Consider the following 144,179-nt stretch of genomic DNA (forward strand, 5'->3'; position numbering starts at 1 on the left):
AAGTTTTGTTACCCTGATTCTGTGAATCAAGGCCAGTGGAACTGTTGTATGACAGAAGGACTCACCATTAACTAAGTAGCACTCGCTTGACAAGGGGCATGGGTTACAAAACCTAGTGAATGGAGAGAGGTTGGGGGCAGGTATTTGTACCTGGTGGTGTAGGCCCCTTTTGTGAGCCTGAAACACCAATTACACCTCCTCCTCTCTCCACTGTTGAATGTCAGAGCTAACTTTGATTCCATTAGGAATCTAGTTACAGGCTGCTGAGTTGAATTCACTTTGGGCCAATAATGCACCAGCACTGGGGATCCCCTACTAAAAGAGTTAAAGTTACTAAGAGCTGAGATCACTGAGTGCTGTGTTAACTAATGTGGGAGCCTGAAGCTATATTGCTAAGCGGCTGGCGGAGCAGCTAGCAGAGCGGAGCCTTGCGGGGACGGCTGGAGTGGCTCACGGATCGGTGAGCGGAGTGGAGCAGCTGGTAGAGCAGAGCAGTTCGTGGGATGGCAGGAGCGGCTCACGGGACAGCTGGTGGAGTAGAGCAGCTCGTGGTGAAGGCTGCGGCGGAACTCCACGGAGAGGCAGCCGGTCGGCCTCGGATCACGTAAGGTACCCCTTAACAGCCTGCGTGCCCCCCCTTTGAACTCTGTCCCTGGTCAGTGCAGCCCCAGACTTTTGGGGGTTTGGTGATTCTTGGGTTGCTGGACCCAAGAGACTTTGGGGGTGTTGGACTTTTGGGACTTTGGGTGATTTTGGGGTTGCTGGTTTCAGGAACCAACGGGAAAGGACATGGCCCAATTTGCTGGGGTGAGTCTTCGCTCATGGTTTGGTCTATGAACTCTAGTTGTGGTGTTTTCCCAATTTAATGCTATGTCATTTACCTCATGTTATTAAACATTTTCTGCTACACCAAGACTGTGCTTGCAAGAGGGGAAGTATTGCCTCTTCGAGGCGCCCAGGGGCATGTGTAAGATTTTCCCAGGTCACTGGGTGGGGGCTTGAGCTGGTTTTGTGTTACGCTGTTGGGAGGGGACCCCTATGTACTGAACCCGGCCCTTGCTGCTATCAACTCGGCCTGGCAGAAGGGTTACAATAAGGTGCCACAGGACTCTGTCGCTTTTTAGAGATCCAGACTAACACGGCTACCCCTCTGATACTTTCTGCATGACGTTATGATGCACTACATGGCTGAGAAACAGGAATTGAAGGAGTGGTGGGACAGCGAGAAGAGGGACTGAAAGGAGAATGCGGCAAACCAGAAAGAAGCCACGGAGCGGCTCATAAACGTTGTGGAGTGCCAAGTGGACACGCTCCAGGCGATACTAGCTCTGCAAACCAAGCAGCTCTGCTCCTGCCCTCCCCTGTAGCCACTGTTGCAAAACTCTTTCCCGTGCACCCCTCCAGACACCGCCAACACACTGTTATCAACCTCCTAGCTCCAGTCTGTACCCGCAGCATTCCACTCCTCCCCCTTCACAGGCCAGCACTGTGGACTCCCACTACCCACTGCACTCAACACCCATCCGTCAGCAGTTTGGCCCTGCTGAAGTACAGCACCCACTGCATTGTACTTCAAAGAAGAATGTTGGATATGATCCCTCGACATACACAAATCTGTAGCCATCCCAGGACCCCGCCTCCTCCTCGGACCTTCCCTTTCCCCCATCCCCCTCAGTGCTGATGTGGTTTTTTGTTTGACTCTCTCCTCTGGTTGTTGTTTTTTAATAAAAGAATTGTGTTGGTTTGAAAGCAATCTTTATTCTACTAATTGAAAGCAAACAGATCCCTGCAAAGCAACAGACAATTATGTTAAACCTTTACATTGCATCGTCTGCACCAAAATCACAATCACCTCCTAGCAGTACAAGCACTGCACTCCAGAGCATAGTAACAAATATTAGTGGCTTTCAGCTTCAAATTGCTGCCTCACAGCATCCCTGATCCTTATGGCCCTGCACTGCGCCCCTCTAACAGCCCTGGTCTCTGGCTGTTCAAACTCAGCCTCCAGGCGCTGAGCCTCAGCGGTCTGGCACTGAGTGAAGCTTTCACCCTTCCCTTCACAAATATTATGGAGCGTACAGCAAGCAGCTATGAGCATAGGAATATTGTCATTGGCCAGGTCCAGCTTCCCATATAGGCAGCGGGACTTTAAACAGCCAAAAGCACACTCAACAGTCATTCAGCACTTGCTGAACTGGTTGTTGAACCGCTCCTTGCTGCTGTCAAGTTGCCTCGTGTATGGCTTCATAAGCCACGGCATTAAGGGGTAGGCATGGGTCTCCCAGGATCACAATGGGCATTTCAATTTCTCCTATGATGATCTTCTGGTCCAGGAAGAAAGTCCCTGCTTGCAGCTTCTCGAACAGGCCAATGTTCCGAAAGATGAGTGCGTCATGCACCTTTCTGGACCAGCCTGCGTTAATGTCTGTGAAACGCCCATGGTGATCCACAAGCACCTGGAAAACCATTCAGAAATACCCCTTCCAATTAATGTACTTGGTGGCTAGGTGGTCTGGTGCCAGAATTGGAATATGCGTGCCATCTATCGCCCCTCTGCAGTTAGGGAAACCCATCTGTGCAAAGCCATCCACAATGTCATACACGTTGCCCAGAGTCACAGTCTCTTGGAGTAGGATGCGATTAATGGCCCTGCACACTTCCACCAACACGACTCCAGTGGTCGACTTTCCCACTCCGAACTGGTTAGCGACCAATAGGTAGTAGTCTGGAGGAGCCAGCTTCCACAGTGCAATCGCCATGTGCTTCTCCAGTGACAGGGCAGCTCTCATTCTCGTGCTGTAGGGCTGGCGTGAGCTCATCACACAGTCCCATGAATGTGGCTTTCCTCATCCGAAAGTTCTGCAGCCACTGCTCGTCATCCCAGACGTGCATCACAATGTGATCCCACCACTCAGTACTTGTTTCCTGAGCCCAAAACGCCGTTCCACTGTGGTCAGCACCTCCATGAATGCCACAAACAATCTCGTGTTGTAGCTAGTACATGTGGCGAGATCAGTGTTGCACTCCTCTTGCCTTTGTAGTTTAAGGAATAACTCCACTGCCACTCGTGACGTGTTGGTCAGAGTGAGCAGCATACTGGTCAACAGTTCGGGATCCATTCCTGCAGACCGAAGAGGTAGGGCGCACGGTACACAAACCATTGAAAGATGGCGCCAAATGCGGACAGAAGCACAGAAATTGCTGGGATGCGAAACAATGCATCATGGGGCATTGGGACAGGACCCAGGATGCCCTGCGACCCCCTCCATCTTACCACAAGTCTTAGCAACAAAAGAGGAAGAGATGCTCTGTGGGATAGATGCCCAGAGTGCACCGCTCCAAATACCATTGCAAGTGCCACAAGTGTGAACATGCTAGCGCGCAGGCAGCTGACAATGTGAATGTACAACAGCGGTTTCCCTTCAGAGCTCTCTGAGTGGCGCTGTAACTCCCAGTGCTGTAAATCTGCCAGTGTAGACATACTCTTAGATAGTAAGTCAGAAACAAAGATGCATTTAGCTAACTGTTTGTGTGTGTTTGTATATGACAGGAAGAGTAAACTTCCCCAGTTAGATGAGTCCTGCATGAATTGCAGTCAGTAGCTCTAAGATGTGTGAACAAAGACTTTGATCATGACAGGAGAGGCCATAACAATAAGATTGGACAAGGAATTCAGGAGCACGTAGCCTTGCCAGGCCTAGTAAAAAAAAAAAAAAGTTAGTTTATTTACTTGGTGACCCACACATGAAATTGTCTAGTTTTTGAATTATGCTCTGCAGCATTTGCTAGTATATTGCATCTGTCATTACATTATGTTCTGCACCAGGGTCTATCTTTATAAGAACATCCTGTTCATTAATGTGGTTATCCAATCCTGCCTTTCACTGATTTTTTTGTTTTGTTTTTATTCAGCCTTCCTGGAATTATTCAGTTTAAATAGATGCTTGTTCTAAATGATGTCTTGCTACTACCAGCTGCTCATGTACCACTTTATCAAAATGTACTTGGAGCCTAACATTCAGGTTCAGAATGAGTTTCTCAAGGGTTTCCCTTTCAACTTCCTTTTAACACCCTATTTCTTCTCTGACCCTCCAAAAGGTCCATCTCCCTTATTGTCCAGTAGTCCTCCATCATTATGCCGAGGAATTTAATACAGGCCAGAATGTATGGCATTCAAAAGAATCCGCATAGTGTTGCCTATCAGAAACTGAGTTGACTAATGAGAGCTAATGTAAACATGAACTATTGAAAGATTAGATTATTTTAGGATTTTCTTGTAACTTAGATCCAGCAGTTCCTAATGTATTTGTCCCTCGCTGAGAATTATTGTTAAACATGTCAAGGAAATGATAATCATAAAGAAGGAGATTTACCTGCAAAGTACTGTACTTGTACCTCTCTTCCTGGTACATTTGGCATTTAATTGCTCTCAGGACTTTCCAGTTCTTCAAGTTTCCTTACACAAAGGCTCTGCTTTTGTGCTAAAGCAATAGCTCTCCTTGCAAATACTTAATCTTAAGAGAAACGTTTACTCTTTATGCTGCCAGACCCAGAGGATCAATATTACCCAATTCCTGGTTTTGTGTGAGATTGTATTGCACTGATGACTGAATTGCCCACTGATGTCTACGCCTACTATTTTAAAAGACTTTTTTAAAAAAACAAAAATTGTTGATTTATTCAAATCAAGATTGAGTGCTAGTAACTCATACCAGGAAATTGAGATTTTTAATACAGGTCATATCCTGCACCTCCCACTGAAGCAATATTAATGAATTTGTATCATTTATAACAGAAGCTATTGTCTTAGGGAGAAACTCACACATCTGCAGAGGGCCAGCACTAGACCCAGGCACCACTGAAGTACCATTTCAGGTCTGTCTTGAGAATTTAAGTCAGGGGCGGGCAAACTTTTTGGCCTGAGGGTGCATCGGGTTTCGGAAATTGTATGGAGGGCAGGTTAGGGGAGGCTGTGCCTCCCCAAACAGGCAGGCATGGACCAGCCCCCACCCCCTATCTGCACCCCCCCCCCAGGACGCCTGCCCTAGCCACACACACATGTTCCCTGCCCTCCCCCCCCCTGCCCGCCCCCCCCCCCCCCCTCCTTTGTGCCTCCCCCCCCCGGAACCCCTTCCCCATCCAACCATCCAACCACCCCGTCTCCCTATCCCCTGACCGCCTCTGGAACCCCTGCCCCTGACTGCCCCCCCCCCCCCCATCCACCCCCCCCTCCTTCGTGACTGCCCCCCCAGGAGCCCTACCCCATCCAACAACCCCTTTTCCCTGTTCCCTGACTGCCCCTGGAATCCCTGCCCCTGACTGCCCCCGCCCCCCCCCCCACCCCCCCCCCCCCCTCCCCGCCGCCCCCCCCCCCGGAACTCCTGCCCCATCAAACACCCCTTTTCCCTGTTCCCTGACCGCCTCTGGAACCCCTGCCCCTGACTGCCCCCCCGGGACCCTTGCCCCCATTCAACCCCCTTGTTCCCCGCACTCTGACCTCCCCAACCCCTATCCACACCTCTGCTCCCTGACCACCACCCTGAACTCCCCTGCCCTCTATCCAACCCCCACCCGCCCCACCCACTTACCACGCTGCCTGGAGCACCAGTGGCTGGGGGCCGCCCAGCTGGAGATAGCCACGCACCGCACAGCACAGAGCACTGGGTCAGGCCCTGGAGCTGCCCCAGGAGCTCACAGCCCTGCTGCCCAGAGCATTGCGCCGGCGGCGGGGCGAGCTGAGGCTGCAAGGGAGAGGGAACAGCGGGGGAGGGGTCAGGGGCTAGCCTCCTGGGCTAGGAGCTCAGGGGCCGGGCAGAAGGGTCCCACGGGCTGGATGTGGATGTGGCCCGCGGGCTGTAGTTTGCACACCATGTGGTACTTCAGTTATACTTGGATGTTGTGCTGTCCCTCTGCAGAGGTATGAGTTTCACTTTTATTGAGCAGGAATTCCATTATCAACCAAACATCAAGTAACCGCCAGCCTGCATATATGCCTAGCCCTACACATAGCTTTCATGAAGCACGTTGAGATATTTGTGTCTCAATGTTTTGTTACTTTGATTTTGACCAGGGATTCCCACCAAGATACTTGAGACTTATCTTAGCCAGTGAAAGGAGAAGAGAAACATATGCCCATTCAAAGTGTTACCCTAACAAATGACCTTTTGATCTTATCTTTATTTTTTATGACAACTGGGGGTGATCAGTTGTCAGATAAAGATGATCATATGTGAACCACTGTCCTTTACCTTTGATTCACCATTTGTGGCATTGTTCCACTGGAATGTAACCAGGTTCTCTTCTTGTGTGTCCATCCCTTTGTGCTCCATTTCTCAGAGACTATGTAGGTGGAATTAACTCACTAAAGAGGTTTTGAAACATCTTCAGAATTACAGGAAGAAAATATATTTTATATTTCCAATTTCCTTCATGGGATTGCTTCCTGCATCCACTTTGTTCCTTCCCAAAGCATTGTGGGCTGTACATTTTATGGCTTCACAGGGTGAAGCTGTATGATAGTAAAACCACAAAAGTGATGTTCAGCAAGTTGATCTTGGGATGGCAAAGTTATTCTGGGACCATTGATGATCCCCCAAGTACTTACAAAGCAAACATCTTCTCTGAGATCTTCCCATGGAAGAATTTCAAGTAAAGAGTGGTCAACTGCTCAGGCCCCTGAATTCAGATGTTCTGGACTGTTCTGACCTAGACAGCCTATCCCTTATCTTGTGGCTAACAGATGTATGTTGTTTTCCAGAAAGTGTTAATTCCACAAGAATCCCTTTTGTGTGTTTGTTTCCTGAAGCAACAGGTTTCTTTGGCTTATTCTTCAACTTTGCCCGTTAGAATTACAATTTCTTCACTACTTTGCACCTCGTATGGTCATTTGACATTCTAATTTGGTAGCATTTTACCACCACTTTGTATGAATGTAAATGACCATACAAAGTTCAGGTCATCTCCTGAACACCCCTTCATGGCCAGAGGAGCCTCTGCAGTGCCCTGTTACCAATCTCTCCCCTCTTCTGGGTCCCTTAACTCACAGTCCACAGGTAATTAAAGCATTCCCCTACTGGGGTTCCATTTATTGAGTCTTTACATACTAGCCCTCCAGGCCCCAACCCCACTTCAGCCACTCTCCCTTCTTCCCAGAGCTAGGTCCCAATTCTAAGTCTCTTTGGGTACGTCTACACTAGAAACACTACAGCGGCCCAGCTGTGCTGCTCTAGCACTGTAGTATAGACACTTATTACAGCGGTGGAAGGGTTGGAATCCCTTCCAGCCCTGTAGTAAATCCTCCTGTGCAAGGGGCAGTAGCTAAGTCAATGGAAAAATTCTTCTGTCCACATAGCGTTGTCTACAGTGAGATTTAGGTCAGCTTATTTACATTGCACAGGGTGTAACATTTTTCACAGCCCTGAGTGGAGTAGTTAAGCCAACCTAACTTTCTAGTATACGTCAGCCCTCAGGCTTTACATGGCTGGAGCTCAGCCCTATGGCTTCCAGGCCCCCAAGCCCTTCTCCCAGTCAGGGACTCTTCCAGTATTCTCAGACTTGACCTGGTTGAAAAAGCTCAGCCTTTTTCAGCCCTGTGGTTCTGGCTTCAAGGCCTGAATCCTTCTGCCAGTCAGGGTCTCTAGCAGAAGCCTCCTGCTCACTTCAGCTCCTCTCTCACAGCTCCCTGGACCTCAGAAGTTATGTCTATGCTGAGGGGGGAGAAAAAAACACATGCTTATGGCAGCGAGTCTCAGAACCTGGGTCTACAGACTCAGGGCTCATGCTCGGACTCTGAAACCATTTCAATGGGAATGTTTGTCAGAGCCCAAGCAAGAATGTTTACACAGTTATTTTTAGCGCTATAGCATGAGCCTAAGTCTATAGATCCAGGCTCTGAGACTCAGTGCCACGGGGGTTTGAATGGGTAGGGTGTTTTGTTTTCTGTGTTTTGCAATATACACGTGCCTTAAGTCTTCCCTGCGGGAGCCTTTCACACTCTCTGCGGTCTCCCTACCATGTCCTGATTTCCTCACTTTATTGCAGCCTCTCGCTGCTCTTTATAGGGCAGTTACCCTGATCTCTCCCATGAGATGTGGCTCGTTCTGTAATCAGTGTTGTAAATATTCTTGGAAAATACAAAGTATCTCATCTTAACCTAATTGTCTGTATTGCTGCTGAAAGACCCATACTTCAAGAACAATAGCAGAGAAATACACCCACAAAAATGTTCTCCTTTAGCCCAAACGTTGGGCTTTTGCCAAGAAAAGTGACCAAATTACTACTTACCTACCTGGAATTATTTTGTATATTCCCCTGTATTGAGAAGTAGCTTCAATCCTTCCCGTCACCCTTACCATTTTCATGACCGTGTAAAAATTTTCCACCGGAGAAAGTAGTTATGAAAAACTGTCGGTAAAGACAATGTGTGCAGGATCAGGTGCTTAGTTTTCCGAGCAAATATTTTCCTTAGCAAAATGAGGAAATTTTACTTTGAAAACAGTGGCCAAGTTTTGTTTCTCACCTTTCCTTTGAGATGAATGCTAAATTATAACACACAACAGTAAATATGTTTGTCCAGGTACAGTTCTTCCCTGGCTTTTTCAAAAGCTCACTTGTTTGCTATTGGCCATTGCTGTGGAGTTATCAGCTGCACTGACAAAAACCCTGACCAGAAGGGACTCAGACAGAAAATAGTGGGCACTGATTTTCTACTGATTCTATAATTCTAACAACCCAGGAGCGCTCAGAGCACAGGAGTATTGGATTGGGTTTGGAGATGATCTATCTATGTCATGGCCTAACCTTCGGCTCCTTTGGTTTGAAGTCAAGGTTTCTGTATTCCTGTTGTGGTGGAATACCATTTTTATTGTTTTATTCCAAGGGATGCAACAGACTTGAGTCAGTTTGGGAGGTTTCTTAGGAATAATAGAGTGGGCTAAGACAACTTTTGTTCAGAATTATGTCAGCCAATCATGTTTACACCCAGCAGACAAGATGCTGTACATACCTTTTCTGGGCCATATTGATCACTAACTCACATTCAGCACCATCCCAGTTAACTCTGTATCTTCACAACCATGTTCAAACATAGTCTATAGCATATACCAGCCCCTAGAAGATGCCTTAAAAACTTTATGGATCAGTCACACGAAGTGGTTCAAACCCAATAAAGGACTTTCTGCCCAGGCATCTCTTACTTTTATTTTTTTAAGTGAAGGTGCCCTCAAACATTCTAGCACACAAGCCTGTATTAGTACAGCAGAGTGTCAGCAGCTGTAATTGTGTCATAATAATTAGTCTACCAGGTCTGTGACCTGCAAACTGCGCCAATTTACATTTTCTACCCAATTTTTATTCAAAATTGGTACAAATTGGGTATAAAATGCTTCCAATTCAGAATGGTATTATTTTACACCCATTTGGCACTGATGTAGATAACTGCTTATGGGCAGGGCAACAGTGATTCAGTCTTTTAAGAATGGATATGATGGCCAACTCCCTAGGAATAATTAGTCTTTGGAGTAAAAATTCCACTTTTTCTAAAGAATCTAAATCTCAGAGAGGGTAATGGCTCCTGATCTGTTTCAGTTATACGGAACAGACAAGTTACAGTTTAGTGGAGTAAGATAAAAGAAAGAAATGTTTCCAGTGAAAGACATGAGACAGATGCACAGAGCAATTTGGTCAATATTCTTCTCTCTCCTAAACCTAATCAGTCATATTTTTAGCAACTGCCTTAGGTGTGCTGGGTGGTACAGAGATCATAACAAGTTAAGGCAACATATGTGGCTCAAAAATAGATTCCCAAGAATTTTTTGAGTTAATTCTTATCCTTTGACAGACTATACTATAATGGCTTTCTATAACAAAGATAACAAATATTTTATTCAGAATGAGTACATTTTTTCAAAAGTGCCAAGTCCCATTTTCAAAAATGAAAAACCTAGGTCTCACAGGAAGTTAATGGATTAGCTATTTTTGCAAATTTTACCCAAATATTCTAGAAAATAAAATTTTAGCTGGTAAATTTGGAGACTATGCAGAGGTCTTGCAGGGGGCACATCAACCCCGCTAGATATTTGCCTAATTTTACAACAGGCTACATAAAAAATACTAGTGAAATCAATACAAACTAAAATTTCATACAATTACTTTTTTATATTGCACTCTATATATTATAAGGTAACATAATGTGCATATATGCACTGTATTAGACATGCATTTTATGTCATTTCCTGATGCATGAAAGCACGTTAATGAAGTTGAAGTCGTCATGGTGTATATGAGGTTGCAATGTAAAAATAGATTTTTAAAATGAGGAGCTGAAAGCGGCGATAGTGGTGACAGTGAAATTTGTAAGGAATTGAAAATGAGTGGGGAAAAAAAACCATAGTCAGTTGTGCAAAAATATATTGCTTTTGGATTCACATCTACAAATAGCAATCCACCTCAAGCTTTGAGTTTCCTTTGCAGAGAAACTCTATCAAACAACAGTATGAAGCTGGCGCATTACAATGACATTTGAAGGCCTGGTCTACACTACGAGTTTAGTTCGAATTTAGCAGCGTTAAATCGAATTAACCCTGCACGCATCCACACAATGAAGCCATTTATTTCAACATAAAGGGCTCTTAAAATCGATTTCTGTACTCCTCCCCGATGAGGGGAGTAGTGCCAAAATCGACATTGCCATTTCGAGTTAGGGTTAGTGTGGCTGCAATTCGATGGTATTGGCCTCCGGGAACTATCCCACAGTGCACCGTTGTGACCGCTCTGGACAGCAATCTGAACTCTGATGCACTGGCCAGGTAGACAGGAAAAACTCCATGAACTTTTGAATTTCATTTCCTGTTTGCCCAGCGTGGAGCGCTGATCAGCAAAGGTGACCATGCAGAGCTCATCAGCACAGCCAGAATCAAAAAAGAGCTCCAGCATGAACCATACGGGAGATACTGGATCTGATCTCTGTATGGGGAGATGAATCTGTTCTATCAGAACTCCGTTTCAAAAGACGAAATGCCAAAACATTTGAAAAAATCTCCAAGGCGATGATGGACAGAGGCCACAACAGGGACTCAACACAGTGCTGCGTGAAACTTAAGGAGCTGAGACAAGCGTACCAGAAAGCCAAAGAATCAAATGGACACTCATGGAGGGAGGGGTGACTGATGACTGTAGCTATCCCACAGTTCCCACACTCTCCGAAAACCATTTGAATTCTGGGTTGAGCTCCCAATGCCTGAAGGGTCAAAAACATTGTCGCAGGTGGTTCAGGGTATATGTCGTCAGGGCCTCCCCCCCCGTGAAAGCAAAGGGAAAAAAATCGTTTCTCGCCTTTTTTCACTGTCACCGTATGTCTACTGGATGCTGCTGGCAGACGCGGTGCTGCAGCGCTACACAGCAGCATCCCCTTGCCTTGCCTTGCCTTGCCTTGCAGACGGCAGACGGTGCAGTGTGACTGATAACCATCATCGTCGTCCCATGGGTGCTCCTGGCTGGCCTCGGTGAAGTCGGTCAGGGGCGCCTGGGCAGACATGGGTGCTCCTGGCTGGCCTTGGTGAGGTCGGTCAGGGGCGCCTGGACAAAAAAGGGAATGACTCCAGGTCATTCTTTTCTTTAAGTTTTGTGTAATGGAGATTCAGTCCTGCCTGGAATATCATGCTACCTGGAGGCTTCTGCCTCAGGCTGCTCTCCCAGTCGGCACCACCGCGTGGTCGCACCTACCCCAGCCTACCCCTTGCTCCCAGGGCTCACAATCAGATACTTAGACCTCTACCTTTTGCTGCAAATAAAAAAATAAAGCTGCCGTTTAGAACTGTCCCCCCAACATACATATCCTGGGACATTTTGCATTTTACCAGTGTGAACCAAAGACCCACACACAAATGGAGATTCAGTCCTGCATGTGCTTCTATCCTAGTGCTTATCACAGATTCCCATTTTCAACTATAGGCTGAGCAAGTGCAGAACGGTGATTCACTCGACTTCGCTGTAAACCAACCGCCCTCCCCTCCCCCCTTTGATCTCTGCTTGCAGAGGCAATAAAGTCAGTGTTGTTTCAAATTCATGCATTCTTTATTACTTCATCACACAAATGGGGGGATAACTGCCAAGGTAGCCCGGGATGGGTGGGGGAGGAGGGAAGCAACGGGTGGGGTTGTTGTAGGGACACCTCCTAGAATGGCATGCAGCTCATCATTTCTGCGGGATGTCTGGGGCTCTGACCAGGAGCGGCCGTTTGCCTCCCTGGTTCTTTAGTAGGCTTCCCTCATAGTCTAGGCAGGACTGACTCTCCATTAGACAAAACTTAAAGAAGAGAATGACCTGGTGAGTCATTCCCCAGGAGACAAGCCTGCTTTCTGCAACCTTCCTGCCCCCAACAAATCACTTCAGCAATTCCCAAAATCAGATCCACTTACCAGAGGACTCCTCTCCTGTTTGCGCTTCGCCAAGATCCGACTGCTGTGACCGGCTAGGCTCCTCTGGGATAGAAAAGATCTCCTGGCTGCATGCATCTCTGGCCTCCAAGCCATCCTCTGCCTCTGGGTCCCCCTCCCCCTCTTCATCCAAGATTTCCTCCTCCTGGTTCGGTCCAATCTTGACTGGCACGCAAGCCAATGAAGTATCCACAGGGACCTTCGCAGTGGAGGTGGGTTTGCCACCGAGTATCGCGTCCAGCTCTTTGTAGAACCGGCAGCTCATGGGCGCAGCACCAGAGTGGTGGTTTGCCTCCTGCACCTTGTGGTAGGCGTTCCGCAGCTCCTTCACTTTGACCCTGCACTGCAGTGTGTCCCAGTCATTGCCCCTTTCTGTCATGCATTGTGAAATCTGTCCGTAGGTATCATAATTCCTACAGCTGGAGCGCAGCTGGGACTGGACAGCCTCCTCTCCCCAAATGCTGATGAGGTTCAGCAGCTCGGCATTGCTCCAAGCAGGGGATTGCCTAGCACGTGGCACCTGCGTGGCCACCTAGAAAGATGCGCTGAGACTACTGCACACGGTCACTGAGCAAACAGGAAGAGGACTTTAAATTTGCAAAGGAATTTATGGGGTGGGGATGACAGTTGGTCACCTGAGGGCAGGGCAGTAGAGTTCAAACCAATGACCAGAGAGGTGAGAACAGGCATTGTGGGACAACTCTCAGAGGCCAATCGCAGCCCTGTAATTGCCATGATGTCTACACTGGCACTGCAGCATTGTAGCCCTGGCACAGAAAGCTGTATGCCTCTCGGCAGGGTGTTTTTTTAGAACACTACAATTGCGCAGTTTCTGCGCACTAAGTGGTTTGGCAATGTGTACATCTCGGGAGTTACAGTGCAGAAAGCTGCTTTATTACCCAGAAGCTTGCCAGTGTAGACAAGGTCTATGTGTTGGCACAGTGCCTACACCAATGAGGCCCTGATGTGGACTGAGGCCTTTGGGTTCTGTAAAAATTCTAATCTGCTCAGCTACTGGAAATGTACGGAAACAATTTGATTTGCATAATATGGTCTAACAAGCCTGAATGACTGATTTTCAAAGCAAATTGAATGTTGTCCCATTACTCAACACTCCAGAGTCCTACAGTGTTTTGTTTGCTGTTCCTTGTGGTTAGAGTTTTGTGGTTATTGCAGTTTAGTCACATTGTGGCGGCCGCCTTGTTCTGAAGATTGGGACCTTTATTTGCTTGCCAGAATTCTCCATATTTTACTACTTACATTTCTGTATCTGTTGCCCAAGAAGCATTGAAGATGACTATCAGTTCCACTTCCAATAGCTGTAGGTTGCTCATTTATATCAACTGCCATCCTTTTCTCCTATTGAAAGGTAAATTTCTATATAAGTACAAAGCTCAGGCAGAAGGTATATCCATTTAGCAGGACTTGTGTTTTTCTTTACAATTGTCTATATGTCTATCGGGATTCACAAAGAAAGTTTTTTGCAGACAGTCTTTTCAAATAGCTTGATATCTTTCTCAGAGAGCACTGAAAAAAACTCCCATCTGTTTTGGGGACTGGCTACAAGGGAAAGATGTCAAATGCATGCTTTTCAACAATTGTTGTCTTCTCTAGAGCATTAATCTCTTGTTTTCTCTTGTAACTGCTGTGAAGTGATGGCTATCCATTGTGTAACAGCATCTGACACCCTGCAAGACTGTAAACACATACAGGATTTCATTTGCTGATTTTGTTTAATCAAAGGAGATGATGGAATGTTAGCTACACCCATGTGGTATGAAAGTACTGGGCTGAACAAGGGAAGGGAATGGAACGGAGCTCAGTGGTGCAGTTTTTCTCAAGGAGAAAGGGAGGCATGCAAATTGACAATCCTCGTCTGAAATTCCTGGACCATAGGTCTGAATCTGAACTCATTGTTAGCAGTTTTACATCCATGTAACTCCACTGAATTCAGATTTCCCCAGACATAAGAAAGATGACTATGCAAGGAGTATGTATTTCCCAAATAACTTTGGTATTTTAAAATTTATCTCCATTCCTGTACAAAGCTTGATAAGGAAACACTACAAATAAAAAAACTGTAGGTTCTCTTTTTGATATTGTTTTCTATTCATTGGATCTAATTATGTATCAATCTTTGTAAAGGTAAAATTCTTTGATTCTGTAATCAATTCTCTCCACAATGGGTATAAATAGGCTAACTCACAGGAACACTAATGGAAGTTACTTGTGTATATGGAAGAGACACTGGGCCCTTCAGTTCAGTAATCCTTCCAGTTCCCAAAATGACTAGGAAACCAATAATTGTTTTTGAGACAGTCCCATTTAAAGTTGATCTGCATAGAAGAAAAGAATGTTTTTAACTTTTAGTGTCTCTATACTGGATAAAGAAGAGCTGAAGGGGCTGGTGGGGGTGGAGGCTGGTTGCGTGCTTTGACTGTAGAAACACCTGGGATCTATTCTTATGTACACAAAGGCCCCTTTACACTACACAAGGCAGAGACTTGGCTGGTGTAAGTTGTCATATCAATTTGCAGGTACAACTACATTCACAGTGCATGCCACTTAAATGTGCAATTGCACACACTTGTACATTATCTCAGGGCCTGATCTTTTAAAAAGCAAGCCTTTTAATATCCCAGGTCTCTGGCTATTTTGACTATTTTTATTAGTCATTTGTTTCAATAGCTGTGTGACGCTGTGCAGTCTATATGGTTTTATAAAAATATAAGTGAATATAATGTAACTGGGATATGCTTCATGCAAAAGGTCTCTTGTAAGGTATCATTACAAAGCTCATAATCTATTGAGTGTGATCATCCTATTTGTAGAAATGTACCACTCTTGTATCTAAAACTAGAACTATAAAACATAACTCTGAGGGCCTATTGTAATTATGTAAAGTGTGGGCCATTAAGGATGGTTTGGAATCTTGATGACTACCATTGTCTGCAGATGGCTGTGTTTACCTGTGAGTCTTCCTGTATATGTGTGTGCTGGCAAGTGAGTAATGAAGTCTTGCAGTGACATGTGATCATGTCACCTGAACTGGAATCCATCTTTAACCTGGTGCTTTTCCAGTAAGGGGGGTGGAAACCCAGAGGGACAAAGGGTTCCCACCTTATGCAAAAGATATATAAAAGGGTGGAAGAGAACAAGGGGAGGAGGAGCCATCATGAAGAATCGCCTAGCTATCACCTGAACTGCAACAAGAGCTGTACCAGGGGAAAGAATTGTGCCCAGGCCTGGAAGGTGTCCAGTCTGAGAAAAAACTTACTGAAGCATCTCTGAGGGTGAGATTATCTATATTCAGCTTGATTAGGCATAGATATATGCATTTTATTTTATTTTGCTTGGTGACTTACTTTGTTCTGTCTGTTACTACTTGGAACCACTTAAATCCTATTTTCTGTATTTAATAAAATCACTTTTTATTTAGTAATTTACTCAGAGTATGTATTAATACCTGGGGGAGCAAACAACTGTGCATATCTCTCTATCAGTGTTATAGAGGGCGAACAATTTCTGGGTTTGCCCTGCATAAGCTTTATGCAGGGTAAAACGGATTTATTTGGGTTTAGACCCCATTGGGAGTTGGGCATCTGAGTGCTAAAGACAAGCACACTTCTGTGAGCTGTTTTCAGGTAAACTTGCAGCTTTGGGACAAGTGATTCAGACCCTGGGTCTGTGTCTGGAGCCTGATGGGAGTGTCTGGCTCAGCATGACAGGGTGCTGGAGACCTAAACTGGCAGGGAAAACAGAAGCAGGGGTAGTCTTTGCACATCGGGTGGCAGCTCCCAAGGGGGTTTCTGTGATCCAACCCGTCACAAGCTGCCAACGGATATTTCATATATTTTGATTGGCATTTTAAGACAAGCATCACAAAAGATTAAATGAGGTGCTCCCTCTCAAAGATCTGGATGAGGAGGATTTTCTGTGCACTACATGCTTTGTGTGTGTGAGTGAATGAAGGCTATGTAAAAATACATGGTTTGCTTTTGGATCACTCAGGAAGGCATTTTTCTTTTGTTGCATGCATGAATCCTTCTGTCATTTTAATAGGCTTGGAATTCTGCTTCACCCTGCCTTTCTGTGCAGGGGGATGTTTCAAAAGAGCTAGAAGGTGGGGCCATGAAGTAACAGGATGGGAGTGGTTACAGGTAAACTTTAAGTAATAGAAAACAGAATACTAGATAAACTAAGTGCTGCTGCCAGCCTGCCTTTTTCAACAGAGAGGTAGAAATCCCTGTCCAAGTTACACACATGGAGCTGAAAGAAAATAGCAGTGCTCTTTCTGGGGCAGATGGATTCTATAATTCTTCATTTCAGGTAAGCCTGATTTTTGAAGGGGGTTGGAAAGTAATTACTAGGCTTTTGGAATCTGCGCGGAGAGAACAATTTCTGCTCTGCACCTACAAATATTTTACAGCACACTTGCAGACCTATCCTGCCAGTGTGCCAGGCTCTTAAATAAAGGGACTGACCAGAACTGGCACACTTTCAGAGGCTCCATTTACTGCCTTCCTTTGTTACCCAGTGTGCTGGGATAGCTGAGAAGTCTCTTGTTCACATTCAGCCTCCTGCATTCAGTGTGTCACCTGTGCTCCCAGATCTCACCACTGACTTTTCCCACTATCTTCTCTGTGCAGAGCATCTCAGACTAAAATTGTATTCAGTTGTTATTAGGATTGTTAATTTACAGTGCCCACTTTGATTGCAGCTGAGGGCATTGGAATAAGTCATCACTGTGGTGCAAACAACTGCCCCATCAAAACAAGGAAAATTAATAGGAGGAAAGCATTAGACCCCCCCAAACCTTAACTTCTAATCAAAGAGCTGCCCTTGCCTTAAGAGAAACAGTCACACACATAATCACTCAGGGCAAATCTTGCTCCTCCACTAAATGCAGTTGCTGCAAGAGCACATTCTGCTACAGCAAGGGACAAGGAGCAGGTAGGATGTAGAGAACCGGCTCAGAGGGCCCACGTGCTGTGCACAACATGGAGCCCAGCTTAGCAAAGGTTCCCTGCATATCCATGCACAGCAAGACATGAGTAGCAGGGCAGGGACAGGAGAAGAAGGAGCAGAGAGGCCAATGGATCCACCATCAGGCAGCATTGTCACCTAAAGTACTGGGGCATACGTGTGGGAGGGGACAGACTATGGTCCTGAAGCTGCTCTGTGCTGGACAGACTCCTTCCTCTCCTCCCACAACCCCCAAACCCACCTTGTTCCAAGTTCAGTGGGAGGGATCAGCAGGAAGGACAGTATTTGGCTTTTACTGTTGCGGGCCATGCACATAAGCCAGTCACAGTTCACATAGGGCATCAAGCTGATATTACAGAGCATCCAGAATAACATGTGACTCCTTTTATACTCTGCATGCTAATGGGAACATTCACACCAACCAGATATCATCTGTAGAGTTTTTTTCCCCAAATAAACATGGTTACAACTCTTTTGTTTGAAAAAGTTAAAAAGGTACTTAAGCAACTTGTGTATTTCATCTGTATACAGATAAATCATTGCTGACTGAACTAAACCCAGCAACGGTATATAGTTATTACTAGTGCAGTGTCTTACAGTGAGCTCAGACAGAGAGAAACCCCAGTCATAGTGAAGTGAAATTACCTCAACACACAAAGTGCACATTGCAATTCTGGTGCTACAGCTAAATCACAGAACAAATTCAGACTTGGTATAAGAGGGTTCAAATTCTAGGAAGTCAATGAAGTGAAATGCACTTAGGACCTGATCCAAGTGACTTCAGTGGTGCAATACTCCAGATTATCATATCTGAATTTGACCAGTAGTGAAGTTTTTGCTGCTATACAATAAAAAGGTCAAAGTAGTCAGCAATTCTCCGGGCCATAAATATAATGGCATTGAGGAAAGTGATTAATTTAAACCCCTTTGAATCTGTTGTACCTCGCTATAAACATAAACTCTCAGATGTGTATGAACTGTCTAATGATTAAATCACAAAATAACAGAAAATAAAGACAGGGACAAAGTAAATCTGCTGCAGTAAGTTTGTTTTAGAAAGTAAATAAGACAGCTTTCAATGGTGCTTAGTGGCCTTGACTGGTAACTGGTTTGTGGTCAAAGGGTCATATCTGCATTTCCCTTCATCAGGCATGAAAGACTATTTGCCTCGCAATGTGGAGAGAGTGTACTTTGACAGACAAGCTAGAACACAGTAAAGAGAACAATTTATTTTACTTATTATTTCTTACTTATTTTTATTATTTGTATAAATATTTGAGCTTTTTTCAGTTTCCATTTGGCTACAGATACTTAAACAATTCACATAGCCCTAGATAATATAACAGCATTCTCACTGTCCCACATGAGTATAACCTTTTCTATAGTACATTTGATGTCTTTAGCTGTTCCTGCTTTCAGCCCTTCTTAGGATCAACTTCTTCTCATTTGTGTTACATGGATCCCACTGGAGCTAGTTGTAGTAATGGCCCCAGTGCACCTCCCCTCCCAACTGCTTTGTGATGATACATATGTCTAAGAAACTGCAGTCTTTGTCATATAAGCACTTTCACCTCATCATTTGCAGCTTCAGCTTCCAATAAGTGTGTCTAAAGAACAAGAGGAATGCCTGCAATTTGTACAGCAGCCACTGCACCCATTACAAATCCTACTACAGTTAAAACCATATCAGGGAACTGGCACTGTTTAGTGTATAAAAATCATTTTGAAGTAGCAAAAAGGAGTGATGGAGATTCATAAGTGTCAGCTGCTTACATGTATGGCTTACAACATATGTAGTTCCTCCTGCACTGAGTCTTATCCATCCCCCATAGCACACTTTTACCCCTGCAGTATAACACAAGATGGCCCCACTGCAACTATAAAACCTACATGCTAAATTCCTTGTTTCAATAGATACCTTGTAGCTAGAACTCATGAACAAGTAATTTTTGTCATTGTCTTCAGGCTTTTAACAGATGTATTCATTGGAAAACGTCACATAATTTAAGGAATATATATCGTTATGGTGTATGTTTAAGCATAGATAGCTGCTATGTATTTATTGAACAGAACGTCAGTGTTAGATGTTGAAATATCTGTGTCTCACCCATCTGTCTCTCTATATATCTATCTACAATATACATTAGTAGTGTGGTACAGAGGTTATGCAATATTGTGTCATCTAACTTTGAATACTGTTAATGTCACACTTGTGAACACCTCACGGATTTAATTTCTGGACATCTGTGCCATGCTGTCGCCTACTCAAGGCTGTGGCATTAGAGCCACAATCTATTCAGTAACAAAATTCAGTTCCCACTGTATAGCCATGGGGCTAACTTGGCTCATCATTCAAACACCCTAATTGGGTTGTCTGAAGATTGCTCTAAGTCAGTGCTAAGACTCTGGGCTCTCATTAAAATACTGATAATCAAGAAGTTTCAACTCCTCCTCCCCAGACCTATGGGAGGTGGTACATACTGAGGAGTTGTGAGAAGGAATCCAATACACTCAAAACCACCTGACTTTTAAAGTAATCAGCAAAACATAAAGTATAAATTGAGTTAAACACAGCAATGGGGACGTCAGGAGGTAGGCAGAGTCAGACTGCCAGGAGATGAGAGCCTGAGACAAGCCAGAGGACAGACCAGGGAGTCAGGATCATATTTATGACTGACTTTTTTTTTTAAATGAGCAGCTTCAAGAGTTGCTGCTTCTCTTTCCGCTTCAGTTCCTCTGGTTTTACTTCTCTGCCTGTCTAAAGTGTTGTCTGCTGTGACAGTGAGCAGCTCTCTAGTGGTTTCTATAAGCCAGGTAATGCAACACACTTACCCTGTCTGTCACATCATTCTTACTTGTCCACCCACTGTATCATGGATTTACAGCTGCCTTGTTCTGCACAGCTGATTTAAACCTTTAAATTAAGCCCACTTGTGTCCATTTGATATCTTTACACTATTTGTGCACCTTCACTTTGGGCCCACTGAATTTAAATCTGCTGGCTCATCATCCATCTCTCTGTGCTGTACACGGGAGGGCCATTTGCTTGAATTAAATACAAAAATCATCAATGTTTCTCTCTTGTTCAGTAACTTTGAACTCTTTCAGCATATGCTGGCAACAATTGATTTAAAAATCCCTAACTCACTATTCCTGGACCTCAGCATTACTGATCTGGAAAATTGTGTCTCAGGATAGAACATGCAGATTGATGCCTTTATAAATGACATGCTAGTTAACAGAGAAGGCAGGATGAAATATGAAGCCAGGATGAACAATGTGCTGGGGGCGGGAAATGGAATTTGGTGAATCACATAAGACATCTTCATTTGCAACTGGCTGAATGAATGAATGTCTGAAATTTTGAGGAGATGGACTTTACAGGTCAATTAAAAACCGAAGGATCTGGATGTCCACTCAGAAAAAACCATGAGCAATTATGTACTTATATTTGAACATGCAACTATTCTGATTGTGCAAACAAATCAAATATTTCCACACACTAAAAGCAACTAAGCATCATTTGCATCAGTAGACACCAGATATGCACTGGGGTTCAAAATTATCCTGACTAATCTCTAACAACAATATTACAAATCCTTCCTAAATAAGCTGTAACCTCTAAGTAGTTACCGCTGTGCTCTGTCAGCCCATCTTTAATCATCATCTGGAAAAATTCTTGGGTGTGTACTGTGTCTAGACAGAATACTAAACACTGACAATGGAAACTATGCTGGCTTTGTTTAACAGATTGCTGTGGAGTCACATCTAGAATATTCTTATTCAAAACTGGTATGATAGAAGTGGAGGAAGTGCAAAAGAAGTGAACCAAATGGTTCCAAATTCAAAGGATGTGGTTATGTAGAAAGGCTATGGCAAATAGACCTGTCTTCTGAGACTAAGAGGATGTCATTTAGGCCTCGTCTACACTGGCAAGTTTCTGCATAGTAAAGCAGCTTTCTGCGCTGTAACTCCTGAGGTGTACACACTGCCAAGCTACTTAGTGCGCAGAAACTGCACAGCTGTAGTGCTCTTAAAAAAAAAAAAACACACACCCGCCGATAGGGGTACAGCTTTCTGCGCCGGGGCTACAACGCTGGAGTGCCAGTATAGACACCGTTGCGATTACAGTGCTGTGATTGGCCTCTGGGAGGTATACCACAATGCCTGTTCTCACCTCTCTGGTCATTGGTTTGAACTCTACTGCCCTGCCCTCAGGTGACCAACCGTCTTAGGGACACTGATTTTTATATAGCCTAAAGTATTCCTTTGTTTAACTTTAAGGAAAATATGTATAGTTGGGAAATATTTTAGTTATATCTAAGGTCACATTTCCACTTAAAAGGTGGAAACCTTAGATTGTTTATTCCTTAAATGCTTAAGATGCTATAACCTTCTTTTGTGATGTTCACTTGCAAATGGTTTGTATTTAAATTCAACCATGTAAGACAATTTACTGATATCAATGCTGTGAGTAGTAATATCTTTTATGTACTGATATGGAATAAAGTAATCTTATAAATGGTTACTAATATAAGAAGCCACTTGAGTATCAAATATTTATATTATTTGGGAAATTAGTTAGTTTTCAGGCAATGGTTAAGCAACTTCCTGACCAAACTCAGTTTCACGACTGGGATGTGGGCAATCTGACTTAGTGGTCAGAGAAGTCAGGAGCCAGGTTGGGTTTGGATACCAGGAGACAAGAATCTGAAACAGGCCAAAGGCCAGACAAGGAGTCGGGTGCCAGCAGGGGTGAAAGCCGGTACAGGCTGGTACGGCATACCAATAAAAAGTGGCCGCCAGTACTGGCCCGTGCCCAGCTGACTTTAAACCTCTGCTGCGGCAAAGGACCCTGCGGCAGTGCTTTAATGTCATTGTCCCTTTTGCCCCCCCCTCCTCCCCCCGGCTGCCCAGGGTGGGGGGAAGGAGCAACTGCCCTGGGGCCAGCGATTTAAAAGGACCCGGGGCTCTGGCCGCCAGCCGCTGCTGCTACTGCCATTGCAGCGGCCAGAGTCCTGGGCCCTTTAAATCGCCGCTGGAACCCCAGGCGGCATGGGCCAGGCAGCGGGGAAGGGATGGAGTGTGGAGCCGGCCCCCATACTGGTAGGTCTTCAGCTTTACTTTCACCCTGGGTGTCAGGAGCCAGGCAGAGTCAGGTTACCAGGTGATCAGAGTCTGAGACAAGACAGAGGGCAGACTGGAAGTCAGGGTCTAGTGGCAGGCTGGATCAGGATATCAGGAGGTCACAGTCAGGCAGCAGGATCAGGTAGTGCAGGGGAGGCAGTCCTAAGCAGGGAACACTCCAGTTCACAAATGATTTCCTGTTCCTCTGCTTGATTTAAATAGAAGCAGGGAACCAGTCAGGATCCTTCGAGCTTTGCCAGTCAGATCCCAGGGCTGGCATCCTCTGCTGAGCTGAACTTTGAGTTCTAGCAACTGTTAACAGATCACTGGGAGGCGGGTCAGAACATACGGACTCCTAGAGAGTCCTGGGCTGGCAGTTGAGACCTGTGGACTCTGATGCTCAGACGAGAACCACCTTTCCAAAGATTGTTAAGAAGAGGTAATGCCTTCTTTGATGATCACATAAGTTTAAAGACTCTCTAAGAATCATTTAAATTTAAAAGGACATATTTTGAAAGCTCAGAGACTTCTATATGGTAAAAAGAAGCTTTTGGACTCATTTGAAAGGGAATTTCAATGTGTATTAAATCTTGATGGAACTAAAGGGGCATTAACGAAAATGAGTTGAATAAAAGAAAGAGTTAAACTCCATCTGTAAAGATGTTCTAAAAATGTCATACCACAAAGACAAAAGTAATGTGAGGTGAAGAAAAAAATTTACAACTTTGCCGCATATGCTTTAGCAGATTACATATTCAGGAGCTGACTATCCCATAAAGGAGCCTGTGAAGAGGTGAACAAGCAACAGGTATTTGCATCCAGCGAAGCCTCTGAAAGAGGTGTGTATATAGTATCTTACTGACGCCTCAAGATAAATCCTTTTTTTGGCAGAACCATGAACAGCAATGAGGAAACAAACTTCCTACTGCTTTGTGTAACTGCAGCCTGCAACTGGGCTGCTTTTGTTTCTGTCCCAACAGGAAGTGCATCCCAGGAAACCCAATACTGCATCTAGAGTACACACGGTGTGACATCTCTATGTTTTCTAGAAGACTTACTCTGTAGCACAGTGTGGTTGCCACCTTTAGTGAGACTATGGAAAGAGAAGGGTATAAATCTGTCTGAACTGAGATACCACTCAGCACTCTCATTTCAGGCTGTTCATCTCATCTCAGCCATGCAAGTAAACAGAATCAAGCTGACAAAGAACAAACAAGCCACAACACAGCATTGTTAAGAAGCAACCTTCCAGTCCAGCACTACTTCTGCAATGTGATGACTTCAACATCGTTGATGACTTAATGTTTCAAAAGCACTGCCAATAGACTAGACTTAAATAATTCCTGTAATAATTTTCATATTGAAATGCTATTGTAATTTAAGGTACCAACAACTTCTGTTAAACACCAGATTGTTTAGACTATGTACTCCTGAAGAAGAGATATAAAGTAACCTCAGGGAAAAGAGAGAAATATTGGGACTTATTTGAATTTAAGATTCTTAGCATTCATATATTTGCCTGTGTCAAGATCCTTAAAGCGATTGGATGAGTTCATAAGAAATATTGCTATTTCAGTTGAGTAACTCTTAAATGGCTTCTTTTAAGTAACCGAGTGAAATATTTACTTCAGGTCATGGGACTTAGGGCTTGTCTATACTTACCGGGGAATCCACACATGATGATCGATGCATCGGCAGTCAATTTAGCAGGTCTAGTGAAGACCCACTAAATCGACCGCAGATCGCTTTCCTGTCAACTCCTGTACTCCACCGAATTGAGAAGAGTAAAGGGAGTTGACGAGTGTAATGGTGCGTGACTCACCCCTGCGGCACCTCCTGCTGGTCATCCTGGGAATTAGCTCTCCAGCTGTCAGAGCGCCCTCTGCAGGCCAGTGTCTTGCTACCGCTGGGCCCCCGGGTCCCTCCCGGACCCAACTGCCCCTTTCCACTGGGGTGCTGCCCCCTGGCAGTAACCCCACCATCTCAGGGTCTTCCCATTCCAGGAGAACCCCCACCCACTTTCCCACCTCACCTCAGTCGTAGGCTTCTGCCAGTCACCAACTAGCCCCCGCTCACTGTGGCTGACTGCAGTATAAGTCACTCATCACAGGCAAGGTTGGGTTTGGATCTGCTGCCTCTGCCTAGCCTTGGGCTGCCCTCTGCAACCCCAGTATCTGTTTGGCCTTATACTAGGCCACAGCCTAGGGGGTTTCCAGGCCAGAGCTCCCCAGCTCCCGTAGCCTTCCCCAAGCCCTGCTCCACTCCAGGTACCTTCTCTAGCTTCCCAGCAGCCAGGCCCATCTCCCTCTATAGCTAGAGGAGACTGTCTTTGCTCCTGGCCCACTGCCCTCTTATAAGGGCCAGCTGAGCCCTGATTGGGACGTGGCCACAGCTGAGACTGCTTCCCCACTCAGCCTGGGCTGCTTGCCCCCTGCCACAGCCCTCTCCCAGGGCTGATTTCAACCTTTAAAGCAGGAGCGGGTGACCACCCCCCACCTCAAGATCCCCTCCACCAGGGGGTCAGGAGGCTCGTTTAAAGTTCCGCAATACTCCCTTATAACGTTGTTTGGCAGCTGCCTGCTTTGTCCACTGCTTGCAGAAAGAGCAGCCTGTTGCAGCTAGCTGGTGGGAGCTTGGAACGAGGGTGGACCGGCAGCCCCCCTATCAGCTCCCTGCTCCCCTAAGTTCCCTGTGCGGCAGCCACCCAGCAGGCTATCAATTGCTGGGCAGTTCAGGTGTCCCTCCCCCCACTGCCATGTGCTGCTCCTGCCCTCTGCCATGGAGTGCTCCCGGGAGCCTCCTGCCTGCTGTGCACAGGGAGGTGGGGGGGGAGAAGACAGAGGGGTGCTGATATCAGGGTATCCCCCTCCCCTGCTCCTGTACCCCATCTCGACAGAGCAGGGGGGGACACTACAGGGCTAAGAATGGAGGGAGCTTGCTGGCAGCAGCAGCTGTCTCAACTTGCTGATCTACTTAAAAAGGCAGTGGACTTAGAGTGGGGTCAGTGCACTTAAAGGGGCAATGCGCGTCTCTCTCTCTCTCTCTCTCTCACTCACACACACGCGTACACTCACCGGCACTTTGGAAAGTGGAGGGAGTGGTGCGCGCCAGTGGAATAGCGTGGGTTCATCATCACGTTCAGTTTCCGCACGGAATGTTTGCAGCCACTGCCATGCATCTATTGTGTCTCCTCTCTCCATTTGTGCTGCCTTGTAGAGTGTGAAGCTACATTAACAACATGTTAACCCTTGAGGGCTCAGCCAAATGCTAGTTCATCATTTAGCACAAGGCATTCTCTGGGAAATATCCTACCCTCTTCCATCCTCCTGACTCCACCACCTCAACCAAGCTTCACAATCATTATTGCTGTGTACAGTATTAAATTGTTTGTTTAAAACTTATACTGTGTGCACACAGTATACAAATATATATTTTTTCTCTTGGAACCTAATCCCCCATTTACATTAATTCTTATGGGGAAATTGGATTCGCTTAACATCATTTTGGTTAAAGCAGAATTTTTCAGGAACGTAACTACAATGTTAAGCCGGGAGTTACTGTAGATCGAAGCTACATCAACTTGAGTTACGCTATTCACATAACTCAAATTTCATAGCTTAGACTGACTTTTCCCTGTAGTGTAGACAAGGCCTTAGTTAAGACAATTTACCTCTGTCCATCCATGATTCACCAACCCTTAAATGAAATTCCCTCACCCATCTATAAACTGTTTTTATTATCTCTCATACACTTAGATTGGACTCACTACTGATAGGGGGAATAATATACTTTGGTCTTAATCTATCTAGAGAACAGCACTCCTTTCTCCTCCATTCTCCCCTTGAGTTTTGCATGCAGATCAGTATCTGAGCACAGAGCAACTCTCTACTTTTGCTGTCTTGCTAAAGTAAAGCGCAGAAGCATGATTGTCACAACTGGAGTCAACTATTCCTACATTAAAGAAAGATGTTTGATTTTGGTTTTGAACTAACGTCTTGTTTACAATTTTGATATTTTTCAGAATGACTCTGAAGATGAGGTTATAAATGAGGAGGGGTTAAGAAGCAGGAATTCACAAAATAGGGATGCTGTGCATAGTAACCCGGTAAGTTTTTGTTTATCTTCAGATTAAAATAATATCCAGTCACTGGAGTAACCATGTTTACACTCAGAACGAACCAGAAACATAGTAGGGTTAGTAATACTGTCAAGGCAGAAAATAAATATACACTTGTGATAGTATATCCAGGAATAAAATGAATAACTGAATTAGAACTGAAGTCAGTGAGCCAATCCTGTTCTCAGAAATCCATCAAAAATACATGGAGACATTGACATCACTACCGGGATTCCTGAAAATGTTTTATAATTTCATAACAGCTCTACCCAAAACATACATGGGGCATAGCAATGCTGGTCATGATGAGTACTAAAGGCAGAGAGCTGACATATGGTATGTCTGCACTTTGAGTTGTAAATGAAATTTCCAGCTTGAGGAGACATTGCTAGCTCTGAATGAGCTAGGTAGCTAAAAACAGCAGTGTAACCATAGCAGTGGGACAGGCTAGCCATGTCAAGAATATGTCTAGCTTCTTGGATGGGTACATACTCAGGTGGCTAGCCCCTTCTGCTGCTTTCGCACCTCTGTGGCTCCACTGCCGTTTTTAGCTTCCTAGCTCGATCAGATCTAGTAAGGGTATACCTTTTAAATCTGGAAATTACACCTCCAGCTCAATTTGCTGATATACCTGTAAAGGGGGTGGTGACAGTTTTCCATAGAAAGTATTATAAATAGTCTAAAGTTTTTAATTCAATGGAGCTCTTCCAGATTCAAATCTATGTAACAGAGTAGAATGTGGTCCTTTATGGTAAATTCTTTGTTACTCTGAGGCCCCTGATTTTTTTTCTCTGTCTTTATCAAAAGAGTTTTTATGGGTTTTATTTAACTTATTAATCTAAAACCTCATGAGCAGATTCTACACTGTAAACATTTTTGACTATAAGCAAATGGAATTCCACTTTCCAGAATCCACTGAAAGAAGTATTTTCTTCCTCTTAGGTTTGTCTGGTTTTTGGAAAACCACAGTGAAAATGTTGGTCTGGCTCGCCAACACTTTTAGTGAGGCTATTTTTCAGACAGGACATAAACTTAGACCCTTTCTCCCTGAATTGAGCACATATTTGGTTTTGCGTTGTAATTACCCATCCACTAGATGGCCCAAATCCCAGGGCAACAGTAAATAAGCGGCAACATCCAATGGTCAAAGGGTGACAAAAATGCTATACAGATGGTTTTACATCAAATGTTTCTATTTCATTTCCTTTGGCTGTATGACTTGGCCCATGTGGTGAGTCACTAATCACTTAGATATACTAGAGTTAGTCAAAAAATGTTGAAATTCAAAACTTTTCTTTCCTTCCTTTACCTTCAAAAGGTCAGACAATTCCGGAACTTGAACTTAGGGCTTGTCTGCATGGTGAAGTTAGTGCACAGCAAAGATTTCATCAATATTTTCACAAAAATATCTTCATATTTCAAGCAGCTCCATTAGATGCTTTAGTTAATACATTTGCCTATATTGAAGTCTTGTCCAGTGACTGAGTTTGGTGGCAAGAGGCCTATAAGCACTGGTAACAAGTTTTTCATTTGCTGCCCTTAAATGCAAGGAGTAAGGTGTGAGTGTGCAAGGCCAACATTTTTTTGACTTCATCCACTAGCTACTCTGATTGCCTAAAATGGCTCTGCTCTTCCACTGGTGACATGTTACGCCAGATTCTGATCGAAAATACATGGGTCAAGATGAGATCAGAATCTGGCCGACTGTGTTTGTGGTGGGCCCAACAATACTGTTTTTTGGAAGTAAATCCAATCACTTGGAGAAATATGGGGTAAATGCTCACTAGCAGAACTCCATCAGTCTGTACCACACTCCAGCAACTCATACGCTAGACTAGAGTAATTTCCAGCAGTGCTGGGGGATTAGCGGACAGGGTCCTCAGGTTAAAATATTGTATACTTAAAAGGGCACAGCAGTGTGGGACCCCTAACAAATGCTTTCAGACACAATGAGTCTGAAAGCCAAAAAAATCAAATTCTATTCCAAGTTCATATTTTTTAAACATTTTAACTCTACAGACGTAGATTCAGGGATATTTAAAGAAATTGCTAACATTGTAGAACCCAGTGGGGGTGGGGAAGGGTGTTACCATTCCGCCTCTGTGCCGATCCCCTGAAGATATGAGTTGTTACAAACCACAGCTACAGAGCTATAGCTCAAGCTGCAGTAGTTCATGCTTTTAATTCTGGAGGTCACCCAACACATTCAGTCCCTGGTGTGTCAGCCAAGAGAGCTGGTGTCACATGAGACAATTTCCAACTGCTTCTGAGGCAAATTGTAATTATTTTCAAAATCTTAACTATTCAGTACCTTTGTTATAGTCTACTTTAAATAGGAGAGGGGGACAAAAGAATCCCACTTTACAAACAGCCCTTCCTTTATAAGGATGTTATGTATTAGAGATAAATAAAAATCTTTTTTTTAAAGTGGAACTACAAATTAATCTAAAGAGCCATCAGTGAAATTCTTCAGGTTAGAAAGAGTACTGGTGAGGTAAGATTGGGACCTTAAGACCCAGCCCATGCTAGACAATCTCTCAGTCCCAGCTCTGGGATTGTGACTGGCCTTGTCACGGGAAAGAAAGGAAGTTTCTTACACCCTCTTCCCTCAGATGCTTTTAGACCTGCGCGGGCCAGACACAGCATAGCTTTTAACTTCTGTTTCTTTTAGCTCTGTTTTTCTTGCTGTTCTAGGAAGGCATATTGACAAAGGTATCATAAATTAGTATCATAATATTGTATTTTAAACATTTTCAACGGTGCAAATAGGTACTCTTTGTTATTTTGAAAATCCAAAAGAAAAAAGTTATTTGGAAAAATCCCTGATATATAACCATTTGAATTAATTTTTCCCCCCTCAGTTCCTGAGTATATTAGCCTTTCAATGTATTATACCAGTTCAAAGGGCAGGGAAGTTATGCCTGGAACATCATAGCCTTGGATGTTCTGTGTAAAGTATTATCCTATTTATTGCACCATCTATGCAGTTACCACATTATGTTTTTAGATGTGTTTAGAATTGTACGTGTGTTCTGGAAATACCTCTCAATTTTTTATGCATCTTTCACAATAGGGGCTTCAGACTCTAGGAAGAGCTAAGTACATCTATTTTACTTAAGGCTTGTCTACATTGCACCACAGTCTGGAGTATGGGAGCGTGATTTGTAGAGCACACTAAGTGTTGTGCTCTACCTGTCCCAGGGAGACCCTGCTTGGACAAACTACTTTTATTCAAATTAGGTACCTTTTAGTTTGTGCCAGCAGGGTCTACATGAGGCAATTAGAGCACAACGCTTCAAAGCGCTTTACAGATCAGACCCTGTACTCTGGATTGCGGTGCGGTGAAGACAAGCCCTTAACCGCTGTGAAATGAATTGCATTTAGTTCTAGAACTATTAGCAAGAGATCTGCCTTTTATGATCTATCACAAACAAATGGCTGAAAACCCAGGTTTCACTGCATTTAGGGCCCTGTTGATTTCTAGGACACTGCTTGTGTGAGTAAAGTTACTCTCATCCATAAGTTTTTGTAGAACCAGGCCCTTGGTGGATCTCTGACATCACAAGACAATTGACCATTATATAGCACCAGCAAATGCCAGCAGAGTAGCATGAGAATGAACATCCTGTAAGTTTCTAGTACAGTGGTGGGCAACCTGTGGCCCGTGCGCCGCATGCAGCCCATCAGGGTAATCTGATTGCGGGCTGCAAGACATTTTGCTGACGTTGACCATCCACAGGCACGGCCCCCCGCAGCTCCCAGTGGCCACGGTTCACCATTCCTGGTCAATGGGAGCTGTGGGGACCCCCCTGCCGCCACCATGGTAGCAGGGAGCTGGGGGGGGTCTCACTGCCCCACTGCAGCGGCGGGTAGCTGCGGGGGTCGCCCTGCCCCATGGCAGCAGCTAGGGAACTGCAGGGGTTCCTCTGCCCTGCGGTGGCAGCCGGGGAGCTGCAGAGTACCTCTGCTGTCCACGGCGACTGAGAGCTTGGGAGCCTGCTGCCTCAGGTGGCGGTGGTACCTTATAGCTCCCTGCCACTGCGGGAGGTGGTGGGACCCTACAGCTCCCAGTTGCCGAGGCTGAAGTCATGGAGGTCTTTTGAAATCACGGATTCCGTGACTTCCGAAAGCTCCATGACAAAACTGTAGCCTTAATTATGACTCCCAAGAATGCTCCCTTCCCAGGACACTCAGAATCATATTTTAGCCCCCACTGTTTTGGGTAGTGTGGCTCAAGCATGACTGTATCATGGCAAAATTGAGAGTTAGGAGGTCTGATTTGGGAAGATGGAATGAAAAATGGGCACATTTACTTCGCTCTATGTGATCAGCTGTAATTTAGGTTTGAGTGTCTTGATTCCACCTATCCAAAATGAACAGATGCAGTATAACCCTATTTTAATTATAGAGAAAATGGCACTCTGATAGCCTCATCCCTTTAGATCCATCAGGATAGAACCCTGCTACAGATGTACAGTGGAAAAGAACCCCTTGGTTGGCAAATACTACCTACAGTACGAGTGGCTTGATTCACGTTTGATCTTCATTTTATTTCCCAGTGAATATAAAAAACAGAGTAATCAAAGTTAAGTAGAATAGGGCAGATAATATACAATAGTCTAGCTCCACAGAGCTGAAAGGCTTTCAAGGCCCTCTCATGGAAATCTGAATCACAAAGGCTAAAAACAGACCTCTATCCATGTAGTTTTGGACTATCACATAGGAAAATGAGTGGCAGCTTCTGAGCAAATTTTTTTTTCCCTATATGCCACTTTAATTATTTTGTTAGTTTTCCCATTGAGCTGTTTTGCTTCATATGGTCTCCCTGGAAACTAACTTAGGGCATTTCAGAGCTTTCAACAGAGTGTATAATATGCAGCAGAAAAAAAATAGATTGAAGGGGAGAAAAAACAGTGATAGGTCTTGATTTATAAACTAGTTTTGTGAATGTAAGTAGCATAAATATTTATGGCATTCAAAGACTAAAATTACTCAACACACAATTGCTCCAAACTACCAGCCAACCTGAAAAAAACTTCTTTGGAGACTAGAGTATAGTCCATAGTATGGTTGCATCAGTACATATTTTTAAGAAAACATTGTCCTGCTTCACAATATAATTGCACTCTGTAATATTTCCAGCCCCATACCAAGTAGTGTACAATTGATTATCACAATCTCTTCTTCACATACTAAAATAACACATTGAAAGGGGAAAAGAATAAAGACAACATATGAGCACTACTTCCCTTGTATTACAGAAAATTCAGTTAAATATGTGAAAACCTTCAGTTTCTTTGTCAGCTGAAAACTGTAAAGTGAGAACAGAATTTACACAAAGGCCTCTTTTCACCATTCTGGCAGTGTAAAAGGATCTTACAGGGAGTGTAAGTGTAATACTCTTCCAGAATGGTTTAAAGGACAGTAGTATAAATGTAAATCAGGCTCAAGAATTGTAGCTGAACTTCAGAAATAAATTTGGCATTGATATATTAAGACAAAATTGTGATATTGTTTGTACAGATTTATTTTGATTAATTTCTATTTTTAACATTTTAATTTATGAAGGACAAAGAACAACACTTTATGTTGTGATGTACTGAAAAGAATCTATGTTTCATATCTAGAGAGAGAGAGAGAGAGAGAGAGAATGAATAATAGATATAGATATATAGAATATGAAAGCAGGTGACATTAGGAACTTTGACTAGAAAGGGCAAAAAGAACATAAATGACTGGAAGGTACCGAGTTGATATTGGTAGAGAGGAACCAGTCCCAGATATAAGTGGTGTTTTGGAGGAAATCCCATTGTAATGTAAACTAAACTGTATTCTACTGTTCAGCTACTAATTGGCACTGTGTGTAAAATACCTTATTTAAAGCAAACCTTAGCCATACCTGGCAGAGCATTAAAGGATCTTATAATGGACATATCCGCTGTGTATAAGCATGCTCTGTGACCAGTCCATATCTAGGACAGAAGTACATGACATGGTGTCAGGAATAAACTAAGAACAGAAACAGAAGGAAAGTCGTAACAAAGCTGGCAGGATCTCGTGAACATGCCACTCTTCAATGCCCCCAGCAAATTTCGGCTGTGACAAACCTTCAGAATGGACAAACTAGAAACAGTATTTTGAAAGATTTTTGCATTGCTACCAAGCACCACAAAGAAACTGGAGATATATAGGTATCTTCTTTAATTTATGCTATGGGGAAGCAAGCCGATCATATCTTTAAATTCTTTGACTTTACTGAAGTCAGACACAAAGATGACTGTGAAAGTGTTCTGCCTATGTTGGATGCATACTTTATACCTCAGAGAAATATGGTTTATGAAGGAGCATGTCCCCGCCAATTTCTAGTCAGTTTGTCTTCCCCCAAGTAACTGTCTCAATCTACTTCTTTCCCTCCCCCAACACTGCCTTTTGTCCCCTCTGCATTCAAATCAGGTGGTTTCCTCCTTCCCACTGTCTGGGTGCCAGCAGGGGGGAGGGTCACAGAGAGCACAGGAGAGACAGGCTCCTTGCTCTCAGTTCCAGTACCTGGCCCCACCCCAGTCTTGAGCTGTTGGGAACTGCTATTACAGGGAAAGTCCTTCTGAGCCTCCATATCACTGGTCTGGAGCATGCTCAGTCACTCTTTGGGGATTGGGCATGTCCAGTTTGTTTACCTGTAGAAGTTGTGAGGGGATGGAGCATGCTCAGTTGCTCAATGTGGACATGCAGTCTGGTCAGCACTGGGAGCTGTGAGAGGCTCAAGCATGGTCAGGGTGGATAAAATCTGTAGAGTTTTTAGCTGTTAAAATCAAAAGCTGTCATATGTAAACTACAAAATTTCAAAGGCTTATAACTTGGCCAGATGTAGTTGTTTCTATGAAAATCGGCTTAAAAGGATATCCCTGACAAAAAGGCTACCTCCCTGCCAAACTTCAAGTCCCTGTTCTAAAGCATGGGGGTGCTAGAGATTTTCAAATAAAACGTTTCCAGTATTTTTTAAACATGGGCAAAACAACATAGTCTTTCCTAGCCACCTTCTTGGAAGCAGCTGGACCACTTTGACTGAAACTAGCCAAAAAACATTGAGCCTTGGGCAGACACCTGACACGGCAGATTTCAGCCCAAGTGGTTAAAGTTTGGCAAAGTTATAATTAACTGAAAACAGGGTCTTATAATGAGAAGTGTCAGGTAACCTTAATAAGCAGTGCTACAAGATCCACCTAGAATATAAGATTCACTTTTGATCATCTATACAAAACTATTCTGTTCTTGGCTCTTTTCCTCATCTAGTGACAGAGGGGACAGGCTAATCTCCTTCTTTACCTCCCCCTTTTACATTTTGTGGGCTTTGAGAAGGTTCAAAATTCAAAAAGCTCATCACTTAACAGCTATGCTATATAACTACTGGGTTTGCTTGATGTTAATAACAGTGTTGGTACCACACAGCAGAATCAGAGCTGTGTATGCAAAATGAGAGAGAATGTGTGTCATGAATAGAGCAAGTGGAATGAGATGTTACTCTTGAGAGTTCCTGTTGAGACTGCATGCCGATTGTGATTCAGCTACAGAATGAAACCAAATTTTGCCCTGTGAAACCACCACACCCAGCTGTCTTTAAGAGAATCTCCTCTTTTGAAGATTACTCAAGAAATATGTCAGACTCACTATATTTTTATGTATCTGTTTTCCAGGAGGATACACACATCAATATCGAGAGTGATCAGCATAAAAACAAACAAGATTCAGTAGCTGAGAGAACATTCTTAAAAGGGTAATTATTTTTTTTTAATGAGCAGGTTTTCCACCCATTTCACCCCAACTCCAAGCAAAAATTTGCCAATGTCTCAGCCTCCTGCATGACAGGCCAAAATTCAGCTACCACATTACTAAGCCAGGCAGTCCTTTGTATCTCCTAGTAATTTGTGTATTGAAAAAACTACATTATATTTAAAATTATTATGCCTTGCAACTGACGTATATGATCATGGAACTGAGCATGTGATTATAATCAGGAATCTTTGCAAATTAGAGAAACTAATATTTTTACATAAACTAGATTTGCCCGTTTGATCCAACAGCACCACTTTTGCATAGTAGCTTATATAATAGTTGAGCCTGTTAATGGATTCCAACTGAAAGTTCAAGATTCATCATTGCCATGCATACTATATAGTAATTCACACCAGTGCAAAGTAGATATAAACCACTACCATCCGGATTCGGTAGTGTTTTACACTACTTTGCACAGGTGTCAATGATTACACAATGAATTGAGCTGATAGTCCCTGTGTGTGTGTACATCCAATCTCCATAAAAGAGGTTCCTGAGCTTGAGATAAAATACTGACTTTTGAATTAACATGCTTCTGCCATATTGGGATGGGAGAAGTTTTCATATAAGCACATTGTGCTCTGCTTTACTCTTTCCTTCAATTTCTATCACGGCTTTGTTACGTATTGTCTTCACAGCTTTCAGTTTTGAATCTCAGTCTTCCTGTTTTATAATTCAGCAAGCTCTAGACACTCAGCTGCTAGGTAGCCAGGTATTTTGAATTTATCTCATTCAAACTGGGTTACTTGACCTGGCCATGTGCATGTAAAATTACCTAATTTATATGCACAAGTTGGGAATTTGGATCCATAAATTAAGTATATGCATAAAATATGCATTACACACTTAACTTAGAAAACCAGGCCCATAATTTGGTCACTTTCACAAGCAGTCATAACATTAAAATATTTATCTTAAGCAGTTAGCATTAGTTTTTATGCCACACAATTTGTAAAGTAATTAACTATTTTTACATAATCAAATGAACTATTCTTCTCTGGTCACTCCTCCCTGCTCTTTGGAAATTTGTGGTTTTACTAGCATTTATGAAACTATTGCCCATTTTAAACTTTTAGGGCCATGTTAAAAAAAAGGGTGGAAATCGCTGTAATTGTGAGTGCAAATTAAGCATTTGAGTGTCTAAATAACCATTTGCAGTTACCATAGTTGTATATACAAACGAAGCATCTGCAAACATGCAGTTGTGTGCACATTTTTGAGCAGAGACTCCCATTCTCAGAATCAGGCCCTTAAAGTTTAGAATGTTAGAATCATAGAACTGGAAGGGACTCTGAGAGGTCATCTAATCCACTCCCTTGCACTTGTGGCAAGACTAATTATCTAGACCATCCCTGACAGGTGTTTGTCTAACAGGCTCTTAAAAATCTCCAATGATGGAGATTCCACAACCTCCCTTGGCAATTTATTCCAGTGCTTAACCATCCTGACAGTAGGAAGTTTTTCCTAATGTCCAACCTAAACGTCCCTTGCTGCAATTCAAGCCCATTGCTTCTTGTCCTATCCTCAGAGGTTACGAAGAGTAATTTTTCTTCCTCCTCTTTGTAAGAACCTTTTATGTACTTGAAAACTATTATGTCCCCTCTCAGTCTTCTCTTTTCCAGACTAAACAAACCCAATTTTTTCAATCTTCCCTCATAGGTCATGTTTTCTAGACCTTTAATCATTTTTGTTGCTCTTCTCTGAACTCTCTCCAATTTGTCCACATCCTTCCTGAAATGTGGTGCCCAGAACTGGACACAATACTCCAGTTGAGACCTAATCAGAGTGGATTAGAGTGGAAGAATTACTTCTCATGTCTTGCTTACAACACTCCTGCTAATACATCCCAGAATGATGTTCAATTTTTTTGCAACAGCGTTACACTCTTGACTCATATTTAGCTTGTGGTCCACTATGACCCCCCAGATCCCTTTCTGCAGTACTCCTTCCTATTTTTTATGTGTGCAACTGATTGTTCCTTCCTAAATGGAGTACTTTGCATTTGTCCTTATTGAATTTCATCCTACAGTATTTACTCGAGACCATTTCTCATCTAGATCATTTTGAATTTTAATCCTATCCTCCAAAGCACTTGCAACCTCTCCCAGCCTGGTATCGTCCGCAAATGTTATAAGTGTACTCTCTATTTCATTATCTAAATCATTGATGAAGATATTGATCAGAACCAGACCCAGAACTGATCCCTGATCCCTGCGGGGCCCCACTCATTATGCCTTCCAGCATGACTATGAACCACTGATTACTCTCTGGGAACGGTTTTCCAACCAGTTTTGCACCCACCTTATAGTAGCTCCATTGCATTTCCCTAGTTTGTTTATGAGAAGGTCACGCGAGACAGTATCAAAAGCTTTACTAAAGTCAAGATATACCACGTCTACCTCTTCCCCCCATCCACAAGGCTTGTTACCCTGTCAAAGAAAGCTATCAGGTTGGTTTGACATGATTTGTTTTTGACAAATCCATTCCTACTGTTACTTATCACCTTATTATCTTCTAAATGTTTGCAAATTGATTGCTTAATTATTTGCTCCATTATCTTTCCGGGTACAGAAGTTAAGCTGACTTGTCTGTAATTCTCTGGGTTGTCCTTTTTCCCTTTTTATATATGAGCACTATATTTGCCCTTTTCCAGTCTTTTGGAATCTCTCCTGTCTTCAATACTTCTCAAAGATAATCGCTAATGGCTCATATATCTCCTCAGTCAGCTCCTTGAGTATTCTAAGATGCATTTCATCAGGCCCTGGTGACTTGAAGACATCTAATTTGTCCAAGTAATTTTTAATTTGTTCTTTCCCTATTTTAGCCTCTTCTGATCCTACCTTTTTTTCACTGGCATTCACTACGTTAGACGTCCAATCACCACCAACCTTCTTGGTGAAAACCCGAACAAAGACTAGTAATGAATTTATAATAGGTAGGAGTGGAAAGATGAGTAAGGGCAAAGAAGATGAAGGGCACATGTTTAGGAAGTTATTAATTCTGATTTATTTATAATACCATTGAAAGTTCCAGAATAATTAAGTTTTATCCACAGTGCTTTATTATTGTTCCCCAGGTCATTTTGTTCTTCCATCCGCAGCTCAATATAATTACTTGCAGTAAAGAAATCTCTATTTACACAGTAATCCAAAGAGCACTTTGCTTCACTTGAATTACTCTGAAGCTAGCTTTTGATGTCACTGAACATAGAGTGGGAGTAGAATATCAGGCATTCGGTGGGGGTAGTGGTATGTCTATAAAATTGTTATTCGTGAATTAAAACTTCAAGATGGACCTAACATTTAGCCTGATTTTTTCCTGTGTTCTTGAAAAGTCCATTCATTATGTGTCCTTTATTTTGAAGGCCAATGCCTCACTGATTTATTTAAAAAAAAAAATCACTGCCAATAGCCAAGCATTCCTGTGTCGCAAGCCTTGAAACAAATCAATCCATTAACAACAACATATACAAGGAGGAGGAAGAAAAATTGCTTTTCTTAACCTCTGAGGATAGGACAAGAAGCAATGGGCTTAAATTGAAGCAATGGCGGTTTAGGTTGGACATTAGGAAAAACTTCCTAACTGTCAGGGTGGTTAAGTACTGGAATAAATTGCTTAGGGAGGTTATGAATCTCCGTCATTGGAGATTTTTAAGAGCAGGTTAGATATATACCCGTCAGAAATGGTCTAGATAATTAGTCCTGCCATGAATGCAGGGGACTGGACTCGATGCCCACTCGAGATCATAGAATATCAGGGTTGGAAGGGACCTCAGGAGGTCATCTAGTCCAACTCCCTGCTCAAAGCAAGACCAATCCCCAACTAAATCATCCCAGCCAGGGCTTTATTAAGCCTGAGCTTAAAAACCTCTAAGGAAGGAGATTCCACCACCTCCCTAGGTAATCCATTCCAGTGCTTCACCACCCTCCTAGTCAAAAAGTTTTTCCTAATATCCAACCTAAACCTCCCTCACACCAACTTGAGACCATTACTCCTTGTTCTGTCATCTGCTACCACTGAGAAGAGTCTAGATCCATCCTCTTTGGAGCCCCCTTTCAGGTAATTGAAAGCAGCTATCAAATCCCTCCTCATTCTTCTCTTCTGCAGACTAAACAATCCCAGTTCCCTCAGCCTCTTCTCATAAGTCATGTGCTCCAGCCTTCTAATCATTTTTGTTGCCCTCTACTGGACTCTTTCTAATTTTTCCACATCCTTCTTGTAGTGTGGGGCCCAAAACTGGACACAGTACTCAAGATGAGGCCTTACCAATGTCGAATAGAGGGGAATGATCACGTCCCTGAATCTGCTGACAATGCCCCTACTTATACAGCCCAAAATGCCGTTAGCCTTCTTGGCACACTGTCAACTCATATCCAGCTTCTCGTCCACTGTAACCCCTAGGTCCTTTTCTGCAGAACTGCTGCCTAGCCATTCGGTCCCTAGTCTGTAGCAGTGCATGGGATTCTGCACTTGTCCTTGTTGAACCTCATCAGATTTCTTTTGGCCCAATCCTCTAATTTGTCTAGGTCCCTCTGTATCCTATCTCTACTCTCCAGCGTATCTACCACTCCTTCCAGTTTAGTGTCATCTGCAAACTTGCTGAGGGTGCAGTCCATGCCATCCTCCAGATCATTAATGAAGATATTGAACAAAACCAGCCCCAGGACCGACCCTTGGGGCACTCAGCTTGATACCGGCTGCCAACTAGAGATGGAGCCATTGATCACTACCTGTTGAGCCCTACGATCTAGCCAGCTTTCTATACACCTTATAATCCATTCATCCAGCCCATACTTCTTTAACTTGCTGGCAAGAATATTGTGGGAGACCGTATCAAAAGCTTTGCTAAAGTCAAGGAATAACACGTCCACTGCTTTCCCCTCATCCACAGAGCCAGTTATCTCGTCATAGAAGGCAATTAGGTTAGTCAGGCATGACTTGCCGTTGATGAATCCATGTTGACTGTTCCTGATCACTTTCCTCTCTCCTAAGTGCTTCAGAATTGATTCCTTGAGGACCTGCCCCATGATTTTTCCAGGGACTGAGGTGAGGCTGACTAGCCTGTAGTTCCCCAGATCCTCCTCCTTCCCTTTTTTAAAGATGAGCACTACATTAGCCTTTTTCCAGTCATCCGGGACCTCCCCCGATCGCCATGAGTTTTCAAAGATAATGGCTAATGGCTCTGCAATCACATCTGCCAACTCCTTTAGCACCCTGGGATGCACTGGGGGAGTCAAAGTCTGCTTTTCAGAAGTCCAGGGTCCGTATTCTGCTGCTCTCCTTTCTTCCTTGTGTCAGGATCCTGAACTTGACCATCTCATGGTCACTTCCTCCCAGGTTCCCATCCACTTTTGCTTCCCCTACTAATTCTTCCCTGTTTGTGAGCAGCAGGTCAAGAAGAGCTCTGCCCCTAGTTGGTTCCTCCTTGCACTTGCACCAGGAAATTGTCCCCTACACTTTCCAAAAACTTCCTGGACTTCTGTGCACCGCTGTATTGCTCTTCCAGCAGATATCAGGGTGATTGAAGTCTCCCATGAGAACCAGGGCCTGCGATCTAGTAACTTCTATTAGTTGTCAGAAGAAAGCCTCATCCACCTCATCCCCCTGGTCTGGTGGTCTATAGCAGACTCTCACCACGACATCACCCTTGTTGCTCACACTTCTAAACTTAATCCAGAGGTTTTTCTGCAGTTTCATACCGGAGTTCTGAGCAATCATACTGCCCTCTTACATACAATGCAACTCCCCCACCTTTTCTGCCCTGCCTGTTCTTCCTGAACAGTTTATATCCATCCATGACAGTACTCCAGTCATGTGAGTTATCCCACTAAGTCTCTGTTATTCCAATCAGATCATAATTCCTTGACTGTAACAGGACTTCCAGTTCCCCCTGCTTGTTTCCCAGGCTTCTTGCATTTGTTTATAGCACTTAAGATAACTCACTGATCATCCTGCTTTCTCAATATGAGGGAGGAGTCCTCCCCTCTTGTGCTCTCCTGCTCATGCTTCCTCCCGGTATCCCACTTCCCCACTTACCTCAGGGCTTTGGTCTCCCTGGTGAACCTAGTTTAAAGCCCTCCTCACTAGGTTAGCCAGCCTGCTTGCGAAGAGGCTCTTCCCTCTCTTTGTTAGGTGGAGCCCGTCTCTGCCTAGCACTCCTCCTTCTTGGGACACCATCCCATGGTCAAAGAATCCAAAGCCTTCTCTCTGACACCACCTGCGTAGCCATTTGTTGACTTCCACGATTCGACGGTCTCTACCCAGGCCTTTTCCTTCCACAGGGAGGATGGACGAGAACACCACTTGCGCCCCACCTGGAACAAAGCACTCCCAATTCACACTTTTCAAACAATCAAGCAGTTAAATGATTCTATGATTGCATAGACAGTATAATGTATACTCCATCAGTTAGGCATTTTATGGATTATATACCAGCAGGACAGTATTGAGGTGCATCTTCTAGGAGATGAATACAAGTAAGAATAGTATCAAAGGGGTAGCCGTGTTAGTCTGGATCTGTAAAAGCAGCAAAGAGTCCTGTGGCACCTTAGACTAACAGACGATTAGTCTGTTACGTCTGTTAGTCTATAAGGTGCCACAGGACTCTTTGCTGCTTTTGCAAGTAAGAATAGTGATTTGTATAGTTACTTGTAGCAAAGCGACGACTCACCGGCACGGTGCCTCCTGATGGTCATCCTGGGAATTAGCTCTCCAGCATATGGAATGCCCTCTGCTGACCAGTGTCTCGCCTGCCGCTGGCCCCCTATGCCTCTCAGACCCTGGTGCCCTTTACCTCGAGGTTCTGCCCCAGCAGTACCCCACCACGCTCTGGGTCTTCCCTCTCAGGGGAACCCCCAACCCTCTAAACCCACCTTGCCTCAGTGGCTACTGCCAGTCGTCATCTAGCCCCTCTTCCTGGGGAAAACTGCAGTCTGTAAAGACCACTCAGCACTGGTAAGGGGTTAGGACCTGCTGCCTTTGCCTATCCCCAGGCTGCCCCTCTGCAGCCCCAGTACCTTTTCATAGGCCTTCATCAAGGCCTGCAGCCTGGGCGTTTACCAGGCTGGAGCTCCCCAGCTCCCCTTGTCCTTCCCCAGCACTGCTCCACTTCAGGTACCTTGCTCCCAGCAGGGCTAGAGTGGGACTCGCCCCGCTCCTGGGCCCCAGCCCTCTTTGAAGGGTGAGGTGGGCCCTAATTGAGCTGACCATAGCTGTGGCTGCTATTCCAATCAGCCTAGCTTGGCTGTTTTAACCCTTGTTTTCCAGGAGTGGGACAGCTGCCCCACTACACTACTGATAACCTAAATTTTAACAAACTCTATGTTCTAAAAGTGTCTTTTTAAAAATGACCATTCTTATTCAATAGATTTACTACCTGTTCCAAATAGGTAAAGTATTTAAGCACATGCTTATCTTTTAAGGTAAAGTTTACAGGAATAGCATTCAGAAAATGACATCTGTACTTATGAAGTGAGCAGACTTGATAAGGAATCATTTAGATAAGGGGATTCTAAGATTATCACTCTGAGTGTCAATGTGAAGCAATGGAAACAGCTACTAGCATGATTGAGAGCTCTTTTTGTTCAGAATATCACCAGGTTCAGGCATCAGTGGGATTCATGGTCTATTACTGTTACATTTTTAATTTCTCAGTCATTTTGGCTTTTTTATACTTTACACATTACACCCATACAACCAGATGGGCTTTCAGTTCTTTGAGAGATAATGAACTAGAACCCCAAGATGCTATTCTTCCAAAGGAAAAACATCTCAGAGTAAAATTACCCATTTATTATCTGTGTGTTTATTCAATATTGAATTGTTTTAAGGAGCCTGGATGCTAACATGATAGGCACTTAAAGAAATAAGTAATCAAACCTAACCTATTAAGCAAATGATGTAGGGGCAAAAGAGATTGTAAGAAAATACAATTCAATTTTATGATCTCTGAGTTAGAATCAACAATAAGGATAATTTGTAGAATTATACAAAATATCTTGAGAATATACTGTAACAGAGCAGATTGTGTTCCACTATACAATAAACGAAGAAGCATAAGCACGGCCATACTGGGTCAGACCAAAGGTCCATCTAGCCCAGTATCCTGTCTTCCAACAGTGGCTAATGCCAGGTGCCCCAGAGGGAATGAACAGAACAGGCAATCACCAAGTGATCCATCCCCTGTCACCCATTCTCAACTTTTGGCAAACAGAAGCTAGGGACACCATCCCTGTCCAACCTGGCTACTAGTCATTGATGGACCTATCCTCCATGAATTTATCTAGTTCTTTTTTGAACCCGCTTATAGTCTTGGCCTTCACAACATCATCTGGCAAAGAGTTCCACAGGTTGACTGTATCCTTTCATGACCATACCCTATCTTAACTATCTATTACTAAGTTGTAAAATAAATCTGTCGATTACTATATCACTGTAAGAATACACCATAGCAGGTAATCGCTAATAATCTTTAATTTATTCACCAACAATTAAAATTGATAAGGCTGTTTTATATATGCGTCTTTCCCTTCAGCTTTCTTTCCTTTTCCTTTACCTAATCTCTTTGCAGAGGCTTAGTGGATAACTTAACGTCCTATCAAATAATAGCTATAATTTGTATGGCAATAGAAATTCCAGTAATAAAACTGACATGTCAGAAGCAAAAAACATTTATCAAAGACCTGTTACTGTTTGACCTGGTGAGCAAACTTGTTCCTAATCTGTTGTTTGAGTGCTAATCTGAACTAAATAAAAATGAATCACATTACAGTGGCATGCGCCATTTCCTGTTTCTTTTAAATTAATCATTATTTACTACAGCATAAGGAGAAAGCTCATGCTAAATTTCACTGCATATTTGACTCCAGCTGCATCTGTTTACCATGTGAATACAGTTTGGATAATTATTATCCTTAAATATATCTTTGCTTTTCTAGTCTAATGGTTGTCAGGAACTGACTTAGAGAGTCATATCTGTAGCTGTGAATTCTTTCCAAGCTTACACAAAGCTTAGGTGATTGTCTAGCTCAGTGATTCTCAACCCGCAGCCCACGGGCTGCTTGCAGACCAATCAGCACGCATCTGCAGTCCCATGACATCCTCAGGGCCATATAGGTAGTATATATATTCTGTGGTGGCCCACATAACACACAGAGAGCTGCACCACTGGTCTAGACACACACTTTGTACCACCATATATCATATTCATGAAAATCTGGGGTGAATTCATTCCCTTACACTGTTCTTCCCTTACATCTTAGTGCACCATGGTAAAATCCCATGGCATTCACTACAGATATGAAAAAATAACTAAAAATGGGTCACTTAACACCTGGGGAGGGCAGATGCTAAGATACACTCACAGTATTTGGACACACTAGATAATTTTAGCTTCCATATAATCAAAAGTTTGATGAATGTTGAGTGCCTGTAATGATGGGCTATATTTTCAAGAGATCCAGAGTTACTACAATGATTTTGTGCATGGACCTTGACATGTACAAAAAACTACACCTTTGCAATAAAGCTCATGATTATTGCAGATGTGCACACAAATCTGGTAACGAGTACACTAATGACTAGTTAAGAGCCTAACTAGTTTATGTTAATTCTATTATCTAATTTCCTCACAGTTACAGTAATTGCAGACACAGTACAGTTGTGCATTTACATGTGCATTTTGTGTGGACAGACCCACATCTTAATCTTTCAAAATTTTGGCCCTCTAAGGGTTTCCCAAATCCATGTTCATTCTACTAGTCCAAAGTCAAACAACTAATACTAAAATAGTTCCAAAAAGATAGCCAAGACTGTCAAGGGAGTTTTATTTTGCACTTTGGAATGCAAAATTAACTCTCTGGCAGTCCAGGAGCTTTGATAGATCTAATGCAATGTTCCTATATGAATTACTCTTCTTTCTGCTTTGATGGAATTTATTTCTTTGTTCTGTTTGCTTTGGTTGCTTGTGTGTACTTCTAGGTATCTGGAAAGGAAATATGAGGAAGTCTGTGACTTTTGCAAGAAATACAAAACCAGAATTCGATATGTGATATATGGAATTTTAATAGCAGGTACTTTATTTTTTTAAAACCATAGGAAATAACTGTACCCTCTTTCAGTTTTACTTTGATTTCAGGCTATGCATGTTTTGCTTTCAATGTTTGAATTAAGTAGTGTGAAGTGGAATTTAATTGATATAACATACTGGAAAACTATCAGACATTTCTACAGATAAGAGTCCATCAAATCTTTCTGAATGTTTTTGAGAAGATATAGGAGATTAAAGTGAATTCTAGTCCTGGACAATGGTTTCAGACTGAAATTCTCCGTTTATTCAGCAGACAAGTACAGCAAGAGCAATAATAGTGGAAGCTTCCCTATGCTGTGCCACCAATATGCTTCATCTCTGACCTGGACAGACTACATTTAGGGATGAAAAGGGTAGTTCAGTTACCATGTCCATTCAGTGATCAGCTTCTCTGCTGAGACAGTGGAGTCAGTTATTTTAAATTATATCTTCTAGGAGCTTGCTTGAGACTACAAATTCCTATACTATACACCACCAAACAGCAATCAGATACTAATGACTTTTAGTTAGTACCAACTTAGACTGGATTCAAATCAGTGTTCTAGAAGTGAAAGGCTCCTTGTCCTATTAACATTCTCCGACCTGAGCCATTCAGTGCCCACGCCAAAGTGTTTCATTATGGAAAGGTCATGCCACAAAGCCTCGGCATTCCAGCATACATAGAGAACTCATTCAAATGGTCCTGTTTGTCCCTCCCGTGATTGTGCAGTAAACTGGATTGTTCCATTCTGTCCTTTTATGAGCTTTCTTTTGAGGTCCTCCGACCTAAACTCTTAGAATAACTCTCAGAATAACTCAAGAAAGAGACTTCCCAAGAACATGTCAGTGTTTAATATATACAACTTGCCTTACAAAAGGAAAAGAAACTACTGCTTCATTGTTATAGGCATGCAAAAGCAGGTAATTATTTATGTGTATTAAGTATTCTGTTGCCCCATATTTTATCCAGGAAACTGTCATGTGCCAAATCCATTTGTAGCTAGTTACTGCAGGCAGCAAATTTGGGGCCTAATCCAAAGTCCATCTAAGTCATTGGAAAGGCTCCCATTGATTTCAGCAGGCTATGAGTCAGGCCCTTGTTGCATAGCCCAGTTTACAGAGGTAAATCCCTGAATGCTTCTCCTTATTTCCACTAATATTTTCCACTTTCATGCATATCGTGGAAGATGGAATAGGCACCATTATTTTTAAATCACTCCATTTGTGCATAGAACACATGCTGCTCCGTGGATGTTTCACTTTGCCCCAGTGATCAAAGAAATTGCCTTCTTCTAATATATGGTAGGCTTTATTCAGACAGAAATATATCATGGAAGCCCCTAAAAGCCAATTTTTATTTGGATTACTTGAATACAGGAGCAGAATTATTTCTTGTTTAATCTGGGGATTATTGTTTAATATACACCTTAAATCAGTTGCTATTAGATTCTTCTCTGCTGGTTTCTTTACTTATCCATTCCTCATCCCTGCCCCATGTTCATGAGCCAGGTCTCATTTCATCTCTCCTCCTAGCCCATCTGCTAGCTATAGGTTCCAACCATTCTTATTTAACTGCATTGCTCTCCCCTTCCTCATAACTATTTATCCCTGAAATGTTTCTAGTGCACACATCAATGTAGTAGTTTTGGTATCTACTGTTGCCTCTTACTTCAGCAAAGCCTAGTTTTCTTTCTCTCTCTCTCTCTCTCTCTCTCCTAGAAATACTTCCTGCCCTCTTACTGGCTCTCAGCCTTCAAAACTCCCTTAACCCAACTACAGGGCATTATCCAAATTCTGTGTCTACTTTTGACAACTATTTGCATCACATCACCCCATACTTCTGGCACCAGGCCTGTAATCTGAATGAACATTTACTGGTTTTGTTTTTACATACTACCATATGTAACACTACTAGTGGCACTTACCTCCTTTGTAAACTGCTTTGAGATTTAAGGATGAATAGTGCTGTTCATGAGTTTGGTTTATTATTATTACCTTGCTGCTACCTTAAAAATGGACTTTGCTTTGGCCACACACCAGAACCTCTTTCTCTCCCCACTTCCCAGTGATGGGGTTTGATAGTGACTGAATATGTTATATGTAATGGCACTGTCCACATTTAAGCTAGGAATCAGGAAGCTATCCTTCAGGACAGCACTTAAGCACGTGCTTAGCTTCAAGCTCATCCTTAAGTCTCATTGAAATCAAGTGGAACTTAAGTACATGTTCAAGTGCTTTCCTGAATCAGGGCTTTACTTTCCTATTTCCTAATTAAAGCTCAAGTAAGTAAATAGCCATCTGTTGTGTGTTTTGCTTGTTTGCTTTTTTTACAGGACGGATGTAACTGACATACATATGCTTGTTTCCTTGACAGCTTACCTGATGATAGTCATCACAGCATGTGTCCTGAATTTTCAAAGAGCCCTGGCGCTTTTTGTACTCACTGTTCTAGCCATCTTCTTCATCTGCTGGGATTTTTTAATAGCCAGATATGAAGACAAAATTGCTGAGTTCTTTTCCCCTTGTGAAAGGTTTCTGAAACAACAGTGGTTTTGGCTAAAATGGTAAATGAAACTGGCTTCTTACTTATGCAAAGGGACATAATATAATTACGTTTATTTAGCCTTTTAGCTGTTTATAAATTTTATGACTTCACTGGGACCATTTTTTAAAAACCATTTTACTGTTTTCACTGGGAAGTGAATGTAAATGCAAGTTAATAAGCACCCTGAATGAATCTTTCTCCAATATTAGATCACTGGTATTCAAACCATTACTTAGCACTCAAGTTGTATCAGGCTCCCCATTATAAAGCATAATTCTCAGGGCTTTATACATATCTAAGATGAACAAATTGTTGAAGCCTGAAATGTATTATATCTATATCTAATCTGTCTAGGTACTTGTATGGCCCCATCACTGTGGTATCTGAGCATAATTTTACTCCTCAGGAGACAAACATGTCTACTGTGCAAAATAACATGTTATTAACAAAGCGGTTGGTTATTTGGAGCACTTAGGATCAACTCTTCCTGGCCCCAACCTGGCAGCAAAAGGAATACCACATTAGAGTGATGTGCTGGAGGGGAATCTTAAAGGTTCCCATCCTGTTAAAATGCTGACACAAAAGGGAAAGGAAATTGGCCAAAATTCCTGCCTCTGATGCAGTTCACACCCCTTTCTCAGTTATTCTAGGGCTCAAGAATATTTCTGAAAAGCAATTTTTTTTTCTTTTTTTTTTTTTGTCTTTGGGAGGGATCTGTTTGCACTTAATAGCGGGGATTTTCAAGTGTTTCTCTGGGGAGAATGCCCCCATACATATGTACTCATAAAGGGCCTGATTCTTCTCTCATCTATACTGATATAAATCCAGTACTTCGCTGGAATTAATCCTGACTGACACCAGTGTATCCATCCTGTGGTCTTCACACACACACCTCAATCCAATTATAAAAGTTGAACATTATATTGTCTCCGGGCAGTAAGAACAGAAGTAGTCAGAGTAGAGGCGTGTTCACTGGGAGGGAGGGGGCAAAATGAGAACAAGCTGGGAACACCCCTTCTGCCCAGCTTGTATCCTGGACCCAGAACTGACCCCCTAACCTCCCTTCCCTTTCTGATCCCCTCCTAAGTAAACCCACCCCAAAAATTAATAAAAAATGTGGCACTAACGTGCCATTTTCTGCCATCATATAGTTCACTCTGCTTGTGCATTCTACCCCTTCCCCCACCCTGTGTCTCGTCTGTTTAGATTGTAAGTGCTTCAGGGCAGGGACCATCTTAGGTACTAGCATAATAAGCATGCTGATTAATAACACAGAAGAAGGCTAGTCTAGTGGTTAGGGTACTAGCTTGGACCTGACAAACCTAGGTTCAATTCCGTCCTGATGTGGGACTTTCAGCTTGACTATTGACAAGTCATTTGGTCTGCATGCTTCAGTTCCCCACTGGTACAATGGGGATAACAGTACTGCCCTACCACAGACAGGTTTTACGAATGTTTGTGAGGTGTTCAAATAATACAATAGTGAGGGCCATATAAAATGATTATCAATATACTGTGTTAATTTACAGTAACTGAGACTCCATCCCTGCACGTTTTTTCATGACAAACTATACAAATATCCAGCCAAGTGCAACTTGTTTGTTGCTTCCTTCTTTGGTTATAGGTATGAGAAGATATTGTTGTTAAAATGGGCTAACGAACAGATTCCGCAATCCCTCCCCCCTCTGCAGGCACATGTACTTCTGATATTGGGACTTGACACAGGATAATGGGAAAAGTTTTAGAGTAGCTTGTTCAAATATTCCCATCACATCATTGCCCTATTGTAAGACCTGCAATACAGACTTTTCTTAATTTTGATTGGTTTGTGCCACACATTTATTCATTTATGTGTAGCTTTTGGCATGTTATTATTGGGCAGACATATTATTTTTTCCTGGGAAACAATTATCAAGAGAGAAAGAATGGTCTAATGTCTAGGGTGCTAGCCTGGATCTTAAGAGACCCAGGTCCAGCTTCCTGCTCTCTCACAGACTTCCTGTATAATTTGGACAAGCCACTTAGACCCAGATCCTCAAAGTTATTCAGGCTCCTAATTTTTATTAATTTCAGTGGACATTAGGAACCTAAATACCTTTGAGGATCTGGGCCTTAGGCTCCGTGTGCTTCAATTCCCATCTATAAACTGGGGATATCAGCACTTCTGTCTCTCACAGGGCTTTTAGGATACCTACACTGAAGATTGTGAAGGGCCCAAAATAGATACCTAAGATAGTAATAAATAATATGAATAGCTGTGTCTGAGATAAGACAGAGCTAGTCCAAAAATATCTGAAAGTTATTATTTATTATAATAAATAATAAATTTATTATTTATTTAAAAATAAATTTATTTTATTTTATTTAAATAAATAAAAGTATTTAAAATGGAAACAACAGTTGTGCAAAAAAGCAAAAATATTTTTCCTCTATTTTGGCAGTGATTGGAGAAGGATTCTGGTGGTGGTTTGGTTGTAGGGTGACCAGACATCCCAATATTATCAGGACCGTTCTGATATTAGTGGCTTTGTCTTATACAGGCTACTATTACCCACCCCCCACATCCTGATTTTTCACACTTACTATCTGGTTACCCTATGTGATTGACAGATTTGTATTATATTCATATTGCTTCTGGGTTAATGTTATCTCTGGCTAATTGCCTATTTATGTAGAGATGTATTTTTAAGAATTTGCCACCGGTGCTCAGAGGCTGGGATGGGTGGTCTTTGATGTAGCAGTATTGATCTAAAAAAATTAAAATAAATAGAAATTGGAGTAATTGATATCTCTTCTTTTTGTGAAGATATTGTGTATGATATTATATTTGTTTCCCTTTTGATAGGGTGGTGTGGATAGCTCTAATTGCAGCTATCATTTGCTGGCTCATCTTTGACACTGCCAAACAGGGAACCAATCAGCTCATCTCCTTTGGTGGGCTTGTGATGTATGTTCTCTTGATGTTGATCTTTTCCAAATACCCAACCAAAGTAAGTATTTGGCTAACTCTTGATCTTTTCCTTCATTTTGACTAAGTCTCAAGAATGTACTCACTGGGACTGAACAGTTCCCCCCAGCCAACTGCAATTTACGCATAATGATATAAATTTTCTAAAAACCTAACTGTAGTTACTATATTTACTGTACTGCACAGTGAATTCTGGCATTTCCTAACTTGAGTGCTGGACTTTGCAACTTTATTTTTAATGTAATATTGAGAGATACCTATATGGTCATGTGCATGGATGCATTTGGTCAAATACTTGTACACTTACAAAAATCTTAATCATTGTTCTGATAACCAGCAGTTACAATGGGCTTGACTCTGAAACCCGTACTAAAACTGAGTGGTACTTCATGTTAAGAGTTCCACTGAAATCAATGTTTATTTTGTGAAGTCCGTGGAACTGCTTACATACAACACTACTCAATTTGAATAAGAAAATGCGAGAGGGAGTTGCAAAATTGTGCCCAGTAAGAGCAATAGAAAATCCAGGATTCTCTAGATTTAGACTCTGACTATAATATTTTCTATGCTCTGTAAAATTAAAATACAAGTCTATACAGAACATTTCCACCATTTCTCTATAGTAAGAAAAGAAACCATTTCACTCTGACTTTGTGTAAAAACCACAGTACATGTTACATTTAATAGCTCAGGGTCAATTAGTGAAAATTATCTTTGTTGTTTGGCTGGCACTCAGGCATCAGTGGTCTAAGTCCCTTTCTACATATGTTCAAATAATCCTATTGGCAATGAAGACACATTTTCTAGAAGGATATCAGCAGGAATCTGTTTTAGTAGTATCCAGTAAAAGGGAGAAGGGGAGCATCAATGGAAAAATGGAATGAAGTACACTTCAGTATCTCCTAAAACTTTAAAAAACAATGAGCCAGATCCTACAGTCCTTATTCATCTTATGTTGTATCCTTAATCGGATGGAACTCCTATTAATTTCAGGATTTGCCACAATGGGAGTTTTGCCTATTTAAGGACTGATACAAAATGAATCTGTACTTAGAGATGTTGTTTTTCCTAGTAGCAATGACCAGGCCTATTATAGCATTAGGTACGGTATAACTCCATGGAAAGGGGGAGGAAGCATGTAGGATGCAAAGTATTAATTCAAAGGCCCTCAGAGGCAAGGCTTCTGCTCTAATTCACTCTATTTACCCCTTCGCTATATTTTCTACATATGCCTGTTGGTTTACTTATCTTTTGTTTTCCAAGGAACTGTGATAGCCGCTTCAGTACTCTGTACTGGAGAGATTTTTGTAAAGGTTGTGCTTTTATTGCCACAAATCCCTGTTCAATTTTTACTTGCTGTTTTTATGCATAGCACTAGTGTTTTTCATCTGAGTCATATGTTAATCCACTGTCTGGTTCATTAGATTGCACAAAGCCTCCTGGAACACTTCTATATCTATGCTGAAGCTTTTCATAGCCAAGGGAAAGTGCAACACATAGAACTCCAGAGGATGCTTATTTTGTCACTCTGTCCTCCTGACAGCCCCTTCCTTAGTAATGACTGTTTGGCTTTTACCCCATAATCCTTTGCAAGGCATTACTACCAGCAACTGAAGTGAGAATTCATAAGTGCCAGATCTGGTGTTCTCCCATTGGTCTTCATTACATCTAATTGGCCTATTTTATTAAAGTGGGAGCAAATCAGCAAGGCTGTACCTTACTTCAGTCCTTGTAAATTGATCAGATTTACAGTATACAAACTGTGATAACAGAGCAGAAAGCCTGAAGTATAGGGTTATAGTCATCCATTCACATTTCCAGATGGAATAACCCAGAGTGGCCAACCTGTGGCTCCGGAGCCACATACAGCTCTTCAGAAGTTAATATGTGGCTCCTTGTATAGGCACCGACTCCGGGGCTGGAGCTACAGGTGACAACTTTCCAATGTGCCGGGGAGTGCTCACTGCTCAACCCCTGGCTCTGCCGCAGGCCCTGCCCCCACACCACCCCTTCCCGCCCCCTCCCCTGAGCCTGCTGTGCCCTCACTCCTCCACCGCTCCCCACCCGCCCAGCCTCCTGCACACCACAAAACAGCTGATTGGGAGGGAAGAGGAGGCACTGATCGGCGGGATTGCCGGTGGGTGGGAGGGGCTGGGAGCAGCGGTGGGAGCTGATGGGGGGGCTGCTGATGTATGACTGTGGCTCTTTGGCAATGTACATTGGTAAATTCTGGCTCCTTCTCAGGCTCAGGTTGGCGACCCCTGGAATAACCCAATAATGAATGCTTGTATATTATTGTAATCATAACATTTAACACTCATGTAGCCCTGTCAGGGCCAGGCCGTGGGCAGCCTGTGTACACCAGTCCAGTCAGAAGACAAGCAGTAGGGTCAGGGGCAAGCCAGGTCAGGATACTACAAAGTTAGGTTCAGGAACACTTGCAGGCAGGAAGGAAGTAGCAAAGTCAGCATCAAGCTGGGTCAGGATACCAGGAAGTCAGAATTATTTCACCTCTGCACTATATACAGGAAGGGATATGTCTCTTGTTCTTTTCTTATTATTGTTCATGGTTTGTGCTCTTCAGGGCTCATCATGCAATGCTCCATCTTTATCTGAGCAGTTCTAACTTGGATCAAAAGGGGGCATCACATTGAGAGATTTGGCATTAGTCCATCACTCCATAGTAAAGAGGAGGGCAGCTGTGGTAACCCAAAGAGATGAAACCTCCTTATGCTCCATTTTGGCAACCCCAATACACTACAGTGTAGCTAAATCATCATTAATTATATGTATGTTAAACTAACATATTTCTTTTCATATCAAGTGATTTCTGTATTTTCATTTTTCTGTATGGCTAGGTTGCCTGGAGACCAGTATTTTGGGGAATTGGAATGCAGTTTATTCTTGGACTTGTTACTCTGAGAACTAAAGCAGGATTTGATGTATTTAATTGGCTGGGTAGACAGATACAGGTAAGGCATTAGCCAAAAAAAAAAGTTATTTTCTTTTTAACATTTTCTTTATTGGGGTATTTATATTAGAACAGGAGCATGTTGACTGCAAAAGTAAACAAGACACTAATAAGAGAAAGTTTTATATATTCTACACAGTATAAGTCTGCAGTCCCCTATTATTCAGAAGAGCTACATTCTGTTACACACGAATACGGCACTAGAAACAGTCAATTAGCCAGATTATTAGAGTCAAACATTTGTTTCTTGAACACAACTGTCACCCTCTTTTCCTCTTGGGATGAAATGTGGCTTTGTTCCTAGGCTAATGCACCAGGTGTTCCATAAAGTCAATGGGAGTTTTGCCATAGAAGTCAAAGGGAGCAGAATCAGATCCTTACTGTTTTGACTTCCTGGGAGAAATAGGGTCCTCTGTGGGGTAACCTGCCCAGTGATAAGATCCAGTCACCTCATTTCTCTCTGCATACTGCCTTCAAATGAGCATGTTATTCTTATGCCAAATTGTCAGGCCTAAGGCCATGCCTACACTACAGTTGTCAGACAGCCACTGCATCCGAAGAAGTGAGGTTTTTACTCACGAAAGCTTATGCCCAAATAAATCTGTTAGTCTTTAAGGTGCCACCAGACTCTTTGTTGTTTTTGCCATTATTAAATCACTTGTGTGTGTGCACACTTGGCTTCTTGTGTTGGTTGTACATGTCCTCACCAAGAGCACTTGTATCATTTGTTTTGTCAATGTGGGGCATTGTGGGATGGCTCCTGAAAGCCAGTAACAGTTGACATAAGCAACACAGTGTCTATACTGACACTTGGTCAACCTTATTACAGGTGTTACTAAATCGGCGTAGAGAGGCACTTCCGTTGCTGGGAGCCAAATTTAAGTGAAGACATTTCCACAGCTAGGTTGACACAAGTCTTCTTATGTCGACCAGCCCTGTAATGTAGACCAGGCCTAATAAATAACAATTAGATCATGCCCCATCCTTGATTGACCATCACCTCATTTGGGCTGAAATCAGAACCCACCCCATCACCAAGCAAAAGTATCATACTGGTCCACTCACAGAAGCTCATGGTCCAATTCTGAAACATCCTTGCAAGAAACTCTGTCCACTAAAATGCCATATAATAGAAGATCTAATGAAATACTGTCACCACAGCCACTGTCACGCTAGCTCCAAAGCCTACACTCCTTGCCCCCACAGACCCCATGGTTCTCAGATGACCTGCGATAGAAGAAACAGAAGGAATAAAATTCAAGCATTGGTGGCAGAAACACAAGTGGAGATGGAGATAGAATTCTGCACAAGGAGCTCATTGAAACTAGCGTGACTTTGTAGTATTGCTGGAATGGAGGCTGCATCCAATGTGAGCTCCTACATGTGGCCAACCTGCAAGACAACTGATGTAAAAAATTATCCACTGCTGGAGAGTAACAGTGGAAAAGGTGGGCAGAGTGTTATACAGTGAGGAGAATTCAAACTTTTGGCACAGAAAGATACTGTGTCCCTCTCTGATAGTTCTTAAAAGGTACAGGTGAATAATCCAATGTAGACAAATAATGTGGCACTATTCCCACATAAAAATTTTATTAAAATACAATTACCCCCATTCAGAAATGAACGCTAAAGTATGGTCACTAATCTCCAGGAAACAAGAGTCCCTGCCTTCCTTTCCTTGCCATTCTGATTCAGATGGGGCTGGGCCGCTCAAACATTGATCCCACCTGGCACATGGCCATTCTTTTGACAATACCTTCTTTTTGCCTTCAGGCTTCAATTTGAAAATGGTTAACTTATTGCTCATAGTTGCCCTGTGAAGTTCTGCCAACAGCATGTAGAATGTGCAGATGCACCTCAATGGCATCTGTGCGGAGTGAAAAATAAACATTTCCATTTTGCCACTGTCCTGGGGCAGGAACTGTCTCTTACTACATGTTGAACTGTGCTTAATGGGTCCCCAATCTCAGCTGGGACCACTAGCCACTACTGTAACACAAATACTAAATAATAATAATAATCAATAATGAACAGGTGGCTGGGTGGTTCTGCCCCACCCCAAGGGAAGGTTTAGGATGGTGCACACTACTCCCCTTTCCACAGCTGGTCAGCTCAGTAGTTTGGTACAGATGGGCAAGTGTGACTTATGGCTATGTCTCTCATCTGCTCCCTTTGAGGCAATGTTCACCACTGGGTCCTAGAGAGCAGATTCTGAACTACAATTGTACTTGTTCATTGGACAAGATGCAGAACAGAAGGAAGGCGCCTCACCTCCCCACAAAAACCTGCAATAGGGCCAACAGCCAATCTGACCCTTTATGATTTTTTTTAAATCTGTGCAATATTTGCTTCTTATTTAGCAGTGACCCTCTGCTTATAACAGATGCTTTGTTTGTTTGTTTGTTTTTTCTCTTTAGATTTTCCTGGAATACTCTGATGTTGGTGCTAAATTTGTGTTTGGTGAAAAATATACAGATCATTTATTTGCCTTTAAGGTAAACAGCTATTATATATGTTGTATTTTACATATAGTTGACCACAAAAAGAGTTTAATTGGAAAACATATTCCATGTATGATTTACATGTATGAAATTACCAATGGGAGAGGAAGTGTCCAGGGAACAATCTCCCCAATAAGATGTGACCCACACTATGAAAAAGTTGGGGAACTGGGGATTAAACTTGCTATTTAATGTTATGCATTTGTTTGCTCTAAATTTATTTAATCCAGCTGCAGCAATTTACATTTTTGATAGGATGACAGTATTAGCAGACACGTTTTCAAAATGGAGGCATGACAGGATACAGGGTCTTAACTGGTCAGTGGTAAGCACAGGGTTAACTTCTGCCTATCTTATCCTCCCTCCCACAAGTACTCAGGGAAAGATGCCAGTACTGAGATACCATGGAAATAGGCATCTTATAAATACCATGGATAGGTGGAAAGAATTAAGAGGAGGCAGGGTTGGAGGTTGCAGGCCAATAAGGTCCATCATTAGGAAGGCAAGAAACTCCATAAAAATAGCTGTTTAGAGGACAAAATGAGAAGCTGTTTTGAATTAAGCATTTTTTTACCCAAGGCTCTCTCTGCAGCTCATCACAGGTCAACAGTACTTCCTTTCTTTGAAAGAGCTGACAGTTAGGCAAGTTATCTTTCTCCTTTCCCTTCCTGAGAAGATAGGTTGGGAAATGGGCTATCACTGATCCCATTGTTCCAGGAGATAAGAAGCTGAAATGTCTCTCTATCCAAACTCTTATACCTTCTCTCTCCCATAGACTGAGGTGATAGCCCAGACTGGAATTATTCTCATTTAGCTTCCTAGCTATATAAGACCAACCTGGTTTGTTTCTTTTGGAGACGATAGTTAGTGCACTTTGAACACAAACACTGAGTGATAAAATCCAGTCAGGGGAACACTGTGTTTTCATACTTGACCCGCTGAATCACTCTGCCACCTTGAAGGCCCAAGGTACACATAGTACACAATTCATGAGAAATTGTACGCCTCTGTTTCCATGCACAATTCCCACGATTGTACATTTATAGTGGGTTATTACTAAGGATAATTAGAAAAATTTAGAAAAAAAAATCATCAAAAGAACCCCAAAATTTCAACAAAAACCAGAAGGGAAAAAAAATTTCTTTCAAATATTTTTTTTTTTTCAGTTTTCCAACTCTCTCTCACTTTTACACCGTCAGGCACCTAAGTGACCATTTCCATGCTCATCACTGTATGTTTTGTGAAAGCATGATGAGTGCATTGCACAAATAAGAGTTTGATTCACATGGACCTATAGCCTATTTTTTAAAAAATGCTCCAGCAGTGATTAAGGCATGTTGTGGACTGATATGTTAGTTAGGGCTACATTTTCAAAAGTTTGTATGTGTTCAAACATCCATATGTGCCTTTTTCTATGGGATAAACTGGAGAAGGACACACATAGAATTTTTAAAGTGGGATTGGATACTAGCAGAATATGTTCACACTGAAGGACAGACAAGTCAAAATGGGCTGCATGGTTGATGTGGCCTCAAAACTGTGCGTATGCTGCTTATTTTCAGAATTGCACATGGCTCAGTTTAGGAATATGCATGTTAATCATGAGTCAAGCAGGTGCCAGCCTGAAAGTGATTGGGTCTCCCATCAGCCCTCCATTGGCCTATGGACCACCTACTGTAGGCCAAAAAAAAGCAGCAGCTGGGACACATTGGTGCTTCTTATCCTCCCTCTAGCTGATCATCAATCTGGTTTATCTTGGATTTTGACTTCCTCCAACTTGAGTAAAAGATACATTTAAGGAGACAGACCCAGCCAGTCCATTTACCTCCTGCATATTCCAACCCTTGCAATATTTTTTCCAGTGCTTGGGTATCAAGCTGGTCAACAGTGATATTACTATCTTCCATTCTTTGCAAGTGGAACTCTAAGGCACTGTATTTTGCAGTAGCTTCAAAGAGATGATGAGGTACCACCCAAAACTGTGTTGGCCCAGGAGAGGGGGGGAATGAGCAGGATAATTGGATTACCCCTTTGCAATAACCCAGTGCCTGCAATGAGACTCAATGTCCAGACCCCAACTTTGGCTGCACACAGTTCTAATCAGATTGCTAATTAGAGTGAGTGCATGCATAAAACTTTGTACATAGCTATCCTCCTGTGCACACAGAAGAGCACATCCCTATATACATGGGCAAGAGTAATTGAAAATGTGGACTAGGATTTATCCTCTGCAGTCATATTCACTAAATACACAAAGAGCAACATTTTCAAAAGCAGATACCCAAGATATGCCCACAAAATAGGCAGGCACAGGTAAAAGCAGTAATTACCCATACAAAATATGTATATACATGCAGAAAATGGTTACTTTTAAATGCATACTATTGCATATTTGTGTGTATACATGCATATTTTTCAGGCACAATGTAGACCTATTTTTGAAAATATAGCCCAGATAGTCAAGATTAAACCCATTATTTAAATATTTATTCTCACAAACAGAGATGTTATAAATATCATCTCTGTAGGCAGGTGATGCTACCCTTTTCCCAGCTCCATAAAGTAAGATCACACCCAATTGCCTCTTGACATAAGTAAAGATAGATCAGCTAAAACTTACTTGTCAGAATTAAATCTTTTATACTTCTTTAGAGATGAAATGTTATTGGATTTTGGTTATTTTGACTGCTTGCTCTTTATTTATGCCAAGAGCTTTCTGGTTCATTAAGTATAAGGGGCTAGTTTGAATGGTTGAGGTTGGAGAATCTTCCAAAGGTTTCAAACCTAGAATGCACCTATACATCATCTGCCACCTGCTTCTTATTTGGGATCTTATTGTGCAAGATGCTGAGCACCACAATGCCCAGCTTCCATAGGAGTTCTGAGTACTCAGCATCTCAGGGTCATGCGCTACATACACAGTCAAATGACACTTCTATAGGTCCAAAGGTGATTTCTCATATTTATCAGAATTAGTAGTGGATGTGTAACAGTGTGGCTAATCAAAAACACATTATAAAGGCATAACAACGAGATAGTTCTATTTTCTTTGGGGGTTTATTACACTAATAGCTATTAATGTATCATTCGTAGCTGACAGACATGAAATCGTAAAAAGCTTTTTGAGACTTACTTTTTCCATTTAGATGTTCACTTTTATTTAATTTATTCCTGGTTTAGGACTTGTCTGCACAAGGAAATTATTCTGGTATATGGTAGAATGTAAATTTAAACTGCTATGTTTATACTAACATAACTCCCTATGAGGACTCTTGTATTCTGGTAGATGAGTGTCCAATGAGTTATACTGGTATAACTATAATAGTTTAACGACACCAGTATAATTATACTGGTATAACTGGTGAAACTTTTCCACATAAACAAGCCCTTACTCACCTTCATGGGCATTAGCATAGCATAGTGGGCACAGGTAGAACATGGCATAATTGAGGCTGAGTTCCAGCTTCTATTCTGACCTTCTTAACATTTGCTCATAACTAAGACTGTGAGTCTTTCACAGAGGTCCCGGAAAGTTAGGGATTCCGTGACTTTCCGGGACCTCTGTGACTCCTGCAGTGGCCAGTCCGGCTGACCCCAGGCAGCTGGTCCCAGGCACTACCCCAGAGCAGCGGTCCGGGAGCAGCAGCGGTGGCGGGGCCCCAAACTGCCTCCCCACCTGAAGCAGCGGCGGCAGCAGGGCCCCGGGCCGCCTCCCCCACAGCAGCGGTGACAGGGCCCTGGAGTGCCTCCCCCCGCGGAGCAGCAACTTCCACCCTAATTCTCCCCCTCCCCCAGAACAGCAGCATCCATGGGAGTGCCATTTAATTTTATGCATAAAATGTTTAATGTTATCCATAAAAGTCATGGACAGGTCATGGGCTGTGATTTTTTGGTTATTGCCCATGACCTGTCCATGACTTTTACTACAAATACCTGTGACTAAATCGTAGCCTTACTCATAACTTTCTCTTATGTATTCTCTTTGGGCTGACATTTTTCGTGCATGGTTGCAGCCTAGAAAGTAAGGGGGGAGGGCATACAGGAAAAATCTCCCTTTTATCTCTGATTCAGGTAGCCATACACCTGCAGAACCACAAATGAGTGGTGCACAGAAAGAAGAACTACCTGGGGGCCCGAGAAGCACGACGCTTGGTGTCCGCCCTACTCCTCCTGCTTTTTCTAGCCCAGTTTCATGCAATCAGTGCATGTTTGCTCCCTGGTGAAGAACAGAGGGGAGCATCTGACCTTTTATTGTCACATACATTTCACTGTTGGTCTAACTAACCCAACAAAGGAAAGGAAAGGAAAGGCTGATACTGTACCCTTAACTTGGCCTGCTGTGCATAGATTTTTCTGTATCTACAATGTATGTGACTACCCCCTATTTAGAGAACCCTGCAAGACCTAGGCATATTGGTGAGAATTAAGGCTGTTATTCCTTCATTCAAAACAGCTCTGCTTTTGCAGCCCCCCTAACGTTAACATAAGGGCTTTTTCTTTGTGTTTGTCTAATATGGGCCAGTGAGCACAGCACAACTGAGACATCAGGGTGGGTGCAACATGTAAAAATAGTTTATCGCATACTGCATGTAGTTCAGTTCTTCTGGGTCACGCTAGGGAAGGAAAGTCTGACATTTTCAAATTGACTCCTCCATGCTCTAGATAAAAGCTAGCCTGGGTATGACAGGTCATCTCAGTAATTAGATACATGCTAATTGGTTGTGTGCCACTTTCTGTTGAAGACATTGCCACAAAAGTTGCTATCATATTAAATAATCAGGGAGTGATTTTTTAAAAACTAACTCGCTAAGTTCCATACCCAATAAAGGGTGCAGATGATCACAATTGGAAAATCCTGACTTGTGGGAACAAAAACTGCACCTGTAATTGTCTTCAGGTACACAATGGGAACCCCCTTTTAAAACTCAGTTTCTTAAAGTCAGTTTGTAAAGTGATTTTATCAGGGACAAGCCTGTAACAGCATTGGCCACTGACATGTGTAGTGAGAATGACAGAGGAGTAGCAAGTGTCACATCTTAAATGGCACGTTCTTTCTTTCCCTCTCCAACTTGTCACACACTCCCACAGCTACACTGAAACCTTCTGCCTCCAATTAGGCTGTGAGAAAGGAAAGATATTTGCTTGTAATTTTGATCATCAGCTACTTGAGGTTGGTGGCCACCAGGCTTCTTCCTCTCCCTGCAGTGCTTTCCTGATGGATAATCATGTTCCTAGAATCTGAGGAATTTCCATCTAACTGCATCTCTTGTAGGGATACAAGTTTAAGTATAGAATATGTGATAAGAAGAAAGTTGGGACCCATTGTAAGGATTATGCCTAGAAAAAGAGAGTGGTGGCCGTTTGATGGTTTATTTAATCTCACTTCTGTGATACTTCTCCCTAATTCCTGAACCCTCAATGCATCACAAGCTAATGCTAAAGTTCCCCTGACTGTCAGCTAGTATCAATTTAAATGATTAAATGCATTAGAGGAACAGGGTCAAGCTAGAAGTATCCCAATTGTAACTCTTTTGAAGGGCAGAGGCAGTTATGGCTATGAGCCATATTAATATATTTTGAGAGAGGGTATTTTTTGAACTTCATCAGTATAAGTTATGATAGTAACTTTCCTCTGGAGAATTAAGAATTGAATTTATTGACAAATACTTTAGTACTGATGCATTTGATTTTTTTATCCTTTTTTTTTACTCTGTTATGTTCATTATTTATGATGTGTGACTCCTTCAATTGTACAATTAAAAAGCTTTCTGGCGTTAGGGGTATTGGTTTAAACATTACTAATCTCTCTGGCTTATCGTGAACCTGTACTGAGAGGTTTTTCCCTATTACATACTAGCATCGAAATGTTGAGTTCCTGCTTGTTTAAGATATATACAAATGATCTCATTTTAATTCAGGATGAAAAACAAAAAGCAACTAATTACCTGCCAGACTGTGGACCATGCATGTGATACTCCATTTGTGATTCTTTTAAACTGTATGTTTAAAGAAAGTTCTTTTCCTTCAATTTCACTTCCATACAATGAATAGATCCCCGTAGAGTTACTTTTAAGGAACTTAGTGACTCTGCTCACTGCTGCAAAGCTCAAACATCCAACACTGACATAATCGGTGTTACAAGGGGAGCAGATAATAATCACCTCAATAATGACAAGAAGAGGACTTTGTTAATACTGTATATGTTGTTAATCTACAGTTAAATTAGATGGGAGTGTGATAAGCAAGTTGCCCTGATCTTGTGAATGTCAGGTCAACATGGGTCCAAACCAAAACCTTTGATCCAAACCCTCTCAGACTTCTGGGAAACTTGGATCCAGCTCTAGACCTGAACCTTTTGTCTGCTCCATAAATCTATAAAGATCCAAATTAAAATTTTCCTTTCATTCATACATACAGAACAAGAGAGTCAACATGGCTTTTGTAAAGGGAAAAGGCCTCACCAGTCTATTAGAATTCTTGGAGGAGGCCAACAAGCATGTGGACAAAAGTGAACCAGTTGATACAGTGTACTTGGACTTTCAGAAAGCCTTAGACAAGGTCCATCACCAAAGGCTCTTGAGTATACTAAACAGTCATGGAATAAGAGGGAAGGTCCTCTCATGGATCAGTAACTGCTTAAAAGATAGGAAACAAAGGGTAGGAATAACTGGTCAGTTTTCACAAAGAAGAGAGGTAAATAGCAGTGTCTCCCAAGGATCTATACTGGGACCTGTGCTGTTCAACAGATTCATAAATGTTCTGGAAAAGGGAGTGAACAGTAAGGTGGCAAAATTTGCCAAAAATACAAAATTACTCAAGATAGTTAAGTCCAGAGCTGACTGCGAAGCGTTACAAAGGGATCTCACAAAACTGGGTGACTGGGCAACAAAATGGCAGATGAAATTCACTTTTGATAAGAGCAAAAAATATTGGAAAAAATAATCACAACTATACATACAAAGTTGTGGGGTCTAAATTAGCAGATACTGCTTAAGAAAGAGATCTTGGAATCATTGTGGATAGTTCTCTGAAATCATCCGCTCAATGTGCAGCGGCAGTCAACAAAGCTAACAGAATGTTAGGAACCATTAAGAAAGGGATAGATATTAAAACAGAAAATATCATAATGCCACTATATAAACCCATGTTACACCCAAACCTTGAATACTACACACAGTTCTGGTCACCCCATCTCAAAAAAGATATTAACATTGGAAAAGGGGTAGAGAAGGGCAATGAAAATGATTAGGGGAATGGAATAGCTTCCATAGGAGGAGAGATTAAAATGACTGGGACTTTTCAGTTTAGAAAAGAAATGACTAAGGGGTGATATCATAGAGGGTCTATAAAATCATGAATGGTGTGGGAAAAGTGCATAAGGGTGTGTTAATTACCCCTTCACATAAAACAAGAATGAGGGGTCACCCAATTAAATAATGAGCAGCAGATTTAAAACAAACAAAATTAAGTACTTTTTCTCACAACGCAGTCAGCCTATGGAACTCATTGCCAGGGGATTTTGTGAAGGCTAAAAAGTATAAATGGATTATAAAAAGAATTAGGTAACTCCATGGAAGATAGTTCTATCAATGGCTATTAGCCAAGATGGTCAGGGACGCAACTTGATGCTCTGGGTTCCCCTAAACCTCCAAGTGCCAGAAGCTTCTGTCACTGGCTACTATCTGAGACGGGATATTGGGCTAGATGGGCTATTGATCTGACCCAATATGGCCATTCTTATGTTCTGGTATAACAATGGGTAAATTTGGTTCCAGTTCTGAACTTTGCAATGCAGGTCCACCAAACCCCACATCTGAAACACGTACAAAGTTTACAAAATTTTGATCCAGATATTTGCAGATGCTAATGTCCAGTAGGTATCAGAGTGGCTGACTACTGAGGTGCTTTAAACATGGCTTACAGCCAACCTGCAATATATTGTTATGAAACCGTTTCAAAACTATCACAGTTTGATCTAGAAAGCATCCAAATCCATGAAAAGCAATTCATCCAAACTCAACACATCTACATGGAAAACAACTCTAGGCGTTCCAGAGTAAAACAATTTCTGAACTGAATAGTTGAGGTTGAATGATTGAGCTTGCAAGATCTTTAAAAGATTTCAAAACCAGAATGTATCTCAAAGACAGTGGCCTTTTCTTTCAGACAGAGAAAAAAGAAAAGCTCTTTAAAATTGTAAGTTACTTTATTTTGTGTTTCCAAATTAGGTCCTGCCAATAGTGGTTTTCTTCAGCACAGTCATGTCTATGCTTTACCATGTTGGATTCATGCAATGGCTCATTAAAAAGGTACAATGGCATGGAATTTTGTTAATGCTTTTTATTTGAGATATTCAAGTATTACACAGCTGTTGCAACCATAGAGTCAAATTGTGGCATTTTTAAAATTTAATATTTATCATTTTTAGGTTGGTTGGATAATGCAGGTTACCTTGGGGACAACTCCTGTTGAGTCCCTAGTAGCAGCTGGCAACATATTTGTGGGACAGGTGAGTTATGAAATAGAAAAACAGGCTAATACCCTTAATCACCCACCTATTAAAAGACAGAAATCCTGGACTGTGGAAAGTGAAATACCACTGTTTAATGAGCTTCTGTTTCCAATAAACATCCCTTCTGTGTGAAGTTAGGACTCTAATGCACCAGGTCAGGTGCTTGGTTTTTTGGAAGCCAGAATTCCGACAGTTTATAAATCAGCAATGACACGCAATCAGGTAAATTCTGAAGGTTATACTATGTTCACACATGAAGCTCTGGCATGAAGCTGGGAGACAGACCCTCTCAAGAGAGCACTAGACTAGTCTAAAAATAGAAAGAAAGCAAAAAAAAAAAAACTAATAGAAAATGGAAATAGGATAAGAAGCGGGGGAAAGGGAACAGAAACAGAAAAGGACAAGAGAGAGAATGGCAAAAAAATAAGATAAGGGGTCAACTGTGTGAGGACATGGCCCAAGGACATACAGGATAATGGGGACTCCAATAAAAAAAAAAAAAAAAAAAAACAGATTAGGAACCACTACATTAAAGCAACCAAGAAATTACCTTCAGCCAAGCAAGGTGGGTGTCAAGCGCAATTGCACTACCTGAAAAACAGTATTTAGCCTTGAGAAAGCCCCATGCATATTCAGAGCACTCATCAGCACAAACATTAACTGTCTGATAGCACCAAAGTCACTGTGATTGAACTGTGTCTAGCATTAATTCATAAAATAACTGGTCACTCTATGAGGGTTTATACAGAAATTATTCATTTGACTGCTGCTTCTCATTTTCAGACAGAATCTCCTCTTCTAGTGAGGCCCTATTTACCGTATGTCACCAAGTCTGAACTCCACTCGATCATGACTTCAGGGTTCTCAACCATCGCTGGCAGTGTCTTAGGAGCATACATTTCTTTTGGGGTAAGGATGGGGAAATAAATCATGAAAATACAGTGTGTGTTCAAATCCCCTTTACAAATTCCCCTGTAGCAGTCCTAATTCCCTTCAGGGTATTATGGATTCAAATTCAAACAGCACTTTGAATCACAAGGGTGTCTGTAGCTGAGATTCCTGACCTATAGTGGGTCTAATGCTTCCATCAATGTGTCCAAGGTTTATATGTGTAAGTCCCATTATGACTACAAAGAATTATCAATCTTCATATGTGTATGGGAAACTAGGCCCATTGATTTGACCTTTAGTGCAGCATTCAGTAGCAGAAATGTTTACCTTGGTAATATAGAGATTCATCCAGCTCGAGTGCAGAGGGAATAATTGATGTATTTGTGTAGTTATATTTATAGTTTACATGCAGTAGGAACTGGCATAATGGAATATACCCATGGTTCAACTGCTCCAGGATCCTGGCAGTGACCTAAAGAAGATATTTCTGAGATTTATTATTATTAGTTATATGATGGAAGCACCTAAAGTTCCCATTCAGGATTGGGCCCCTTTGTACTAGGCAATCACATAAGACACTCCTCACCCCAAAGAGCTTACAATCTAACAGACAAGATGGACAGATGAGGGAAAGGGATACAACATACACGCAGAATGATCAGGATGACTGCGGAACTAACTTGATGTTTACAAAAACAACAAGGAGTCTGGTGGCACCTTAAAGACTAACAGATAGTCTGTTAGTCTTTAAGGTGCCACCAGACTCCTTGTTGTTTTTGTAGATACAGACTAACACGGCTACCCCCTGAAACTTGATGTTTGTCAACCCATTACAAATATACATTATAAGGGCAGGGGCAGTGAGAGGGGAATTGTTTAATAGGACTAAGGAATAGGAAAAGGAAGGAAGCGATGCAAGACACTGCAGGAGGTGAGGAATGAAAAGATGCATGGGGGACTGTGTGGGAGAGGGTGGAAAGAATATAGGCAGGAGGAGGTCAGGCCAAACAATCAAAAAGAAAAGAATGTCCAGAGTTCCAGCTGAGGAATGCAGTCTGCTGACATCACTGCTGTCCAGGGGCTTTGAGGCTACGGAGTCTGATTCTTACTCCTCCATTGCTGCTTTTGCCACAGCTTCTGCCAGTGGGAGTCACTGCTCCTGGAAGCTGGCTTCACTCTCCGGAGTGCTACTCTCCCTCTCCCTAGTCTACCTCGGTATTTGGGACTTAGTGCCACCAGAGTGGGGAGGGTGTTATCACCAGAGGTAAACAGGTGGTCTTCTCCAAACTATTCACTATTTTGTATCCCGGTATCATACCTCTGCTTACTCTTCTCCCATATAAACAATGCTGGTTCTTTCAAGCTCTTCTTATATGAAATATCCTCCAGGTGTCTAATGATTTTCATTGCCTTTCTCTGGAATTTTTTTCTGTTTCTATGTTCTGTTGAGATGAATTGACCAAAGCTTATTTTCTGGCATCTGGAATTCCAGGTTTCAGCCTCCCATTTACTAACTGCTTCTGTGATGTCAGCACCAGCATCACTGGCTATCTCCAAACTATTCTGGCCTGAGACTAAAATACCCCAAGTAACTCTGAAGAGTGGTATAAAAATGGAGAAAGGGTAAGTAGATCTATGCCTAGAAACAGCAATATACATAGGTCCTCAAATATTATGTTGATGAGAGCTGTACAATGCTTTTGCACACGTTACACTAATTACACGTTAAGGAAACCAAAAGTAAGTAGTTTCTGAACTCAGATGAAGAACAAACAGACAGAGCTGTACAGAGGTGTAGCTGTCCCACTGGCATTTTCACAGAGACAGAACTGCAAAAGTCCAATGCAATTCTACAGGATGTTTTTCTATTTGTTTATTGTTGCCTTTGCTTTACTCAGAAGCATGTACTAAATGACTGTAAGCAAAAGTGAAGGCGGATGGATTATTCTGCAGACAAAAATCAGAGAATTCAGTGCATATAATTTTTGATCAAGAAAATCCCTGTGGAGGAGTGCAAAGAGGCAGAAAATACAAAGAGCCTCTCTTCATCAGCTTGCACCTCTGTGTAAGGCCTGACCTTGACCCTGTGGGGAGCATAGTGCCTACACCTTCATTCCTGCAGGCATGAGCAGTGCCCGGGCCTGATCCAAAGTTCACTGAAGTCAATAGAAAGAGTGCCACAACTGACTGCAGTAGGCCTTGGATTAAAGCCCCAAAGAGCCAGGGAAGAATGAGGAGCATGTTCCACTCTTTCCAAGGATGGCAAAGCTTGAGGGCATCCTCAAGGTCACTTCCTAGGATCTCCTGGGAGGAATTCTGAATCTGCCAGAATTTCTCTTAGAGGCTTCATTCACATGGTGGCCCCTCTGCATCCCCTCCAGAACACCTGAGAGCACCAGGCGAGTGTCCAGTAATGTAAATAGCTAGTTTATAATCAACTGTAGTGTAACCTTTACTGTTTCTCGACTTGTCTGTGAACTGGAAAATGTCTCTAGTTTTCAGATTCTCTTTTTGTTTTTCTTGGTAAAGAGACTCAAAAAACCTGCTGGAAGCTGCTAGTCAGGGTGCCTCTGCCTCCATCCCACTGGTGGCGAACATTGCTGTGAACCTGATCGCCTTCCTTGCTTTGCTCGCTTTCATTGATTCAGCACTGTCTTGGTTGGGGAATATGTTTAACTACCCACAGCTGAACTTCGAGGTATTGTCCTCATAACTTTTTTTCATGATTTGTCTTTCTTTTAATCAAACATTGGATATTTAAATATATACTTCTTTTAAAAAGAACAACTCTTTTAAATCCCTGTATAACAAAATAATCTGTGAAAAATACCTGTTGCAATGTAAACATTCTGTAGCCATCCATGTCTATAACTTCACCCCAAAGAGGCTGCCATTTTGTGCAGAGTGAGTTTGCTTTAGCTCTCATCTGTGCCAGAGCTACCTTCAATGAATAGAAAAACCAGAAGAGCTATTTGCATGCACCAGCCACACAATTAACACTTCACTAAACACCCACAATGGCTTTCGTTTCAGACCACTGCACTGAATCTTTTATCCTTACCTAAGCAAAGCTTGTGAGGGTTATGTTACACAAGAAATGGCACAGCAGCACAATGATAGCATTGTAGTGTAAACATTTACTACATTAATGGAAGGGGTTCCTCCGACGCTGTAATAAATCCACCTCTTTGAGAGGTAGGTCAATGGAATAATTCTTCTGTTGACCTAGCAGTGTCTACACCAGGGCTTATGTCAGCTTAACTACATCACACAGGGTGTGAAATTTTTCACAGCCCATAGCAGTGTAGTTAAGGTGACCTAACTTTGCAGTTTAGACCAGCCCTTCCACAGGGAAAATGAGGTGTATCAGAAACTGTTTTAATTGGCAAGGTTTCGAACAGCACTTAGTTCCTAGTTTAGACAAAGTTTTATTTAAAAATGTGTTAGCTGAGTTTGTAGATTTTTAATTACAAGACTTTCCTACATCATTTTGTTAGGCTAAGAGACTTTTTAAACTGGACGGTCTCTGGCCTGGTCTACAGTTTTTGTACAGGTATAGCTATTTCGGTCAGGGGGAAGGGGGGAAGTGATATTTTTTACCAAAATATTATAAACCTAATGTGCACAACTGTACTGGTATAAAGGTGCCTTGTACTAGTATAGCTTATTCCTCTTCCCATACAGGAATAAGCCATACTGCTATAAGCACTTTTATATCAATACAAGGAGGGAGTATACGGCTTAACTGTACCAGTATAGCTAAAGCTGTACATCTTTTAAATATAGACAAACCCTTTGTCTACCCTAGGTGGTGGTCAACATAGTAATTAAAACATGTTAATTAACATATATTTTAACACTCATTTTCTCAGTGTAGCTACACCAGATTATGTCAGATGATAAATTAAACTTCCATCTCTCTTACCAATTCCCTGAACCACGGCCCCCATTTTAGGCTGCAATCCAACAAAGCTTTTAAGCATGTGTTTAACTTGAGGCATAAAATTAAACTATATGCTTAAGTACTTTGGTTGGATCTGAGCCTTAAATTGCTACTTTTGTGATAATTCAGGTAGACCTTACTATTAAAAATCCCCAGACTATTAGAGAGAGAGCAGCAAGATGCCAAGAACTATTTTTATATACTTTTTCAAAATATATATAGAAGTTTATTTTAAAGAATTTAGCAGATACCTTCATTCTTTGATTGACGTTTTCTCTTGTGATTAGCAAATATTTGCGCTTGTGCACCTGGCCCTTTTCTCTGTCTTGTATATTTTGCAGATCATTTGCGCTTATGTCTTCATGCCATTTTCTTTTATGATGGGGGTAGACTGGGAAGATAGTTTTATTGTCGGTGGACTCCTAGGTTACAAGACTTTCTTCAATGAATTTGTGGCTTATGAGCGTCTTTCAATGTTGATCCACTTGCGGGAGAAAGGTGGGCCCGTGTACGTTGGTGGCGTGAAGCAATATATGACCGTGAGTAACATTTTATAGTCTACTGATTTACTGGGCCCAATTCTTACCTGATGGCGCTCCACTGATTTTAGTGGAATAACACAGGGATGAATATGGCCCATTACTTTGACATTTTCTTTTGTGTTAAACCTCTTTTGATCTTTCCCCAACGGACCTTAGTTACTGAAGTTCATCCTTCTCCAGACCCGGCTATGTTCTTGCAGCCATGGCATCCTGGACTGTGAAGCATGTCAGATGTCACAAGCCAGACAAGGTCAGGCCTGGTCACTTCTAGGATTAAAGAACTCCAAGGAAATCCCAGTGTGCCACAGGAAGTGGTGTTAGAGACTAAGGTCTTGTCCCTATTGGGAATTTGTCCTGACTCTAGTACTGAATGGCCAGGCACAAATGTAGTTACACTAGTTGGAAGCCCAAGCTCATGGTTTGCACCAGTAGGGCCTGGCTTGGTTTTGATTGGTGGAATCAGGGCAAATTGCCAAGGTAGACAAGACCTAGTTAGGTGGCATTCTTCTTTCTGAGTGGAGCTGGTCAAATGAATTTAGACAAAACTTTTTCCCATCAAAATTTTCCCAATAGAATTTCTGGTCAAAATGAGAGAGAGAGAGCCCCATGCACCTCAGAATAGCCTGATGATTAGGGCATTCACTGGGGATGTGGGAGACCCAGGTTCAGAACCTGCTCTGAATCAGGCAGGGCTCTCTCATGTGTTTTTATGAAAAATGTCAAAAGTCTCATTTTTGTCCTGCATGGGAACAAAACCATATGTCAAAACCTCAAAATGTTTTCAACAAAACAGAATCCTTGTTTTCTGGCCATCCATCCTTATGAGCCAGTATTGAATCTGTGACCCAGTGTTGTGTGATACTGCAGGTGCCCTCTCTTCAATTAACATTTAAAATTGATATCTTAACCACTTATGGTCATTAAAGATCCCATGGAATATTTTCCAACAGCAGAGTTATTAACCAATTGTACACTAACAAAGAGCAGTATGTGGCTCTAAATCTCTGAGTGAACCTGAACTTTGAAAGATGGATGCTGTTGGCTACCTGCTCACATCTCACTTTATTATTATGCTCTGTGGCACAGAAGAGCTACTTTCACTGTTATTGGTTCATACAGGCAGTCAAACTAACTCTCCTTGGTAAAGAGCTTGAGATCCTCACATGAGAAAATAATAATCATGCACAGCACTCATAAGAATTTGCATCCATAGGTTTCAAAGCACTTTGCAAAGTATCATTTTCCCCCTCACTGAAGGTAGATTTGAATAAAATAAATATCACGCATTTTACAGATGTAGAAACATGGGAGGCTCAGAGGTTAAGAGATTTTCCCAAGGTCATGGAGGGAGGGAATGGCAGAGCCAGGAATTAGTGATGCAACCACATACAAAGGTTGGAGAGAAGTGGGGAATCAAGGATGGGATTGCATTAGTCTTGCATCTGCATTGAGAGGGACATGTCCCCTTCATCCTCCTGAACCTATGCTGTGGTGCAAAGGATTATTATCATTACTGCAGGGGTTGGAAATTGCCAGTAGCAATTTTAAGTGTGACCTGATGGCTTGGACATGAGGGTGTTTGGGTTTTCAGATTTAACTTCTATTCAACCTCAGACCCCTCCAATATATCTATGTGCTCAGAGAGAGAGAGAGAGAGCACTCTGATGCATCCACCCCCACAGCCCATAACAACAAGGCTTCCTGTTTTTCAAAGCTAGGAGAGTACAAGTGAAGGCAGGGAAATCACAGGAAACAAAGCCGTTTCTAGGGAAAGCAGATAGAGTGAGTACTTGAGAAGCATTCTCTTGCATATGTGCCACATGACTGCAAATATCTACAAATTGGTTCTCAGAAAACAGGAGCAGGAACAAAGGAGCTTCTAATCAACAGGAAACCTATGAGAGCACTCCTCAGACTTCAGTGTGGGCTTAAAATGCAATTAATGGGGAAGGGATGCAGGGAGCAAAGCTTTCCATTTCCATGTTCCCTGCTTTCCCATACCTTTCAACTAGGTTGACTTCTTCAAGGACTGTAGCCTAGTTTCACCCTCAGGAAGCTATCATATACCCTGCAAGTGGCTCTTGTCAGTGGAAAGTCCATTGAGGAAAGAGGTGAGCATCTGGAAATGGAAAGCAATACAAACTTCTCTTTGCTCTGAGGCCCACAGAGAGCAAGTGTTGCCCCAAAAGAAGATGACACTGGCCAGGGAGTAGGTATGGACAAGGGCAGCCAGGGGAGGCACTGATCCCGACTCTGCCCCTGGGGTTCCTGGGGAGCCCCAATAACAATTTAAATGTGCTCCTTTTCCCTGAAGGAAGCATTCAGCAAGTACCACCACCTGTCGTACCTCAGACTGAATGCCTCCTAAACTGCAGCATTTCCAGCTAGTGCAGGGGCCCTAAACCAGTTTAGACAATTAAACCCTCTGGGATTTTCAATCCCAATCCAGACAACCCTTTTAATCATCTGAATTTGAGCTGGGATGCATAAAGAAGGAAACCTCAAGAGAAGTAGAGAGGTTATTATACCTCAGCACATCCTATCCACAATGACTTCAAGATCTCTTTCTTGAGTGGTAACAGCTAATTTGACCCCATCATTTTGTATGTATAGTTGGGATTATGTTTTCCAATTTGCATTACTTTGCATTTAACACTGAATGCCATCTGCCATTTTGTTGCCCAGTCACCCAGTTTAGTGAGATCCCTTTGTAACTCTTCACTTTGGACTTAACTATCTTGAGTAATTTTGTATCATCTGCAAACTTTCAAACAATTGAATAATTTATTTTCTGTCTGAGGTGTGTGTTTGTTTATTTTTAGATCCATTCTGAAACCATTGCCACCTATGCCCTCTGTGGATTTGCAAATTTTGGTTCTCTGGGAATGGTGATAGGAGGACTCAGTAAGAACAATATGTTTTTCTCATTTTGACAATTTTTTTTGCTGTATAATTAAAAAGAAAACCACTCTGTGGTTTACATTCTTGATGAACTGCAACACATCACCAAGACCCGGATTCTCAGCTGCATTAGGGCAGCTTTTGCCTCTCCCCAGTGTAAAGCTGCCCTAAAGCTGAATGAATAAATCACCAAAGAGCTTTAGTGCGATCCTTGGGTGGTGTAACACTGCTGTGGCAGTCCCTATGCTCCACTCCTGTGGCTGGGGGTGTGGTCAGGGCAGTCCTATGCCCTGGCGGTCCTCTACTGTTGTACCCTCCCTTCTTGGCCATTGACAGCCAGTGCTACACAGCAGACTTTGCACAAAATAAACCATTTCTTTAGGTTCATAGTATTCTTGCTGGTATTTCGGAAAATATTGGTTTGCTTTCTGTAAGAACGCCACAAGTGAATCAGTTTATAAACTTCCAACTTCCCTGTTCTTCAGGAGTATCAAAAAATTAAAAATGAACTTTGAAAAACAGAATGTACTGTTTAAAATAGGCTTACCTGATCCTATATAGGCTGTCTCCTGTCTGCTTTGGGTTCTGTGACAGCTCTGCTGTCAGAGAATGGTGCATGCTGGGCCAGCACAGATGAGCAGGAATCAATGGGTGTGACAGTCTGATACAAGGGGGGAAAAGTGGTTTGACTGTGGTTGGTATCTATTAGCCAGCTTCAGTCGGGTATTCAGCACATATTGTTGAGGTAAATGGAAATTACATTTTTTATTTGCAGCTCACCTTTTAGTAGAAAGACAAATATGTATATACTTTGTGTTTGTATATCTCCCTGAGAATATCAGATTTATTTTACTTGCCCCTATTTGTCAGTACCATGATTTGCAATTTGCTTTTCTAGAGGATATGCTTCCTAGGAATTTCATCCTCTTTTTATTTGATTTTTTCTAATTTTCTTCCCAGCATCTATGGCTCCTTCCAAAAAAAGGGACATTGCTGATAGTGCCTTTAGGGCAATGATTGCTGGTACTGTCGCCTGCTTCATGACAGCTTGCATTGCAGGTACTGTGTATAAATTTGTAATATCCCTGACTGACCACGAGGTGTCAGCATGTTAGTACACTAATTTTATAACGAGATCATTCATGTTATCTACCTGTAAGTTACTCCTCGCTTTGAGAGGGTTAAAAGATGTTAGTGAGGAAGAGCTCCTAGAATTGGCATATAAAAAGACTTTGCCTAGTTTGTCTTTTACATCTAAGATATAAATTTTAAAATTTTTAGTCAACGTATAATTACTGATACATCTAGAAGAAATGATAATTACCAGTTACAGGTGAGTTATAGGACCTCCCCCACATCTTTATCCTGGTTTAATTTAGAACTAGAAGGCAAAGAAGAGGTACAAGAGGGGGAGGAGTGGGGGAAATAGAGTACTTTTATTTTTTAATGGGCCTGATTCCATTCTCAGAGTGGGATAAATCAGGAGTCACAGCAGTGAAGTCAATGAAGTTACTCCAGTATAAGTGAAATCAGAAACTAGGCCTTTATTTTCAAAATCCCATCAAAATGTGGGTAAAAGTCTCAAGCTGAATCATGAGTTACAAAGAAATTACTATCTCAGAGGGGAAATGAAAAGAGGACGTAATATCAGGAATCATACCCCTGAAGGGGTTAATTCATTAGCCAGTTAGTGAGATTTCCAAAAAAAATCAACTGTGATTAAATTGTGCAACAGTATTTTCCCCTAACTATCCCTCTTGCAGTTTTCTTTCTGAGCATGTAATATCCAGAACTGTCATTATCAAAATCAAAGAATTGATGCTTCTTTAGTTTAGACAGGATCTTGGTGCATAAATAGCACAGACAGATCATGTCCCAAATCAGAAAAGTCCACTTTTAAGTATATCAGTTTTTTTCATTATGGCCCCATGTAGCTCTTTCCATTTTTTGAAAGCTATGAAACTAGCTTAACATTACATGAGTTCTAAGCTCTCTGAGTTTTTGACAAATGACAACTTTATCTTGCATGGAAAAACCGAGGCATTAGAAAATCTTAGCAAATAGTGTAATTTGAAGGTCCTGGGTGACTAAGAACCCAGAACATCCATAGGCAAATCTGTATATACTAAAATCTATTGTGGAAAGAAAATTGTATTCCACCCACTTCTACCACAGTTAATGCTTTTCTTATGCCTAGAACAAATTCTGAGATCCAAGTAATTTCTGGTAACCCTATCTCATAGAACTGGAAGGGATGCTGAATGAAAAGGTCATTGAGTACAGCCCCCTGCCTTCACTAGCAGGACCAAGTACTGATTTTGCCCCAGATCCCTAAGTGGCCCCCTTCAAGGATTGAACTCATAACCCTGGGTTTGGCAGGCCAAACTACTGAGCTATCCTTCCCCCGACTTTCTGAGACTATATAGACATAGGACCAAGTCCTGAAACCCCATAGACATTAATGAACATGGTTCTCCTCAGACCATTTTATACCTGTGTATTTTATATTTTGGAAAATGCTTAGCAAAACTTAAAATTTATGCCCAAAGCTACCAAAACAATGGGCCTAATTCTCTGCTTACTTACCCTAATGTAAATCAGGAGCGACTCCATATTAGTCAACAAAGTCACACTGACATGAAACCAATATGAGAGGAGATTTTAGGGTAAAATTTCAGAAGGGATTACGTGACTTAGAATTTTCAAATGTATTTAGGTGCCTAAAGATGCAGATAGTCACATAGTGGAATTTTCAAAAGTGCCAAAGCAGGTTAACCACTTAACTCCCATTGATATTAGGCACCTAAATAGTTTTGAAAATTTGACCCTTAGGAACCTAAGTCCCATTAGATTCCTAAGTAACTTAGACACTTTCAAATATTTTATCCTTAGGCTTAAGCTCCCTATAAATTCATGGGCCACTGACTGCCATGCTCAAATTCCAGTCACTGTTGGTCTCTCAGAGACTATGTCTACACTTGGAAATGGGCTCATTCCTCCCAGGTCATGTAGATATATTTGCCCTAGCTCTCATTGAGCTAGTGCACTAAAAATAGTAGCATAGCAAGGGGCCGCACAGGCAGCAGGGAGCAATGGCATGGGCTAGCCATGCTGAGTATGTACCCTGCCGCTACTCACTGCTGCCCATGCTGCCCCAGCTACACTACTATTTGCAGTGCATTAGCTCAATGGGAGCTAGCGTGAGCATGCCTGTGCAGGCAGGGAATCACACCCCTAGCTCCAAGTGTAGACACACCCATACAGCCCTGATATCACCATCACTAAAAGGGTTTCCCTTCCCAGCTTGCAGGAGATAAACCCTCGAAATGTTAACTGATACGTAAGAACTTATTTGAAAAATGACATCACTCAGTGCCTAGCAAGAAGCGAGAGGAAGGCAGACAGCTGTCCACTAATTTTTAAAGAGAGATTATTTCAGAACTGGAACAAAGGATTTGATGTGTCTGAAATGAATGAGCTTCACCCAGAATCTGGCCTCTCCTGTTTCAGCAGCATTGTGTGTCATATGATATGAATGGGAGAAACTGTCCATCACTCGTCTCTGAGTTTAGTGTGGTATCTTAGGCTCTGTATTCAGGAAAAAAGGAATATTCTTACTTTACATTAGCTAACGCGTGGTAACTAACACGAGGTAAAAAATCCTAATGAAGACACAGCTGTTTATAGTAGTTTCACATGAGTTAACCTTTACTTTGACCTGCTAATTCCTCTTTAACCTACAACTTGCCTTGTCGTCACTAGGATTTTACCTCATGTTAGTTACCACGTTAGCTAACATGAGGTAAGAACACATCTCTTTTCCTAGTGAAGACACCCACCTAGCAATTTCTATTATTAAAGGAAACTGACTACTGTATTCAATTTCCAGGAATATTATCTGTACCAGTTGTGGAGGTTCCATGCCATATTTTATTAGGGGATGCCTTCAATGCAACAAATTTGCCAAGCAACACCACAACACCAATAGTTGGATGCTGCCAAGATCTCTTTAACAGGTACTTATGAGCGCATCATTCTCTCTCATAGTCATTCTGTGAAGTCAGTTATTCCCCAGGGCTGCTGTATTTTCATGGCAATCTTTTAGGAAACCGTGGTAAATAAAGGCATAAGTAATAGAAATATAAAGGGGGGGCGGGGAATCAATATCCACAGACATTGCTTTGGAGCCAAAATAACATTTTCCATTGTAAATAACCAGAACAATGCATGTGGTGCCTCAAAAATATGGAATATAAGAGTTGCCGTCTAGAGCATATGTAACTTTTTCACTCACTTGGGCTCTTTAGCTTTGCATTTGGACATCCAACAGCCTGATTTTATTTTGAATATCTGGGTCTGTCTCCATCCACTGGCTGCAGGTGATTTTTGCACGCCTCAAAGAAATTATTTTAACTCTGTTTGTTTTTCTTGTAATTGTGCATTTCCTCTCTATCAGATATCAAGTAGAGATGGGACAGCTGAGAAGTTCAGAGCAAAATGTGAAATTCAAGTGAATTTTAGATCTGGAACTCTCATTTACATCATTGTTTTGGCGGTCACATTTTTGACCCAGAAGCACACGTCCCCAAAGTCTGAATATTATTGGATCTCTAAAACTACTAAAACCTTAAGTATTTGAACTACCACAGTACATGACCATAACCATGTATCTGAGATAGGCCAGGGTCTTTTCCTCCAGTAGTCTGTGTGTCTGGTTAAAAAGAGAATATCTTTTCTTTAGAAAATATTGTAAACATTTGAACCAAAACGGGTCTAGAGGTAAACTGTATATTTATATAACTTTCCATAAAATATTTAGGGGGACAAAGAAAATAAAGATATTAAATAAATAAGGAGTATATTAAATCAAATTTAGATTGTGACATGAGGCAACAAAGGTCTATGTTTTCTGCGTTATGGCAGGCACATATTTTATTCACTCTAATATGCCTTCTTTTCACTTCCACAATAAATCTATTCTCTGTTAAGGATCAAGGGTCTGATTCTTTATGCTCTTACACAAATGTAAATCAAAGGAACCTTATGATCCCTTCATCGTCCACTCCAGGTTTCTCTGGGGGGGGGGAGAGGATGTAGCCCTTGTATAATTGCAATGATGACTGAGAAAGACTTTAGGATAAATCATAGAAACACTTCCATAAACTTGGTTTAATATAGTCCTTATTTATCTCATATCTTTATTTATTTTGTCCCACTAAATCTTTTATGGAAAGTTATGCAAATATACAAAAAAAACCCCAAATATACAAAAATAATTTATAAAGTAAATACAGTATAGATGCTGCTGTAATGTAGCCTGGCTGTATTCTCAGATCCTCAGCTGGTGTAAATTGTACTAACTCCACTGACTTCAATGGAGCTATGACAATTTACATCATCAAAGGCTCTGCCCCTCTGTCTCAGCCTCTGCTATTCATTCCTGTCCCTGCATGCAAGAGTCTGGAAATGTGCAGAGTGTCCTGCAGGATTTGTGGCAACTTAAACTTCCAGCTGAAATTTCTCTCTTTCTAATACAGATCTAGGTCACAGTCCTAACATTAATTTTCTATTTTTGTTATTTTAAGATTTCTAAATATGTTTCTAGCTTGGATGACTTTATATGAAAAGTAGCTTTCAATATTGCATATGCAATGGGAAAGGTGACCATATTTTCAAAATCAAAACCTTGTACGCTTTTATGATGACATTTTTATGGTTACAAAAACTCATAGGCAAAGTACACAGTTTTGTTTTTTTAAACTAATATGTTGGTGCCATTACCACCAGCTTCTTCTGACTAAATGCATATTACTTGGAGTGGAGGACTTTTTCCTGTAACTTAGTGTTCTGAATGAGTTTATCATAAAACAGTGAACAGATGTGGCTAACATTTACTTAGAGCAAAAAATCCAGCTCTCCTGGGATCCTCTCTCATTGGCATATTCCATTCACTCCAAGCAATGTTCATCACATTGAATGTTCATTCCACTTGATTCTTTGTTCCTGGTAAACACAGAGCAAGTTCTACTCAGTATAGTGATATTTAGCAGACAGTTTGAAGATTAAAAAAAAAATCTGATTGAAAAAATGAAACAGTGGAATGTTTCAGTTGTCCTGGAAGAATTTCCTGGGGCACAGGAATTTCCTATGGAAACCTGGGACTGCCCCAATAAAACCAGGACATATGGTCATTTTAGCATTGCAGGGGTTTAGAACTGTCTATTTTAAGTCCCATTTCAAGTATGATAATTTAACATTCTAAACCCCCTAGCCAAAATATGTATATTGTGAAAATAAACCTGACTTCCTTTTTTTTCCCCCTCCTTCACCAGCACCAGTGCAAACAATTCTCAAGAGATCTTCTTAGGAGGAAACTACAGCCTAAACTCCTTGAGAGGATGTTGCCAAATACTGGAATCTCCCACTTTTAATTGCAGTTGGACCACTCCATTATTTTGAACTGGGACCAGTCATAACCAAGAGGCTGGAATACGGTCACATCTGTTTGTTGGACAGGTGGAAAGGAATTAAGAGTGGAGACATCTTTTTCTGCTTAAGGAATGTGCAATAGTTTGAGCCTTAGTTTCCTTTCACACCAGTACACTCCTTTGATTTGAGTGAATTACTCCTAAATTACTCTGGGGTAAATAAAAAGACAACCAGGCCCAGACAACCGGATCAGTTCTCCAGTCATGAAATCAGCCTGAAGAGAATGTCAGACCTACCATCATGGGCCTAGCTGCTGGATCTGATTCCCCTCTCTCTTGCGCCAGTATAAGTCAGGGTAACTTCACTGAATTTGATGGAATCTGTCTAGTGTAAAACTGCTGTGAGGAGAGAATCGAGCCCAGTGCCTTGGTAGCTGTTCAGTTTTGATTCATAATTTTCCCGTGTTCAAAATTGTCATCTACTGCCATTGGTATTTCTTCTTTTTATAATATTGAGTCTAAAGTTTTTTACTATGCTAAGACAAATGACCTCGTTTGCTGTCTGAAATCTCTGTAGCAGGATTCTTCGTGCTCTTGCAGAAAGATGGTAACTATATAATTGGAAAGGTCCAGTTGTGACTTAATTTCCAAATCAGATGAGATTCCAGGTGAAATTCATTGTATTATCACTACTGGTTCCTTTGTTATTGCAATTCTGGGGTCTGATTCTGGTATTACACCAGGCTAAATCAGGAGTAACTCCATTGAAATCAATGGAGTTAAGTTGATGTAAATCCTGTGTAAATGATACCAGAATCAGGCCTCTGCTCTGTAGGTCACTGACATGGGGAGAACATCTGTGAGTCTTGAACACTGAAATTAACCATGAAAAAAGAATAATCTGTCAGCATTACAAAAAACCTTCTTTTGGGAAAACTAGCTAATTTTATTTGTCATCCGGCTGTATATATTTTATTAAAATGTGTTGAGATTAAATTGACAGAGCAAACTAAAATATTTTATGCCTTTTCATAATAAAGCTATTCTAAATTTTAGAGATCTGGGCTTTTTTAATTGTTATTTAGAGAAAATATGATAATTAGCCTATGTCGAGAATTTTCTTTAAAAAAAATGAAGAGTATATGTGTCATGGTTTTTTTAGGCTTTATTCTTTTCACATGATAAGTTACACCAAGGTCTTTTGAGCCTGAAAACATTTTCATGGAGTTTACTTTTTTAAAGCTTGTATATATTTCCACAGCACAAGACTATGTTAATGCCAAAGATGTTACTATAAAGCTAAAATGAAGAATTTAAATATGAAAATCTGAGGAAATTGTTGATTGAGATTCCCACACCAACCTTAATTCATACAGGTATGGGATAAGTCAACCAGTTCTACCAAAATAAGAACTAACAAACCCTTCACTTTTCCATCTAAACACCTGAGAACCTGTTTTTGGCACTTCTGATTGGTTCATTAAATTTTTATCCTTACATGGCTGTGTCAAGCCCTTAGGCCACTGCTGCTAGCACTATTTTCTTGGGATTTATGATAGTCACTTTTGATTCTAAGTTCCTTAAGAAAAGTGTCCACATTCTGTAAAACTGAGGAGGAAGAGTGTGTATAAAAGGAAGGATGTCTATTACCTCAGCCCCAACACAAACAGCAAATGCCAGTGCTGCCAGCTCGCATTATTTTATTGCAAGGCTCTTTTTGCTTGCTGTTTTATTCTTTATTTTTTTAAAAAAAGCCCCAACTGTTAGAATCAGGAGATTGCTTGAGAATCTCAGCTTTTTCTTTTTTTAAGGTAAGTTTATAGCCCTCATGGGTTGCAGATGAAAGCTTGAAAACATGAAATAAGTTCACCCTAAAGGCTCAGAAACCAAAAGGAAGAAAAAAACCCAAAATGTTTTTATCCCATGACTTTTAGTCAATCTCATGATTTTTGGTGAAGCCTGACTTGTGATTTTTGAAAGTTTAGGGTTACTGAAATGCAGAAACATATCCTCTTAATAAACAGTAAATCAAAAACATTAGCTATACAGAAAAGCAAAGTCAGAGCTACTCCTGAAATCTCTTTCCTAGGTAGCAATGGGACTTGGGACCAGAAGTAACATTCCTCCAAACTTCCCTAATGTAGAACCTCTTTTCCTATCAATGAGAGAGGGATCCTTTTTAATAGGACCCACAGACTCTCTCTACTTCTCATTATTTCCGAGCATGCTCCACACCAGTTCAGACTTCTAAAATGGCTGCTGTGAGTCTGTGTAGCTTTAAGCACATGAATAATCCCATTTTAAATCAAGAGGACTATTCACATTCTTAAAGTTATGGATGTGTTTAAGTGTTTTGCTAGATCAAGGCCCCTGTGAATATCAAAACCCACGAAATAATCCATATTAGCAGCATAATTGTTACACAGAAAAAAATCTGAGTAAAAAAACAAATGCTAACATTTATTTTTTGCCTTAGAATATTGTTAGCCCTTTTTGACCCCAGTGGTTAGCCAATCTGGGGGGGCTGGTGGGTTGTTTTGGCTAGTAGGAAAGATTCTGGGTGAAGTCAGGTATTTCTCTGAGGCAAGCCTGTTTATTTACAAGGAATGTACATAAAGTCCTGTTTCCTTCAACATAATAAGAAGGAAACAAGAGATATTTTCTTCACTTACATTTCCAAACATCTTTCATCCAAAAGCACTCTAACTTCCCCCACCATCCCTCCTCAGGATAACACTAACAGGGCTGTGTCTTTGGCTTTCTGCTTCTTCTTTTGTGTTTCAGCTATCTGATTCAATTAAAAAAAAAACTCAATTGCTTTTCATATTTACCCTGAATGCAACTATGCAGCTGTTACACCCACTACATTCAATGAAGTTTCACCCAACCCATAACAATCTATTGTATTATCAGACAAGTACTGTGTGCTACAGATGCTCTTAAAATAGCCTTGCAAAACTTTGGGCCAGCTACTTCAGTTCTTGCTCCTGGGGGAATTGTGTGCCAAAAAACTATGTGCCAAAAATGAAAAATTCTGCACACAATATTTTAAAATTCTGCATATTTTATTTGTCAAAATAACAAAATATAATCACACCAGTTTCAATTTTGGTAATTTATTTCAATATACCCATCAGCAAGTATGTCTGTAACAATACAGACAACAAAAAAGATTCAGGAAATGTTTTTTGACAAATAGATTCCTTACTAGGGATATTAATACAGAACTCTGAGTAATAATTAATTTAAACTACAATATAGACCCATATTTCCTGCACCCCTCCAAAGCAGTGAATAGGCTTGGGGGAGTCAGGGGTAATGGAGGAGCTGAGGGAGAGGGAAGTAATTGTTGGGAAGGAGCCTGGAGGTGAACTTGGAGGGCTGTTGGGTATGGGTGGGGAAAGTATGGAACAGGGTTTTGGGTGGGGAGGTGGGGAGGGATTGTTAAGGAGCTTCCCCCATGCACACCTTGGCTGACCCCTAGCCTCTCCCTTCAATCAGGCTCATCTGCCCCTGCCCCCATGTGTCCCTGCACCTCCATGTATCATTGCACCTCCTGTCCACATGTGTTCCTCCACTTCCACTCAGACACCCACTCCCAACTCCGTGTCCCTGCACCCCATCCTGTGTCCCCATGTGTCTCTGTGCCCCCACTCAACCATCCCTCTTCCCCCAAGTGGCCTTGCACCCTCTCCCATATCCCCATGTGGCCTTGCACCTCCCTCTCCCATTCAGCCTCTGCCCCAGTCTGTCCTCCTCCATTAGCCCTTACGAGCCCCTGTCTGACCCCCCAGCAACCCCATTCTATCTGTCTCTCCATATCCCCTGTCTCCTGACCTGGCACAAGAGGCGCTGTGAAGAAAGCACTGCAGGCTCTCTCTCTTCCCTAGCTGTCTGGGAGCAGCAGCTCTGTTCTAGCACCATAGTGCCCTTTAGTGGGCAAAAGGCAGAACTGCGGCAACCCAGAAGCTACACATTAATTACGCATGCCTGCTGTGGTGCAGAATTCCTCCAGGAGTAAGTTCTCTGGCAGAACTTCCATTGAAATTAAAAGGACTCCTATTGCCATTAGCATGGCAGTTTGGCTTAATTTAGAATTGCAGGAGTAGGTGGATTTTTTTTAATATCCCCTATCAATTTTAAATCTTGTCAATTTAAAACTAAATTAAGGCTAGCTTCAGGTACTATACCTGCCACTGTGTCCTCCTGGGAATTTTTGTGGTTTTTCTAATCCCATTTTCCTAAGTTTTTAATTGGCTTTCTCCCAGACTGTCCCACCCTCTGTTTTAAAAAGTAGGAAAACATGATTGTAAAACCACAACACTTAGCAGTGGAATTCAGGGGCAAGTGCAGTACCTGAAATTACTTTTAACATTAAAAAAAAATGGCTAGATTTCAAGTTGATGATGTCCCTTAAAAGAGGGTGAGTATCTTCTATGAGAAATTTGTTCTTACCCACTAGAGGATACAAAAGCTGAATTTGTGTATATTTAATAGCTTATATTAAAGTTAAATATGGAGAAGTTGCTATCCCTGTAAGAGAGATGTTTCAATGATATGATTCAAGGGCATTTAGTAAGCAAACAGTTTACTGGAGCGGTTAAAAAGACTGCCAAAAGACGCTGTCAGAAAGCGGAATAACAAAACTAGAGGGAATGGCATGTAGTCTATAAAGTAACAAAATAAACACAGGATTTTACTTAAAATTAGTTGCTTTTTCTTCATACGAAATGGAAGGGAGCTCTGAACTGCCATGGATGGGAAATATGCAGTGGTGTTGTAGCATTGTTGGTCCCAGGATATTAGAGAGACAAGATGGGTGAGGTCATATCTTTTATTGGCCAACCTTCTATTGGTCAGAGAGACAAGCTTTTTGAGCTTACACAGAGCTCTTCAGGTCATGGATGGGAAGATTAACTGTGCCTGATTCTGCATCTCTTACCGGTGTTAAAAAAGTAGTTACATGAACAATGCCATATTCAAGTCATTGGGACTGTTAGTGTGAATAAGGTTGAAAATTGAGTCCCTAAACCCAGACCTTTACTAACAAAGAACAATGTCGTACTCTACAAGTAGCCTGATGGGATGAATGGAACTCCTTACAGAATAAGGCAATACTCAGCATGAATGTGAACAACGGACTCAAGCCTAAAATGTAAATTCTTCAGGTCAGGGACCCTTAATTAAAATCTACTCTCATTGACACCAGTATAAATTTGAAATCATTCTACTGAAGTTGGAGTTACTCTGCATTTACAACAGTGTAAAGGAGGGTAGACTGACTCGCTGGGCTTGATTCTGCTCTCTCGCTGGGCTTGATTCTGCTCTCATGCTGGTTTAAATGGGATCTGAATCCGGTCCAGTGTATTTATACACACTACTGTTGTCTTTCCTTGTGTAGCTAAGTAAATGCAACACAACAGAATAGGGAGTATCACCAAGTCTTGGCTCAGGATTAAACAGGCTCTTTAGGTTGCCTTGTAAACAAACAAGAATTATGGCATTTTCTTGTTGCTATAGTATACTGCAGCATAGGGACTCACTATAGCAACCAGCATACAAACCAGAGAGACATTGATTACTATGCATGGGTTGCCATGGTGAAAACAGACCCAGGGATTTTTTTTCTCCCTATTGACTCTTGACTTTGGCGCCAGGTAGCTAGAAATGTCAGGCAGCTACAATAGCCTTTCATCAACGTGTTAGCATGTAGGTTTGTGTTCAGTTGTGGTGAGCGTGGGTTGGAGTTCAGGTTTGGGTTTCTCAAGAGGAAACCAGAAAATAGGCTGCATTTTACTAATAGTGCAGAAAAATGTAATAAAATTATTTAAGAAACTTCACATTTTCATAGCTTTTTCTTTCTGAGGCTTCTCCTAGGTCTAGGAGAATGTTTCTCTCACTCAGCTTCAAAAATCATATGACCTAGTAACATTAGGAAAGTGAGTTCCCCATTTAGGAAGAATGGTCTTGTGGTAAAAGCACTGGACTTAGACTCCAGGACAGTTGGGTTCAATTTCTGGCTTTGCTCTAGACTTCCTGTGGAAACACGGGCAAGTTATTTAATCTCTCTGTGCTTCAGCTGTAAAATGGGAATAATACTTCCCCGTCCCATAGAGGAGTTGTGAAAGTACATTTATCAGTGGTTGTGAAGTGGTCAGCTAGTATAGTGATGGGGACCAGGCCATTGCTAGATGGATTGTGAGAGCAGGATCACTGTATGCATGTGAGCATACAACGGCACTTCCTCAGATCTGATGTTGCACCTAGAAGTGAAGGAAGAGTTAGAAACCACAGAGCAAATACTTTCTCCCCACCCTAGTCATAGGCTCAAATTCAGGCTTGATATAAGCAGAGGCAACTCTATTGTCTTGGGCCTTCGACTTAGGATAGGACCACTCTAGTCCACAAAAGGAGGAAGTGAATAGTCCCTTCATAGATGACAGATAGAAAAATAATATTATCTAATGCAACACCAACCAATTACTATAGCACCTGGTTGAAAATGAGGCAGGAAACAATAACAGGAGATGGATTTAAATTCATTCAGTAGCAAGTAGTCACTGTTTACCATCATGTGAGCCACAACTGCCTACTCTACCTAGTTTATTAGCTCTGTGGGCCAAGTGTTCAAAACTGGGTCCCATCATTTGCATATACACTTGCATGCAACTCATTCAATTTTGCTCTAATCTGCCACTGATTACACAGTTCATAGGCTCCATAATATCTCTTCCATGTATCTTGAATCATTTGTGTTGCATGCACTACCCAAGGAGGCCACTGGAAACATTCAGTGACAGTGTGGTAGGTGTACAGTATTGTATGAATGAAATGTAGCCCCATAGATTCTGAAAAAAACTGCCCATGGATTTTGCTCAAACTGTTTGAGAGCAGAATTCAGCTCTATAGCCATGCAGTTATTCTAATGGAAGTCCAGAGCCATGCTAACATGTAAACTGAATTAGACCAGATTTCCCCCAATGTAACTAGTGCAGATTCTGTCCCAGCCGGAGTTTGATCTCAATTATACTGACCTGACCGCACCCAGAGAATCCCCTGCACCAGAGGTATTCCCTCAGAATGGTCAAGCAGCTCTTTACACCCTCTTTAGGATGGCTGAACTGCCATAATTAGTCCACAGTGCAGCCCAGAATGAGACCTGCGGTTGCACTTTTCCTCTATGTCCATGTGACTTTCATGCTACTAAGATTGTGGCTTCCTTTCTCCCAAACGTCTTTTCCTTTTTCTGAAAGATGTATTAATGGTACTTTGCAATGACACATTTCATGTACTGTGGTGCAGTCAGTACATGGTTCTGGGTTATTTTTGCTTTGATTCCCACTATCCCCATATGGCAGAATGTTTGAATGTTTCCCTCTCAGATAAATATCACTAGAGGGCAGAATATCATCAGTGAAAGTTCTTCACAAGAAAACCTGCATACTGTAACAAACCAGTTCGCTGTATTACTCTGAGACAAGTTGTTTATGTCTGTTGCCCACGATCAAAGCAGAAATATTTTTATTAACTCGGTCCAATACCAGTTTAATACAAAAATACCATCAATTTTGGACCACGATTTTGAAGAGTGACTAGTCACTTTGGCTGCCTCACTTTTAGGATGCCCAACTTGCGACTCTTTTAAAGGGGCTGATTTTTAAAGTGCAGAGCATCCACCCTCTGAAAATCAGGCCCCTCTACAATGACTTTCATTCATCACCCACAATCACTAGTCACTTTTGAAAAATCTTGGCCAGTGATGTTAAAAGCTGTTTTCACTGAGGTTGTTGTAGAATTATGCTGGCAAGTGATTAATATTACAATTAAAAACAATTAGGGTGAGATTTTGTGTTATACTAAGAAACATAGCACAAAACGTGCAAGTAAGGAGGGGGTGGACAGGAAAGTTGGTTTTATGCCACTTTTGCATCCTCCTAATTCTGGGCTGCTTGTAGGAGCCAAAATGGCCCCCAGTAATATTAAGAAGCTGGGGAGAGGGTGCGGGCTGCCTGAGTTACAGCATCCCTGCCACACTAGCTATAGGCAGTTATATGACCCAAATAACTCTAGCAGCCTCTGCTGGAGTCCCATCGTCCAGGCCTCAGCATGCCCCTTATGATGGCATTTGCAAAGGGGCCTCATAAGACACCCTGAGGTGCTTATCAAGTTTGCGCTCTGGGGAATTCTCCCCAGCTGGATTCTAATTGTAAGGGGAAGCTGATGTGCTAAAGCTGTCTAAGAAATGGAATAAGATATTAAAGGTGCCAAAGCTAGTGGCGCTACAAAATATTAGCCTGGGCAAAGAGAGGGAGTTGGAAGTATTGCAGAGGGATAACAAAAAGGAACTTTAGAAAAAAGTATGATCATTGACCTCAACCTTAGTCCAGATGGAAAAATGTTACGTTTCTTGAAAAGCATTAGTTGTCAATCTTGGTAAACTTTTATATAGAAGGCTGAGGAAACACAAATAGCCTTGCCCTCCAAACATGCTAGAAACCCTACTCATGGGCTTAAATACTTATCATGCTAAATATGGAAAAGTAATCCACTTCACGGAACAGTAACCTGTTTTCAGTACAAGCAAGAGCTTGTACAGTACAAAGAAGGCTCTTTAATTCTTATCAAATCTTTTCAGAATAGAAGTAAGATGGTGTCCTTCATTTTTCTCTCTTGGAGAGAGACTGAGATGTTCCACCTTCTAACGTGTGACAACAAACCACAGTGTTGCTTACTTGGCTGTTCTTGTCTCTTGTAGCTGTGGCTGAATTATTTACAGCTTCAAGAAAAAGCGTGCTTGGAGATGGAAGTATTCTGAGAACTAACTCTTACCTCATGGAAAATTATCCTGAAACCATTCCCAAAACACCGTAAAAACATGAAAAGGCTTAGAAACTGGAGGTGGTATGGCTGAGATACAAAGCCTACAAGCTTCTCAAGCTGCTGGAGAAAGCTTTTATATACACACATTAGATCTGCTTAAGTGAGCTGTTTTCATTTTCTAGTACTGTTCTAGCTAGGTTCTTATGCAATGCTCATTACCATGGTAACCGAGCACCTAGTTTTCGTAACATAATTCACTCCACTTACTTCAGATGCACTGACTCAAGATGGCTACTTTACTGGACCATCTCCCATTGAAACAATTTAGCCTCAAAAGGGCTCTTTTGCACACACCTCTTTTTTCAGCTGTACCCACCACTTCTTGGTGCAGCTGAGACACTGGTACCTAATCCATTCCATAAACACAGCTTGGTAATGGCTTCTCTATCCTGTAAGATTAGAAATGTTATGGCTGGCCTATAGATATCTATTTAATCAGGACAGCATATGTTCTAGAGATGCTTTCAGTTGGTACCAAGTGGTGCAGTTCTGAGCTGCAGGCTTGCAGACTTTTCAGCTGCCAAATAAAGATAAAAAGAAAAAGATCAAGTAAAAATAAAATAGAGTGAGTACCAGGCTAAGTCATTGCAGTATTTTTTCCTATTCCTTTTGTTCTCAGAGACAGTACCAAATATATTAATATCTTTCCCTTCTATGAAGCATAATGCTAGAAATTCTTTCCAGAGTGTGTTACGCATTGGGGATAATGAGATAGACTTCCCGCTCCAGATCAGCAAATAAAAAAAATGTTCAGCTAATCATTGCTATTTCCATCAGTATTGGTGAAATTCATCACTGTGCAAAAGGCCTATTTTGAGGGTGTAAGCAGGACTTCAGAGCTGCATATGCCTTGTTCTGGCCTTCTATCTGGGAGTGAATTTCATTCTACTTTACTTTAAAGTACTCATACCTAAAGTCCAATATTTGTATCCAAAGAACAGCTGTGCTGAAAGATAAACAAAATCTGTTAAGTATCAGAGGGGTAGCCGTGTTAGTCTGAATCTGTAAAAAGCAACAGAGGGTCCTGTGGCACCTTTGAGACTAACAGAAGTACTGGGAGCATAAGCTTTCGTGGGTAAGAACCTCACTTCTTCAGATGCAAGTAATGGAAATCTCCAGAGGCAGGTATATATCAGTGTGGAGATAACGAGGTTAGTTCAATCAGGGCGGGTGAGGTGCTCTGCTAGCAGTTGAGGTGTGAACACCAAGGGAGGAGAAACTGTTTCTGTAGTTGGATAGCCATTCACAGTCTTTGTTTAATCCTGATCTGATGGTGTCAAATTTGCAAATGAACTGGAGCTCAGCAGTTTCTCTTTGGAGTCTGGTCCTGAAGTTTTTTTGCTGTAAGATGGCTACCTTTACATCTGCTATTGTGTGGCCAGGGAGGTTGAAATGTTCTCCTACAGGTTTTTGTATATTGCCATTCCTGATATCTGACTTGTGTCCATTTATCCTCTTGCGTAGTGACTGTCCAGTTTGGCCAATGTACATAGCAGAGGGGCATTGCTGGCATATGATGGCATATATAACATTGGTGGACGTGCAGGTGAATGAGCCGGAGATGATGTAGCTGATCTGGTTAGGTCCAGTGATGGTGTTGCTGGTGTAGATATGTGGGCAGAGTTGGCATCGAGGTTTGTTGCATGGGTTGGTTCCTGAGTTAGAGTTGTTATGGTGCGGTGCGTGGTTGCTGGTGAGAATATGCTTAAGGTTGTCAGGTTGTCTGTGGGCGAGGACTGGCCTGCCTCCCAAGGTCTGTGAAAGTGAGGGATCATTGTCCAGGATGGGTTGTAGATCACTGATGATGCGTTGGAGAGGTTTAAGCTGAGGACTGTAGGTGATGGCCAGTGGAGTTCTGTTGGTTTCTCTTCTGGGCCTGTCTTGTAGCAGGAGGCTTCTGGGTACACGTCTGGCTCTGTTGATTTGTTTCTTTATTTCCTTGTGTGGGTATCGTAGTTTTGAGAATGCTTGGTGAAGATCTTGTAGGTGTTGGTCTCTGTCTGAGGGGTTGGAGCAGATGCGATTGTACCTCAGTGCTTGGCTGTAGACGATGGATCGTGTGGTGTGACCGGGGTGAAAGCTGGAGGCATGAAGGTAGGCGTAGCGGTCGGTGGGTTTTCGGTATAGGGTGGTGTTAATGTGGCCATCGCTTATTTGTACAGTGGTGTCCAGGAAGTGGACCTCCCGTGTAGAACAACAAAATCTGTTGTTCTCTGAAAATGGATTGTATTGTTCTTATTAAGGCACAGAGAGCTTGCATTTAAGAATCAAATTATTATTTGAACTTTCCATAATACAGCAATGAGAGCCAGCTAAAAGCTCCCAGCAGTCCAGAACCCCTCTTCAAAAATAGAGGATGACTGTATTGGGGTTCACTCACCACTCTAGCACCTCCTGCTGGCTGTGTTGGGGATTAGCACTGCATGTTAGTGTGCCCTCTTCAGGTGGTGCCCTGCCACCATCACTTCTCCTCTTGGACCCACATCTCTCCAAAGACCGCAGTGTCCTCTTCAGCGACACAGCCCTCTGGCCGCGCCACACACTGTGCTCCCCCTTCCAGGGGACCCACAGTTCACTGTTCAGTCACTTCCCTTAATGGCTACTGCAGCAAATTGTCTGGCCACTTCCTCATGGCCCCAGCATTCTCTTTGCCCTGGCCTCCACCTGCAAACCCCAGCAGCCAGCCAGAAACTGTCTCTCACTCTCCTAGTCCCTGCTAGCAGCACTGCTCTGTCCAGGATCCTGATAGCTTTCTCAGTCCTCCAGAGACACAGCCCTTCCTCTCTGGGCTCCCAGCAGAGAACTACCTTCCTCTGACCTGCAGCTCCCTTTTTATATGGGCCTGCTTGGTCCTGATTGTCTGCTTCTTTCAGCCCTCCTCTGATTGGCTGCCTCCTGCACAGCCTTCCTAGGGCTCTCTTAACCCCTTAGAGCCCAGTGTGGGGCAGGTACCCCATCACAATGACCTTTGGTCTCTGCAGCTGCATACCACATCCCTACCTAACAATATTAGCTGGTCCACAAAAATGGTGGCAAAAATGGTGGCAAAAATGGTCTCTTCTTACTCAGCAGAACTGTTCCTTGGGTGTTGTCAGTCATATCTGCTTATTCAGGTGGCAAAATTAATAGTTTACTGCTTTTTACTCCCGCTAGCACTACAGATTCAACACAGCGAGGAGGCAATGAGCTGGATTCTGTTCTTCCTTGTGCATCATCAAAAAGAAACGTTCCAAGCATCTCTGTGCACACCGTTAAGGTAATAATAGTTACACAGATGTCTCTGGTGATATACAAGAGTGGAAGGACCTAACTTGAGTCTCAAAACCCTGTTTGAGTTTGCAGCACTAGCAGTTAGAAGAAAAATCTCTTTTTCTACATGTAAACATCTAAGACCACCAAACAGTGTGCCAGTAAGACCTGACCTGATATTCCTAATGTAAAAAATAACCAGAGGGAAAAATGATAATCTGAATATTTTATTTTCATTTATTCTGAGGGGGAAATGTTGAGACTTACATTTTATTGAAAGGCACAGCTCCCTCTTTTTTGCAGGTCTCCTTTCCCAATACAGAGGGATCAAGGAGACAACACTTAGGCCAGGTCTATACTCAAAAGTTAAGTCAATACAGCTATCTCACTCGGTAGTGTGAAAAATCCACACCCACGAGCAATGTAATTAAGACAGCCTAACCCCCAGAGTAGACAGTGCTAATCGATAGAATAATTCTTCCATCAATTTAGCTACGGTCTCTCAGGGAGATGGATTAACTATGCCAATGGGAGAACACTCCCATCATTGTTGTGAGTATCTAAACAGAAGCTCTGCAGCTGTGCTGCTGGAGCATTTCAAATGTATGCAACCCTTAGCCCTGAATACATATGAAATGAGGTTTATCCAGGGCTGGATTTCCAATTAAGAACAGTAGACATGTGCCTACGGGCACCAGCATTCTAGGGCTGCCTTACCTCTCTAAAACTGTGTGCAACACAAAGATCAGCTGTAGGTGTGGGGCAGGGGCGCAGCGCTGAAGATGCTGTGCCTAGGGGCGCATAAAGTGTAAATCCAGCCCTGGGATTATCTTGGCGGCATTGTAAATTATTAAATTTTCCCACTAGAAAAAATCCACTCAATACTATTGTTATGATTTCAGTTGTTGGTTCTGTGGGATTCAGCTACATCTGGTAAAGAGCCCCAGATAGTAATATGTCCCAGCTCAAAATGCTGCAGTGAGACATTTCTTCCTGAATAGGCCAAAATAAGTCTGTGTTGGTCTTGACACTGTTCTGTTCAGCAGCAGTGTTGGAGGCAAACCCTATCCCAAAACACATTATGAAAATAATACACTATTATTATTTATTCCTAAGGACCCCAAATAGGGACTAGGCCCCACTGCACAAACAAATAACACAAATACAGTCCTGGCCTAAGAGAGCTTTCAATCCAGTTGTTAGAGCAGAAAAAGCTAAAGCAGGTGTGGTGGACAAGGTAACGAGAGACACATTTGTTTGTGTAAATTAGTAATCATAGAGGTGCCTTCCTGATTAAATTAAAAACAGTACAAATGAAGCAGCCACTGATGGTACAATATTGAAGTATAGTGCAAATATACTCTAGCCTCTTTCCAGTCAAGAGAATGAATGTCCAGCATTGTTTTAAACATGGCATATTCCCTGGATTTTAATGAACTACTACACTGAGCCGAATAATATCTCTCATTTACTATTGTGTCAAGGATATAACACAACACTGTGGCTGTGACTACACCAACAAACTCCAGAACTGTCATTCAGCACTGGTGGTGAATTGCAGCTTCAGTTTGTTCTTATGGACAAGGCCATTGAGACTCTGTGTCCATGCCAGACAACTCACCATGATGATACACTATAGTTTTCAAAAGTAGGCAGACCAGGGGTTAAAAGCTGCTGGTGGCCACTCTACACTAGTACTCCCAGTCATGCTTGCACTGGGGGAGCTGGAGTGGGTTTCATTTTACAAATATTTGGTTCTATGGAGTTTTTAATATACAGAATGTTGTTGTGTGCTATAGTTTTGCAGAAAATACAACCTTAAACATACAGCCAAATGCTAAAATGAGCATTGGGCCCAATTCACTGGTCCCCTAGTGTAGTTCTGCACCAGTCTCCCAGCAAAAAGCTTCCTTAAAACCTCGCAGATCTGGCCAGTGGAGGATTCTTTTTACGTAGATGGTGTAGAACTACCAAAGGAACTCCAGTACCACCAACCAGCCCTTGCCCCTGAAGTAGGATGTATGCCATTGTTTGCGACATCACTATATCCCAGAGATCCCCAACTGCCAGAACCGCCCATGGAGTCTGTTGTCCACCAGCATAGCTTAGAGAAGCCCTAAGATTGTTGCTTTAATCTACATTGAAAACTGGAGATGGGGATGCAAAGGGCTCTTTTGCACACACCCCTTTTTTCAGCTGTGCCCACCACTTCTGGGTGCAGCTGAGACACTGGTACCCAATCCACTCCATAAACACAGTTTGGTAATGGCGTCTCCATCCCGTAAGATTAGAAATGTTATGGCTGGCCTATAGACTTTTCCTTCAAGGACCTGAACCTGAAATCTTCATTCATGGGAGTAGTCCTTCGCTCATGTCTCAACGTGCCACTCCTGTATGTAAATGTTTCCAAGGTTAGACCCTAAAACCATTTTGGTAGGCCCTGCTCATTGGAGTTTAAAACTAACAAAACTCCAAAAGCCTAAATGCTACATATTAAACAAATCACAAACACACTAAATGACTCTAATGGAAATATCACTGAGTCATCACCTTAATTTAACTCTCTGCCTAATCAGAAATACAAAACTACCTTATTTGACTATTAGTTTCATAAAAATGTGATACAGGTGCAGGTCTAAGGCCTCTAGTTAGTGCAATCTCTATCCCTGTTTTCTCATTACTCTGACACAAACTATCGGAGCACTTAAGGATAAAATGTATTCTTTTTAATCTTGGTTACTTAGTTACAGTGAATTTCCTGACTAGGTGAAATCCATTTTAGAGGATCTGAAGGGGACAAGGGACATCTGCACAGATGCCTCTTGCTTCCACTCTGGTGTCCATCCTCCTTGCCCTGGATAGCTTGTCTATGCTGGGTTTTATTTTTGCTGAACTGATACAACCCCTAACGCAGCTACGCTGCACCAGTGTAAAAAGTGACTCACCCTAGTGCAGCCACACTGGTATATTTTATACCCAAACAAAAAACACAGTGTAAACAAGACTTTGAGGACTGATTTTCAAGAGCTCAGCTCCCTTTTAGGCATCTAAATAAGGGACACATTTTCAAAATTCTCAGGTCCCAGCAACTCGCAATGTGATACTTGTGGCCAGATATTCACAGAGCTCCATACCAAATGAGCTGAAGCCTTCTGACAATCTGGCCCTTATTTAGGGAGCTGAGTTCTTTTGAAATTCTGACCCTCACACCCCAAAGCCACAGTGCAGAGAAGCCCTTAGTGACTCAGCAGCCCCACTGAAGGCAGTCACTTCCACCCCCTTAAAAATTGCCCTTACTGTTGTCTTTGTTTGAGATTTCCAGATGGAAATCAGGTTCTTTGACTCTCACAGCATAAGCATTGTGGAAAAGCTAAACCCTGAAAAAATATAGCAAGGTCTGAAATAGTGATTTGGAGACCCAGTACAGGGGATTATAGGAAGGGGAACACTTATTTCCTTAGCATGAAGTGTGTGTGCATATTTCCTGCATCTATCCAATCAAGAAATAGTCCTGTCCACTCTCAGTTGAAGGGATAGTGACCACATGAAAGACTTCGATACTAGATAAGGAAATACAAGCAGCTTCTAAGAGATCTGAAAGGGTGTAGAGGTGGTCCCTGGTTGCCACTGTATTATTACATTTTCCTGGGACAATTTTCCAAGAAAACGGGGGCTGTGAGGTGTCCAGCTTGCAAAGGGTTATGTCCTCGCTATGTTGGATTTATTTTCTTTCCTTCTAAATACCAGTATTTTAATTATCAGCACATCAAAAATTAAAGTTTTCAAACAGTTCTTAAAAATTTCCCCCAAAAATGTACAAACACCTTCATTCTATGCTTCTTATATTGCATCCTGATATTGCATCAATGTACAATATTTCATACCTATGATACAGTGTTGTGGAAATATATTGAGCTGCATAAGAGCCTCAAAACTCCATCAGAATACCAAAACATGATGTGGATCACAAAGCTTCAAGAGCATCCTAATATTGGTTGCTTATCTGAATTTATGGTCTACCATCAGGTTCTGTGAGACTCTCTTTTACCTGTTCACAAGATGTCATCTTGTGGAGAAGCCTAGTGGCTTGCTATTCACATCTGGTGGGATTGTGGGTGAGCTGTCCCACAATGTTTGGGCAGTTTTATGAACTGACTTCTCAAGACAGATAGGAGGACCTGGAACACAGACCAAAAACTCAGGACTATCCTATTCAAAACAAGTCTGTTGAAAAGTTTAATCTGCCCCCAAACACACACTCCCCACTACTGGCCCCATAAACACCAAAATAAAGGATGAATTATTTTAAAAAAATGAGAGAGGAGTTTAAAAATATCAACTATTAGGAAATAGTCAAAGTATAAAATATTTTAGAATTGTTGGCAGAATTTCCATATTATAGCTATATTCTAAAACAGGAGAGTACTTTGTTGTCCTGGTTTGACTGAAGCTTTGCATTCATTAATATTATAATTCTGACTTTTATTGATGTTCTGTGTTTGGAATATCTAATATTAAGAAATATATATATGTCATAAGTCTGAAATACAATAGGTTCTCTAGGGGAATTACAGTAACTGATAAAATCAATTTGCTTAACCCTATGTTTGTTCATGAGATAGTAAGTACATAGTGTTTGCATTTAAAACCTAGTTTGCTGAAAATATTTTAACAAGATTTATGCCCATGAAATGTATATGGGGTCAGACAAGTGTTACAGCCTGACCCTCCACCATGAGACTTTCATAAGTGCAAATACATTTATCATTCATTCATTATGTTGTCTGGAAACAACATTTCCTCCTGGCTCTTAGATTTACCCAGTTTCAAAAATGTCATTGCTACAGTAAAAATTTAAGTGTGCCTTCTGTGGAAATTTTGTGTTTGGAATATCTAATATTAAGAAATATACATATGTCATAAGTCTGAAATACAATAGGTTCTCTAGGGGAATTACAGTAACTGATAAAATCAATTTGCTTAAACCTATGTTTGTTCATGAGATAATAAGCACATAGTGTTTGCATTTAAAACCTAGTTTGCTGAAAATATTTTAACAAGATTTATGCCCATGAAATGTATATGGGGTCAGACAAGTGTTACAGCCTGACCCTCCACCATGAAACTCTCATAAGTGCACATACATTTATCATTCATTCATTCATTACGTTGTCTGGCAACATTTCCTCCTGGCTCTTAGATTTACCCAGTTTCAAAAACGTAATTGCTACAGTAAAAATTTAAGTGTGCCTTCTGTGGAAATTTTTCAAGACTAGAATTAATGTTCCCTCTTTAAACTTTTACAACTTTGGAGAAACTTTTAGTTTCATTTTTCGGCTGCCACAACATCTCTTCAGTTAGCTAGTGCTTAGATACTATGGTGGTTGCTCTAGAAATAGTTTAGATTGAGTTGCACTTATCCCCCAGACCAGGCACTCTATGAGATGGTGACTTCACTTTGAGCTTCCTGGCATTCCACTGTTAATAGTCTCATCTGGCTTTATCCTGTCTAGGCATAAGAGGATTCTCAGGACTGAAATGACAGAACATTAAGAGTACTCTAAGACCCTAGTTTTCCATCTCATGTGTTGGCTGGACTAATAATACTTGAATCCAAGGTGAGCTACTATTGTGCAAGCATACCACTAGAAAACATGCATCATCATGACCTTTATCCAGGCTTTGATTGTCTCATGCCTCAACTATTGCTACCTTCTCCCTAGCCTCACCGAAACTCATCTCAGTCTCTCTAGGTTGACCAGATGTCCCAATTTTATAGGGGCAGTCCCAATATTTGGGCCTTTTTCTTATATAGGCTCCTATTACCCCCTATTCCCTGTCCTGATTTTTCACACTTGCTATCTGGTCACCCTAGCCCTCTCCAGTCCATGCAAAAATCTGTTGCTAAAATCATCTACATTGCCAGTTGCTACTGCCATGTTCAGCCCTTCCTAAAATCCCTTCCACAATTTAGCTCCCTCCCACCTCTCTGCTCTTGTTCCTCCTCCCCCACATCTCAATGTTACCCTATTCATGTTCTTCTCTGACTGAGGCCATGTCTACATGACAAATTTGGTCAACAAAAGTTATAGTAGCATACAAGTGTTGAAGTTTGTATATCACTTGTGCATGCACACTTTGTTGCTTACATTGGTGTGGGGCATACTCACCAGGAGTGCTTGTGTAGATGCAAAGTGTAGTGCATCATGGATAGATATCCCAGTATGCCATGTGCCACCCTCCAGCACAATGCCTTTTGGGAACTGATTGCAGTGTTTTGTGGGACAGAAATGAGTTGTGCTGGGATCTCTGGGAGCTAGGACTCAAGTTCTAGCATGCAACTTTCTCCATTCCATATCCCATCATGGCACTTTTTGGTGTCCATCATCTCTGACAAAAGCATGGAGCCCACAGAGCTCTGCACTATTCTCATCAATGTTACAAATACAGCACACACAATTCTCCTGTATTTGCAAATCCACAAGAAGTAACGCACCAACGGGAGACATGATGATTCCTTTGAGGACAGTTTCCTAAGAGACATAGCAAAAAAAAAAGAATTCAAGGTTTTTGGTAGCATTCAAAGAGGTGCAGCAGGCAGTGAAGCGCTGCTTCTGGGTCCAAGACATGAGCACTGACTGATGGGATTGCATCATAATTCAGATTTAGGACAGCAAGCAGTGGCTGCAGAATTTTCGGATGCGAAAGGTCACATTCTTGGATCTTAAAGACTAACAGATAAATCTGCTAATCTTTAAGGTGCCACCGGACTCCTTGTTGTTTTTGTGGGTTGACTAACACGGCTACCTCCTGATTCTTGGATCCGTGTGCTGAGCTTGCCCCAGCCTTCCAGTGCAGGGACACCAGAATGAGAGCTATATTGACAGTGGAGAAGTGAGTGGTGATCACACTGTGGAAGTTTGTAATGCCAGATTGCTACCAGTCAATGAGAAATCATTTTGGAGTTGGAAAAATCCATAGTGGGGGCTGTGGTCACACAACTATGTAGGGTCATTAATAGTCTCCTGTTATGCAGGACTATGACTGTCAGCAGCGTGCAAGATGTAGTGCAGTGGTTTTCAACCTGCAGATTGTGACCCAGTACTGGGTCATGGAATGTCAGGCACTGGGTTGTGACGGCTCTGGTCAGCACCGCCAACCGGGCCGTTAAAAGTCCTGTCGGCGGGTGCTGCCCAGCTAAGGCAGGCTAGTCCCTACCTGTTCCGGAAGCAGCCAGCAGCAGGTCCAGCTCCTAGGCGGGGGGGCCATGGGGCGCCGTGTGCTGCCCCCATCCCAAGCACTGGCTCCGCATTCTCATTGGCCGGTGCCTGTGGGTGAGAGCTGTGCAGAACCACTTGCACGCCTCTGCGTAGGAGCTGGACCTGCTGCTGGCTACTTCTGGGTGCAGCCCAGGAGAGGCAGGAAGCCTGCCTTAGCACCCCTGCTGCACCACTGACCAGGAGCCACCCAAGTTAAGCCCATGCTCCAACCCTGTACCCCAATCCCCAGCCCTGAGCCCTCCCCAAACCCAGAGCCCCTTCCTGCACCCCAAACCCCTCATCGCCAGCCCCATCCCAGAGCCTGCACCCCCAGCCCAGACCCCCTCCCGCACCCCAGCCCTGAGTACCCCTAAATCTGGAGCCCTCTCCTGCACCCCAAACTCCTCATCCCCGGCTCCATTGGGTCACGGGCATCAACAATTTTTTTCAAGTGGGTCACCAGAAAAAAAATTTGAAAACCACTGATGTAGTGGATAGATTTACAGCAATGGGATTCCTGAACTGCAGTGGGGCAATAGACACCACACACATCCTTATTTTGGCACGAACCTACCTTTTCCTATTCCCACCTATTAACAGAAAGGGCTATTTTTCTATGGGTATACAAGCATTCGTGGATCACCAGGGATGCTTCACCGATATCAGTGTGGGCAGCTCAGGGAAGGTGCATGATACTTGTCTCTCTAAGAACATAGGACTGTTCAGAAAGCTGGAATTAAAGACATTCTTTCCCAACCAGAGGATTATCATTGAAGATACTGAAAGGTCAGTAGGGATTCTGCAGGACCCAGCCTATTCCTTGCTCATAACACTGTACACCAGCCAGCTCGAGAGCACCAAGGAAAGATTCAAGTATTGGTTCAGCAGGTGCAGAATGACAGTTGAATGTGCTTCTAATAGATTGAAGGGATGCTGGTGGTGTTTACTCACTAGATTTGATTTCAGTGATTAAAATATCCCACTTGTTATAGCTGCCTGCTGCATAATATCTGTGAGGTAAAGGGAGAAAAACTGCCACCAGGGTGGATGGCAGAAGTGAAGCATTTGACTTTAAACAGCCAGACACAGTGGCCATTGCCAGAGCTCAGCATGGAGCTATGTGGTTAAGGAGATTTAAAAGAGCACTTCAATGGTCAGCTACAGTAGTGTTCTGTCCTGGACTGTTCTCTGGGCTGATGCATTGTGTGCTGCTAGCAATGGTGTAGTACTTGCTGTACGTTTATAAATATAACTATGTTTCCCTGAAGTTATGAGATGCTTGTGGTACATTTACAAGTACCAAGTGTTTTAAGTACTGCAATGCATTCTGCAGTATGTGTTGTAAACTTTATTGACTGGCAAAAATAGTGCAGAAAAATAATGTACAAAAACCAACAGGCAACACAATGCAAACTTTAAACAAACTAACAGAACGGGATTTTGAAATTGAAAAGGCAGCAAACATTTTTGTCAACTTCAGTGCACAAATGTAGTCTGTTGTGGCTACACATACACCAATAACGGTTCTCACAGCTCAGTGTATGTGAAGCAGTGGTTTTCCTTGCTGTCCTCTGATGTAGAGTGATAGGGGTAAGGATCCAGCCTGGGATGTCATATGGTATGTTGGATGTAGGGAGCTGCAGCCATGGAGTTCTCCAAGGACTGCAAAGGATGAGGAATTTGGGATTTTTGGACCTGTAGGTCAACTAGGGTCTGCAGCATTTGGGTTTGCTTCTTGAGAATACCCATTATGTCCTGATACATCTCCCTCTTTTCCTGCTGGAATTCTTGGTCCTTTCTCCATGCCATCTGCCATGTAGGCTCTTTGCTTACAATCCAATGCAGCACTTTCTAGCAGACTCTCTCACTGAACATGTCCTCCTAGTCCTTTTCTTTCTACTTTTCATCAGGGTCATGCATTCTGCAGGTTTGGAGGAGGACCCCTCAAGGCCACAATTGCAAGAGGCTGCTGATAAAAACAGACAGACATGTCGTTGGATTTACAGTCACAATGGAAAGGGAAAGAGTTTCAAAACTTCCTTCCCTTATTCTCATAACTTTTAATAAGACATACTTATTGACACTTCAGCTTTGGAACACCCCTGCACAGCAGCTCTCCAGCCCCAGCCATTGTGAGTGTGGTCCACCAAAGGTGAGTTGGGAAAAGAATTTCAGTTGCATGAAACAAAAAAAATTTGGTCCCTATTCCATGGGTACAAGTATAGGGCAATGATTTTGAATACTGGCATTTTCCACAGGCAGTGATGGTTTAGTCCGATATCTCATTCCTGAAGTTAACAAAGGCACAGAGCTGCTACTGCTGTCCCAAAGTTGCCAAGGCCCATATGCTGTTAACCTGTTTACTGCAATGATGCCAGCTGAACTCATCATGGAGTAGTGTGAGAATGTGTGACCTATCACACAGAGAGAACTAAGGCTGCTACCCCTGGGGGAGGGAATTCTTTACCTTTTCTACAAGGTGTTCTAGGTATGTATGGCATTATATAAACTGTAAAGACTAAAATATGAGTATACAAAGTACTCAAAATCATTCCAATCTAATGTAAAGGATCACAGCATTACTGTCTAAGTAGTGTAGAGCCTGATCCAAAGTTCACTGAAGTTAATGGAAAGGCTTTGTCCTCTGCTCTTGGTGCAATCTCTCTAGGGGTCCCAGCTGTTTCCTAACTGGTCCCCTTCAATTCATCTGCAATTAGATCAGTCCATAAACTCTTAACTCAATTCAGTTATCAGCCCTTAAGCTCCAGGGCTACAGTCTCACTTTGTCTCCTTGCTGGTTTCTCAGAGGCAGCATGATATGGGATTGTTGCCTTTCTACTTCCTTTTCCCTCTCTGTCCCCTCTCCCCTATAACTGGGCTTGTTTTCTTTATTGGTCACAGCTGTGGGTGCATGTCTCCATGATTGGCACTTCTGGCAGCTGTGCAGGATATGATCAGCCTGATTGCCTGTAACATGGAAGACTCTCCGTCCTGTCCCTTGTGCCTATACCCAATATGGAGTTTAACTCCATTACAGGCTCCTACTGATTTCAATGGGTTTTTGAATCAGACTCAGAGTGTATAGTGTAGATGTGGCATAAGAAAGATAGATTTATGGGCATGAAATATTGGTTAAGGGTATGCATAAGCTATCCTTGCATTCTGTAACACATACAAATATACAATATGAACAGTAAAAGAAATACACATAGACTCTACCAATGTTGCTTTCAGGGAAATAGAATGCAGGAATGGGTTTAATAAATTGCATGTGCTGTATATATGTTATGCCTGATATAGGAATTCTGGAAGGGGATCTTAAAATACAATTGGTACATGTGCTTTATTACAGAAATATGTACTGACCTAACCAGGCCAATGGGCCATTCAGTATGCAAACAATTAAAAACTTCAATTTCTTCTCCTTTTAGGGTTCTACTGAAATGGTACCATGCAGTTCCTGTGTGATGGCTCAGAAGAAGACACCAAAGACTGCAGAGCCAAGCAATAGGGTCTTAGGTAAGTTACTGTTTCTTTTGGATGGGTTGGCTTTATTATTTGTTTTTGCTGTTTCCCAAAAGGTATACATTACTATTTTATTCAGCCTTGTATATGACTCTGAGTTGCTAAGAGACATTAAACTGAGGAGAGTGTAGCAGAAAAGTGTGTGATATCTCCACTGAAGTCCAAAGATTCTAGTTGATTTCATTTGTTGTTGTTGTTTATTTGCAATACATTAGTGGCTAGTGACCCCTACTGAGATCAGAGCTGCAGAGGCTGTTCAAACAAAATGAGAAATGGGTCCTGCCCTGATGAGTTTACAATCTAAAGGTCAGATTCTAATACCTTTACTCACATTGAGTAATACCTTAATCCAGGTGAAGTCAGTGAGAGTATTCACAAACAAATGTGATTTCTGTTTGGCCCATAATAGAGAAAAGGTGAGAGGGAAAACAGAAAAGTGGCTTTCCCAAGGTCAAAGCTGGGAATAAAACCCTTCTCTCCTGAGTAGCTGCACAGTGCTCTACCCATTAGACAGTGCTGCCTTTTTTCAGCATGCTTTGGATCAAGTCCTATGTGAATCAATGCATTGCCACCTGGATTTATTCTACTAGCTCAATATGCCACCAAAAACCAGGCCTTGCTGCAAAAGGAAGAATTGAAGTTAATGTAGGAAGCTTGACTCTGAATTTCCTGACTATTTAGGGATTAAATTCTCAAATTTAATTTTGTATTAACTGAGTATGTTTTGTGGGGAGAGAAAAATCACTGCTGTGAGCTATAAGTCTGTGAAAACATATCAAGGGTCTGATGACATGGTAACCCGAAGAGCGACTCTCAAGTGTCTTGAAATATTATCAGGACCCTGAGGGGGGTATGTGCATGTAACTAGCTTTAAGCACAGTTTATCTGCATTGTGGTATATATAGAGAGGCTATCCCAATGTTTTTAAGAAGAAAAAGGTGTCCCTCGTCTCTTCAAAGGACATTGTATGCACACAACCCAAGTCAAAATTTAGTCTTGTTACTATATTTTGCTTTGTTGTTTTTGTTCTTCTTTTTGGGGGGGGGGGGACGTATATGACTGGAGAGTTCAAGGGACTGTTGGTGGGCTACTCCACCTTTACCTTCTCCTCTAGGTAAAATCCTCTTCAGAAAACTTTCATGTATGAGTTGCATGGGATTTGAGGATTGTATACTATCTGGATGTTTCTGCTGAAATGATCAGCAGCAAAATAGTTAATATTGTAAACTGTCATCATTAGTTTTCAGAGTTCACCTCCCACTGAGATAGATGAATAACTCACATTTCTGAGCTGTTTCATGCCATCTACAGACGCACTGCACAGGTTATACGTGGTTGATGTTTTAAATGCTTTTTTCATTACCATAAGGGCTAGAAAAAAATTTAATAGAAGTTTGGATTCTGGGGCACTAATCTGCAGGCAGGGCTGTATAAAGGTGCCACATCCTATGTAGCTTCATGGAACATGTGAGAGCTTTCTTGTGATATTCAAATAACAAACATTTAGGAAGCTAGGAAATGGGTTTTTTTAATATTTAATAATTCACAAAATATGAAATGCACAGTTACGGTCACCTGAACAGTCTTAACTCTGCTTTCTTTGTAATGCACCAACTACCCTGAGACAAACAGCAACTACTGTGCAGCTTTATAACTTACAGGAAGGGAAGGGAGAAGTATGGAAGCAAGAGAAAATATGGGTGCTAGAGAAGGAAAGAAATATTTGGAGAACCAGAAGAGAGGGAGAAGCATGAGGGTAGAAAAGAGAAATCAGGGAGCCAGGAGAGAGAAAATTGGGGAGGAGGAGACAGAAGGGGGTTACTAGAAAAGGTGGCAGGAAAGAGTATAAAGGGGTAACCTGGAAAAGATGAGAGCGGGAGATGAGTGGACCTAAGAAAAGGTGATAGAAAGCCATAGAAGGAGAGAAAGAAAGAAGGAAAGAAAAGGGAAGATGAAATGCACATGAAAGTGGGAGGAGAAAATAGAGGAACAAGATAAATAGAGGAATAGAGAAACAAGGAAAGGAAAAGCAAGATGCACAACTGTACTTAGAATTTGTCTATGTATAAATCTTCTTGCTGCTGTTGTATTTTCCCATGAGAAATGTGCAGATGAAGGGAGAGGCAGAAAGTCCAGATTAAGCCCAGGGTGAGTCTTTGGGCAAACCTTGGCCTGGACAGGGTGGAGGGAAAATCTTCTATTTCATTATGGCCCAGCCACGGGGCTGGCCTTAAGCTTGGTGGCCCCAATGAGAAGTAACACCTGTAGGGATCCCCTAGCTCCTTCCCCTCCTACAATAGTGCATTCCTTCTCACTCACTCCACATACCAATGCCATCTCCTGCCTGTGACCCACACCCAAGCTGTGGGAAGTTCCATACCCTTAGCCAGCTGATGAGGTCCTGTGGCTTCTGGCGATACACTTACCTGGCCCAGGTAGCCAAATATAACTTTCCAACCAGGAGAATAGTGAGAGGATTCATTCTCTGTGTCCTGCTTGTCCACCAGTGAGGGAAGACAACAGGGAGTTAAGGACAATGCCCCAACTTACAGGAGATGTATGTGGTAGGAAGAGCCTATGGTTCCTTGTAAGACACACAGCCCTCAGGTTGGGCCTGCTCACCATTGTATGGGATTGTCTTCAGACTTGTGGCCCACGGGAGGGAACAGACCAGCACTTCCCCCCACATGCAGATGAAGTGTTGTGCATGTGCTTTCTGTAGTCTATTCTAAATGATTCAAGCAATGGGGCTTCAACTATGTTACTTAGCAAGCTATTCCTCAGCCTAATAGACCTATAACCAGTCCTACCCCCTGGACCACACTAAATCATTCTCCTCTCTCCTAAGTGTTTCCACCTTTCCACTGATTATTTTCCACTACTTTCTTCCATCCTTTCATCAAGTTTAATATATTTACAACAGTCCATTTAATCTTGTCTTCTAAGGAGATGAAGCATTTTTCTTGCTACGGTCTTCCTCTGGTTGAGGTGCCCATAACTCTAACCACAGGCTCAACAGTAGAGTGAAGAGGGAATCAGCTATTCCCTAACATGAGGAAGAAAGGATGATCCGGTGGTTAGGGCCCTAGCCTAAGACTGTGAGGCCTGCGTTCAACTCCCTGCTTCACCACAGCCTTCCTGTCTGACCTTGGACCAGTCACTTAATCTCTCTGTGTCCCAGTTCCCATATTGTAAAATGAGGAGACTAGCACTTCCTTACCTCACAGGGGTATTGTGAGGGTAAATACATTAAAGATTGTGAAGCATTTTGAGATCTACTGATGAAAAGCACTGTAAGAGCTAGGGGTGATGATGCCTCTGGATCTGCCATGCAGAAATGCAATGGCACATCTTTGTTTGTTTTTTGGCTGCTTTGTAACTAGCTGTACCTCTTTCTCTTCTAGCTGGTAAGTATAAACTTCTGTTATGTTTTCCCTCTCTTCTTCCTGAGAAACTGGCATTTTCTTAGAAAAATAGTCCCCCAAAATACATTTTAGATTTTTTTTAAAATCCTCCTCTGGGTCTCTCCCAGCATATACAATCTTCTCTCTCTCTATCTTTTTAGATTGTAAACTCTTTGGTATCAGGACAACTCCTATAGCAGAACAAAGACATTATCAATGTTAAAAAAAACCTCTCTGTAGTCAATGGCCCCTGTTGTATTTATTCTGATTAACATTTATCAAAGTTAATAAGTTTATTGTCAAAAAAAATTAACAAGCTAACCTGATTCTCATGTTTTACTGAATAATAGATTTCAGTTTTTTGGCAATACTTTTACAAGTACTTTGCTGATAAGCTAGATAAAGGCTACACGTCTGTAGCTTTACATAAGAATGCTCCAGAATGTCTTGGGCAATTTATCACATTCAGAGGCCACATGGAGTACTGCACACAAAATGGAGCCCTGAGTTTCTTTAAAGACTTCTGAGAATTTTCTTGGTAAATCATCCGGGCCCTCTGTTTTCCCATTATTTAGTGCATTAATGGTCTTCTCATCTAATGCATTTTCTAAGTTATCCTTTTGTATGTGTGTTTGTAGATTGGGGCATCTGTAGATTGTTAAGGAATCCATTAATTGTTTTTATTACATCAGGATAATCATTTTCAAAGTATATATCTGCTGAGACTAGCCTACAGACTTTATCTACTTACTTATTTGACATTACTTCCCCATTATGTTGGATATTAATGGATGTTTATATTATTATTGTTGCTCTGTTTTTAAGTGAATATGCCAGTAGGGCTGCCAATTTTGGTTGGATATATTCCTGGAGGTTTCATCACATGACATAATCTTTAATTGAAGATTAATCTTTAATTCCAGGAGATTCCAGGACAATCCTGGAGGGTTGGCAACTATATGCCAGACATTTCCCTGGTTGCTCTCCATTTTCCAGCATAATTCCTTTAAGTGGCAATGCAGCATATAATGAACATTGGGGCTGGGGATCATTTTTACTTTGTAAGTGCTGTGAAGTAGAAGATTCATTCCTTTAGAACAATTAATGTTTTCTAAATTTTAATTTTCACGAGTCACAATTTTTGGTGGATCAATAATACTTGTATTTTTGTAACATCTTTCATCCAAGGAGCTAAAAGCACTTTGCCACAGAAATTAAGCCTCACAGTACCCTACAAAGTTGAAATAATTATGTATAGGGTATTGCTTCTCCCACCACGTAATGTAGCCAGCTCTTGGGTGCAACACAGCCACTATTAAATACTGCATAACACAACAACACCAGTTTCTCCTGGTGGCAATGCTACTACTGTCACTGGAAACACATGCAAAAAATCTAGGAGGAGTACAAAGGGGAATGAAAACTCCCTTTGGTGGACCATAGGGGGAAGGAGAAGATAGGAGCTCTGCTGCTGGAGGGTTATCAAACAAGAGGAGAGTTAGCGAAGATGGTGAGGGAGTCAGTCTGTGATGTTTTGATTTTATTTTTTTCCCAGATAAGTCTCTATGATAAACTTCCATGACAATTTCTTTACATTTTGAAATAATTTTATGATGGTTTTAAAGTTAACTCTGCAAGGAAAAGAGACCAACATTTTTGTTTTTTTGTAATGAAAGCTTAGATCTCCAGCAGTCATTTGGTATCATCTGGTTCTCTAGAACCTACAAGATTATTCTAATTTTCTAAGTTTCTTATGCCTTTCCCCATCATGGTAAAGGATCTCATCAGAATCTTTCAAATGAAGTTCATGTCAAGTTTCTAATACAAGTTGTTTTGGGAATGAAATGTGGCAAAAAACCATTAGAAGAATTTTCCATACATTTTTTTTCCTGAGTCCCAGATTTCAATATGCTCTCCAAATCACCTGAGAATCAAGGGAAAAAATCTTTTTCTGGACACAGAGCACACATGCAAAACCTGAAGTGAAAAGAACTTTTAAAAAATTTGACTTGTAATGGAAAGCTAGTCTCCACCATAACTCATGAGTTTGCCGTCCTCACATGGCAAGACACCTGAGGTGTCAGCGAGAAATCAGGAGAAGTTCACGTTTGTGGGTGATCTGTTGACTACAAATTCAGCAAAATGGAATGGGAATCCAAACGCTCTTCCTCCCTCTGCTTTTGGGCAGGACTCGCAGAATGCAGAGCTCTTCTAGGATAGTCATTGGAAAAGCTTCCTTTTATGTCACCACACAAATTCAGAATACAAATGTCACACAAGCATCTGCTGAATGCAAGTTGCACTTTCTGGATCATGTTTCAGTAGACTAAACCATGATAGTCCTGGCTGAAGGAGAGGAGCCTCCTGTTTGCACCTGAACAGTTTTCCCGGCACCAAAATAAACCTTTTCAGAACTCATGTAGTTGAAACTTTTTAGGAGAGAATTTTCAGAAGTTCGTATGTTGAACTTGGATTTTCCTGATGAATTTCTCTTAAATCGACTTGCATTTTATATTGAGGTGCTTCTCCAGAAAGACTACATTTTGCCCCCAAAGGGTTTAAAAAACAAAGATCCAACTGTTTTCTGGAGGCTCCCCTGTATGCAGGCCCACACAGTTTCCTGCTCCTCCATATACAGCTCTAAGCAGCTGCAGGTGCCAAACGTGACAGAGATAATAGACTTGGTTGATTTTGTAGCATGAGAAACGTAAGGCTCATGGTTCATTCATTATGTGTTCATACATAAAACAGCAGGAGCAGTTTGGTTCAAGTGACACTAAAATGTTCTGAAGCAATCAAGGTACACAAGGCAACTCCTTTTAACAAAATATAGCAAAGTGAGTTGGGATGGAGAAAATTTAAGCTGTACTGAAGAGGCAAGGGGAAAGGCATAACCTTTCAACTATGCTGCAACTCCAGGAAAATTCCAGCTTCTCACCACCTCTTGTAGAGTGTAAACAATTCACCAGAAAAGCTGGGCAAAACTCCAGTTGTCTGTCATGCCTACTGTCCATTCCTAGTGGCCAGCTGCCAGGAGTCTTCCTGGGAGAGGGAGCCATCAGATATATTTCAGTGAGGGGAGAGAGAGACATCATCAACAGGAGCAAAGTTGAAGCAGGAGATCAGAGAAGCTGAATGGTATCATGAAAACAGTTAGATTAAATGATTTTCTGTATGCTTAGGGATAGCACAAGTCATCCAAAGCATATTTTGTTTGATAACCAGCTTTTGCCCAAATTGTCTGGATAAAACTATTGTAAGAGGAATCCAAGATGTTAAGTGCTTCCCAATAGGCATCAGGAAGGGAGAACAAGCAGGGAATGCATATAATTATTGCCCAGAGGTTGTCAAGCACTCATTTTAATAAGGACCAACTTGAGTGAAATTGTCCTGCACAGAAAAGGGTGGGAAATAAGGGAATCTCAGGGTATGTCTACACTACCCGCCGGATCGGCAGGCAGCGATCGATCCAGCAAGGGTCGATTTATTGCATCTAGTCTAGACACGATAAATCGTCAATGGAAGAGCACTCTCCCGTCGACTCCTGTACTCCACCACTGCGAGAGGCGCAGGTGAAGTCAACGGGGGAGCGGCAGCAGTTGACTCACCACAGTGAAGACACCGCGGTGAGTAGGTCTAAGTACGTCAACTTCAGCTACATTATTCATGTAGCTGAAGTTGCATAACTTAGATCAATCTCCCCCTCCCCAGCGTAGACCAGGCCTCAGGGAACTTTTTGATGAGGAACATTCTCAGGAGAAGCACTTTGTAAAATGGGAAAGCAATACATGTTCTGAGCTTATCAGATTTTGACTCATAAGAAATGCAGTGTTTCAAAATGTTTGCTCTGGGTTTGTTCAAAATATACATTTTGTTTATCTATAAGTACTCCTGCCCTCCTCCCACCCAGAATTTGCCATAAACTCTTCATGATATGGACCTTACAGTTTAAGGACTCGATCTTATTCCTATTAAAGTCAATTTGAGTTTTGACTTTGACTTCTATGGGAGCAGGGGCAGGCTCTTAAATTGAAATCCATTCCTGTTTATCTAGAAATGAGTGATAAACCAAGTATTACAAAATAAGCACAGTGCTACCATCCATGAAACACCCTACTATAATAACACACAAAAGTGTTAATAATACTAAGGTAAGAAACACAGAGAGGTGGATTAGGAGTTTCTGGGACCCTAGGCCAGAACAAGTGGGGGCCCCTCCCCGCCCCTTCTGCCTGCAGGAGTGCCAGGTGGGCAGAGTGGGTCATTGTGCGGGGGCATCCATTTTTCTGAGGGCCCCCCAATTGGCCGGGGCCCCTGAGCACGGGTTTTGTTGTCCAGTGACTAATCCGCCACTGCTAACACACACTATTAAAGAGCTGCGAAATGTGTTATTGCTGAGTTAAGTGTACTGCTAGCAACATAAGTTACGGGGGAGCTTAATTGTGAATTGTCTGTTTTCGGTCACTTTGAGTAACTTTACTTAAATGCTGCTTTTTTCCCTGTGAATTATACAGTAATGGCCAAATTAAGTTCTTAAATACATGTATGCAACTGCTAACTTGACCCAAAGTATCACGGGAACATAAGTGTATTTGAGTATCATGTTGTATCCAGAGATTTTAATTATTATGATTAGAATCATAGAATATCAGGGTTGGAAGGGACCTCAGGAGGTCATCTAGTCCAACCCCCTGCTAAAAGCAGGACCAATCCCCAACTAAATCATCCCAGCCAGGCCTTTGTCAAGCCTGACCTTAAAAACCTCTAAGGAAGGAGATTCCACCACCTCCCTAGGTAACCCATTCCAGTGCCTGTGATCTAGTAGGGTTACCATATTCAAACATTTAAAAAAGAGGACACTCCATGTAGCCGGGCAGCTGGGCTGCGCTGCGGACCTGGCGGGTCCTGCTAGGGCCGGGCGGACCCTGACTTATGCTGCCTCCCTATTTCCCCGGACATGTCCGGTTTTTTGGCAATTCCCTCCGGATGGGGATTTGAGCACCAAAAAGCCGGACATGTCCGGGGAAATCCGGATGTATGGTAACCCTAGATCTAGTAACTTCTGTTAGTTGCCAGAAGAAAGCCTGGTCCACCTCATCCCCCTGGTCTGGTGGTCTATAGCAGACTCCCACCATGACATCATCCTTGTTGCTCACACTTCTAAACTTAATCCAGAGACTCAGGTTTTTCTGCAGTTTCATACTGGAGCTCTGAGCAGTCATACTGCTCTCTTACATACAATGCAACTCCCCCACCTTTTCTGCCCTGCCTGTCTTTCCTGAACAGTTTATATCTATCCATGACAGTACTCCAGTCATGTGAGTTATCCCCCCAAGTCTCTGTTATTCCAATCAGATCATAATTCCTTGACTGTGCCAGGACTTCCAGTTCTCCCTGCTTGTTTCCCAGGCTTCTTGCATTTGTGTATAGGTACTTAAGATAACTTGCTGATTGTCCTGCTTTCTCACTATGAGGCAGGAGTCCTCCCCTCTTGTGCTCTCCTGCTCGTGCTTCCTCCTGGTATCCCACTTCCCCACTTACCTCAGGGCTTTGGTCTCCTTCCCCCGGTGAACCTAGTTTAAAGCCCTCCTCACTAGGTTAGCCAGCCTGCTTGCGAAGATGCTCTTCCCTCTCTTCATTAGGTGGAGCCCATCTCTGCCTAGCACTTCTCCTTCTTGGAACAATATCCCATGGTCAAAGAATCCAAAGCCTTCTCTCCGACACCACCTGCATAGCCATTCATTGACTTCCACAATTCGACAGTCTCTACCCGGGCCTTTTCCTTCTACAGGGAGGATGGACGAGAACATGACTTGCGCCTCAAACTCCTTTATCCTTCTTCCCAGAGCCACGTAGTCTGCAGTGATCTGCTCAAAGTCATTCTTGGCAGTATCATTGGTGCCCACATGGAGAAGCAGGAAGGGGATTAAAAAGTAATCTCTGGCTGCAATGGTGGTTTCAAGCTACTTCCTAATGGTCTCACTAAGAACTTGTCTACACTTGGAAATGTAGCAAAATAGCTATTCTGGAATACTTATTTCCATGTTAGCCCCCATGTGGACACTCTTATTCTGAAATAACTATTCTGTTAAAGTTCTAAATGTAAACAATTCCTAACTATGTAAATGGAACAGATAACTCACTGCTCCTGAACATACCAAAAGTGATAAGGAAGTTCCTAAACCTTCAGAGGATTTAATCTTAGGAACTCCAGACATTCATTTCAAATTGTATGTTTTCACTGCAGTTAATACTAGTGATTGGCACTGGGATCTGAGCAGCTGGATTAGCCTAACCTGGGTGTAAGCAGCCACAGTGAAAAAGCCATATCTGAGTTACTGTGTTCTCTCCTGTCTCTCTCCAGGACAAGTCAGGGCACATCCCACAGCTCTTTGTGCTGCAGTACGCTGAACCACTCTAGGATTCTTTCCCAGTAAATTGTGGGAGATCTTGTCTGTCTTTCTGGACACCCAGTAGGAATTAATTACCGGAAGACATGGGAGGACTATCAGCATTCAAGTGGTTTAGCCTGCCTCTTCATTGGAAAGTAGACAGGCTACCAGCTTTTAGCTCATGCCCCCAGATGAGCCAGCTAGCTTGGGTTTATGCTCTGATGAGAGGGTTTTGTGTGTGAATGAGAGGGAAGTTAGGGGCAACACCTGAGTAGAAGCCCAAGTTAAGTCTGCAGTGACGGCATCCCCAAAGAGGGAGACCATGAGCTAGGAACCACTATCGATAAGAAATAAATAGATCTGGGTTAATATCCATGAAGTATTGAGACTAAAGAATGATTAAATATGGTACCAAGGACAATGGAAAATTACAACTGTCCCAACATATCGTAACTGACAGTCCATGTGACAAAGAGCTTATACTCTAAAAGACATGACACAACAAGTTGATGAAACAAACTAGCCAAGCGGAGGGCCTCAAATTGAGAGGGCAAAATGGTAGTAATGCTCGTCCCTCAAGCCAAGCTATGCCCACCTGAGATACCAAGTGAGATATGGCTCACAGTAGATTGTGCAGATATTCAAAATACGATTACATGGACTCATCTGGGCTCCTGTACGCTTGGCTTTCCATCTGTGAGGTGTGGTTACACCCTTGGGCAGGCCCAGATAAAGGCATAGGGTTCTGCCCATGTGATATGAAAATCTAAACTTCCATTTACTATAAATGTTTCTAGCTTTCATCTTTGCAAAGGGAAGCCCGAAAATGGGAACTGAATGTAACCAATGCAGTGCTGTGTTCTGGAGGCTGCAGGCAGCTTCCAGGAGAAAGAGGAGTAGCTGGTCCCCACACTCATTACCAGAGCACACCACTGGGTGGAGTGGCTCACTGGAAGAGGGCTTGGATGCCCCAATGAGCTCTGCAGTGTTGGCTTCTTTAGTGGGTCTCAGGTACCCCTCTGGGCTCAGCTCCCCTTTGGCCTTTTGCTTCCATAGGTCATATTGAGAAGAAATAAAAAAAAGTGATACTTGCCCAAGCGCCTTCCTATGATCCTAAAATTAAATGTCAGGTATAGTAAGTAGATTGGGCAGATCAGTGATCCTGTCTCTCTTTTTACATGATTGCTCAGTAGTAACACAGTTGATATCTATATTATCATTATTGGGTGTCTGTGTTAATGCCTAACTGAGGTTAACAGAACAGTTCAGACCTCTCATAGCTGTGATTCCAGGCTCTCTGCAGATATCACTGTATTGGTTATAGCAAAAAGCCACACTCCATTTTGTAATCTCTCTTCTAACAGTAACAGAGAATGGCCCTTAGCAGGTGAACCGTCTCCCCTCCATTCCCTCCCTCATTGTAATTAACCCAGAACGGCAGCACACATCTTAACAGGCTATGATGCCAGACCTTCTGCCACATCCATCTCAAGTCTTCCCGCCACTTTGGACTTCTCTGTGAATAGGTCTTTGGACTCTGAGCCTAGCTCCAACTGCTCCAATTCGCCATCCTCTGGCTCTGTATGCTCCCCCTGTCCACCTAATCCACTGATCTGCCTGGCGCCTTTAAACAGCCCAGTCTAAAATGAGGGTCCATGGTTGGGGAGTTGCTAATGATACAATCCATCTCATCATAATACGGGCACATCATCATGGAATTACTGGCCTGGGAGCTATGGTCCTTGGCTATTCTGTACTGCATCTTAATGCCTTTGATTTTCTCCCTAAACTGTTATCCCATAACTTCTTGGAAATTTAATAGTAAAACTTTGCATTTTGGTTCTTGCTTTCAATATTGTGGGTCTTGCTGTCCTCTCACCAGAAATCCACCAGTACCTGCCCGAGTACCAGCCTCTGTCTAGCTGACAGCACACTGAGATGATGTCAGCTTGGAAGCTATTTTCAAAATACAATAGTCTGTGCCAGCAGTGTGTGCAATTCCTGCTACCAGAAGCTGCGTGTGCCTCAGGTGGGAAGAATTCTGAGCAGGCCTGTATGGTAGGTGTCTTCTGGTCAGAAAATAGTGATTAGACAAGATGGCAAGAAAAGACCAGAGGAAAGAGGGGTTCTGGGGGATTGTGGGAAAGCATTGGAGGACTAGTGGCCCTAGAGTGTTGTAATAGAATCATAGAAGTGTAGGACTGGAACGGAACCTCAATAGGCCATCTAGTCCAGTCCCCTGCACTCAAGACAGGACTAAGTAATAACTAGACTATTCCTGGCTGGTGTTTATCTAACCTGTTCTTAAAAACCTCCAATGACGGAGATTCCACAATCTTCCTAGGCAATTTGTTCCAGTGCTTCACTACTCTTGACAGTTAGGAAGTTTTTTCCTAATGTCCAACCTAAACTTCCCTTGCTGCAATTTAAGCCCATTGTTTCTTGTCCTATCCTCAGTGGTTAATCAGAACAATTTTTCACCCTTCTTCTTGTAACCACCTTTTATGTACTTGAAAATTGTTATAATGTCCCCTCTGTCTTCTCTTCTCCAGACTAAACAAACACATTTTTTCTTCAATTTTTCCTCATAGGTCATGCTTTCTAGACCAGAAAATGTGTGAATAGAATTGTTTCATTGAATTTTGCCGAACAATTTACCAGCCTTACCACATCACATGTACTTGATCACACATACCACATCAACTTGGTTTTCAGCCACTGGGAGTTACTATGGGACTTTTGGTGGATATTTCCAAAGCTGACTTGGATTTAGCCACACAGCTCCCATTAATTTCAGTGGAGTTGTGTGGCTACATCCCCTAGTAGGCTTTGAAAATCTCAACTTAAAAAAAATGTTTAATACTAACAAGAATTTGAGCTCAGCTTGTTTTTATTTGTGGATGTTTCAAATCAACAAGGAAAGACATTAGTGTCTAACCTTCTGTTCAATTACTTCACTTCTCCCCAGTTGCCTTTTCTTGTTTACAGTAATAAGCAAAATACTAATAATTGCTTTTTAAGCATTATTATGTTACTAAGAGCCAGAGAGAGAGCTGCTTGAGTTTACTTAGCAAGGTCCTTGTTGTTTGAGAACACATGTACCTGATGCTTAATTGTGAAATATAGCTACTGAAAAAAAGATCCTACAACCAGAGGGGTGCGGAAATGGTTCATAAACTCTGCTTAGGCCAAATTAGCAGTGTGCGCAACAATACTGTGCTGTGTTTTCTTCTTCAATGCATATATTAGCAGCTACACATGCAAAACAAACTCTGCTTTGTGGAGAATGAATTATGTAAATGTAATTTATAGCATTAATTTGGGCTTGTAAATTTAATCCACTCAAACATAAAAAGCTTTTCGTGCAATGAATATTTCTGAGGTGGTTTAATACGTTTAAAATAAATATTGAGCAGCTGACAAAAAAACATGCCCTCCACATCACAAAAGCTGTTTTAAAACAATAATTTAAGTGCCTAATGAATATTTACTATCCAAGGTTTTAACTCCTAAGTAAATTTTTGCTTCTAAAATATTCATTATGTAGTCTATACAGGTGGCAGGTATTGATGGTGTTGGATCACAATTGTTCATGCTAGAAGCATAGTGGGGAATAAGTGCTACCATATTAAAAGGTACCTTTCATGGAACCAGATTATTCAGTACAAAATATAGTGCAGTGAAGAACTATTATAAACATGTTCATGTTTCAGTGCTTTAGAATATGCAGTGGATTTTCTGTCAGCCAATAAGCTTCCTGAAAGTGAAAGTTGCATAGTCTTCCCTGAAAAAAGGTTTTTATTTTTACAAAATGTTTATAATAAAGTCCTCATAAATTGTTTATGTGTAGTTGTTGTTGAAGGGAGCCCAACCCAACAAAGGGGACTGAGTGCATCCAATTATAATCAGCGGGACTAGGGATTGCTAAACACCTTGCTGGAAACGTTAGCCACATTGTAGGATTGGGCCAAAGTGTATAAAACTCCCTCTTAAGCAATCTGTCTTTTGAGAAGTTATTAAAAGGGCAGAAAAATACCACTGTGAAAAACTTGGAAACTGATCCTATTGAGTAATTTTTTAAAAGCATTTAAGTGACTTAGGAGCCTAAATACCAGTGAGTTGGGAGTTAGGATCCTAGTCACTCAAGCACTTTTAAAAAATTTTTGTCTGTGGTTGTTACTCTGGAAAAACTGCCTAGCTTCAATGGAAGTTTTGACCGAGTCCTTAAGGAATACAGGATTGGGCCTTTTGCTTCTTCCTGATAAGTTGTATTGCAACTCAAATACTGTATCACCACTGTAGTCTGTATAACTGAAGGAAATCCAAGCAGCCATCATGGAGGCTATATTTAGCTTTCAAAATTCTTTCTCTTCCTCCTTCTGTTTTTCTCTACTCTCTTAAACATTTATTTTAGAGGTAGACTGCAAAAGAGGGAAAAATGGAGTTTGAGCCCTTTTTTGTTTTTGTCCTGTTTGAAGAAGACCTGATATGATTGTTTTAGCAACTTTTTTTGATCTGTATTTGTTTTATATAAGAAATTCAGCTCTTGTCTACTCTTTCTTTCTTGAAAGATCCTATAGCTGTGTCTACACTAGGACTTTGTAGACTTGTCCTCACTAGGAAAAGAGGTGTTTGTTTGGCATGTGTTATGTGGTAAAATCCTAGTGTGGACAAGGCACTTCATAGTTTTCACATTTTAGGTAATGAAGGCGAGCCCTCGAATTTCCCGTAGTCATCCTGCTCATATGTGAAAACTAAACACTTGGATTTTATCACATATTAGTTACTGAGTGTTAACTAAGATGGTGGTTTAAAAAAATCCTAACATGAATGCACCTAAAGGTTTTACCTGGAGTTATTGTCAGTTAACTCAAGGTAGTTAACATGTTTCTAAAGACCACTCTGATTTGTTCCAGGCTACACATATTTGTCGTTTACTCTATCTGCTATAGAACTCAAATGTTTGAGGAATACTTGAAGGAAAAATGCCTTTGAACATATGTATGTCTCTCATCCCATAGCCAGGGCCGGCACCAGGCAACCAAGTACATGCTTGGGGCAGCACCTGGTAAGGGGCGGCCAATCTTGGGGTGGCGGGGGGCAGCGCAGCACGGCATTCCGCGGGGGGTGCGCTCCGGCGGCATGGCGCTCGGCGGGGGGCGCTCCGGCGGTGGGGGCGGCGCGGGGCGCGGTGCTCGGGGAGTTCCGGCGGCGTGGCGCTCAGCGGGGCGGCGCTTTTTTTTGCTGCTTGGGGCAGCAAAACAGTTAGAGCCGGCCCTGTCCATGGCTCAGGTGCTCAGATATGCTATGGTGTCATGTTTTATAAAAACAATCTTCTTCCTGTGTTAGGACCAAATCCTTCTTACGTTACTCACCTAACTCTCATTGATGTCCTGGGAGTTTTGTGTCAGTAAAATGGGATTTTGACCCTTTGTGTTAGCCATGATTGCAATGCTGCAGCTACAGTTGAGAAAGCATTTTCATCAAAAACACTTGTAATTTTTCAATAAATTGACCCTTTTGGCTGGTAACTTTTGGGTAAAAAAACAAATATAAAAATAATTGTTTTGGAAAATTTGAAAAAAATCCATTTGGGCTTTTTGTCATAATGCAAAATAAAAATGGGAGTTTTTTCATGCATTAGCAAAATTGTTCAAACGCGGCTGTTCTCTTAGATAACTCAAATTTTCTTCATTATAAATGTTCTAACTTGGCATGTATGATACAATTTGACTGTGAGATCACATATGCTCTGCATGTGAGAAAATTCAGATGTATGGATTCAGTGAACTTATATAAATAGCATATCCAAATGTGAGATCATTTGTTGCCTATTGCACATTCAAATACATGCATGTATAAGTGATGATGAGTTGATCTGAATGTGTAGTCAATCACAGGTACCTTATTTCTTTTTTTTTTTTTTTTTTTAAGATGAGGAAGTTAAATGCAAAGGACTACAGTACACTAGCACATCATCACACGTTTTACATATACAGATATCAGGAGATAGAAAGTCACTGTCACCCTAAAAACCATAAAATTCAGCCACATTTCATCAGCTGGACTGCATATTTTACTTTTCTTTCCTATTTGTTGAATCTCTTGGTGCCTAAGAATTAAGAGTTGTGATCAAGAATTACTAGACATCAATATAGCATTCTATCATAGACCAAGGATTTCCTGCCAAGGTTTGACAGGAAGTCTTGTATTATATTGGCTGAGCATATTGAACTGCCCTTGCACAGTATGAATGACCTAGTGAGCCTGGTATGCTGACTTGTGTGTGGGCATAATGCCGTTATAACACAGCTGGTACAAAGGACTTGATACCATAAAGTCACTGGGAAGTTAAGCCAATCAACTCCAGAGACTGATCACCGTGTCCATAGAATTAGATATGCAGTAGGTAGTTATTGTCTTCTATTTCCTTTCTCCTTTTTTAGTAATGGCTGATTGTTATAACTTAAATACTTTAATGTGAATAAAAAGAGAAAAAAATGTGATGTATGAAAATAATAAATGCAAAGAGCACCTTCTACTGTGCTCCAGAGGGAACAGCTGCAAGCTCCCCTCCTCAGGCCACTTTTGGATGCTGCACCAGTCCTGCGCTACAAGCTGTGTTCTGCTTTCTCCCTGCCCTTCCGCACCTCAGCTCTCCTGAATGCAGGGACTGCTATTATGCCTGACTTTGTAGTGCTCTTCCTCCACCATGGCGGGTGGGAGTGTGTGTGCATATAAGCCTCATGCATAAACAAGCCATGAGTAGGGAGCTTGGGATTTTGCCCTAAAATGGAATGGGAATCCAACTTTTCTTCTGGGGGGGGGGGGCGAAATCTGCACAAATATGCATCACTTGTATTTCAGCAGGAAAAAAACATTTTGGCATTTCCTATGGCTGATTTTTCCTTGTATAACTGATTCATCATGAAGGTGAATAATACAACAATTTTTTCTTATCAAAGGACTTTAAATGCAGGGTTTGTAATGTAATTAGAACATGCTCACTGTATCCTCTCCTGGAATTAAAATGTATGTCATTTTGCCTACCTCCAGTATAAATAATGACTGAAATATAATAATTCCACTTTCTTGGTAGAAAAACACTGTCCAAATACAAGATAAGCTACTGGTTTTGTTTTGTTTTTAATTACCAGAAATGTGTGTATCTCTAAGAGATACAGAAATGTGAAAGGCTCTTCCAAGAGACACCATAATTAGAAATGAATTGGAGCTTTAGTTGGAGTTAGAAGAAGCACTCTGTTTACAGCCAACAATGGTATATACTGTTCATTTAATATTGCAGACCATCTTTCAGCTGCACTCTTGTAAATTGCAATTTAAAAAATCATGTTTTGCTCCTTCTAAATGTCTTTGTGGTTTGCTTCAGGTCTCAGATGGTATCTTTAAAACACTCCAGAATGCACTTTCTGAATTTTAAAAGAGCAGTTTTGTTATATTTATAATCACTTAGGCATCAGAGAAGACATGAGTGCATTATGGATCCTCCTTTTCTTGCTATTTACAAGTAATTTTAACATTACTCCTGGAACTTTCAAGTGAAAATACTGAAATACAAAAGCAGCTGATCCAATAATTCTCAGACAAAATCTATTTCCAGCTGCCCTTTTTTTTTTTTCATGTCTGTTTCAGGTGTAATTCTCCACCTTTTAGTTATGTTCAGTACCTTAGGCCCTGATGCTACAGAGAGAGGCAGGTAGACACCCGTGCCTGCATGGAGCCCCACTGATTCTAATCAGGCTCTGGGTGATAGAGGGATCTGCCTGCATGCGTCTCCTTTCATAACAGGTCCTTTACTCATGAGTTGTCCCATTTAACCTGTGCAGAATTGGGCCTTTAATCATTAGTGGAAGCAGGATAAGGTATCTGCAGAAATAAGTATATATGTGAAAAAATCATCAGAGAATTGAAGGCAAATCACCAAAAGGTTTTTGGCACTTTAAACATTGACTGAACCAAACAGGTACAGTATAAGCTTTCCAGTTTATATGAAGGAAATCTAACAAGATTTCCTCAGAAAAATTCTGCTTTATTATATTATTATCAGAATAGCTTTCACAGAAGAACTTATTTTATTTACAGTAAATTTGCTGCTCATGAAATTGCCAGATTTCTCAAGGTCCAGCACATGTAGCAAAAGCACCAAGTGTCCCCCACACTATGCAGCCAATGTGCCTCAGTCCTGTTTGGCAAGACCACCTTTCTGGGCCAAAAGGAGAGTTCAGTCTTCATGTCTCACTGCTCCCTCGGAGCTCTGCTGAGATTAGTAAGAGAGGTGCCAGGGATGGAGGTTAGGTTTCTGTGGAAGGGTCATTTGTTCACTTGAAACTGAACTGAGACCACATACCCCTTTCATACAGGCCACTAGCCAACAATCAACAATGATCAGTTATTAACAAACAGACTGGTGACCTAGAGGCAAAAGGTTCGGCATCCTATTACCAAGTCCCTGAGTTATCCAGTCCCTTCATACAGAAATATTTGTAAAGGTAAAAAGTCTCCAGACCTGGTGTAACCTCCCCTTAGCTGACTCCAGCTGTGAGGAGAGGAACAGATCCTGACAGGATTTCTTTTCCTTCTTTTAAAGTATGGGTGTATTTTGAGACTGATGATTAAATTGTGAAGATTTTCTATTGTTTTAAAGTTAGGCCCAGTTAAGGAGGAAAGAGGGTGGTGGTTCCTTTTAAAGAATTTTTTTTTTTAATTAAATCCAGACTGCCAATTTCATAGGAAGTGAAACATAAATTTGACTTTTCCTGTTATATATATATATATTTGAGCTGTTATAACTCAAAATGTCTTCATTTATAATGATGTTTTAAAGGGTTTTAGTTCTCAATGTGGACTTTTGGTATCTTTTTTTAAAAAGAAAACTTAAAAATTTAACTGAGGCACAGTTTTTGAATATTACAACAATGAAATTTTAAATATTTTAATATGCATAGCTCTATTAGCATAATAATTGATTAAAATTGTAGAGCAAGAACGTATTACAAAGAGGGAGCTTTTGTTTTCTGAAAGTATTAGGAAGATACAATTTTCAGCAAAGAAAAGTAATGGCTGAAATCCTCTATATGCTACAGCCTCTGCGGAGAGCCCACACAAAGCCTGATTACTTCAGGTGGAAGGGAGGGTGTGTGGTGATGAATCTCACCCTAAAGAAAATGTGGAGGGTTGGGCCTTGAAGGAGACCTGTCTCTGGGCCAATTTTTTAAAGATATTAGGCACCTACTGGTGCAGATATGCACACAGTGGGATTTTCAAAAGTGTCTATCTCTATTTATAGGCACACCTGGCCCCTTGTAACTATAAATATAGCTCTCCCCTGTCCAAGTTTTTACGTCCAGATCTTCCAAATATTTATATACATGCTTAACTTTATGCAGATGAATAATCCCATTGGAGACAAAGAAGTCCCAATGACATCAATGGGGCTTAGCATGGGTGTAGGGATGAGGTGCCTGTTGCAGACTGGAGTCTTAAAGCCTGTCAGTTCTAACTATCTTGTCTCCATCTAATATAATGGGGCCATGGTCCTGATGGGGCATTCTCAGGCTGCTACTAACATATAAAAGTTAAACAATAATAAGTTAATTGTTATTTTGGCTATCAAGCATGTTTATTTTGGTGGTTGTTTTATATTTTTCTCCTGATACTTTATTTTTTGTGTGCTGCATATTGTATTTATATTCATCACGCTTAGCATGTTGGAAACTTTTGCAAATTAATACAACTTTAGGGGCATTGCGTACATTTTAAAAGGCCTGTGCTATATTTTGCTCCTTGAGTTCTGCATTTATCAGTAAAATACATCATATGTTAATAAACTTCATGATTCCTTTTAGTTTCATATTATCATAAAAAATTCAATACAAATTAAATAGACAGGAGAAATATGCAGGAAAGCAGGTTTAGAATTATGTCACTCTCTAGCACAGAATACACTGTGAGTGCTTGCAAAATGTTCAGGCTGCAAAGGTTGGGAGCAACAAGAATAACATTAAGATATTTCAGTCTAAACCAATATTTACTGGCATATCTTGATAACAAGGTTTTTAAATATCAATTTAATTTTAAAACTGCAAGTATTAACTTACAACTTATGTAAAATGCATGTGTCATTGCCCCTTCTGAACTGTTATGCTCTGGCTATCTAAAACAACTATTTAGCTAAAAGGTGCCTAAATCGGACAAAAGAGCTGTTACGGTTTAGTAATTAAATAACCTGGGGCCCAATCATCCTCTCCACTCCTAAAAGTAAAACTGGGGGCAACTGCAGTTCCATGACATCCTCTCTCATTCCTGTGGACCTCACTGAAGTCCCTCACCTAGTGCTCCATGAAACTATGGGAAGCAGAGTTGTGAGTGGGAGGAGTTGGAGGCAAGAAGCAACCATTCTCCACACTATATTCCCATCTAAAGGTGGGGAGAGGGATTTTGCTGAGTAAGAGCAGGGTGTGAGGGAGGGACCCTCCATGGAACTAGAGCTTCCTTAACCAGGGACCCCTAGGTTCCATAGGGTTATGTGGCTGCATTCTCTACCTACTCTAAAGCCCATCCATACCGTTTGAAAATCAGCCACTTTTAGTTAAGTGCCGAGATCTGCATTCACCTCCCACCCCAAATCCTGCTCTTATTCTAGAGGTGAAGAAATGAATCCATATCTTGTCACTGTGTACAAGTGCCCTGATTTTCAAAAATACTGACCACCTGCAACTGCCATCCACTTCAGTGGGATTTGTGCATTCTCAGAACTTCTGAAAAATCAGACCACCCTCATTTATGTAACAATGTGTGGATTTAGGAGCCAAACTTTAGGCACTCAGATCTGAAAATATTAGCCAATGTGTGTAAATTATTTGCAGAGTAGAGTGGGAACTCCACTAGTTTACAAGCACACAATAGCCATTGTGAAATGGTCTAAAACTATACAAGTGATGTAATTATAATGACAATAGTGAGTAAGGGTACGTCTACACAGCAGCAAAAAAGAAAAAGTTTCAGCAAGTATCAGCCCATGTCAACTGATTCGGGCTCACAGGGCTTGCGCTGAGGGGCTGAAAATTGCAGTCTAAGACCCTCCCCCTTTCGTAGGTTTCAGAGCCTGGGCTTCAGCGTGAGGCCAGACATCTCCACTGCTATTTTTTAGCCCTGCAGCATGAGCCTGAGTCAGTTGACCCAGGCTCTGAGACTCACTGCGGTGGATCTTTTTTTGCTGTGTAGCTATACCCTGGACTAAAATTTCCCAGTATTGAATCACGTTCAGGCAGGAATGTGGTTTTATTTCACCTAGTATCAGCTACATTTCTAAAATATTTTTATTTCTTCATCATGAAGTTGGTGTGTGTGTGTGTGTGTGTGCTCTCACTCACTACAGCTCCTTTGTGGTATTCAAAAGTAATGTTACGTTAAATCCCCATGCACCCTGCATATTGCCTGATTTGAATTTAAGAACATTAGTAAACTGATTTCTGAAGAGCTCCTGCTCCCATTTAAGGGGTAAAGAAGTGAAGATGAGACTGTTTTGATCTGCAAATAGAAGTGTTTAGCTCCATAGCCCCTATCCTGCTCCCATTGAAGTCAATGGCATTTTTTCATAGACTCCAATGAGAGCGGCATTTGGCTCCTGATTAGATTGCGGTTGAGCAAGGAGGAAACCTAATAAAAGTGGAAAGGGGATTAAGGGGGCAAACTCTAATTATCTAATCTATTAATCCTCACTTACCAAATCTAATGTTTTAAACCATATAGGCTTGACCCCCATCTCCACATCCGCCCTTCCAGTAAGGTACATTAATAACAACCTCCCTTCCTCAAACAAACAGAACTAGGATGTAGCCCAAGACTAATTGGCTCCTAAAATTGAAAGAGAAGAAAATGTAGTAACATATGTATGAGGAGGTGTTTTATGCAGCTTAGCAGTGATTTGAAATGGTCTGGTTCACCTGGGTCTCTGTGGTTTTTAAATGTCAGAGGCAAATGAAAACTGATTAAATGTAATGCTGTAGTAAACAAGAGGGCACCGTGGAGAGGGCCAGGGTATAACAACAGATGGTATGTGTTAAGTCTATTTATTAGCAGTCACTTGGCAATGAGATTGAAAAAGAGGAAGAATGCAAGAAAATAGATAACATGTGGAATATAACATTGGTATAATGATTCCATAGCCTTAAGACCAAAATGCACTACATTCTTCTTGCCCCATCCTTCACCCCTCACAAGCTTTTTTCTTTTTCTGAATTATAAATCTAAAAAGAAAATTACATTGCATTTACCCTAAAATACCATTGGTCAAGTGGTTTTCCATTGCTGAAGGGGGGAGTTATTACTTGACTCGAAGGTAAATGGACTCATGAGTTGTGCACAGCAATCAAGATGCAATGGGCGAACTGGTCTCTCTCCTGTCCCTTAATTTTTCTTGGGAAAAATCCTGTTTACTCATTTGAAGACACAGCAAAATAAGATGTGCATCTGGACCGACTGCCTATCAAGTGCTTTCTAAATAAGGTATACTCCCAACTTCATTGTTTGTTACACCTCTGCCCTGTAAAGATTAAAATGCTGCTCTCTGCAAACATCTCTTTTTTTTAAATGTGAAATTTATGAAAGGGTGGAATTACATTTTTAGTGTTTTAGTTTTACCTTTAGAAACCTAAAGAGCAATACAAAGGTCTAGGAGTTCAGAAGATAATCACCATGTTATTATTCCCTTAGAGCTCATTAAAATGGCAACACATTGTTACTTTAAGGGGATCAGGGTGCTCGCCATGGTGCTAATAATATGATGATCATCTCTCAATTTTCTTTCTCTCTTCCCCTCCCCCTCCCCCTCCCTCCCGGTCCCCTTTCAAAAGGTTTTGGGCTTATGAGAAATAGGGTAACTTTGGTCACCATTAAATCAATCTCACCTCATATCCTTTCATAAGTGTGAAATTAATTCTGAGTGATACTGATTATAGCAACTGTATCCTGGCCCTGGTCAAACCTAATTACGATTTCATGCAGTGTCACACTCCATTATTGTTTCCAGGTAATGTGGCCTCTTTTTCACACAGCAGCCTTTACAGACAGCTTGTTGTTGATGAATAGATAGAGTTGAAAAAACCTACACAGAGTCTCAAATGACCTCTTTTGCATTGTAAAAAGATATGTGGATTGATAAATAGACTAGGATGTATTATTATCCATTATTCAGTTTTACAATCAGTGAACACCTGGCATGGGGAAAGTGAGATGGCTGTTTGCTTCCCATCAGTATTAATGTTGATGGCCCAGAGGAAACACAGAGCAAACCAATTTCCCCTTGTTAGAGGAGAGAAAATGTGAAACAAAACAAAAAATTCTGCTTAATATTTAGAGTGTACAGATTTAAATTTTAACTTTGTAAAGGTTATGGGTTACAGTTGCTGGGCATATGCCTTTATTAGGTATCATTTATTTAAGGTTTATTTATCGAGTCAAAATAAAAAGATTAACAGTTGCAAAAGGCTGACATATTTCAAGTCTAACCAAATAACAAGGTGGTACACCAGGAAAAGAGAGATCTTAACAGTCTGACTTGGTATCATCAGACAAAGGCGAACATCTTGTTTTGTCTAGTTGATATTACCTAGTGGGACTCAATTAACCTAATTTTCAAATAATCTTTTTTAAGAGAGTTGTTTTAAATCACAGACGTGAAAGCTTAATTTTACTTGATTGACCACACTCGCAAATATTTCTCAAACATCTTTGACTTCTGAATTTATCATTTTCTGTGTGTTTTTTATAGTCCTCCAGCCCCAGAACTCCACCGCTAGCAATTAGACAAGAATTGTCTGGCTACATTGTATTATCAGATTTAAAACTTTAATATGAAATTAAGGCAGAGAGAAACAATTTTAAGAAAACAACAATTAGACACTCAGGAAAGCTAAGGTTACAAGTAAATGAAACCCAAACCTTTGAAAGTATATAAATCCACAGTTTAGAACACCCAAACAACTTTGATTCTTCCCCCATAGTGATGCCAGGCTCCCGTCGTCCCCTCAAAAGTGTTATGTTTGGATCAAGGATTTTCTAAGAACTTTAAGACAGTGGTTCCCAACCAGAGGTACATGTACCCCTGGGGTATGCAGAGGTCTTCCAGGGAGTACATCAACTCATCTAGATATTTGCCTAGTTTTACAACAGGCTACATAAAAAGCACTAGCAAAGTCAGTGAAACTAAAATTTCGTACAGACAATGACTTGTTTATACTGCTCTATATACTGAAATGTAAGTACAATATACATATTCCAATCAATTTATTTTATAATTATATGGTAAAAATGAGAAAGTCAGCAATTTTTCAGTAATAGTTTGTTGTGACGCTTTTGTATTTTTGTCTGATTTTGTAAGGAAGTAGTTTTTAAGTGAGGAGAAACTTGCGGATAGGCAAGATAAATCAGACTCCTGAAAGGGGTACAGGAGTCTGGAAAGGTTGAGAGCCATTGCTTTAAGTAGTCCATAGACTATGGGCTTGATTTTGCTCCCATTCCAGTCAATGAAAAAACTCTCATTGACTTGAATGGTGCAGAATCAAGACATTATGGCTGTGGACATCTTACATTTGGAAAAGATTTCTGTACTGATACAGTGACTTTACCACCACTATCTTCCCTCCATCTTTTTTCACAAGGGCTTTAAGAAGTCTGCAGTCTGTGCACATCTTTAAATTGAGAAAAGACAATGTACTGTACATCTTACAGTTAGAGTATTGACAATAGCAACCGCCAAACATCATTTTTATCATTGGTTTCAAATTTTAGAGAGTCTTTCCAATACTAAACATGATGTTTCATCCTGTTCTAACCTTTGTTCTTTTCTTGCAAGTTCTATACCGGGGTCTCAAACACGCAGCCCGGGGGCCACATGCGGCCCGCGGGGTTATTTTCTGCAGCCCGTGAGCCCCTCGCAGCTCCCCCCCCGCCTTCCCCCAGTGTTTACCTAGGGCAGCTCCGGCTGGACGTGCACCGGGGGTAGGACAGGCTCCCTGCCTGCCTGCCCTGCCGGCGCCACTCCAGGAAGAGAAGGGGGAGCAGAGGGGCTGTGTGTTGCTGTTGCTTCAGGCAGCGCCCCCAGCAGCTCCAATTGGCCGGGAATGGGGAACCACGGCCAATGGGAACTGCTGGGGGCGGGTGCCTGAAGCAACAGAAACACACAGCCCCTCCGCCCCCCCTTCCCCACGTTCCAGCCTGTTCCCAGAGCAGCGTGGGGGCAGGGCAGGCAGGCAGGGATCCTGCACTGCCCCCGGTACACACCGGGCCACATCCTGCCCCCCCGAACCTCCTGCCCTGAGCCGCCTGCCACACCCTGCACCCCAACCCCCTGCCCTGAACCCCCTGCCTCACCCCACACCCCTCCTGCATCCCAACCCACTGCCCTGAGCCCCATGCCGCACCCCTTCTGCACCTCAACCCCCTGCCCTGAACCCCCTGTCTCACCCCGCACCCCACCTGCATCCCATCCCACTGCCCTGAGCCCCCTGCCACACCCTGACCCCCTGTTGTACCCCTCACCCCTCCTGCACCCCACACCCCAACTCCCTGCCCTGAGTCCCTGCCACACCCCTCCTGTGCCCCCTGGGGGCAGGGAAGGGGCAGAGTTGGGGTGGGGATTTCAGGGAAGGGGTTGGAATGGGGGCAGGGAAGAGGTGGGAAGAGGTGGGCCAGGGGCAGGGCCTCATGAAAGGGGTGGAGTGGGGGCCGGGCCAAAGGTGGCGGGGGAGGTGTCAGTTAATGTGGCCCTCGTGGTCATTTGAGTTTGAGACCCCTGAACTGGGTCCAGGATATCTGTATAATATAGATACACAATCTGTGTTTGGTTATACCTGTATAATTGATACCACTTACAATTTAAATGATGAGTGGGGAATGATTGCCTTCAGTATGTTAGTTATCTAATTAGAAATTTTGAAAAATATATTTTCTTCTTCAAATTGGATACAATTTGTGGACACATTTGAAATGAGAAGGACCACCTTGAGGATTTTAGCAAGTAAGCCAAAATCAGGCTTATAATGGAAAGAAAGAAAGCCTCAGCCTTCAAGATGGAACTGCTAAATTAAACCCTAGACTAGTGTGGATCAGATAAGCAATACATGGCCACATTAAATGTCAAAGCAGCTGCAATGCCACATCACCGCTATGCAGGGAAATTCCTCAGCCCCTGTAAATCACACAGCTGTGCTCCACAGTGGTTCTCGCCACTAGGGAAATGGATTGGGGGCAGATGAGAGCTTGGTCAACGTGTCCATGCACATTGCACATATGCTGGCCAAAAATCCCAGATAGTGGAAAGCAGTGGACTGCATCCACTACACTCCTATAGATTGGCCTGACTGTCCATCCACTACTACAAATTAGGGCTCAGGATTCAATATGGAGAGTCACTGGCATCCTGGTTACTGTCGAAATCAGGCTGTGTAGGAGCTGGGAGGCAAGTGGCTATGTGTGGAAGCCCTTTTCCTCATGTGGTCCCTCAAATCTATGCAGATCTTTGAGGATTCTCCTGACTATTTTTTGGAGTAAAGAGGAGCAAATCCCCATGCTCCTCCCAACGGAGAATTATCAGGAAACTTCCCAAGTTTGAATTTGTGGATTTTTCATTCATCCTATGAAGGAATAACCCAGGCAGGGGAAAAGCTGACTATTGGTCTATATTAAATTATAACATTATTAAATGCAAACAAGATATACAAAGTAATGTTTGTTTAGGAACAGAGCATGAAGAACTGCAGCACATAATTCTCATTCATGATAATTGGAGATACTTATCCAAGTCCCTCTGAAACAGCTAAACAGCAGTCCTCCGGGAACTAAGTCAAACTGAATCAAGCTAGAAAATTCCTAACCAAGTCTGACATTTATCCTTGACTCCCTCTGCTGTGCTTGCATATACTGCAGCCCACAAGAACAGTGGGTGATCTTACATAATATACTATAAGCTTTTATGCCTTTGCATGTCAGAGCCTCTTAATGGAACCAAATTCTGAGGAGTGGTAGGCACCTGAAATGTTTGTCTTCTCTTCTTCCGTGTGACACTTATCACCATCACAGATTACTGAAATTGAAAGAATTTTAAAATTTGATGTCCTTTTTCTCATGTATGATGTTGCTTTTTGCATTTCATCCATTTTTTTATAATAATTTCACTTTTGGTCATTTTTTTTTCTTTTCTGGCTGTTATGCACTAGGTTATAAGCACTGCAAGTGAATGTTTTAGGAATACAAAGAGTTTCTGGAAAGATTTCTGTTATATTAGGTTTTATCAAATATTTTCCCAAATTTTAAGAAAAAATATTCGATATTTGAAACGAGATTCTAAGTAAACATATTGTCCGTATAGGTGGGTTGCTTGTTTATCAATCCTGGGCCAAATCTTGAGGGGTTCTGTTAAAGATTACATGATTCATATGTTCAGATTTGGTTCAAATTCAAGAGGTGTTTCATTCAACTTGAAACAAAACCAAAAACTGGCAGGGAAAAAAAATTTGGGGGATAGAACAAAACATTTGATTTTACCTGAAACTTTTTTTTTCTCACTTCAGTGAAAATTAGTTTTGGCTGAAATTCTTTTCAGATTTTTTTTTGGCCCCTGAACTAAATAAATCAATTATTCACTTAGCTCTAGTCCAAAAATGGAATTAAATCATGGCCACATTACAGACTAAGCCACTGCATATGCTCAAAGTACATGGTATGTGGGGGTAAGGAACAACATCAAAATCACAAAAAAATTCTACTTTAGTATCTCCTAAAATCATAAAGGCAGAATATAGGCCACATCCTTTCAAATAGAGCTGAGTATACAGGCCCTTGCATCCTCATGGAGTTCAATTGACCTCAATGGGACGCTGTACTGGTGTGTGTATTAGCAGAATTGAAGGGTTTATGTCCAGCCTCTATGATTAAAAGATAGTGGTCACAGGAAGTGGGTTAGGTAAATCTCATATAGTACAACATAATAGACTACAGCTAATGGCTAAGGCTAGATCACTATCTTCATAGCCTCCCCCTCCCCCCCATACTGAACATGTAAAGGAGAAAAAGAAAGAAACAAAAATATTTTGTCTTCCCTACTGTTTTCCCTACAGTTTCCTGTTTCCACCTCACATTCAAAATCCAGACTAAAATATAGCATTCACAGATGTCAGCATCTGGAGGCAACAGCTTTTGAGGGAAGGGCAAGGAATAAATACCACTCACTACCAGAATGTCACCTCTAAAGGTTAGGGCCAGATGCTGAGAGCCCGGAGCTCAGCATTACGAAGTGTTATTTTTATTTATTTAATTTTTAAAAGCAGACCTACGTTATGGTCCTAAATAATTTGACAGTGCCCCTTAAAGGACACAATAACAATAGCTTGCTGGCTTCAGACATTTTACAGTTGTATTTGTATTTAATTCCCTTTGCTGTTTTCATGCTCCTATAAAATAACGAATACAAAATAAACATGTTTTTAAAAAAAGTCTCCCACTGACATCTCAGTCTTATTTGCATTGACGTCTTCATGGCTTTGATGTGAATGCAAGTCCATGAGACATTAATGTTGTAAATAAATCCTTTTAACAACTTTTCAGGTCCATGGGTCAGCTGGAGCTAATATACATGAAACTGTTCTAATTAATCCACCGATCACATTGACTCAATTTCAGTGAAGATGACATAAGATGCCCCCATATCAGCTCTGTGGGCCTTTTGGACACAAGGCAGTGTTTGCAATAAGGTGGTTTTCATTAGGGAGGTAAAAGGTACTCCTCTACTAACAAAGCCTTCAGGGGTCAAGCTCTGTATGGGGAAATTCCAGGGAGGTTGGGAAGATGGAATCCATGTGCACACAAACACACATCCTTGCAGGGCTGTAAAGAGCAGTCCCTCTATGACCCAGAATAGAGGCCATTAACCTCCATTGGTTTTAAGCCACTAGCTCTGCAGTAGTTCCTCCAGCAGCACACCCTTAAAATCTTCCTCCACTTGACCTCTCCCTGCATGGGAACAGGGCAGGATTTAAGTGGTGTAGAGCACCCACAAGCTCTCATTGCCAAACTGAATTTCATCCTGGTGCAATACTGCTGGTGTAGTCAAAGAGGGTCCCCTGGCAGTGCAAGAGGTGCACTTCTGCTTCACAAAGAGAAGAGGGTTTGGGCTGATCAGAAGTGGTGGAGGATGGGCACCTCCTACACTGTGTAGATATGTGGGCCTTTCAGTTTCAGCAAACATGGGAAAAGGTTCTAAGAGGGGAAGCAGTGTAGTCTAGTGGCTAGAGCACTGGACAGGGAGTTAGGAGAGTTCAATTTCTGGCTCTGCAATTGACTTGGTGTGTGATCTGGGGCAAGTCACTGTTTCCTCTCCTACCCTTTGTTTATCTTGGCTAGAAGATGAGCTCTTTGAGGAAGGGATTGCCATTTACTAGGTGTTTGTACAGTGGCTAGCACTGGAGGACCCAATCTTGGCTGGGGTTTCTAGGTGCTACAGTAATACAAATAGTAAATAGTCATAACAGAATGATAGGTTTAAACAGCAGTTAGAAGCCTGCACATTCCACTTCACAGAAAACTCCTGCACAAGTTCTGTCTGTGGATGGACAAACTGTTAGAAGCTAGTGTATTTGTTCATTGTTCCCAGACACTTCTAGCCAACTGGTACACTGGAACTCAGTAAGAAAGAATTCTGCTCTCATTTACACAGAAGCCATTCCCCCAAAATGAATGGGAGTTGTACCCATGAGAGCAGAATTTGGCCTGTTGACTCCATTATAATTACACAGGCTTGAAGTCGGTACCTCTGTTTGGTAATGTGCTTTCCAATTCTACTAGGCTGGCATTAAAATAGTGCCAGCCTAGTAGAATTGCTTTGGGCAGGCAAACAATACTTACATATAAGCCTCAGAATTTCCAGTGTGGTCCTTTTCAGCATCCTTTTAAAGTGCTTGTAGAAAATGAAATGTTAAACATCTCACTGCAACTGTAGTACAGAGTTACAATACATTAGTATTTTGAAAGCGTGCGCACAGGCTCTCTCTCACACACACATATTTGGGAAATGAAGAAAATAATACTTTGTCCATTTTAAAGTATTTATAGATTGCTGTTTAGTGACGAGAGTATCAGTAAGTACTAGTTAGTCATTATAAGGCTCTTATTATTAACTATTACTTATGGAAGTGCCTAAAGGTCTGGGTCAGAGATCAGGACCCCATTTGCTAGGCCAGGGGTAGGCAACCTATGGCAGGCGTGCCGAAGATGGCATACGAGCTGATTTTCAGTGGCACTCATACTGCCTGGGTCCTGGCCACCGGTCCGGAGGGCTCTGCATTTTAATTTAATTTTAAATGAAGCTTCTTAAACATTTCAAAAATCTTATTTGCTTTATATACAATGATAGTTTCGTTATAGATTATAGACTTAGAGAAAGAGACCTTCTAAAAACGTTAAAATGTATTACCAGCACGTGAAACCTTAAATTAGAGTGAATAAATGAAGAGTTGGCACACCACTTCTGAAAGGTTGCTGACCCCTGTGCTAGACACTACAAACACATAACAAAGAGATGGTCCCTGCTCCAAAGAGCTTACAATTTTCTAGTGTCATCTTATGAAAAGAAGCTCTTCATTAAGATAAATTCGCATGCCATAACTAAGGCTATGTCTGTAGTGTGTGTACTTGCATCCTGGCTTGTGCACATGCATTCGCGTTAGCCAAGTCCACTGCCAGAGTCCACTCTGCAGACTCTCACATGTGTAAGACACCATGTAGCTGTGTCCATACTGGTGCTGTAGCTACATGTGATTCGTGCTTGGATTTATGGGTGCATATCCCATAGTCCTGTACATCCTCACCACCTGGAGCCGCTCTAATCCTTGATTTGTGGTGTGTTATGGGAGAATTTGTCTGTCCTTTTCAGACACCTGTGCATAAGTGCTTTTAGCCAGCAACATTTCAAATGCAGTTTTTTTCTGAGGCACATCTGGCTGTGCATGCTCCTCACTTCTGTGCATTCCAACCCAGAGGCAAGGCATGGATCTATTTGATCAGCTGCTCCTGCTTGTGGGTAAATGGTTTATGCAACAGAACAATCAGCAAGATGCTGGATGGAATTCCAGGAGCTCTTTCTGACACCAAAAAAAAAAAAAAAAGTGGTGGTATTCGGAGGGGGATTAATTCATGGCAGACTGGACAGACCTAATGAATGCCACAGTTGGTGCTTATTTTCCATGGGTAGACTAGTATTTCTGTGAAAGACAATTACCACAGCACGACGGGAACAAATTGTCCTGCAGATCTGGGATGACCTGGAGTGGCTCTAGAACTTCCACGTGAGAAAGTAAATGTCCCTGGAGTTGTGTGAGGAGCTTGCACCAACCATCCAGTGCCAGACCACTTGAGTCAGGGAGGTGATAGTAGTGCAGAAGTGGGTTCCAATTGCCTTCTGGAAACTGGCTAGCATTTGTTAAAGAGCATGAACCAATTAGTTGCAACATAGGGTTTCTGTTTACCCTTTTGGTTGTAGAACCCAAACTGGTTGACTGGAGGTCGTGTGGTGGCACTCAGAGTACAGAGGTTGAGTAATAGTAAAGAAGAGAACAAAAAATAAAGAAGCAGGAGAGAGTGTGGGACGGGAAAAGCAACAAGTTTTGATACATGACTATCTCCAGCAATGGACTGTGGTCACCCAACTTTTTGACCAGTCTTACTATCATACAGGGCCGGCTCCAGGCACCAGCTTCTCAAGCAGGTGCTTGGGGCGGCCGCTCCGGAGAGGGGTGGCAGGTCCTGGTATTCAGCGGCAATTCAGCGGACGGTCCCTCACTCCCGCTCAGAGCGAAGGACCTCCCGCCGAATTGCCGCCGCAGATCGCGATCACAGCCGCGGCTTTTTTTTTTGTTTTGTTTTGGCTGCTTCGGGCGGCCAAAATCCTGGAGCCGGCACTGCTATCATAAAACATGACCAGAGAGAACTTGAAAATAAGGTTCTTCTACTTGCAGGAGCAAAGAGGAGACTGGCCTCTTTTGCTCTGCTGTTGGCCAGTTACAGGTGATTCCTCCACTTCAGTGCACCCTTACCTTACAAGTGGCTTCTTGAAGCAGATGTTTCCATGTCAATAACCTCCTCCCCCTGGCGACACGTCTCTCCTCTTCACACCATTAGTATAGTTTGCAAAAGTTTTCTCTAGGGATGAAAGAGTCTATTTCCCCTACTTTTACTGAGAGATTTTAAATATTTTTTCCTCCAACTCTCTGCTCCTCCCTCTATCAGGTGAGATCAAGCACTTCATCATCTTACTTTTCACAGGCCCTGTCCTGCCTTTCCCCACTTCAGTTGTCTCCTTTCGGATGTTACTATTTCCTGTTGTTACATGAGTACCTTTTCCATTCCTTTTTTGTTCCCCTATTAATGATGCTTGGAAACTTGTCCTTTTTACCAGTCCTCTCACTGAAGGAAACTGAAGACACTCCACACATATAAAGAGGTACTCAGAGCACTGAATGACTGTTAGAGAGTAGTACACCAGGAGAGAGAGAGAAGGCTTCAGACAAGCGGCATAGTCATGTGTAACAGTTGTCTCCCACAGTAAAGGACATCCATGTTCTAGCATGTTTTTTTAGTGATATAATTATTGTATAACATCACCACCAGGGATCTCTGTGCTCTAACCATTTTCTTTAATAGGACTGTGGATAGGATAGCATGTCAGTGGTAAAGCTAGAATAGGTCTGCTGACTAGCCCAGGATCCTTATATAGTTAGGTATAGAAATATGTTCTCTTATCCACACTAGCTTATTAGAACTAGACATCCCTAGCAGTCGAAAATACATACATATAGTGTTGAGAGTTAGATGCACATCTACAGCAGGCTGGTGTGCCTTCCCGATTTAATAATAATGCTGAGCTCTTATGTAGTGGTTTTTGTCTTTTAGCTCTCAAAGTGCATTACAAAGGAGGTCAGTCTCATTATCCTCATTTTACAGATGGGAATACAGAGGTGGGAAGTGATGTGCCCACAGTCACTCAGCTGGTGAGTAGCACAGCTAGGAATTGAACTGTGGTTTCCTTGGTCCAAGTCCAGTGCTCTAGCCACTAAGCTATACTGCCTTCCTTTACCACCACTTTCAATAAGCCCTATTGGGGCAATGGGGTGGGGAGAGCGAGAGTGTGAGAGAGACTATCCTTCAACTGCATTTTGCTGAAACACTGTATAAGAAACATAATTCCCTGCTCCTACTTACTCCTCTTGTTTATCATACAGTATGAAACAATTAAGAAAAGACTCATTAAAATGTTTGCTATAATTTTATATCTAGCCCCATTTGGAAAACATTTGATTCTTTGTCTTCCACATATAATGTCGTGATTCATCTGAATGCAGTTCCTTCTTGTTTGTTTCAGTATTGCCATAGCAACATTTGCCATTCAAGTACCATGTAACTTGTTGAGAAATACATTTTTATTTTAATTATATAAACAGCATGCTCCTGTAGAGGTAAATACTTTATTATTATGGGCACAAACATTTCATTCATTGTAACTACTCTCCCCTTTCTCAATACAAGCATATCCATTAAAATCCAGTTTTTTAATTCTTTTCTCACAATGACATTCAAAAGATTTGTTTCCAAGAATGCCCAGTAATCAAATTAGAAATTGGTGGGGGGTTAAAATTTACTTTTTTAATTAATCTTCTGTAATATCCCTGTGCAACTCTAACACTTAACAATGAAAAGCCCAACAGATATATGCAAGAATTCCCATCTAGCATCTCTATGTAAATGGAATTATTTTATTTCTCTCTGACCCAAATGCAAGACTTCCAAAATATATAGAAAAGCCTTAGAAGATACATGGCTTGAAAATGATTGCGGGGTGGGGTTTTCACTCACAAAATCAGTGTCTTATTAGGACTGCAAATAAATATAGAAAGAGGAAGGGAGTAAACAGTGCATGCAACCTGATTGTCCTTAACAATCTATATTGCGATACCCATTGATAAACAGCAAGGCAGAGGACATCCAGTTTCAAAAAATAAAGTATTTTACAGAAAACAAGGTAACTTTTGGGGAGTCAAATATGTTGAAACTAAAGACTACCTTGCATTATATCCATCTAGTTAGGTTATTAGACTATGTCCATCACTGTAGTACCTGAGTGGCCATGTGGTAATAACTACGATGGTGTGGCTTGGGCATAGTAGCTATCTTTCCAACTGCTGATGGGTTGTCATGCAGCAGCCAGCCAAGTTTTGCTTGTATTGTACCCTCTCCTTAGATTAGTGAAAGCATGTTCACTTTTTATGATCTAAAGACTCAGTCCTGCATTGAAGCCTGCATGGATGCAGGTGCCATGCTAGCAAATCCTGATGCAGTATTGGACCCGACAGAGAGTAACACTGACTCATCCCTTACCATTATAGACTTGCTACTTCTGTTAGCCAAACTCCAGTGCCATTAGATACCCAATCTGATCCCCAAACCTTGATTCCACTCTCTAGTTGGGTTCCATGGTGGATGTGGTATTACTGGCATACTGCATGCTGGGACATTTTAGGTAAGGGAGTCAGAAACATGGCTTTTAAGAACCTAAAAATAATACTTTGTGCTTCTATAGCACCTCTATTCAAGCATCTTGTAGCTTGAAGTCTAAGATTAGTGAATTAAACCTCATACTGCCCCTCTAGGAAGGAAGTATTAATATCCCAATTTCACAGCTGTGCAAACTGAGGCATAGATAAGGTAAGTGAATTGCCTGAGGTGATTTCCAGTCCTATGCTCAAGTTACAAGACCAACCATCCTTTACCTAACAAAATAACAGTTCTTTAAAAATCTACCTTTTCAGTTCCCCTCTTTTGCTATTGGGGCAGTCAGCATTTAAACAAAAAATCTGTAATTATGGAGTTAAGACTTTGCTAATGTAACTTCTAAAAAATTTTTTTATTCAGATGTTGCACGCTGCTTACTTTTTTATTTTTATAAAAATTATTAAATAAACTGAGACAGGAAACAAATTTCAATGTCAGACTCTCAAAGAGTTTTTATGAACAACAGAGAATGAAAATGAATTTTAAACCCTATTTAAAAACATTCTAGGCTGCATCTTTTTCACAAAGCCTCAGAAATTGTGTTTAACCTATAAACCTGTACTAGACACAAACTGGCAAAGGAAAGTATACCAAAGTCCTTGAAGGACTAACAAATGTAATCAGCATCTGAACTCTCTGACAAAGACATATCCAAATGCTTAGAAATTTCAGCTGTCTTGCTATCAGTAGAAGAATTATTCCCCTTGATTTGAATTAGAAGATAGTTCAGAAAAATTCCAGTTATAAAACCTTTAACAGAAGAGTCTGTTGACAATCCAGTGGCTGAAGGTTGAGGCTAGACAAATTCAGATTGGACATAGAGTGTAAATTTTTGGAAGCAAGGGTAATTAACTGTTGGAACAATTTACCAAGGGTCACGGTAGATTCTCCATTGCTGGCAATTTTTAAATCAAGATTAGCTGTTTTTCTAAATTATATGCTCTAGGAATTATTTTGGGGAAACTCTATAGCCTGGGTTATGCAGGAAGTCAGACTTGATAATCACAGAGGTCCCTTCTGGCCTTGGAATCTATGAATCTAAACAATTAGAATTAAATTCCTGGGAGCAGATTTATTGCCCTACTTCTCTCCCTTTGTTCTCTTTGAGAAATGAAAAAAAACAGAAAGTACTATATCTCCCCTGCTGAGGATTAGCATAGTATTGGAGAGTCACCAGACAACATAGAGCTGGTAAAGTCAGCACCTATACCTCCATCCCCTGCAGCCCTACTGTAGAGGGTGGGGAAGCATGTGAATGGAGCATGCTGCTAATGAACAATTTGCCAGCTGGTGTAAGTCAAAGCAGCTCCCAAACTTTACTAGTCAATGTTGCAGAGGAGCCAAACGAATCAAGGAGTTATAACCAACTCCCTGATACCCCACCCCCTCCATTGCATTGAGCAAAACTCAGCAGCAGAAGAGAACCTGCCCTCTGATTTACGGTTTCAGACACAGTATATTCAAACAGTACATAAAGAAGCAAATGTCTTCTTTTTATAGGTGACATGAGTCCAGTGTGGTATAGTTGTATCTGAGGTGTTGTCATGGAGTGCTCTATTCACCACTGGGTGGCACTCCTTTCTTGCGATTCTGGGATTAGCTCCACCCAGTTCAGCACCCCTTTTCTTTTCTTCCACCCTTAGGCTCTCCTTCCGCTCATGGAGTCGCAGTACGGCTGCTTCATGACTTGGCCCTCCAGCTGGGTCATACTGTGATTTCCCCTTCCAGGGGAGTCTTTCCAAGTCACTCTGCACAAGCAGTGTCAGACAGTCTTCATGCCTGCTGCCTTGACTATGTCACTCCTGCAGTGACTCTGACAGTCTTCCTGTTCACTGCTCCAAGGAATGTCACTCTGCAGTGAACGGTAGGAGAACCCAGGTCTCTACCCCTGGGTTCCACTCCAGAGCCTGTTAGCAAGCAGTATATACAAGGCCAGCATGATGTAGTACTGCAGTATCCCTCAGTTGCTTTTCCAAACTTGTGACCATAACTCTAATACTTTTTCTTTACCCCTGTTATGTGCCTCTGTTCCTGCCAGTCTCTTATCCCCACTTCCATCTTTCCTAGATTCTTATCAAATGTAACTCTCCCTCTCTGCTACTCATAGAATCATAGAAGATCAGGGTTGGAAGGGACCTCAGGAGGTCATCTAGTCCAACCTCCTGCTCAAAGCAGGACCAATTCCCAACTAAATCATCCCAGCCAGGCCTTTGTCAAGCCGGGCCTTAAAAATCTCTAAGGAAGGAGATTCCACCACCTCCCTAGGTAACGCATTCCAGTGCTTCACCACCCTCCTAGTGAAATAGTGTTTCCTAATATCCAACCTAGACCTCCCCCACTGCAACTTGAGACCATTGCTTCTTGTTTTGTCATCTGCCACCACTGAAAACAGCCGAGCTCCATCCTCTTTGGTACCCCCCTTCAGGTAGTTGAAAGCAGCTATCAAATCCCCCCTCATTCTTCTCTTCTGGAGACTAAACAATCCCAGTTCCCTCAGCCTCTCCTCATAAGTCATGTGCTCAGAACCCTAATCATTTTTGTTGCCCTCCGCTGGACTCTTTCCAATTTTTCCACATCCATCTTGTAGTGTGGGGCCCAAAACTGGACACAGTACTCCAGATGAGGCCTCACCAATGTCGAATAAAGGGGGACGATCACGTTCCTCGATCTGCTGGCAATGTCCCTACTTATACAGTCCAAAATGCCGTTAGCCTTCTTGGCAACAAGAGTACACTGTTGACTCATATCCAGCTTCTCGTCCACTCTGACCCCTAGGTCCTTTTCTGCAGAACTGCTGCCTAGCCACTCGGTCCCTAGTCTGTAGCAGTCCATGGGATTCTTCGTTCCTAAGTGCAGGACTTTGCACTTGTCCTTGTTGAACCTCATCAGGGTTTTTTTTGTTTTTTTTTGTTTTTTGTTTTTTTGGCCCAATCCTCTAATTTGTCTAGGTCCCTCTGTATCTGATCCCTACCCTCTAGTGTATCTACCATGCCTCCCAGTTTAGTGTCATTTTCAAACTTGCTGAGAGTGCAGTCCACACCATTCTCCAGATCATTAATAAAGACATTAAACAAAACCGGCCCCAGGACCGACCCCTGGGGCACTCCGCTCAAAACCGGCTGCCAACTAGACATGGAGCCATTGATCACTACCTGTTGAGCCCAACGATCTAGCCAGCTTTCTATCCACCTTACAGTCCATTCATCCAGCCCATACTTCTTTAACTTGGCGGCAAGAATACTGTGGGAGACCGTATCAAAAGCTTTGCTAACCTCAAGGAATAACACATCCACTGCTTTCCCCTCATCCACAGAGCTAGTTATCTCATCATAGAAGGCAATTAGGTTAGTCAGGCACGACTTCCCCTTGGTGAATCCATGCTGACTGTTCCTGATCACTTTCCTCTCCTCTAAGTGTTTCATAATTGATTCCTTGAGGACCTGCTCCATGATTTTTCCAGGGACTGAGGTGAGGCTGACTGGCTTGTAGTTCCCCGGATCCTCCTTCTTCCCTTTTTTAAAGATGGGCACTACATTAGCCTTTTTCTAGTCATCCGGGACCTCCCCCGATCACCATGAGTTTTCAAAAATAATGGCTAATGGCTCTGCAATCTCATCCGCCAACTTCTTTAGCACCCTCGGATGCAGCGCATCCGGCCCCATGGACTTGTGCACGTCCAGTTTTTCTAAATAGTCCCAAACCACTTCTTTCTGCACAGAGGGCCGGTCACCTTCTCCCCATACTGTGCTGCCCAGTGCAGCAGTCTGGGAGCTGACCTTGTTCGTGAAGACAGAGGCAAAAAAATCATTGAGTATATTAGCTTTTTCCACATCCTCGGTCACTAGGTTGCCTCCCTCATTCAGTAAGGGGCCCACACTTTCCTTGACTTTCTTCGTGTTGCTAACATACCTGAAGAAACCCTTCTTGTTACTCTTAACATCTCTTGCTAGCTGCAACTCCAAGTGTGATTTGGCCTTCCTGATTTCACTCCTGCATGCCTGAGCAATATTTTTATACTCCTCCCTGGTCATTTGTCCAATCTTCCACAAACAGCAGTTTGTTGTGTAAGGGTGTGTGTGTGTGTGTGTGTGTGTGTGTGTGTGTGTGTGTGTGTGTGTGTGTGTGTTTCTGACCCAACTAAGTTTGGTGCAGCCATTCAGTGCCCTGAAATGTTTTTTAAAATACTGATTGAGCACTCATCCGTCAAACCCACTTCCTTGGAGCACAAGAGAACCAGGCATTTGTCTGTGACCATAACCAAATTAGAAGTGGATTTTGCCATTTTCTCGAGGAACTAAACTTTAATTTAAAATAAGTAACACTTCTGACTTTTGGTTGTGAAGATAACTTTGACAACGTAAACATAATACTGTTATTGTATGTCATGTCCCAGTGTAATTGTCTTGTTGTGTCTTCAGCTAGAAAGTCTGAATCACCATAATTAAAGTACTATTCTAGTCTGAAAATAATCTTATAAAAATGCCATCATGGAGTTTCTTGTTCATTGTGTGTTTATGATTTCCATAACAAATCTGATCAGTTTACAAGTTTAAAAACATTTGTTCTACCTCCCAATCCTGCAAATTCAACCTGGAAGTCAAATTGTGAGGAGAAAGGTCATGGGGGCCAAATTTAGGCTACTAGGTAAAGTCCTGGACCTCCATGGCAGCATTCTCTGAAATGCATCCCGTTCCACATGTAGGGACAGAAAGATAGGCAGAACTGCAGGGTCTCAATGCAGGAATGAGACTATAGTGTAGGGAGGCAGGTTTTAGGTTTATGAGGAACTGGGGAACATTTTGGGGAAGAAGGTGCCTATACAGGAAGGATGGGCTCCACCTAAACAAAAATGGACCCAGACTGCTGGCATGTAAAATTTAAAAAGTTGTAGAGGATTGTTAAACTAAGGGCTGGGAGAAAGCTGAAAGATGTGGAGGAGCATACGTTTCAGACAAAGATATCCCTTAGGAATTAATTTATTAAAGGGGAAAGTCTATATCCTAGTAAAGAGGACAGGAAAGAAGTTAGTAAAGTACAGGTAGGAGCTAGTGAGCAACAGACAAACATAAGAGTCCCATTTAAATGTAACACATGAAGGCAAGCAACTGAATATTGACAATATGTACACATGCTAATATATAAAGGCTAGAAATCTAAATACTAAGATAAGTGGACTAGAGTGGCTGGCACTAATGAGTATATTGATATAATAGGCATTGTGGGAACTTGGTGAAATGAGGATAATCAATGGGGCATGGTTATACCAGGTATAAAATATATAGGAATTACAGAGTAGGTCATGCTGGTTGGGGAGGGGCACTATATGTAAAAGTAAAGTAAAAATCTTAACTGAATCAAACTGTTCCATGGAACCTCTATGGAGAGAAATTCCAGGCTTGAATAATCAGAGTATAGCAGTGGGAATATACTATTGACCACCTGACCAGGATGGTTACAGTAATTGTGAAATGTGAGGAAGACTAGAGAGGAAATCAGGAAGATTAGAGAAAACAGTAATAATGTGGGATTCCAATTATCCTCATATTGATTGGGAACATGTCACCATAAAATTTCTAGACACCATAAATGACTGTCCTGGAACCCACAAAGGGAGAGGCAATTCTTTATATAGCCCTAAGAGGAGCACAGGATCTGGTCCAAGAGATTAATATAGCCGAACCACTAGGTAATAGTGACCATAATGTAATTAAATTTAACATTGCTGTAAGAGGTGGAAATGCCAAAGAAACCCGCCACAGTAGCATTTAACTTCAAAACTACACAAAAATAAAGAAGCTCTTTAAACAGAAATTAAAAGGAACAGTCATGAGAGAAATGCCTGCAAACTGCATGGAAACTATTTAAAAACACCATAATAGAGGCTCAAACTAAATATATACCCTAAATTAAAAAAAGAGGTAAAAAAATACCACCATGGCTAAACAGCAGACCAAAAGAGGCAATGAGAGGCAAAAAGGCATCCTTTAAAAATTGCACATCAAATCCTAGTGAAGAAAATCGAAAGGAGCGATAAACTCTGGCAAGTGTAAAAGTATAGTAAGAAAGACAAGAAAATATTTGAAGAGCAGCTAGCAAAAGAGACAAAAACTACCAGAAAATTTTTTTGGAAGTGCATCAGAAGCAGGAAGCCTGCCAAACACATGGTGGGGCTACTGGATGATTGAGATGCTAAAGGAGCACGAGGTAAAGACAAAGCTGTTGCAGAGAAGCTAAATGAAATCTTTGCATTGATCTTCACTGCAGAGGATATGAGGGAGATCCTCACATTTATCACCTTAAAAAAATGGCTTGCGTGTGGGGAATGGTCACAAACTGAGGTGTCAATAGCGGAGGTATTCGAAAAAATTGATAAGTTAAACAGTAATAAGTCACCAGGCCTTCTGAAGGAACTCAAATATGAAACTGCAGAACTACTGACTGTGGAATGTAACCTGTAACTTAAATCCAGCTACCAGATGACTGGAGTGTAGCTAATGTAATGCCAATTTTTGAAAAAGGCTCCGGGGCAATCTTGGCAATTACAGGCTGGTAGGTACTTCAGTAATAAGTAAATTGGTTGAAACTATAGTAAAGAATAGAATTCAGACTCACAGATGAACGGGGAAGAGTCAACATAGCTTTTGTAAAAGGAAATCATGCCTTACCAATCTATTTGAATGCTTTAAGGGTATCCACAAGGATGGGGGCAAGGGTGATCCAGTGGATATAGTGTACCTGGACTTTCAAAAAGTCTTTGACAGGGTCCCTCGCCAAAGGATCTTAAGCAAAGCAAGCAGTATTGGAATAAGAGGGAAAGTCATCAGTAACTGGTTAAAAGATAGGAAACAAAGGATGGGAATAAATGGAAAGAGTTAAATAGCAGGATCCTCCAAGGATCTATATTGGGGTCTGTGCTGTTCAACATATTCATAAATGATCTGGAAAAGGGGTTGAACAGTGAGGTGGCAAAATTTTGCAGACAACAAAATGGGGTCTAAATTAGCTGTTACCTCTCAAGAAAGAGATCTTGGAGTCATTGTGGATAGTTCTCTGAAAACATCTACTCAGTGTTCAGTGGTGGTCAAAAAAGGTAACAGAATGTTAGGAGCCATTAGAAAAGGAGAAGATAATAAAACAGAAAACATCATAATGCCACTATAACGCCATGGTATGCCCACACCTTGAATATTGCGTGCAGTTTTGGTTGTCTTCTCTCAAAAAATATATATTAGAATTGGAAAAGGTACAGAGAAAAGCAACAAAAATGATTAGGGAGATGGAACAGCTTCTATCTGAGGAGAAATTAAAAGGAGTGGGACTGTTCAGCTTAGAAAAGAGATGACTAAGAGGGGATATGATCGGGGCGGCTCCAGGCACCAGAGCAGCAAACACGTGCCTCGGGCGGCAAGCCACGGGGGGTGGTCTGTTGGTCGCCATGAGGGCGATAGTCAGGTGGCCTTCGGCGGCATGCCTGCAGGAGGTCCACCGGTCCCGCGGTTTCGACGGCAATTCAGCGGTGGGTACGCCGAAGCCGCGGGACCGGCAGATCACCCGCAGAAACGCCTCCGAAGCTGTGTGACCGCCCACAGGCATGCCACCAAAGGCCGCCTGAATACCATGCTTGGGGTGGCAAAAAACATAGAGCCGCCCCTGGATATGATAGAGGTCTATAAAATCATGAATTGTATGGAGAAAGTGAATAAGGAAGTGTTCACATAACAGAAAAGCCAGGGTTCACCTGATGAAATTAATGGGCAGCAGGTTTAAAACAAACAAAAAGGAAGTACTACACACAGTCAGCCTGTAGAACTCACTGCCAGGGGATGTTGTGACAGGCAAAAGTATAACTGAGTTCAAAAAAGAATTAGATACGTTCATGGAGGACAGGTCCACCAAGATGATCAGGAATGCAACCTCATGCTCCAGATGCCCCTAAATCTCCAACTGCCAGAAGCTGGGAATGAACAACAGGGGATGGATCACTTAAAATGCCCTGTTCTGTTCATTCTTTCTGGAGTATCTGGCACTGGCCACTGCCAGAAGATGGGATACTGGGCTAGATGGGCCATTGGCCTGACCCAGTATGGCTA

General features: G+C 41.9%; 1 protein-coding gene across 1 annotated transcript; it reads left to right on the top strand.

Annotated features, from left to right (window-relative positions):
- Window positions 1–16,606: 16,606 nt before the first annotated feature.
- SLC28A3 (solute carrier family 28 member 3) lies at window positions 16,607–79,815 on the top strand. Its single transcript, XM_034774361.1, has 18 exons — window positions 16,607–16,763; window positions 26,569–26,652; window positions 34,356–34,435; window positions 44,473–44,564; window positions 46,935–47,124; window positions 49,951–50,095; window positions 52,932–53,045; window positions 55,462–55,539; window positions 63,774–63,854; window positions 63,974–64,054; window positions 64,841–64,966; window positions 66,441–66,571; window positions 67,478–67,646; window positions 69,233–69,430; window positions 72,256–72,337; window positions 73,295–73,393; window positions 76,224–76,350; window positions 78,667–79,815. The coding sequence occupies exons 1-18, from the start codon at window positions 16,698–16,700 to the stop codon at window positions 78,791–78,793; spliced, it is 2,070 nt and encodes a 689-aa protein (XP_034630252.1). The 5' UTR covers window positions 16,607–16,697; the 3' UTR covers window positions 78,794–79,815.
- The last annotated feature ends 64,364 nt before the right edge of the window (window positions 79,816–144,179 follow it).

This window comes from Trachemys scripta, chromosome 6, assembly GCF_013100865.1.
Source record: "Trachemys scripta elegans isolate TJP31775 chromosome 6, CAS_Tse_1.0, whole genome shotgun sequence".
Taxonomy (NCBI): domain Eukaryota; kingdom Metazoa; phylum Chordata; order Testudines; family Emydidae; genus Trachemys; species Trachemys scripta.

Coding starts and splice junctions, on each gene's coding strand:
- SLC28A3 (XM_034774361.1), top strand. CDS start 16,698: ATGGAGCTGAAAGAAAATAGCAGTGCTCTTTCTGGGGCAGATGGATTC. Junction 26,653..34,355: donor ATGCTGTGCATAGTAACCCG/GTAAGTTTTTGT, acceptor TCTGTTTTCCAG/GAGGATACACACATCAATAT. Junction 55,540..63,773: donor ATCATTTATTTGCCTTTAAG/GTAAACAGCTAT, acceptor TTTCCAAATTAG/GTCCTGCCAATAGTGGTTTT.